We start from the raw sequence: 144,179 nt of genomic DNA, 5'->3' as shown, positions 1-144,179 counted from the left end.
GGTTTTAGTTCCAATTTGAGATTTCCTTTATTTGTAATTTATTTGACTGCCAAAACCATGATATGTAGGCCTACCACATCTGCCTCAGTAGCAGTTGAATAGGCTACATCTGGGATTTTTCTACCTAGTCTCAGTAGCCTATTAAACTACCAGCGATCTAGATGCAGACTATAATCACAGTGGGGGGATACATAATATAATACATGAATGTACTACTTGTAAACTATTTTACTATGTATTGTGCTCTTGTAGCCTATAGTCCTATTATCGTGCATGTTATAGCAGTAGACTATCCATTGTGAGGTTAGCTTTAAGATGTGCGCATCTTAAAACCTAAAATAGGCCTATAGCCTACGAGGTGCTTTCAAAGCAAACATTTAACACTAGAATAGCTGAGGGTGGGTCAAGGTGACCCATGCAACTACATTAAAAAATAATTCTCTGCAACCGTTCAAGTTACAGCGCCCTGCTTTCATGACTTTTCCTAGATATGTGCGTTTTACGTGTCAGTGTTTTTGAAACTTTGAAATCCCACCAGGAAAAGGTAGTTTGGTCATTTTTTTAGTGTATTCTGGCTAAAAGCCGGTCAGCCATCTTTTTTTACCTGACTTTAAGGCTGCAATGCTACTTTCTCCCAGCAGATGTCGCCTAGGTTCATCAATATGTTTTTTTTTTAATAGGAATCAAGGTTGAATGAATAATCCATCCTTACATATGGATATAAGAATGTGCACAGCAATAATATTTTTGTGGTAGACTATATGTGATTTCAACAATGAATGCAAAAGGTTACACTCACACAATGGCTCATTTAGATAAAACTATGTTTAATCTCAAAACGTATGCTATCAGCTCAACACAGGTCAAATGTCTTCAAACGAATAGCACTCAATAGTCTATGATGCAAATGTTAAATTTTGAAATGCTGTGAATGTCTTGAAAACACAGCCTTATGTTTATGGATGTGAATGCTTATGTACGCTATTGAATGAATGCAAAATTACTAGGGGTGCAGGCTATTCAACCCTCTAGACCGTTTGCATTGGTTCAGGGAATAATATGTTACAATGTTGCACTTGGCACTTGGATCGTTTTTGTTCAACTGGCAATCTGGACAAAGCAAATATATAATATAACTGGGAGTATAATATAATTATAATTATATAGGAGCATTGGTGTGAGTAAAAAGAACTGTGCTTTATCCCTCTGGAGTCTGCGCCCACGGTGGCGCGGCGTCGTACGTTTTTATAGATTTTTCCGCCATATCAACACGCACAGAAATCATATACATAATTGTACACCGTTGTTTTGTGTATAAGGTCTGTTTCGTGTCTTGAGATTTACAGCGTTTATGATTGGTTCCTGAGGGCATCATACGACGCCTTCTCTGAATCCATTGGTTGGAGCTTTCCCCATGGATTCAGCTGTCTATCAGTCTCAGACATAATAAACCAATGACCATCCACATTATTCACCACTTTCTATCAAGCGAGCCCCCCATTGGATAAACCTGGGCCATGTGGTTTGCAAACAACTAAGGGAGGATGTTTTGAAGCCGGCACGTTACCTGAATGAACTTAGGCTACCGGAGGAGATAAAATGAGCAAACAAACAAAAAACAGGAGATGTGCTGAGGTTTTAGAGGCTGTCTTTGAGTCCAGCTCATCAGAAGAGGAGCTTGGGGGATTTGGAGACGTGACAACAATTTGGATCTCGTCGATGATGTAAGTTTGGCTAGCTTCGCTAACGTTAGCCCATTCTTACCCGTAATGTTGACGTTACTGTAATGTTGCCGACTGCTTATGTTAGCTAGCACTGTTTATGTTAGCACTGTATGTTAGCTAGCTCTGTGTGTTTGTTTTATGCTTAGCCACTGTTTATGCACACAAAATGATCAATCCTACTGTAAGTTACCTCATGAACTTATCAAGAATAAATATCCGCTCATTATATTTGTGCGTAAAGGGAGTAACTTAGGGTGTCTTCACACATATAGTTTTGTGCGCACCAAACGAGCTTTGGGCCCGAGAGCACTCTGTATGGGCCTGTGTGAAGACAACAATCGCAGACAAGTGCACACTAAAACAGCCGCTCCGAGACCCTCCTGAAGAGGTGTTTTCGGAGCGGTCACAACCTACATCCATGGGTCGCAACCGATCTCTAGGGCGCTCCAGTTGTGTGAAACTGCCCGTTCTCGGACGGATGTTTGACCTAAAAAGACCCCGTAGTCAGATGCGCTGTGCATTGTGGGGCGCACTGTTTGTTTACTTGACTCTCCAGTGGAGTGCGAGCTAGCTATCGAGCTAGCTATCGAGCTAGCGCAAAGGTGATGAGGGACTGAATAACTGAAATATTATAACTTTAATAACCGAAATAAGAGGACAAGAGACATAAATAAGCACTAGTGCTATGAGCAACAGGCGTTGTAACATCTCCATGTTTACGTCTTGTTTACATCTCAAGCCGGTCTACTCCTGTTTACAGCCGTCGTCATGGAAACATCATTGGTGCGCACTACATCTTGCGTGGCCTTGCTTATGTAGTTTGCTTATGTAGTTTGCGTCGACTATGAATCCGGCCTAGGCGCGGCTGTGCTTCTCCAAAGTGCGCCGACTTCTTGTTTCTGTCAAAACCAAATCTAAAGTAGGCCTAATGATTTACGTCCTGCAAAATATACATCTTTCTATCCAACAATGCATGTTTAATTTGCCAGTGAATGTCTGTTTTGCCAGTGCTCTACTAGAGTATGTGTGTGTGTGTGTGTGTGTGTGTGTGTGTGTGTGTGTGTGTGTGTGTGTGTGTGTGTGCGCGCGCGCGCGTGCCCAGGCCCAGGCCTTAGTTGGCCAGTTTACCTACTCGGTTAGCTTACCCTGTGTTGTTAGTCCTGCCTGTTGTTTTGTCTCATTGGTCTTCTCTGTTCTTGTAAAGCGTCCTTGGGTGTATTGAAAAGCGCTTTATAAATCTAATTTATCATTAATGTTGTTTCTCTGTTTTGTATTTTTCAGAAAAGAGAAGCACACACCAGCCACGTTATCCACGCCAGTTTCCATCCTAGTTGGTTCTGCTGAGATGCGTTCAAGACCACCGGCTTTGCTATCAGATATCTTGTTCATAGCTTGATACACTCATGAGATGGTTTATTTATTGATTTTATTAATTTATGGAGTAACAAGTCCATTGTTTGTTTGTTCATTCCAGTGAAAAATTACAAGTAAATGATACGTTTGGAGAAAGAGAACCTGTTTCCTTGGTCTTTTTATTTCCAGACATTCCATGAAGGTTTATGTGGTGTGTAGTCATTATTCAGTATTATTACATCCCAGTATTACATTTGGGGAAAGTAAAGTGAAAAACAACAATTTACTAAAAAATGTATTTTACATAATTGTATTTTAGGCTTTGATTATAGATGAATTTGGCTATTTTAACTAACTTTTCTATGCTATTTCATTTATATATATATATACACCCAAATGTGACAAGGTGGAGCTTCTTTATAGCAACATCCATGTTGGAGGCATTGTCAACTGTGGCTGCCACAACCTTCTCTTGGATGCTGAAGTCCTCCATGATCTCATCTATCTCCTCAGCCACAGCATGCCCTAACCAAGCCATACGTTGTAGCCCTCCCCAACCCCCACTGGTTTACATTGACATGCAAATAGGCCTAGCTGTCTGTTTGCTGGTAGCGAATGTCAAAGGAGAGGGAGCAACCTTTTATTTCAGCAAACTCTCCTAAGTGATGAGATGATGTTTACTTTGTGGCATCTGATGTGGCATTTTATTGGAACATGTATGTTTTTATATCACTATAATATATATCACTTATCACCCAATTGAATTGGTTTCGGTGTAGGTAGGCTACCCTCGTGATCCATGAAGGAACGGTGCGTGAGATTGAAAATAATCTGAAATCACAACGGGGTTGACTGGCTGTTCAGCCACACATTAGGCTAGGCTAGGCTAAGCCTAAAACAACAACATTGCACTGGAAACTGGCACTGTCTCGTTTTTCCACACACAAAATTACATCGAGAGCAACAGTCATGGGCGGTCACCACTACTGAGTTAGACAATACGATTCTGCTAATTTCACATTTGTCAGGCACACTCGTCCACTAACCCAACGTTTTGCACAGTCAGTGGGCAGGCTCACTACAACCCCCACCATTCACAGAATTCTCAATGAGCCTACATTGACATGCAAATAGCCTAGGATGGTAGGTGACACGTTTGCAGCAGTTTTGCAAATAGGCTAGGCTGCTAGCTGCCAGTTTTAGACTGCTAGATGACAGTTTTAGACTGCTAGCTGACAGTTTTAGACTGCTAGCTGACAGTTTTGCAGTGACTGGGTGCAAGATCGCTCGTCGTCACTGTAAATGAGGGCAACCTCAGTGCCTCTCGAGCATAAATAAAGGTTTGAAAGATCTATAAATCCACAAGCCGGCCAAGTCCAATGCATCTTGATCACAACTTTCACATCTATTCTTGGCTGTGATATTTATTGTACTGAGTAAATGTTTACATTGTATATTGTCTTGACCCATTGAGGAAGCTACAGTAAATGTGAATATAGGCTAAGCAATACCTGAATTTTAATGTGCAACATGGACAAACTAGAATAGAATAGAATAGTCGATATTTTCCCATTGCACTTGCAGACCTTTATTCTAAGCCACAAGAGCCACTTATTCAAAAATAAAATGTTAACTGAATCAGATTATTGTTGGAGTCAATTTATTTTTCAGTAGCCTTTATATTGCATAGAAAACTGTGCTCATGCGTCACGCTGTGTTTGTAGCCCTCTGCAAATACCAACCCCACCCATACAGCAGCACCTACAACTACATAACATTGGTTGGATAGGCTAATAATAGCCTAATAAAAAACTACGTTTGAGCTAGCTAACGTTACCTACCATTAGCTCAACCGGGACAGTTGCCAGTTAGCGATGAGAGGCAAAGTCCCAAGCCCAGTTGATAGCCTCCATCGTGGGATGAGGGTGGTGCAATCATGGCCACTATCCAGCTTCATACACCCAACGTTAGGCTAGCCAAGCTAGCTAGCAAGCAAGTAGTTGCAAAGTCGAACAATACAGGTTGTAAAATGATGGGGGGGCATATCTCTCGCTAGCTATGCATGCCGTATTATATTATTTTAAGAGTTTGCCCCAAAAGACAAAAACGTTAATTTGAAGTTAAAAGCTAACAAAAGCTGGGGCCGTCTCTAAAGTGGGGCCGTCTCATTCATAACGGCGACAGGCACTAGCCTGGCAGACTGCATCGAATAGTTATCAAACAAGTTTGGGAACTAACGTTAGCTGGCATAATCCAATAATGCCCCCAAAAGAACCCCTCCACTGCACAAGCGTTTTACCAAACCTAGCTAATAAGCACAAGCTACTGAGTGCAACGTTAGCCCTGCTAACGGAGAGAACGGATTTGGAGGAGATTGTTGCAGCTGGTGCTAAATGAGGCAAAGGAACATGTCAAATAGAATACAACAAACATGCAGAAAATGTATTCAATCACTTCTTCTTACGGCCAGTGTCGATGCAACTATTACTGCCCTCCACAGAATGTTGCTACATACGTCACGTCCGGATGTAAACAAGCCGGATTGCCAGATTGGTGCTGCAGCCCCAACGAGTGCTCCAAATCCCCCCAATGCGATAAAAACCCGCCCAAATATTATATATTTATTTAGTATAATATATATCTATATATCATAATACATGTTAAGAAAAATGCCTTTCAGCTCAAATTCCGAAAATAAAACTGCAACACAAGCCTACCCCAGCGGCTTAGCCAGAAATCCGACCGGGCCTGAGTAAACATAGAATTCATCCATAAATCTATCCATAAATTGCTCAATAGGTGAATAGTCCTACATCATACTGCGCCAATGTGTTCTTATTTTTCAAGTGTTATCAGTGATATGCTTTCTATTTGATAATAGGGCTTGGGAAAACGTAGTCCCAGACACGACCATCTTATTTCTAGACAGGTGTATCTATTTGTAGCCCAAGCCGGTGTCACAAACACACACACGAGCGCCATCTAGCGGCCATTGTGTGTCAATAACAGCCTCCCATTCTAAAGACTGCGGGGGCATTTGACCCACCCCCCAGCTATGCTGGTAAGTTTCAAATGCTTGGCGCTGCTAGTGTTAAGAATGCAAGAATAACTCGTTTGAAAATATTAGAAAGGAATTCTACCGCCACATTTTGTGTTAATGGACTGAATTGAAACTTGAATTAAGCTTTTGGTCTCAAGACCTTCATCAGTCCCCCCCAAATGTATTTATTATCTGATGATGACTGCAGCCCTACTGTATATGTCTGATAATCCATAGCCTACATTCCCCGACAGGAAGGGGAAAGTAGGGTATACACCATTTACCATATTATTATAATTATATATTATTTTAGCAGATAGATAGATAAATAGATAGCCTAGATAAAATTGTGGTGGTAGAGGGGGGTGTCTGGTGTTGGACACCCATTTGATTAGTTATTGGGGAGATAATGCTGGGTACCTGTATATAATGATTTAAAACTCTTCACAGACTCATGATGTTAAAAAGGAAGAGGAGGATGCAGCCCGTTGATGACGCAACATCACATATATTGTCATCGAGGGACAAACCAGTGTTTGTGGAAAGATTTGTTGATGGCTACAAAGGTATGATGGTCTTTTGCGGAGCAGCATATTACATAAGTGCCGCACAGTACTATTAATTTAAATCCTTCTCACGTCCTTCTATGAATTCTAAATGTCTATCTAGTTTAAAAGTGATAAAAGGCTGTAAAAGATAATTGATGTAATGCAGGGTTCGAAATTAACACCCGCCAAGCGCCAAATGCGGTTATATTTTCATTTGGCGTGTATGTTTTGGAAGCCACCCGACACTTTGGCAGGTGACGTTTTTTGCAACAAAATATCAGCATTTATGGTTCAGTGCTTAACAAAATATCAGCCTTTGTGGATCATAGCATGGACAACATTTTTGCAAGTAAGATCAGTCTCGGTGGCTCATGCAGCGCAGTGAATGAACGGTGCTTGAAAAGAGCACTCTAGCTTACTCTCGGTGGATCTGCTTGTTGTGCATCGAACGAAATACAATTATTTGGGGGCCTATCTGTAGCCTGCAAGGTAGTTACTAGGCAGTGGCGATCGCTCCGATAAGCCAGGGTAAGCCTGGCTCACCCATACAGATCCACATTAAACTTTATTTTTGCGCCTTCTTTCGGTGAAAGTAGTCACGAAAATGGACTTTCAGACTGTGACTTAAATGCGTCTTGTATTCTGCCATTTCGCTTAATTTTCAACCGTGTTTAGCATTTTGGTAATGCTCTGTTGCCCCCTACAGTCCTCATGAAAATACAGTCCACGTTACTGTCCGTTGACACCGGTCTTACTAGCTCGTCATTCACTTAACATTGTAGGCCAGGTAAAACGATTCTGGTTTACGGAAATCAAGACCAAATGAAAAATCAGACAATGAAATTAGCCCACACATACAAAACAGCGAAAAGTGTAATCAGTCGAAATGTAACCTAATCTGTAATTTGCAAAATGCTTAAAAGTGGGCGTAGGGTATACCAGCTCTCGAAGTGCTTGGTCAATTGCTTAAATGACTGTCCCGTCTAGTCTGGGGCCTTTCTCGTTCGGTGTTGTTTCGCCGGTCTAGAGCGGAAGCGCGATGAAGCATCGCATAATCATCCAGTCTGGACCGGAAGACGAACAGTTGTTGTAATGTTTTTACTGTAGGCTGCACATGGTGAAGTTTCGAGTAGATAACATTCGCGATGGCATCACCAGGCCTAACAACGCCCCCTACTGTAGCTGTTATAAAATCACTATAACACAAGGCCTCTCGTGGTTTATTGCTTAATTATATCATGGCCTGGGTGAATACTCGATTCTGATTGGCTGGAGGGGTGTGCATTATTTCTCGACAAATGCACGGCTAGAGCCTCATCACAGTTTTCACAAATCACAAATTAATGCCCTTGTTTCACATCTCAGCATTACACTGAGCAGCCTTTTAATCTTGGCTCTACAACCGTAAATATGTCACTTTAGTACGTTTTAATATTTTTTCAGTCGAGAAAGTAACCATGTAGATTCCCAGTATATGGTCAGTTCATAATTATATGCTGCGACTTTGTATTTGCATGTTTTTCCCCACATGTGATGCCATCGCATTGATAGCTTGCTCATGAAACCATGATATGACTAGTTTGCATGTTTTATTTATGGATTGTTATATGTCACCTGTGTCCCATGTTGATTCCATGTATTTTAGTGTGAGCTCTCTCATGACTGCAACATGGGCACACTTGCTTCAATCGCTGAATTCAATCAGCCTATGTGACATGCGCAGGGCATAAAATTAAGCACCAATGGCGGGTAGAAGTTGAGTTTTGCCTATGATTGTGTTTGGAGTATGATCGAACCCATGATGCAAACACCCACAATGTACATTTAATTGTGGAATGAGGAGTGTTTGCTACGGAGGTACTTTGCACTATGCTTTGGGGTACTTTGCTGTACTTTGTGGTATACTTTGTGCAGTACTTTGTGGTCTACTTTGGGGTACACAGCAATACTTTGCAGTATTCTGCAGTATACTTTGGGGTACTTTGATATTTTGCGATAGTTTGCAGTAAAAATTGGGGTACTTTGCAGTACTTTGCGGAATACTTTGAGGTACTTTGTGGTGTGCTTTGGAGTACTTAGCGGTACTTAGTGGTATACTTTGGAGTACTTTGTGGTACTCTGCAGTACTTTGCAGTATACTTTGGGTACTTTGCGTTATACTTTGGGGTACTTTGTAGTACTTTGTGGTATACATTGAGGTACTTACCCATACTTTGCAGTAATGTGTGGTAATTTGTGGTACTTTGTGGTATACGGAGGTACTTTGCAGTATGCTTTGGGGTACTTTGCGGTACTTTGTGGTATACTTTGGGGTATACTTTGCTGTATACTTTGGGGTACTTTGCTGTATACTTCGGGGTACTTTGTGGACTTTTGCAGTATTTTGCAGTACTTTGCAGTGCTTTGTGGTATACTTTGGAGTACTTTGAGGTACTTTGTGGTATACTTTGGAGTACTTTGAGATACTGAGTGATTAGTAGGGCCCTTCAAAAAGGGGTTCAGTATTTTATCTTAGCCTATATAGTAGGAGACAGGATTTAATTTAAGACAGTTTTAACTATATGAATTGAAAGCAAAATGTATAAGGCAAATTATGTGAGGCTGCTGTTCATAAACTATAGTTAAGAGCTGCTATCCATTGACTATATTTCAGATTGCAATACCATAACTCCCCTGATACTCATCTCCAAACTCAGCAACTGTCTCAACACTGGAGACAGTTAACCTCGCACCCTCAACTCTGGAAAAAGTCACCCTCTCACCCTCAACACTGGGCTGTTCCATATCCTCTGTACAAACACGACTGCATTGTTACCTACAATTCCAGCTCAATTATCAATTCACTGATGACAGCTGCGGTAGGCCTGATCTCCAACACTCTCTACAGTGACTTGTCCTGCATGGTGTTGCTTCCATAGCATGTTGGTAGTGTTGAGAGTGCCCTCTGAATCATGCATATACGGGGATGTTTGTTGTCCATGTCTGGTCCTTGGTGATCTGTACATCAACATACTGTACTTGTAAATACACTGTCTCCACAGGGGTCCCACTGCTGTTCAGGCAATTGGCCGCTCCTGCTTCCTGCTAGTCCACTAGAATCACTTTCATCTTCCTGCTTCCTGCTGTAGTCCACTAGCATCTCCATTATCTTACTGACGTTCAGGTGGAGTTTGTTTCCCTGACAACATTTAGTTTGGCACTCCACCCCCTCCACGAAGGCCTTCTCATTATTGTTGGAGATCAGGTCTACCGCAGCTGTGTCATCAGTGAATTGATAATTGAGCTAGAATTGTAGGTACAGTAACTATACAGTCATGTTTGTACAGAGGATATGAAAAAGCCCAGTGTTGAGGGTGAGAGGGTGACTTTCTCCAGTGTTTAGGGTGAGAGAAGATGAGGTGTGGCTGCCCACTCTCACCACCTGAGGTCTGCCTGTCAGGAAGTCCAGGATCCACCTGTGCAGGAAGGGTTTAATCTCCAATCTCAATCCTGCATTTGGAGATGAGAATGGGGGAGTTGTGTTATGGAAATTACTGTTCTAGTAATATTGATTTACCAAGATTCGCTCAAAAGGTTAAGTCTGGTTTATTGTGAAAAACATACGAGCGCAAGGACTTCCTGAACAACGAGTGGTTAGTCAGCGAAGTGAATTCAAAGCTTGTCATGCCCAGTCTTATATTCAAGCAAAACACAGGTACGGCGCTTTGAGGATGTGATTGGCTACTGCATTGTACATATGAATGGCAGGCGTGGCAAAGAGTAAAGACATGTGACATGAGAAAATGAATGGCAGGCGTGGCCAAGAATAAAGACATGTGACATGAGAAAAAGGCGGTAGTTTCTAAGAGGGACAAAGGAACAATGGATGGTTATTCTGGAGCAGACAGATGGCCTTCTGGAAGCCATTTTGTATGTTAGCACAGCCATGTGAATACTTGGGGGGAGGTGATGAATTACAAGAGAAGTGAGAGGACAAAGGTTTAAGGTGTTTGGATGTAAATTCCTTCACAATCCCCCATTTGTGCCTGAACAGGTACACAAAAATAAAATATAAAATCCAAACACAGTGTAAACAGTCAGCTATGCTATACATGTGGAAAGGAAATAATCTCTCCACTAGGTGGAGCAAAAAAAAAAAAAAAATTATTTATTTTCTTTCCACGTGCAAAATCACGCACCAAAACCCCTTGTTTCAGAAATTGACAGGAAACAAGATAAAAAAGATGACATGATTATATACTATTTATAGTCTAAGAGTGGACAACCATTCACCAAAAAACTTGATTTTACAAGGCAAAAAAGATAAAATGGTTACCAGTGTAAGAGGGGCAAAAAACCTCTTGGTCAATTTAGAGGAAAAACCCAAACTTATTTATCAACTCATGTTTCAACCATTGTAACTCTTGTAAACAAATATGATATTTTTCAGATTATTTCAAAGTTCATTCACTCTTGTGAATAATCGCATGTGATGTCCTATGGAACATAGATTCCATGTGTGCGTCTCTGAATGTTTAATGTAGGTTCCAGTGTGTGCGATTAGAGGTGCAGTCACTGCTGTTGAGATTGTCCATGTTGTCATACCACAACCACAAGAAGGAGGTGACCGGCAAGGTCAGTCTCCGATTGCTCATCAGAGGAGAGGAGAGTGTGGCGGTGACTGTCAAGGTCACTCTTGTTCACAGTGTATCCAACAGTCATTTAGGTGACACTTCTCTTTTGGGCAATAGAATGTCATTGGGGAATGCAAGGCGTCTTCTCTTCTAGATCGCAACTTCAATGTCGCGTTGTTTGAATCAGTTATGTTCAATGTTAGTTGCAGTGTGTGCAGGTGTGTGTGCGTGTGTGGTGCATCTTGTGAGGTCATGGCTGTGGAGTTTCTCCATGTTGCCATCATAACAATCATGAGAAGGAGGTGACCAGCAAGGTCATTTTTTCTCCGATTCCTCGTCAGAGGAGAGGACAGTTGTGGCAGCTCATAGCTTTGGCCTCTGAGCCCTCTGGTTCAGCTGGATCCTTGATCTCCTGGTGTTGGCGATCCCCTGGTGGACCGTCCTCTGCTGCTTGGACCCGTCGGCAATGGCTTGCATGGATCCACGAAGTCCTCTCAGATCGCTGTCTGCGTGATGAGTAGAAACTGGTACGGCCCGAGCCACCTCGGCGATTTCAGCTCCTTCGTCTGTGGTCGTGGACCAGGACCCAATCCCCAGGAGAGATGTGATGCAGGAACCCCTCCTTAGCCTCAGGAAATGGCGGTCCTCACTCTGTTGGAGACATCTGTTAACATCCTCCGCCACCCCTGTTTTTTGAAACATGATCTGGCCCGTGGGCTAGTTTGAAAGCATAATGAAAACATGAACGAGGTAGTACAGGTTTGTCATTAGGCCCTAGATACAGGTTAGTTTGGTGGTGGAAATGTGCACTTATTCCTTCATTTATTTTTCTCCGCAGGTGGAGCAGATGCTTGTAGGTCAGAAATGTCTGCCAGGGACAGTGGAGGAATCTTGTCAGGGTAGGCTCTTGAACTGAACCCGGTCCATCCCTGTACTGCTCCATGTAGGGCCGGCCCGGGTCGTGCTGCTGGAGGGCTCACCTCGGCGCTCCCGCTCCCCCAGTACAGGCTGATGAAGTGCTCCGTCTGTGGATCCACAGATGAGAGAGACAAACAGAGACAAAACAGAAGAGCAAAAGGAGAGTCCTCTGGTCTCCCGGTTCCCCTCCTTGGTCAGGAACGGTTATGAGCAGTCTGTTGGAGATTCTCAGAAACATGGTTAAGCGCAAGCTCCTGCTTTGGGGAAAAATGTTGTTATTCAGTCAGGAACACTTAAACAGGTTGTCTGTTCAAGTGTCATTTAGAGCCAGTCTGTAGTATCCCTACAGTGACATCAGGGGCAGTGTTTAGAATGACTTCAACACGCCCAGTCCCCAGTCATGATCGAGGCAAATGGATTTGGCTCTAGAATTTCTCTCGCGATTTTATGAAAATAAAATAACCATATTCTCGTCTCAACAAAACAACACCCCCTAAGGGTGAAAGCAAAAATTTCCTGAAGTCAGGATAAAAATAGAGATGGGGCAAAGAAAATGACACTAAAATGAACTGGCTTCATTTACAATTAACTAATCAAAAAAAAACTCCATCAAAGCTTCATTTGTATAGCTAAAATTTGTATATCTAAACCCTCCCTCTTCTGCATTTGAGGACAGAGTATTTGGGCACTGCTTCGGACAAAATGGTCTCTTCTATGTTTCATACTTATCTGTCGCTCACAGTGAGTTGGTGACGTGGCGTTGGCTTTGCATCTCACGAACCCCAGATCGCTTATCTGTAGGGAAACAGGCCAGTAACCTCCATCTCCACCTCCGGTCCTGTGCCCGTCTCCTGGTTCGGCATTCACCCATCACTCCCGGAACGACAGTTGTCTGTAAAAAAAACACTCAGAAAAAACACTCAGGCCTGATGAATGTGCCTCAAACTATAAACATGAGATATTTAACAAAAACATTAAACACATACAAATAACCAAATAATCAAATAATCACACAGCAGCAAAGCAAATCGGGGGCCAGAGAGATAGCCCCATCGAAAGAGAACAGCCCTCAGCGCTGTCTCATATCCTCTTTCCATGCTGGACCAAGAATGACCCTCAAGTCATTCGTGACTCCACACAGTTCATAGCTTCATGCTGGCGAGGGGCAATCACTCCTTGGTAGCCCACACAATGCACTCCAGGAAAATCTGAAAACATCAACACAGAACTTCACAGAAACAGAACATCCTTACGTCCTCAGCTACATCTGTCTTCTTCTGTTTATGTACCTTAAAAAAAATATCTCTCTATCTTGGCTAGTTAAAATCTCCCTTATGGGTTGTTCAAGGGAACTCCAGCAGGTGGCGCTCGACCCCAAATTTGAGGCTCTTCCTTTTCATTCAGCTTGCGGTAACTGTGACACCGTTCAATCCAGTGGCCATACTGACCACAATGGAAGCATGAATCATCTCTATCTTCACTTCGATTATACCTTTTTCCTCGCCTAACCCTACCAGAACGCTTCCTATTGTTTCTCTGTCGCCACTGTGGTCGTTGTTGGTTCCACCTCGCACCAGCAGTTTGATTGTCCAGCTGTTGTAACTGAGCAGCTTGTAATCTGGCTGCACCTAGCTTCATTTCTTTCAACTCCCTCTTTTCAATGTGATCACGAAGACGCTCCGCATAGCGGAAATGATCAACAACTTCTTCGAGAGAAGTCGATTCCCAGGTGTGGCACATCAACCTAACTTGGTCGGACAAAGAGGAGAGAGAGTTATTCATCAATTGTTGTTTCAAAATCTTTTTATAATCGGCGTTCGCTTTGTCCATGCCACTGTGTGCGGCGAAAACTGATTCTAGTCGTTCCCAAAATTTCTCGAACTGTTGATCGGAATTTTGTTTGCAATATGTGATACGGTCCCAATCCATCTTTTTAGGGAATCGAGTTTTGATTCTGTTCAACAGCGCAGTGTTTTGGTCAGAAAAATCGGCATGATTAAAAGGCAATGTAATGTCAAACGGATGTTTCACATCCACCCATTTTAGCCCAAGGCACTGTCTCATGATCATGGCGATTTCCTCTGCGTGAGGCTCATACATACGAACTAAACTGTTAAAAAGATTTTCAAACTCGTCAATGTCTTTGGTTGGATCGGGCAAGGTTTTAGCTATTTCACGTAGTTCATCAGAGCGCCAGGGTCTATAAACCGTAATCTCTGGAGTCCAGGCCGCATAACCAGCTGCATAATTTATTTGTGAAGGGCGAGGAACAGGGTTTGGGCAGCGTATCAGAGGCGCGTGTATTTGCGGTCCCTCCAGACTATCTCTAGCCATTTGCAGTTGTTCCAAATTAAACTTAGCCTCAGATATAGCTCTAGCCAAATCTTCCTTATACCTCGTAGAAAGCGGCGAAATGAGAGAAGGGGCGTGGCTAATGGCGGGAGCATGAAAATGGGGAAAAACAACAGCCTGGTTGGGTGTGAGCACGGAGCAACGAGTCGAGGGGGGGGGGGAATCTAATTTTAAATCAGAGTTATTCTGCTGGGGAAATGGCGGAGAGACTGTTTGCTGAACCTCCTTATCTTTCCTTCCTGACCTAAAAACCCGCTCTCGTGCTACTCTCTCCCAAATCTTAAAAACAGACCAGTCTATAGAATTAACAGGCTTTTCCCTTAACCTAGACATCTCAACCACCTCTAGCTGAGCCCGAATCTTAGAATTTAACACTAAAATGTCAGATGGGGATGTAAGAAATCGAAAATGCTTTAGCACATAACGAAATTCTGCCAACAAACGCTCGCAGAATAATGCTTCAGCGCAACAATCTCCTCAGGCTAGCAGTAGAATCCTGTGACCTCCTCTAGCCATATGTTAGTAGCCGGGGTTACAGGGACACCTAGTGGTGATCCCAAAATGTTGCATGTATGACCCGGATGTGGTCTATGGCCGTGCGCGGGGAATTCAGTTTAATAAAGGCTATACTGCAAAAAACCCTAATAAAACGACGCAGCCTAAAACCCCAAAACAGCAATGAAAGGAAACCTTATAGTTAACTCACGGCGGGAAAGAATACAATTTCGAAAGAAACAAAGACACATTAAACCGCTAATTAACTCACCCAGCAACTGGTCCTTTGTTGTCCCTCTGACTCGGGCGGGATCACCGGGAGAGCGGAGTAGTAGTTGTTGTTTCCTTTGTCTCCCAGACAACCAGCTAGCCTACTGGAAATCTAGCAGTTACGATTTAACAGTGTACAAAATGTGAACAATACCTACCTGGATAATAGGCGCGCTTAACAAACAATACAAGGCAAGAGCCGAAGCTCAAAAATGCAATCAAAAATCCCACTGAGCCGGCGAAATAGCGCTAGACAAACACAAAGACAACACAACCCCGTTCGGGGACAAAAACAGACACTCCGGAGATTAGCTGGTAATCGCACTCACTGCGAACTTCAACCCATTTGGAAATCGCACTCACTGCGAACTTCAACCCTGTGGGAATCGCACTATCTGCGAACTTCAACCCTGTGGAAATCGCACTATCTGCGAACTTCAACCCTGTGGAAATCGCACTATCTGCGAACTTCAACAGGTTCCCTTCTGTGCTAATTCTGGAACATCGAACTAAAGCAACCCAAAACGTTATCCTAGAAGTGCACTCTCACTTCTTAACTACAGCCGAGCCGACAAACAATCTAATCTGTAGTCTACATCAACTGTAAGGGAGCGAGTCCCAAAACCAAAATTACACCTCTTCTGAAGAGAACCCCGGTAGCCTAAACAAGGACGAAGTCAGAGAACAATGCAATATCACCAATCCTAAACTGCCACTGTTAAAAACAACGCCTTATCGCCACCACCTTCCCCGGGGAGTTTGCTTTCAACAATACGCCAGACCCACAACACAATCTGAAACGAAACCAAGGCAAATACCAAGCATAAAAGGATTCGTTTTTCAACGTACCGTGAGTTTAGCCGAGTGAAACCAAACGAGGCGGACTTCTCCGAACCAATGCAATAGGCGCAAAGAGAGAAGATTTTCCAGAGCTCGCTACTGCTCCGCACGTCTGGCTTCCTTCGTTGTTCACTCCAGGCGAACCTCACAGCAGCCGATCCCGTCCCGAGTCGCCAAATTGTTATGGAAATTACTGTTCTAGTAATATTGATTTACCAAGATTCGCTCAAAAGGTTAAGTCTGGTTTATTGTGAAAAACATACGAGCGCAAGGACTTCCTGAACAACGAGTGGTTAGTCAGCGAAGTGAATTCAAAGCTTGTCATGCCCAGTCTTATATTCAAGCAAAACACAGGTACGGCGCTTTGAGGATGTGATTGGCTACTGCATTGTACATATGAATGGCAGGCATGGCAAAGAGTAAAGACATGTGACATGAGAAAATGAATGGCAGGCGTGGCCAAGAATAAAGACATGTGACATGAGAAAAAGGCGGTAGTTTCTAAGAGGGACAAAGGAACAATGGATGGTTATTCTGGAGCAGACAGATGGCCTTCTGGAAGCCATTTTGTATGTTAGCACAGCCATGTGAATACTTGGGGGGAGGTGATGAATTACAAGAGAAGTGAGAGGACAAAGGTTTAAGGTGTTTGGATGTAAATTCCTTCACAGTTGTGTGGGCATTACTGTGCAGGGTTGTGTGATGTGTAGTGCAGTAGATCTGTGGTAGTAGTGCTTGTAGTTAGTGCATGCTGCTTCTGCTTGCCACTCTGCTTTTAGCTACCGCCGCCAGATAGCCCTCCTTATGGAGGGTGAAAAGAGGAGCCGAGTGCGTAAGTCTTCTGCCAGTACAAAGCCACTCCACCGCCAAGACTCCTACAGTGCCTCCCCGCGGCCACACATGGTAAATGTGTAACTCGCGGTCCCAGGCTAAACTGTAGGGGATATCGGTGTGTGGACATGCACTGGCTCCTGCCAACCACTGTCCCAGCTATGGGCAAATAGCATGGGCAGATGTGGCTCACAGCCATAGTAGGCAACCCATCTAGGAGAAGGTAACTCCGAACAAAAACCACAGGTGCTGCTTGTGCCTGGCTCCGCACCGTCTACCATCTGGAGGTGTGGAGCAAGGGCGGATGAGGGTTTTAAGCCCAAAACGGCCAGAGTAGGGCTGTGAGGAGTTGCGCCCCACAGTCCTTAACCAGCAAAAAGCCCTGATGGAAGAACACTGAAGAGATACCCAGCCCGGAGGAAGCCCGGGGCCCCCGTCTGGAGCCAGGCCCGGACTAAGGGCCCGTCTGCGAGCGCCTGGTGGCTGGGCTTTTCATGGAGCCCGGCCGGGCCCAGCCCGAAAGAGCAATGTGGAAACAACATCTCCGTTTCATCCGTCCCGTGGACCCACCACCCGTGGGAGGAACGGTCAGAGTCGGGTGCGCTGCCAACTAGGTGGCAGTGAAGGCGGAGGGCACTGACGGACCGGACCCAGGCGGCAAAGGATGGCTCTGGGGACATGGAACGTGACCTCACTGGGGGGGAAGGAGCCGGAGCTTGTGAGGGAGGTGGAGCGATACCAATTACACCTGGTGGGGCTAACCTCCACGCACAGCACCGGCACCAGAACCAAACTCCTGGATAGGGGTTGTACTTCTCCGGAGTTGCTTATGGTATGGAGCGTAAGGCAGGTGTGGCTATACTAGCTAGCCCCCAGCTAAGCGCCTCTGTGCTGGAGTTCACCCCAGTGGACGAGAGGGTTGCCTCCTGTCCGGAGAGATTTCAATTCCCACCTCCGGCGGAGCTTCTCAGGCATCCCTGTGGAGGTTGGGGACATCGAACATGAGTGGTTGGTGTTCAAAGCCTCCATTGCTGAAGCTGCGGCTGGGAGCTGTGGCCTGAGGGCCATAGGTACTTCAAGGGGCGGTAACCCCCAGACACCGTGGTGGACACGGGGGGTCAGGGAAGCCGTCCGACTGAAGGAGGAGGCCTTCCGGGATATGTTAGCCCGGAGGACCCCAAAAGCAGTTGCAGGGTATCGACTGGCCCGGAGGGCTGCAGCTTCGGCCGTGACCAAGGCAAAGCAGCGGGTGTGGGAGCAGTTCGGAGGAACCATGGAGAAGGACTTTCTGTTGGCACCAAGGTGTTTCTGGAAGACTATCAGACACCTCAGGAAGGGAAAGTGGGGGACCATCCAAGTTGTATACAGCAAGGATGGGACACTGCTGACCTCAACTGAGGAGGTTGTTGAGCGTTGGAAGGAGCAATTTGAGGAACTCCTGAACCCGACTAATCCACCCTCTACGATTGAGCCGCAAGATGATGGGGGGTCATCATCAATTTCCCTGGAGGATGTCACTGACGTAGTCAAACAACTCCACAGTGGCAAAGCCCCAGGGACTGATGAGATCCGTCCAGAAATGCTGAAGGCACTGGGTGTTGAGGGGCTGTCTTGGTTGACACGGATCTTTAACATTGCGTGGAAGTCTGGGTCAGTGCCAAAGGAGTGGCAGACTGGGGTGGTGGTCCCAATATTCAAAAAAGGGGACCAGAGGGTGTGTGCCAATTACAGAGGCATCACATTACTCAGCCTCCCAGGGAAAGTGTACTCCAAGGTGCTGGAAAGGAGGGTCCGGCCGATAGTCGAACCTCAGATTGAAGAGGAACAATGTGGATTTCATCCTGGTCGCGGAACCACCAGCCATCCAATTTCAGAGTGAGAGAGGCTAAAAGCATCATAGGAGAGAGAATATTCTACGGACATGCTACATCATCCACAGCAGACAGGGGGGTATCTATCGGACTTCGGGAGGTCTGCTGGTGACAGTGGGGCATCCACTGGACCTGGTTAGAAGATCGGAGGGAGAGAGAGAGGCACTAGGGAGAGGGAAGGCAGAGGGAAGGCAGAACAGGGTTAGTAGCACATAGAGCCATACAGACCACACAGATATTGAAACAGGCAACCTGGGGCAAGCTCCTGGAATATATTTGTCTAATGGCTAAGAATATTTAAAGAACAATAAATAACATTAAATTAAATTTTCGGAGCAAGAAAGGCTAAGAGCATCAGGTCCAGGCCTAAGCCGGATGTGGACTGATGTGTGTCTGTGTGTACGTGTGTGTGTGTGTGTACTAAATACTACTATATCCACAGCTCCGCAGCTGACACTGGACCTGGTTAGAGGATAGGAGGGAGAGAGAGAGGCACTAGGGGAGACAGAAAACGGTTAGTAGCACACTGAGTCATTGAAGCAACACAGCAGTCAGAACAGAACAAGCCTGTTTCAGGATAACCAGCTTCTGTACACTACTTGATATACATACATTGCATAGCAGGATAAATACCAATGTATACAGAGGATTCACAGGTAGGTTTGAGGCTGCCTTTCTGTGTCTCAAGGTCCTAGCTAGTGATTGTAGGCTAGGTCGAAAAGGTACGTCTTGAGGTCTCGCTTGAAGACCTCCGTTGTTTCGGCCCTTCTTAGGCACTCCGGTAGGGTGTTCCAGAGGTTGAGGGCATAGAAACTAAAAGCTGCCTCTCCGTGTTTCTTGGTCCTGGCTTTTGGAACTGTTAAAAGTTCAGTGCCTGAGGATCTAAGTGGTCTGTTGGGCATGTACTTAACAAGCATGTCTGAAATATATTCTGGTGAGTGACTGTGGAGAGATTTATAGACTAGTAATAGTATTTTAAAGTCTATTCTAGAGTTGACTGGTAACCAGTGTAGTGATTTTAACGCTGGTGTGATGTGTGCCCTTCGTCTAGTCTTAGTGAGGACTCGTGCTGCAGCATTCTGTATCATTTGTAGCTTAGAGATTGCTTTCTTTGGTAGGCCTGATAGTAGAGCATTGCAGTAGTCCAGCCTGCTTGTGATGAAAGCATGCATTAATCTTTCGGTGTCAGCCTGAGAGAGAAAGGGTTGCACCTTGGCAATGTTCCTTAGGTGGTAAAAGGATGTCTTTGTAATATTCTTGATGTGGTTTTCGAAATTAAGATCTGAGTCAAGTATGACACCTAGGTTTTTAGCCTGGCAATTGGTGTCAATTTCCAGAGTTTTTAAGTGTGCAGCTAGTTTCTCTCTTTCAGCTTTTTCTCCAATGATCAGTACTTCTGTTTTGTCCTGGTTTAGTTGGAGGAAATTATGTGACATCCATACATTTATATCTGTAATACACTTGACAAGGCAGTCAACCAAGCTGTAGTTACTGGGTGTTACGGAAATATAGAGTTGGGTATCATCTGCGTAGCTATGGTAGCTAATATTGTGCCTCCTGATGACACTGCCAAGGGGCAGCATGTACAGGCTGAAGAGTAGAGGTCCTAGGATCGATCCTTGGGGCACCCCACAGGACATAGGGATCTTTCCTGAGCTATATTCACCGAGGGCAACGAAGAAATCACGACCGGTTAGATAGGTCTTAAGCCAATTTAGGACTGGACCAGAGAGGCCAACCCACTTTTCCAGTCTTTCGATGAGGATTGCATGATCTATAGTATCAAAGGCTGCACTCAGGTCCAGGAGGACGAGAACAGAAAGCTCTTTGGAGTCAGCATTAATTCTGAGGTCATGTACAACTTTGACTCATGCCGTCTCTGTGCTATGGTGGGATGAAAGCCGGACTGGAAGAGGTCAAGGGTACAACTTGTAGCTAGGAAATCATTAATCTGTTTGAAAACAATTTTTTCCCGAATTTTACTCAAAAAGGGAATGTTGGAGATTGGTCTAAAATTGCTAAAAACTGAAGTGTCTAGGTTGTTTTTCTTCAGTACGGGTCTCACCAGAGCAGTTTTAAGTATTGGTGGGAAGACACCTGTAGATAGGGAGTCATTAACAATGGATAAAATGTCATGGGATACAGAGTCAAAAATAGTTTTGAAAAAATCGGTGGGGATGGGATCCAGCAGGCATGTGGAGGTTTTGAGTTTGGATACTACTTTTCTCAACATTTCTGTGTCCATCAGTGTAAACAGGCTCATATGTCCATTACATGGAGGGAGAGGATCTGTGAACGGGATGCATGGCCTTTCCTGAGTGATGTTCCTCCTAATATTCATAATCTTATCTCTGAAGTAAGCTGCTAATTCCTCACATTTGGAGGTAGAGAGCAGGTTATCAGGGGTTTTTACGGCAGGGTTTATTAGGCTATCAATTGTTGAGAAGAGCACTCTTGAATTATTTCGGTTGATAAATATCAATTTTGAGAAGTGGTCTTTCCTTGCATTTCTTATTGCTTTAATAAAAGCAGAGAGATTTTCTTTGAGAATATCATGGTGGACGTGTCCGTGTTCTTGGCAGTAAGTCAAGATTTTCATGGACAGGATATTGAGGCGTAGCCGTGGGGAGGTCCTTACTCCAAGTGAAGGAGTTCAAGTATCTGGGGGTCGTGAGGGAACCATGGAGAGGGAGTTTGGCTGGAGAATCGGAGCAGCTGGTGCGGTTCTGCAGTCGCTTTACCGCACTGTTGTGACGAAAAGAGAGCTGAGCCAAAAGGCAAAGCTCTCGATCTACTGGTCTATCTTCGTCCCCACCCTCACCTATGGTCATGAAGGATGGGTCATGACCGAAAGAACGAGATCACGGATACAAGTGACCGAAATGAGTTTTCTCCAGAGGGTGGCTGGGGTCTCCCTGAGAGATTGCGTGAGAAGTTCAGTCATCCAGGAGAGACTCAGAGTAGAGCCACTGCTCCTTTGCGTTGAAAGGAGCCAGTTGAGGTGGTTCGGGCACCTAGTTTGGATGTCTCCTGGGAGGTGTTCCAGGCGTGTCCGGCTGGGAGGAGGCCACGGGCAGACCTCCAAACTCTGGAGTAGTGAAAAAGGTGATGACATACAAAACTAAAACCCTCTAGATTCACTGAAACTACCATGGTTAACATAAAAAGGTGGTTGTAGCCAAAAGGTGACAAGTTTGCAGGTCTGCACGGGGTAGACCCAGGACTATAAAAATAAATAAAATAAAATACTGAACCCCTTTTTGAAGGGCCTTACTAATCACTAAGTACCTCACTCTAAAGTATACCACAAAGGAACCCAAAATACTCCAAAGTATACCACAAAGTACTCCAAAGAATAGCGCAAAGTACTGCAAAATACCACAAAGTACCCCAAAGTACACAGCAAAGTACCCCAAAGTGTACAGCAAAGTACCCCAAAGTATACAATGTAGTACCGCAAAGGACCCCAAAGTATACCACAAAGTAATGCAAAGTACTCCAAAGCATACTGCAAAGTATCTCCATATAACACAAAGTACCACAAATTACCACACATTACTGCAAACTACACCCAAAGTATAACGCAAAGTACCCTAAGTATACTGCAAAGTACTGCAAAGTACCACAAAGTACCCCAAAGTATACCACTAAGTACCGCACAGTACTCCAAAGCACACCACAAAGTACCTCAAAGTATTCCGCAAAGTATCGCAAAGTACCCCAACTTTTACTGCAAACTACAGCAAAATATCCAAGTACCTCAAAGTACCCCAAAGTATACTGCAGAGTACTGCAAAGTATGGCTGTGTACTCCAAAGTATACCACAAAGTACTGCACAAAGTATACCACAAAGTACCGCAAAGTACTCCAAAGCATAGGCTACTGCAAAGTACCTCCGTATACCACAAAGTACCACCAATTACCACACATTACTGCAAAGTATGGGTAAGTACCTCAATGTATACCACAAAGTACTACAAAGTACCCCAAAGTATAACGGAATGTACCCAAAGTATACTGCAAAGAACTGCAGAGTACCAAAAAGTACCCCAAAGTATACCACTAAGGACCGCAAAGTACTCCAAAGCACACCACAAAGTACCTCAAAGTATTCCACAAAGTACTGCAAATTTCCCCAATGTTTACTGCAAACTACCGCAAAATATCAAAGTACCTCAAAGTACCCTAAAGTATACTGCAGAGTACTGCAAAGTATTGCTGTGTACCCCAAAGTATACCACAAAGTACTGCAAAGTATACCAGAGTAGGCCAAAGTATACCACAAAGTACCTCAAAGCACCCCAAAGTATAATGCAAAGTATCATACGACACACTAAAGTATACACAAGTACCACAAAGTACGCCAAAGTATACCACAAAGGACCCTAACAGTATTATTCATTCGCTTTTTTAGATTATTACATTATCAGTCAAGTATTACGTTACCAGTTTTGAAAAAAAAAGACCCACCTGATAATGTAATAACTTGACCAATATTGTAATAAGGTATTACATTATCAGAAAAATGGTATTACATTATCAGTCAGGAAATGTTATTACATTATTGATTAAGTTATTACATTATCAGGTTTTATTACATTTTCGATTGAGTTAAGTCAAACTTTTATTACATTACCAGGCGTTATTACATTATCAGTTAATTATTACATTATCGGGTGCTACATGCCCTCTTGCTTGCATGGGAGATTCTGCATGTTTTATTTGCATGTCCCACACTCACAGTCTAAGTTTGTTGTCCAGAGGACACACTTCGGGGGGAAAAACTTGGGAGCACGGCAGTAAGGATATTGAGAGACATCCATACGCTGTGAACAATAATCAATATTTTGAGCTGTAAACAAACGCATAACACATCGTTGTTTATCCAGTTTCATATGACCATCCGCTATGAATGAGCAGTGGGCTCATAGGCCAGGATTCTCCAAAACTCTTAAACACACCCCCAAGCCTACTTGACCTCACAGACTGACCTAGGGGCTTAGTTTTATCATACAGTACAGGGTATGAGATGAGACAAAAAGCAAGTCAAGTTAAACAGTGTAAGTGTGTATGTGTGTGTGTGTGTGTGTGTGTGTGTGTGTGTGTGTGTGTGTGTGTGTGTGTGTGTGTGTGTGTGTGAGTGAGTGAGTGAGTGAGTGAGTGAGTGAGTGAGTGTCTGTGTGTATGTGGGCATGTGTGTGTGTGAGAGCTGAACAGGGCTGGGGGATGAGACAGGGCTGGGGTGGGATGAGACAGGGCTGGGATGAGACAGGGCTGGGACGAGACAGGGTTGGGGGATGAGACAGGGCTGGGATGAGACAGGGCTGGGATGAGACAGTGCTGGGGGATGAGACAGGGCTGGGGGATGAGACAGGGTTGGGGGATGAGACAGGGCTGGGGTGGGATGAGACAGGGCTGGGGGATGAGACAGGGCTGGGGGATGAGACAGGGCTGGGATGAGACAGGGCTGGGGGATGAGACAGGGCTGGGGTGGGATGAGACAGGGCTGGGATGAGACAGGGCTGGTGGATAAGACAGGGCTGGGGGATGAGACAGGGCTGGGGGATGAGACAGGGCTGGGATGAGACAGGGCTGGGGTGGGATGAGACAGGGCTGGGATGAGACAGGGCTGGGATGAGACAGGGCTGGGGTGGGATGAGACAGGGCTGGGATGAGACAGGGCTGGTGGATGAGACAGGGCTGGGGGATGAGACGGGGGGGGGGCCGTGATCAGAGAGGACACCCTCTGTTTGAGATGGGCTCTCTCTCACACCGCCATCGCCCCCTCGCCATCGGACGGGCGAGACATGCGCGTAGTCAGCGCAGAGAGAGAGAGAGGGAGGGGATGAAGAGGACTGGGGATGAGCGAGCCAGGATGGCTCAAACATAAAACTATGTGATAAAAGAGAGGTCGTCACAGAAAGAAAACGGGAGTGTGTGTGTGTGTGTGTGTGTGTGTGTGTGTGTGTGTGTGTGTGTGTGTGTGTGTGTGTGTGTGTGTGTGAAAGACAAAACACCAGTGCTGCTCTCAGAGCGGTGTTATCTGCACTGCAGAACGTCCCTGGATCTGACGTATTACTCATATTCATGTAGGCTTTACTTTGAGTTCTCGGTTAATATTATTCACATTTATGTTACATTGTTAAGTCAGGAACTTGGGAGCTGATAAGCAACTGTTGCATAATATGGCAAAAAAAACAAAACTATTTATAGTCTCTGCTCATTGATTCGATCCTTAATAGCATAAAATCATAATAAAATACGAAATATGTTAATTGCAAAAGCTGAAGGTTTATTTAAATTCCTCCTTCATAGCAGCCAATGGTGGCAATTATCGACGCCGGTAGCCCTTCCCCCTGCCCCCACGGCGACGGCAGCTGAGGCTGGGCTCCCGGAGGATCAGCAGGGCAGAGGAAGAGCGATCAGCCTCTTCCAGAAGGGCTGCCTTCCTCCTCTCCTCCTTTATTGCGTTCCTCATTCGCCAAGGAAGAAAAAAAAACAGAGCATAAACACTTGGCAAGTACACCGTTGCTTAACCTGCCCCTCATGTTTCCTTACGATCGCCATTGCGTAATACCATGCCTACCTTGGACATCTTCTTGTTCTTCCTTCTGATAGGACCACTCAGCCACGACAGGGCTCTGGTGAACCCTAACAGCATCTTTGCAGGCCAGTCTTTGAATATGGAATTTGCATGGAGTTCCAGCATCACAGCACTGGTCCACAGTGCCAGACACAGAATGAGATTCCAAGAGGTCCCAGCACTCATTTCACTGTTCTGGAGTCTGACTCTTGTTCTTCTTCTTATTCTTAAGCCAGACAGGGTGTTCACATCTTCAGGTTTGAGGGTCTCAGTTTGTCTGAGGGTCTCAGGTTGGGTGAGGGTCTCAGTTTGTTTGAGGGTCTCAGGTTGGGTGAGGGTCTCAGGTTTGAGGGTCTCAGGTTTGAGGGTCTCAGGTTGGGTGAGGGTCTCAGGTTTGAGGGTCTCAGGTTCAGTGAGGGTCTCAGGTTTGAGGGTCTCAGTTTGTTTGAGGGTCTCAGGTTTGAGGGTCTCAGGTTGGCTGAGGGTCTCAGTTTGACTGAGGGTCTCAGGTTTGAGGGTCTCAGGTTGGGTGAGGGTCTCAGGTTGGGTGAGGGTCTCAGGTTTGAGGGTCTCAGGTTTGAGGGTCTCAGGTTGGCTGAAGGTCTCAGGTTGGCTGAAGGTCTCAGGTTGGCTGAAGGTCTCAGTTTGTCTGAGGGTCTCAGGTTGTTTGAGGGTCTCAGGTTGTTTGAGGGTCTCGGGTTGTTTGAGGGTCTCAGGTTGGCTGAAGGTCTCAGGTTGGCTGAAGGTCTCAGTTTGTCTGAGGGTCTCAGGTTGGCTGAGGGTCTCAGGTTGTTTGAGAGTCTCAGGTTGGCAGAGGGTCTCGAGAGCATCTTGTGGTTGTAGCTGGTTGTTTGGTGCTGTTGTCGCCATCTTGGTTGCACTGCTTACGTCCTCAGAGAATGAGATGTTTGGTAACTGTAGGCTGAAGCAGTCCAGGGTGGCAGAAAACTGTCCAGTCACGACAGCTGGCAGGCCTATAAGGCTGTTCAGAACATTCTCGAGGTCTGGAGGCTTGCGCATTGCGGATGCTATTAGCAGAGCCGCTGTAAAGATCAACTTGAGTTTTTGAAAATCCATTGTGTAGGTACTGCTAAAAAAAGAAGTGGCCTCATACTGGAGAGCTTGTTAAGTTGTGAGTCCTTCAGAATGTTCCCAGGGTGCAATGGAATTCCAAAATGAATCTATATTGTATGACATCATAATGCATTCACTGTTTGTTTCTGTTTGTTCTGAGCATTCCAAAACCCTACCAGCTCATGGGCAAAACATTAAGGAAGTTAAATCAAGCACAGCTGCTGACATACTGTACATCACTGCTGCTGCTTATAAGCAGCTAAATGTAGGTTTGACAAAGCTGGCATTAATTGATCGGCTAATCGTTGCTACTGTAGTTTTGTGACATCCCATTAACACCCCTTACAGCCAAGAACAACTGTGTGTATATTAACAATCTCTGTTTTTATTTTCTTGATTTTTATTATTTTATTTTCATAAATCATTTTTTTCAACCAAATTTCAAATATCAAACTGCAGTTTTATAAAGAAGACTCTTCTTTACTTAATCAAAACAACCGAACTGCAGCCTCTTTAAATATAATCAGTTTAGCTACTGTACTGTAGCTACAGATGTGGGAACATAAGAATGTAACTTGACCCGCGGTATTCTAACAGGCGCTTTACGTCATTCCGCACCACCGCTCGCCTGCCCATAGGGGCGCAGTAATACCACTCATTGACCCATTGCTGGCTCGCACATTAGATGAGCCTACCGTTCTCAAACTCCTTGTTGTCTGTCTGGTTGTAATTTAATTATTACGAACAAAGCCTATCTATTTATAGTTTCTATCTCTGTAACTGTCGCCGGGTCTATATCTGTTAACTGTCGGGACAAGTAGAAGTTTAATACATTAGGCTGAGTGTTCTCATATGGAACATGGCATCAGGACGAGTAAGATGGCTAACGGAGATGACCAGAGATGTGTTTGAAATGGTTCACTCACTCCCTCCCTATTACCATGGATGTATTGAGTGCGACTCATAGTGAACTACATGGGGAATGATTTAACAGTTTTGGGACACTACATGGAATATAACTGCGTAAGATATTCATGACTCAAACAAGCAGACGCGCCGATCACTGATGGCAGCAGGTTGAAATATCAGGTAGTATTCAGGTTCCATGTTTAGTTGAATGATAAATCCCATATAAATGGTTGGAATTCTAATGATGTGCAAGTGTGATTGTGTCAACTTAATGCTGTCTGCTAATAGCAGGCTGTGAAGCTGCACGATGAGACCGTGATAGCACGTTAGCTCACGACAGCAGCTTCCATAATATTAACGGTAGCTGTCGGTGGCTAAAAAGCAGATAGCTAACTTTACAACGATGATTCCTGTAGCTATTTTGATTTTGATGCTATTAGTTCAACTTCTGTTTCTCGGGCAGGAACGGAGACGAGCTCGCATTAGCAGCAAAGCAGCTAGAGGAATGATCGCGCGGTCTCTTTAGCCCTGAGACCATCAGGCAGGCAGCAGGAGGTCGTTGAAGGCTTTATATATTATTATGATATTATGTCTAATAATACATTCGTTGAAAGTACACAGGCTGATCTACTATACGGAATTGGACCGAGGAGTGTTCTCATATGGAACTAGGCTGCGCGCCCGCCCGCGACAAGAGCTGAATTGTAATCAGCTTTCCCCGCTGCGCGCAGGACGCGTGCGTCGCCTTCTCCGAGCGAGAACGCAGGCGGAATGTCGCTCCCCGTCTGAAACGGCCTTGACTCCTGGAATCCCAAGGTCTTTCATATTGAAATTCTCTTGATGGTCTGGGAAGAGACGTGTTAAGGGAGTGCATCAGTCGTGAGCCTTGACAGTAGATACCAGCCTGCGCTGCGCTCAGAACAAAGTTGGATGAATGGATGGACTTTTTGGAATCCTGGAAAATGTTTATTGCGCTCTAAAATCATGAAAGCATAAATGTAAAAATGCAGCAACAGAAGTAGTCTAGATGAGATGGTGGTTTAAATGAATGGCAACACATAAATTGAGACATAAATTGAGACTGGTGATAATGCTGATAATCTACAGTAGGGCCTACCTCTGGCTGAGTTCATGGTTACAGCCATTCATCTCTTACACATGGGCCTATACAATACTTGCACAATCTACTTTGGACGTTAATCCATCAATCTATCAATCAAACTAGCGAATTCAATGGCCGGTCATGGCAAAGCACCCGCTAACGCAGGCTACCCCCCTCCCACGATCCAGGGCTAGGAAACCGGTTCATCCAGTTTATTTGAATATAAAAGAATTTGGGGGGGGGGTTACAATAGTCTAGTCCAGGTTCGCTGGAGGACCTGTATTTTCAGTGTTTGCTGGTAGCGGACTGCATCGATCAATGCAATGACTCTCCATGTTTTCCAGTTTTACCCTTTTCATCAATAAAACATCATTTTTACAACCATGTCTCATCTCATTCTCATTACAATTCAAATTCTGCTTAGAGGGAATTATTTTCAACGGACATTATGTATATTTTCAACGGACATAATTAATAATTATCTAAGTTAATATAGGCCTATGAGAACACAACGCTTTTTACGATAGGCTAGGCCTATGCGTCTTGTGATTGTACTGTAGCCTAGGCTACAACTTAAGGCTTGCCCTATTGAATTCATTTTATAGCCTACTAGGCTACTCATTATTATCGAATTATCTAGTTGATATATGAATAAAACAATAAGCCGTTTTAATGGCTATGGGCTACTAGTTGTAGCTATATGATGCGCTCTGCTCTTATACGCACGGTTGAGGCGGCAGCTCAAATACACAGCCAACTGGAGATGTCGCGTCTGGGGAGGCTCTGTGTCTCTCCACCATTCCCCAGCGAGTCCAAGCTCCCTCAATGAATAATACTTAGGCCTATTTATAATAGCTTACATAGCGCGAAACTGTGCATATAATAGGCTGTAGCCAGCGCGAAACTGCGCATTCCCTATAGCCGTTCATTGAACAGCTGGCGGCCGGTATAAATAAATAAAAACATACACGATATTTTGTTATTTGAATGATCTTGAATATATATATTCAAGATCATTCAAATAACAACATATTGTGTATGTTTTTTTCATTTATAATTTAACAATAGGGGGTGCAACAGAACACAATTTTAGGGAAAGTCATTGACAGGCGGACTTCAATGTTTTATTAAAATATAGTTATGTGCAAATGAAAACCCACAATCGTCCTATGGACCTTACGATTTTGGAAATCAGATAAAGGCGTTCACAAGACCATTTCAATAATCGCATTATTACAATTATCGGTTGATGTCTCACTGTCAAACCTGCCGCTATGCACAAGATAGTTAATGTCCGGATATGATTGGCAATGAGTGATCTTTACTCATGGCGACTATTTCAATTTTGTATGGATCCACACCTCCGATCAAGCTTATTTTTTCTTTGTATCGTGCTGAAGCCATAAAGCCTACTGCGCTCAGACTTGGCTACATTAGCTGGTGCCCTGTCTTCAAATTTACTTCCGGGGTTTACAAGTAGCCTAACAGTTGAATGCGTTCCAGAAACAAAACGCAAAACCCCCACGTTCACCATATCTTTAATAACAAATGTGACCGCCGTTGGTAATTTGGTCCTCAACTAGGCATTTTCATTTTTCAGTTTTTTACAGATTATGAAAGTGCAGATTGTAAGCTTTCAAATGAGGTCTCATACATTGAAATCTGAACATATTTGAAGAAGATATGCTTATTTGAATGCTAGTACTGTCACAACGGGCTTGAAAAAGTGCAATTGCGGACAACGGTGTGGAGCAAAAATCAGAGGGCTTTAATAACAAAAATCAGAAGTCAAAATAACAATCCAGCTCAAAGAGCAAAGAGAAACCAAAACTTCACCAGTACAACTCCCGGCAGCATAATTCAAGATCCAGCACAGAATATCAGATCACTGGGGTTTAAATAGGCCACACACCCAAACTGACACAGGTGTGGTAAATCACAGGTAATGATCAGTCAATTGTCCGAGACCGGAGGCCTCGGCGCCCTCTGTTGGCTCCTGTGGGTATGGCCGGCACTCCAGTCCTGACAGTACCCCCCCCTCTACGGCCACCTCCAGGTGGCCCCGGCAGGCGTGGATTCTCCCGGTGGAAGTCACGGATGAGGGTCGGGCACAGCACCCAGCGAGAGGGAACCCAGGATCGCTCCTCCGGGCCGTAGCCCTCCCAATCAACCAGATATTGAAGACCGCGACCCACCCGGCGAGAATCCAGCAGCCGACGAACCGTGTACACAGGGCCACCTGCAACAATACGAGGAGGAGGAGGGAGTGGGACGGGGCGAGATAAGGGAGAGCTTAAGAAAGGCTTCAACAGGGACACATGAAAAACAGGATTCACCCGAAGAGACCTAGGCAAGCGCAGTTTATATGCCACGGGATTGACCCTCCCTACCACCACGAACGGCCCAATGAACCGGGGTGTGAACTTGGTCTTCGTGCGCAGGGGTAGATTCCTGGTGGAAAGCCACACCCTCTGCCCAGGATGAAACGTGGGCGTGGGTCGCCTACGACGGTTGGCCTGGGAGCGGTGGCGGTCAGACGTGCGGATAAGAGCAGAGCGGGCCTTGTCCCATGCCCGACGGCATCTGGCCATTGACGCATCAGCTGACGGCACCGCTGACTCAGCCTGCTGACAGGGAAAAAATGGGGGAACGTACCCCAACTGGGCTTCAAATGGTGACATACCAGTGGACGAGCTTCTCAATTGGTTGTGGGTTATCTCCGCCCACACCAGCCTCTGGCTCCAGGACTCTGGGTTGGAGGAGACCATGCAACGCAGGTAGGTCTCCAGCTCTTGATTTACCCGCTCAGTCTGGCCATTGCTTTGCGGGTGATGACCTGAGGACAGACTAACTGCAGTCTCAAACAGGGACCAAAAAGCTTTCCAGTACTTGGACGCGAACTGTGGACCTCTGTCCGATACTATGTCACTGGGTACACCATGATACCTGACCACTTCACGGACTACTAGGTCCGCAGTCTCCTTTGCCGAGGGCAGCTTGGGCAGTGGAACAAAATGTGCTGCTTTAGAAAAACGGTCCACAATGACAAAAATAACAGTGTTACCTGCCGATGGCGGTAGGCCAGTAATGAAGTCCATAGAGATGTGTGACCATGGTCTATGTGGCACTGGTAGTGGAAGCAAATGTCCAGCAGGAGCCTGATTACTCGCCTTCTGAGCAGCACAGATGGTACAGGCGTGGACGTACTCCTCCACATCAGCCCTCAGGCGTGGCCACCAGAAGCGACGGCTGATGAGCTCGGCTGTCCGGGCAGTTCCGGGATGACCTGCCACAGGTGAGTCATGGCCCCACCGCAGGACGTCAGGACGGACCTCGAGAGGAACATACAGGCAGTTGGGGGGGCCCCCTCCCGGACCGGGCTCCACCTGTTGGGCCCGCTGGACTGTCTCCTCCAAGGCAAGAATGACCTGGCCCACAATGCACCTGGGGGGTATGATGCTCTCAGGCAAAGAGTCAGTGACATCCGTGTCAAATTGACGTGATAATGCATCAGCTTTCACGTTCTTGCTCCCTGGTCGGAAAGTCACAATGAAATTGAAACGGGAAAAGAACAGGGCCCACCTGGCTTGTCTTGAATTCAGGCGCCGAGCCTCCCGGAGGTATTGGAGGTTCTTGTGGTCGGTGATGACTTGGAACGGATGGTACGCGCCCTCCAGCCAATGTCTCCATTCCTCCAAGGCCTGTTTGATGGCTAGTAGTTCTCGGTCTCCAGCGTCGTAGTTCCTCTCCGTGGGGCTGAGTTTACGAGAAAAGAAAGCACATGGATGAGTCTTCTTGTCGGCCTCAGCTCTTTGGGAGAGGACAGCTCCTACCCCAGTGTTGGAGGCATCCACCTCAACGACAAAGGGGAGGGTAGGATCTGGGTGAGCGAGAATGGGAGCTGTGGTGAATCGGGCCTTGAGGTCCTCAAACGCCCTCTGGGTCTCAGAAGTCCATTTCACTCTGGCAGGGGCTCCACGGGTCAATGCAGTGAGGGGTGCTGCAACAGAACTGAAGTTTCTGATAAAACGTCTGAAAAAGTTAGAAAACCCCAGGAAACTCTGTACCTGTCTCAATGTCGACGGGACCGGCCAGTTGACCACGGCCTGAACCCGCCCAGTGTCCATCGCGACTCCAGCAGGAGAGATCACCAGTCCCAGATAAGTAGTTCTAGGCACATGGAACTCACACTTCTCCTGCTTTACAAACAGCTGATGGTCAAGCAGCTTCTGGAGGACCAGCCGGACCTGTTTCTGGTGTTCTTCAAGAGACTTGGAAAAAATTAACACATCATCCAGATAGACAAACACAAACCGATTGATGTACTCCCTCAAGACATCATTTACTAGTGCTTGGAACACTGCGGGGGCATTGGACAAACCGAAAGGCATGACTGAATATTCGTAGTGTCCACTAGGGGTGCTAAAAGCAGTCTTCCATTCATCACCCTTTCTGATTCGGACTAGATGATAGGCATTGCGTAAATCCAGTCGGGTGAAAATAGTGGAACCACGGAGCAGATCATAGGCAGTGGACATTAGTGGCAAGGGGTACTTGTTCTTAATAGTTATTTTGTTCAATGCTCGATAGTCGATACATGGGCGCAAGCCCCCGTCCTTCTTAGGTACAAAAAAGAATCCTGCAGACATAGGAGAGGTGGAAGGTGTAATCAAACCGTTCTTTACTGACACGTTGATGTAGTCCTCCATGGCCTTGGTCTCAGGAACTGACAATGGGTATAGCCGGCCTCTGGGCGGCGTGGCTCCTGATAACAACTCAATAGCACAGTCATAAGGTCTATGTGGTGGTAACGCGGCAGCTTGTGACTTACTGAAGACCTCAGCCAAGTCATGATACACAGAGGGAACCTGACTGAGGTCACAATCTGGATCAGCATTGAGAGGAAACTTAACCTTGTGTGGAGGGCTACTATACACAGAGCTGACCTGAGTGGGAGATAAATGTCCTGACCGGTTACATTCGGGACTCCACATCCTGATTCTCCCAGTGTCCCAATCGATCTGTGGGTTGTGCCTCCGTAACCAGGGATAGCCTAGGATTACGCTTTCCTGCTGGGACTCAATCAAAGAGAACTGGACCTGCTCGTTATGGTCACCAATGCACATATACAGGGGGCCTGTGATGTAGTCCACTCTACCCGACCCTAGGGGTCTACCATCAAGAGCTTGAATGTTCATGGGGTTAGGGCTTACCTGGATAGGCAGGAGAAGGCGTTTGGCCAGGCTAATGTCCATCAGGTTACCCTCGGCACCGGAGTCAACCAAGGCAGAGACCCGCGCTTTACCGGGTTGTACAGAAGTCCACGTTAGCAGTACATCCAACTGAAGGCGTCTTGTGGTTGAGGGGAACTGTGCTGCGGCGCTCACAAGGTGGTCCCCTGCCCCTCGTGAGCCAGGGCGTTTCCCTGTAGCTTAGTGCATCGATCCCGGAAATGGCCTGCGGCCCCGCAGTACAGGCAGAGCTTCTCCCGGTGCCGCCGTTCCTTCTCTGTGGGGTTTAGGCGATAGCGGTCCACCTCCATGGGCTCCTCCTGGGCCTGTGCTGAGGAAGGAGATGGCGAAGTGGACACTGTAGCCGGGCGGCCAGGATGGTGCTGTCGGCGCTCCCTTCTCCTCTCCTGGATGCGCTGGTCTAGGCAGATGGCGATGGTGATCAGACCGTCCAGTGTAGGTCCCCACTCACGACTGGCGAGCTCATCCTTCACCGCCTCAGACAGCCCAGAGTAAAACGCTGACATTAGAGCCTCGTCATTCCACTTGCTCTCGGCAGCCAACGTGCGAAACTCGATAGAAAACTCAGACACTGACCGTGACCCCTGTTTGAGGGAATTCAGGCGACGAGAAGCCTCCCTGCCGCTCACCGGATGGTTGAACACCCGGAGTAAAGACGCAGAGAATGTGTCTGCTCGGGCACAGTCTGGTGATTCGGCCTCCCATTGAGCGGTTGCCCATGAGAGCGCTCGCCCAGTCAGTAGTGAGATCATAAAAGCCACCTTCGACTTCTCGGTGGGAAATTGTCCTGGTTGCATTTCAAAAAAGAGAGAACATTGAGTCAAAAACCCTCGACATGAATCTGGGGATCCATCATACCTCTGGGGTTTATGGAGACATGCAATGGAAACGGGGTTGGCCGCCGGTGGAGCTGGGGCTGGGGTTCCAGTTGCTGGGGCTGGGGTTGGTGGAGAGGCCTGGAGAAAAGTCCGGATCTCATTGACGGCGCTGGCCACTTGGTTGATTGCCTCTCCCATTCCATCCATTACCGTCTTCTGTTGAGCCAGTCTTTTTCCCTGTTCGGAAACCGCACGGATTACGTCCTCCGCTGCACTCATCGTCTGGCTGGATCTTGCTGTCACAACGGGCTTGAAAAAGTGCAATTGCGGACAACGGTGTGGAGCAAAAATCAGAGGGCTTTAATAACAAAAATCAGAAGTCAAAATAACAATCCAGCTCAAAGAGCAAAGAGAAACCAAAACTTCACCAGTACAACTCCCGGCAGCATAATTCAAGATCCAGCACAGAATATCAGATCACTGGGGTTTAAATAGGCCACACACCCAAACTGACACAGGTGTGGTAAATCACAGGTAATGATCAGTCAATTGTCCGAGACCGGAGGCCTCGGCGCCCTCTGTTGGCTCCTGTGGGTATGGCCGGCACTCCAGTCCTGACAAGTACTGCCAAATCAACTTAGCTGAGAAATCTCCCTCCAAAGTTCTCCAACATTTCACACCTCTGACTGCCAGGTAATGGGCGTGAACAATAGCCTGGTAACCGCACCCCCAGCCACTCCCCCACTGGAGGATCTGTCATTATCTGTCAGAGTGGCTGTCAACTTGGGGTATTAACTGAGAGGCTGCCAAGTGAGGTGCTCTCTCACTGATGACCCCACACTCTTTGAGTCAGTATTAATCTTGTGTTGTGAATGCAGTTAAGAACAATATGAGATGAAGTTCAAATTTAACGTTCTTTATTGTCACATACATGATATAAAGTACAAGCATAAGTAGTTGAGTGTACAAAAAAAGGCAACAGTCTAAGTCTTAAAGTGTACAGTCAGTTGTCTGTTTTAGAGACAAGGTGCATAGTGTTCATTGTGATCAAGTGTACAACAAAGTAATAACAGTCCCCAGCTCAATACTCAAGGTAATAACAACAGTACTCAGCTCAGTATTCAATATTCTAACAATGCAGTCTGTGCAAGTGTGGGCAAGTCTGTGCAAGAGAACAAGCAACGCTTCAGTATACAAACAGGAAAACAGGAAAGGCTGTGGCCTTTCTCCTGCAGTGCTGTCCGTCCTGATGATCTGCAGTGAATCTACAAGCGGACAGTCTTGTTCTGAGCTGCTGTGGAGTTTGGCGGGGGACATGTGACGTCTCGTCCCTCATCAGAACAGAACTCTCTGATCTTGTCAAAGAGATACGTCTGTCTGGCCATGTCCAGTCCGGGTGGGGCTTGCACAAGAAGACCTTCTCTGGGGGGCAGGACATCAGGCTTGCGCCGGTGCCGGTGCATCACAGTGTTCTCTGGCCACAACCATGCCAGGTCTCTCAGCATCAAAACTGCAATAGAATAGAAGGAGGAAAATACATTAAACTATTGCCCACAGTACTGGCACTCCATATAGATAAAATAGTACAAGAATGTGTTGATTAAATAGACTAGCTAATGCATGATAGGATGAACGTATTCTCACCTGTTGTGCAAAATCAAAGCTGTAGTGCAGTGATCTTCTTGCTGGCTGGTATGAAGGGAGAGCTGCAATTCCTTACAAGCTGGAGCTGGTTTTTGCTTATCCTGTAAACAAAACAAAGAAAAAGGTGTCAGACTACCATACCTCTCATGCTCTCTCATTCTGTTTCTCTCTATAATATAGCTACCTAGCTAGATATTAGCTACCACGCTGGCTAGTTTAGGAACAAAGGGCTAGCTCAGCTAACTAGCCATGTCCCTGTGCTAGGTAGCTGGCTAGTTTAGGAACAAAGGGCTAGCTCAGCTAACTAGCCATGTCCCTGTGCTAGGCAGCTGGCTAGATATTAGCTGCCTTGCTGGCTAGTTTAGGAACATAGGGATAGCTCACTAGCTATAGCCATGTCCCTGTGCTAGGCAGCTGGCTAGTTTAGGAACAAAGGGCTAGCTCAGCTAACTAGCATGTTAGCTAACGTTAGCTAGCTAGCCTTTGTTAGTTAGTGCTAGTGCCTGTTATGCTAGCTAGACTGAGTCACTTGTTTAGAAAGGAGCTTCTGCTAAACGACTAACGTTAATGTAATGTAAACAGCACAGATAGTATAAAGATCAGCTTACCCCAAAGCAAAGCAGAATGCTTGGCGGTGGTGTGAATCTGCTACGTCGTTCGTCGCTTGGTAGCAGCTTGCTTTGTTACAGTCATCTCTGTATCACAGGTCATCAAGAATAAACTCTGTGTACGAACGAGTCCTGCTCTGCTGGAGTTTTAGCTGCTCTTCAAACTCTTTCCATGTCCTGGATGCCATCCCCGTCTTCTCTTTAGCAAACGCTGGAGCATCCATGGTTAAACTTGGGACAGTAAAATAATTGAATGTAAACAGCCGGCGTGTTGGTGAAGGGTGGGGGCGGAGAACCCGGAAGCAATAGCCAATGAAACCAAATCATGCTAATCGATCTGCCCGCCCCCAAACCCGGCTCGAAATCAGCTAAAAACGAGCTTAGTTTGCAGACTAATTAAACGTATTTCGTGACCCTAAAACTGTTGTCTGTTATAGTAAGTAGGTTCTTCACAACTTCAACTTTGGTAATACACCAAAAAACAAAAAACGAAAAAAAACGGTTTTTTATATATTTTGCCCTCTAGCGCATTTCGGGGTTTGCCGAGTTGCGGACCAAATCACCAGCCGCTGTCACAAATATATTTACAATACTGTTATTTTGCGCATTTGACTTAACAGACACCACGTCTTGACCCGACGTCAGTTGCCGAGATAGATAGGCTACTGTAGGCCTAGATATATTATAGGTGTTCGTAATAATTAAATTACATCGAGGTGGATAAAACATGTGTTTGAGAACAAGGTAATAATAACAATTAAACGTTATTTGTATAGCCCCTTTCATACAGATACCTTCAGCTCAAAGTGCTTTACAACAGAGCATTTAAATTAAAGAATGTGAAATTTAATGATGCTTCATTCGTAGACTATAGAAGAAAAACACTGAGCCCAGCCTGCTAAATCTACTCAAAGACGCCACCTGGCGGTGGTGCATCACTAAAACGAAATAACACCCGTCTGAAATCCCACGAGATTTCCAACGGGATTTCCCTGCCAAATACAGCGACGTGAAATGCTGCAGCAAGTTACATTTCTAACTTCCCACATCTGTAGAGTACACAATACCTACTGTAGTCATCTAGTGTTCAGCTTGTTTCTTGACTCTGCCAGCTTAGCTACTGTACAGTAGATACTTTAGTAACCTTTGATCATTTGAGATGCCCTCTTGCTTGCATGGGACATTCTGCATGTTTTATTTGCATGTCCCGCACTCACAGTCTAAGTTTGTTGTCCAGAGGACACACTTCGGGGACAAAAACTCAAGAGCTTGGGAGCACGGCAGTAAGGATATTGAGAGACCTCCATACGCTGTGAACAATAATCAATATTTTGAGCTGTAAACAAACGCATAACACATTGTTGTTTATCCAGTTTCATATGACCATCCGCTATGAATGCGCAGTGGGCTCATAGGTCAGGATTCTCCACAACTCTAAAACACACCACCAAGCCTACTTGACCTCACAGACTGACCTAGGGGCTTGGTTTTATCATACAGTACAGGGTATGAGATGAGACAAAAAGCAAGTCAAGTTAAACAGTGTGTCTGTGTGTGTGTGTGTGTGTGTGTGTGTGTGTGTGTGTGTGTGTGTGCGTCTGAGTGAGTGAGTGAGTGAGTGAGTGAGTGAGTGAGTGTCTGTGTGTATGTGGGCGTGTGTGTGTGAGAGCTGAACAGGGCTGGGGGATGAGACAGGGCTGGGGTGGGATGAGACAGGGCTGGGGGATGAGACAGGGCTGGGATGAGACAGGGCTGGGGGATGAGACAGGGCTGGGGTGGGATGAGACAGGGCTGGGGGATGAGACAGGGCTGGGATGAGACAGGGCTGGGGGATGAGACAGGGCTGGGGTGGGATGAGACAGGGCTGGGGGATGAGACAGGGCTGGGGTGGGATGAGACAGGGCTGGGATGAGACAGGGTTGGGGGATGAGACAGGGCTGGGCTGGGATGAGACAGGGCTGGGGGATGAGACAGGGCTGGGGGATGAGACAGGGCTGGGGGATGAGACAGGGCTGGGGGATGAGACAGGGCTGGGATGAGACAGGGCTGGGGGATGAGACAGGGCTGGGGTGGGATGAGACAGGGCTGGGGGATGAGACAGGGCTGGGATGGGACAGGGCTGGGGGATGAGACAGGGCTGGGGTGGGATGAGACAGGGCTGGGGGATGAGACAGGGCTGGGGTGGGATGAGACAGGGCTGGGATGAGACAGGGTTGGGGGATGAGACAGGGCTGGGCTGGGATGAGACAGGGCTGGGGGATGAGACAGGGCTGGGCTGGGATGAGACAGGGCTGGGGGATGAGACAGGGCTGGGGGATGAGACAGGGCTGGGGGATGAGACAGGGCTGTTCCCACTGGCGAGTGCTAATCCTCTTCCTTCTCTCTCACGCCGCCATCGCCCCCTCGCCATCGGACGGGCGAGACATGCGCGTAGCCAGCGCAGAGAGAGAGAGGGAGGGAGGGGATGAAGAGGACTGGGGATGAGAGAGCCAGGATGGCTCAAACATAAAACTATGTGATAAAAGAGAGGTTGTCACAGAAAGAAAACGGGAGTGTGTGTGTGTGTGTGTGTGTGTGTGTGTGTGTGTGTGTGTGTGTGTGTGTGTGTGTGTGTGTGTGTGTGTGAAAGACAAAACACCAGTGCTGCTCTCAGAGTGGTGTTATCTGCACTGCAGAACGTCCCTGGATCTGACGTATTACTCATATTCATGTAGGCTTTACTTTGAGGTCTCGGTTAATATTATTCACATTTATGTTATATTGTTTAGTCAGGAACTTGGGAGCTGATAAGCAACTGAGAGTTTGTGTGAGTGTGTGATTGTTTGTGTGTGTGTGTGTGTTTGTGTGTGTGTTTGTGAGTGTGTATGTGTGTGTGCGTGTGTGTGTGTATGTGTTTGTGAGTGTGTGTTTGTGAGTGTGTGTGTTTGAGTATGTGTGTGTTTGTGAGTGTGTATGTGTGTGTTTGAGTATGTGTGTGTTTGTGAGTGTGTGTGTGTTTGTGTGTGTGTGTGTTTGTGTGTTTGTGTTTGTTTGTGTTAAAATTGGGGACATTTGTATGAATACACACCAGTACTTTAGGGACCTGTTGACAAATGGGTACCAAAATAGACGTCCCCATTTTTCAAGCATTATACATGCATTCAGCATGCTCTAAAATTGAGTTTGGTACCAAATTGGGCAAAGTCCTAAAACTTCACTTATTCAGGATTTTTTATTTTGTGTGTGTATATTTTGTGTATCTTTTGTGTAAAAAACAGTGTCCCCTCTGACAAAGTGGTGGTACTGCAAGGGATTTGTGTATCGCTATTGACCAATGAGAGTTTAGAATGAAACAGGATGTGAGGTCATTTTCGCGGGAATGTCGGACTACATCCATGAAGTCCTTTTTACTACAGCACACTGATATTGTTGGTAAGTAGCTATTACTAGTATTATTAATAAGGATTGTAGGTACAAAAGCACCAATGTCCCGTGTGTTTCAACAGATGTATGTACGTACGTAGAATGAAATTGAAATACCCAAATGAACATAGCTAGCGCGAGTGTCTAAGTTCAGTAGCTAACTACTGCTTGTTTGACCTTGTTGGACCTAGGAGAACGAAGTGCTAATCAATAAGCAGCAAGCTCGCGGGAGGTCGTGCTAACTAGCTAATCAATAAGCAGCAAGCTCGCGGGAGGTCGTGCTAACTAGCTAATCAATAAGCAGCAAGCTCGCGGGAGGTCGCGCTAGCTAGCTAATCAATAAGCAGCAAGCCCGCGGGAGGTCGTGCTAACTAGCTCGCGGGAGGTCACGTGACCTATCTAGCTAGCTAGCTCACGGGAGATCGCGCGCGACCTCCCGCGAGCTAGCTGCTTATTGATTAGCTAGCTAGTGCTAGTGGCACAGTGAAGTACTGATACCAAGCTGTGTAGCTAAGTAGCTATTCTGCAGGTTTGTGCAACAGCTAACTTTAAACAGCCAGACTGCTTGCAATCCAACTGTTTTGTACTGGCTAGAAAATGATTTCTTAATAAGACCAGACCACACCAGTGAACCAATAGCCTAATAGCCTAGAATGTGTGCAAATGCTAACTTGACAGCAGTTAGTGTATGTTAGCTAGAGAATGCTTGCAATCAAACTGGTCTGTACTGGCTTTGCCTCGGAAGGCATAGAAATGATTTCTTAATAAGACCAGATTACATGCCTTTATGTATTTTAATATGTTGTTGTCCTTGTATTTGTATTGTATTTATATGGACCTGAGTCTGAAATAAAGTCTATCTATCTATCTATCTATCTATCTATCTATCTATCTATCTATCTATCTATCTATCTATCTATCTATATATCTATCTATCTATCTATCTATCTATCTATCTATCTATCTATCTACACCAGTGTACCAGGTCTTGAATTTAATAGCCTAGAATTTAAGGCACGGGAGTGGTTACTGTTCATTTTTGCCCTGTTATATATTTACACATAACATAAATACATTTGATTATAGGTGCTGGATAATAATTTAACATGAGGACAACCTCAAGGAAAAGGCGAGTTTCTCCAGACAAGGATCCTGAGAAAAAGGTGAGCTATTTATAGAATGTGTTTGATGATGGTACCGCTCATCTGATGAGGAAATGCACTTGCCATAATGTGTGTCATCATTGCAGGATAAACATCTCATCCAATCCTAAATGTGCAATGCTTTACATCAGCAGACATCAAGTGCCACTGACACCACAGTCACAGACAAGCAGAGGGTTGACAACAGTCCTAAAGAGAGAGTTCTGCCAATCAAAAACTCATCTGAAGCACTCAAGGTATTTTAAATAGTATTTACAACATTCAAAATAGCTCTTTGTTGATCACTGAGGACAAGCTTGGCTGTGGATGAGGGATATGCCTATCTACAGCCTTGATTGCTAACCAAGATCACAACAACTGAAGCATGCTATAGGCCTATGCAGCACTTTCAAAGCGTCTGGAACATTGTTCAAATCTATTTTGTGTTCATCATCGTAGCTTTTGTCACTGCAGAGCTACTGGGTATTGCAATCACATTATATCTGATAGTTAGAAGCATGTCAAGGTAACACACACATGTAACATTCGTCAGGTCCCCATTCTTCACTTAAAGTGTGTAAACATGGCCCCATTTTGTTTGCATTGGAAGTGTGAAGGGCACAAAGAGTGTTTTACATCCCAGGTCCCCAATTGACTTACCAGACGGTGTGTGAATGTGTCCCCATTCTGTCACCTGCGTGAGTATGTCATCTTTGCAGGTCAAACAGGACAATTATCTCATCCATTCCTAAACTGTGCTATACTTTACATCAGCAGACATCAAGTGCCACTGACACCCCAGTCACAGACAAGCAGAGGGTTGACAACAGTCCTAAAGACAGAGTTCTGACAATCAAAAACTCATCTGAAGGACTCAAGGTATTTCAATAGTATTTACAACACAGCACCTCTACTGATAACAAGACATGCTGCATCTGTCTGTCTGTCTGTCTGTCTGTCTGTCTGTCTGTCTGTCTGTCTGTCTGTCTGTCTGTCTGTCTGTCTGTCTGCATTCAAAATGCACTTTCCATGACATGACTATGTCATCATGGCAGGATAAATATCCAATCCTAAATGTGCAATGCTTTACATCAGCAGACATCAAGTGCCACTGACACCCCAGTCACAGACAAGCAGGGGGTTGACAACAGTCCTAAAGAGAGAGTTCTGCCAATCAAAAACTCATCTGAAGCACTCAAGGTATTTTAATAGTATTTACAACACAGCACCTCTACTGATAACAAGACATGCTTGGTTGTGGAGTATGTATTATTGAGAGTGCCGCTAGAACCCATTGTAATGTGTTCTGTCCATTCCATCCATTCCATCCATCCATCCATCCATCCATCCATCCATCCATCCATCCATCCATCCATCCATCCATCTTTTATCTATATCTATCTATCTGTTAAATGAGTATTTAAATCTGGATGTTTTTGAGAAGCTTCATTTCAGTTGATCAACCTACAGCACTATTGATCTGACTGTAGATACAATTTAGCTTTAAGATCTATATTCATTCAAAACGCACTTTCCATGACATGATCTGAAGCACTCAAGGTATTTCAATAGTATTTACAACACAGCACCTCTACTGATAACAAGACATGCTGCGTCTGTCTATCTGTCTGTCTGTCTGTCTGTCTGTATCTGTCTATCTATCTGTCTGCATTCAAAATGCACTTTCCATGACGTGACTTCCATCATGGCAGGACAAATATCCAATCCTAAATGTGCAATGCTTTACATCAGCAGACATCAAGTGCCACTGACACCCCAGTTACAGACAAGCAGAGGGTTGACAACAGTCCTAAAGAGAGAGTTCTGCCAATCAAAAACTCATCTGAAGCACTCAAGGTATTTTAATAGTATTAACAACATTCAAAATAGCTCTTTGTTGATCACTGAGGACAAGCTTGGCTGTGGATGAGGGATATGCCTATCTACAGCCTTGATTGCTAACCAAGATCACAACAACTGAAGCATGCTATAGGCCTATGCAGCACTTTCAAAGTGTCTAGAATGTGTGTGTGTATGTACAGTATATATATATATATATATATATATATATATATATATATCAGTGGTGGCTGGTGACTCAAAAAACTGAGGAGGACAGGAGGAAGAGAGGCGAACCGCCCATGGGCGCCGGGGGGCACTTTCCCTCAGTCAGTTATTATTTGAAATATCAGCTTTAAAGTGGATTTACAGTCAATTTTAGCATATGAAAAACTGAATAACACTTTATTTAACTACATGCAGCATGTATTTATCATATTCATGATAAAATATTACAAAACAATAAAACATTGTAAGCAATAGTTGTTGTAATGGATTGTACTCTTCTCTAAAGAGAGAAAATAATTGATATTGGTGAGGTGCTGGAGAGGTTAGGTGATATATGAAAAATGTTTTTGATTAGGGAACACAGGTGTGCTGGCTCTCAAACAGTTTGTTGGCAAATAGATTTGACAGCTGGACAATGGAATACGTTGCACAGCAAATGCAGTATCCAACAGTTCGCTCATGACTAGCTAGCAATGGTACAGCTATGGGATTAGCTCATTTGGGTTGCTGTCAAAGCTGCCACTCTTATGTTGTTATAGCTACAATTATCACAACAATATGAACATTCAGTTGAAAGTTTTCCATCCACCCATCCATCACTGGATGAGGAATAAGCACAGCTTAAAAAGTATTTATGTCAGCTTAGATATTTAGATGGCTAGAATCAAGACAAATAGACGAACAGTTTGATGTATAATATGTCCCTTAATACTTTCGGATGTATTATATTATGGAGCTACGAAAACACAGAAAGTTTCCAATGGCACAGGGAAGAGAAACACAGACATCAACGCCGACTCAATCGGCATTCACGGTGGTAAATGTGGAATCTGGAATGTGATTGGACTAACAAAATGTCAATCATTAAATCCTGTTCAGAGTACTGTCCTCCCTTGCGGTAATTTTTCAGCATTTTGGCCAATCACAAATTAGCAAGAAAAAAAGGCATTACATTGATTTAAGAGAAAAGAACCCGCCCTAAGGGAGGCTAGCCTCCCTTCCATAGATATCTATTGGTCCTCCAGCTGCATGTTATAGATGTCACTGTTGGAGCTTTAGAATTTCAATAATGGGTTTTTATCCATAGGGAAAAACTGCTTTATGAACAAAACTGAGATAATATTAAATATACCTGCAAGCAGGAATGTGGGGGCCAAGCAGTTTAACTGCAAGCAGACAAGGAATCAGCTAGACTGACGTGGTGACATGTTTGACAAGGGTCAAGGATGGGCCCGAGATTTTCGGTAGTCAGACATATGTCTGAACGGGATTCGATCTCTGTACCTGCTGCTTGCAAGGCCAACATGCTAACCACTGTGCTACGCCGGATGTTACCAAGGTGAATCACCCTAGTCCACAAGGCATGTTAGCCTTCGCTAACCTATTAGCTGAATCCTAATCTGAGTCTGAGTCCTGAGCACTTAATTAATGTCAGCTGGAAGGGTCGCTTCCTCTCGGTTAAGTGAGAGGGGGGGGTGTCGTTGTTTAAATTGGCACACAGCGAAAAGTATACATAGCATAGCTCAACTATTTACTTCTTCAGAATCCAGACAATCATGCGAACATTTCCATGTATAATATGTCGTTCGGTCTTCAGAAGTGTAGGAGAGGTGACGAGTTAGAAAAATTAACACTGATTCTGTCATTTTCTAGAGTGTGGATCCATTGTTTTCAATGGAGGGGGGAGTCATCGTTACAACTGTCACACAGTGAAAAATATACATCGGAGAGCTAAGCTTTTTTGATTTTATGAATCCCAAGAGTCGTGTGAACGTTTTGATATATAATATGTGTATGGGCTGTGAGAATTGGAAGAGGGATGGCAGTTTAGAAAATTTCTGACTTTTTCCAAAATGCGCCTTTCACCACTCTGAAAGTGGTGAAATTGTGCAGAAGACAAAAAGTGTTCCTTGCATTCTGCAATCAAACAAATGAAGTAATAATAAAACCATTGGGTGTTTTGAACTCAGCATGAGCCAGGGAATCCATTGCTACCATCATTTTGAAGATTGGACATGCAGTTAAAAAGTTACTGGCATAAACGCAACTCCAACTTTGACACGCTGGTGGCGCTAGAGTGCACGAGATGTCAACATGAGGCTTGGTGACAGATGTGATGGGTGTGTACCGGATGAGTGTGCTAAATGTGGTTTTGATAGATTAAAACATTACTGAGATATGACCCCAGTTCCTGTTTTGCAGCTTTTCTGCCAATTTTGATTGGCTGTCACGAGCGAACGCAATGGACAATCAGAAATCCCTGTAAGATTTTTGTGGACATCGGTCTATGGATTGTGCATACTGCGTTTTGTGCAGATTGGTGAAAAAACCTAGGAGAAGATACATTTTAAGTGTTTTACACAAAGTACAAAATGGCGGGAAATCCAATATGGCAGACAATGACCTCATGAGGTGCGTTGAACTCGGCTTGAACCAAGGATTCCAAAGGTACCTCGTTTTTCAAAATCAGACTTGCAGGTCAAAAGTTGCATGCATAAAAGCATTGCCAACTTTGACACGTTGGTGGCGCTAGAGGGTTCGAGCTGTGGACATGAGTCTTGGTGAGGAGACTCAGGGGACTGTCCTGAATGAGTATGCCAATTTTCATAACTTTCTACCATATGCTTCTATGGGCTGCCATAGACTCCAATGGCAGAAGAATAATAATATGAAAAGGTAGAAACTTAATGGTGGCCTACGCAGCTGCGCTGCTTGGCCCCCAATTATAAATAAATACATTCATATATTTATATTTTAATCCCTCTCTTCTCTCCAAAAACTGAGGAGGACTGTCCTCCCCTACCTCAATGGGCGAGCCTCCTCTGAGATATATATATATATATATATATATATATATATATATATATATATATATAAATTTTGTATATTGTACACCAAATGTAACATAGACTTGTCTTCTCTTTTATTCTTGATGCCCAGGCCTTTCAAGTCAGATTGAACAAATTAAAAGAACATCATGACAGGTGCGCCATTCGGTACAACAACACAGAAATCGAAAGACGGCATGCCCTCCTCTTGTCTCAGAGAGCACGGCTTGAGAAACAGCTTCCAGACTTGGATGAGGTGAGTAATATATTCTCAACAATAATCCCAATGCTGCTATTTGTCTTGTATTGTTCTATACTAAATCCATATTATTTGCTATTAAAATGTATGGTATTTGACAATCCCAGTAATGGAATGGCTTATGGAAATGTTCTATTTGAAGGTCGGTTCACATTCAGCAGTTGATGATACCTCCAGGAAGCGCCAGCTGTCACCGAGAGTCAGACAGGTACGGTATGGGATTGTAGGTTCAAGTTGGCACTCACCATCAGTCACTCCAACTTTGTAACCTGGGGCCTCATTTATAAAACTGTGCATAGAATCCACATAGCTAAGTTTGCTTAGCTACGCTAGTGTGAAAAAAATGCACACAAAAAAATCTCCTGGCCCCTGGACAGCACTATGCTTAAAGGACAATGCTCGTTTTTGACAACCTGGGGCCTCATTTATAAACGTTGCGTAAGTACAAAAGTGTGCGTAACCCATGCTGAGCAACTTCCTACGCAACTTTCGGTATTCATAAAAAACGAGCTGAGCGATAAGTTGGCGGAAGGTGTGCGTAACTCTACGCACACTTCGACCCTCCTTTAACTACGATAAGCACGTTTCTGGAGAAAGGGGAAAACGCGACTCCGATGGCAGAGAGATGAAACTCGGGAAAGTCTGCGAAACACATGACATATTGAATAATAAATACATCGGTCGCTGCAAGAAACCCTCCAATGTGTCACACAGTTTAAACAGAATCAATCGCCACCGTAGCCTAATCACGAAATAGTGTCGGCATTGCTTTGGATGTGTCTGTGAATTGACCCATTTGTGTCATAATATAATGTTATGTTGTAGGCCTATTCATTTATAGGCTATCCCGAGAAGCATCACGGGCAGTAGCCTATGAATAAAAGCCACATATTACGTTGATAACACAACACGACACGAGCATATAGGCTTATCATAGTAATGATTCCGTATGTCGATAGCCTACAACTATAAGGCCTATACCGCACCAAACAAATGTTGCATTGGGCGTTGAAGTATATGTGACCGCCGCTGGTAATTTGGTCCTCAACTAGGCATTTTCATTTTTCAGTTTTTTTACAGATTATGGAAGTGCAGATTGTAAGCTTCCAAATGAGGTCTCATACATTGAAATCTGAACATATTTGAAGAAGATATGCTTATTTGAATGCTAGTACTGCCAAATCAACTTAGCTGAGAAATCTCACTCCAAAGTTCTCCAACATTTTCACACCTCTGACTGCCAGGTAATGGGCGTGAACAATAGCCTGGTAACCCCTCCCCCAGCCACTCCCCCACTGGACGATCTGTCATTATCTGTCAGAGTGGCTGTCAACTTGGGGTATTACCTGAGAGTGGCTGCCAAGTGAGGTGCTCTCTCTCACTGATGACCCCACACTCTTTGGGTCAGTATTAATCTTGTGTTGTGAATGCAGTTAAGAACAATATAAGATGAAGTTCAAATTTAACGTTCTTTATTGTCACATACATGATATAAAGTACAAGCATAAGTAGTTAAGTGTACAATAAAAGGCAACAGTCTAAGTGTTAAAGTGTACAGTCAGTTGTCTGTTTTAGAGACAAGGTGCATAGTGTTCATTGTGATCAAGTGTACAACAAAGTCATAACAGTCCCCAGCTCAATACTCAAGGTAATAACAACAGTACTCAGCTCAGTATTCAATATTCTAACAATGCAGTCTGTGCAAGTGTGGGCAAGTCTGTGCAAGAGAACAAGCAACGCTTCAGTATACAAACAGGAAAACAGGAAAGGCTGTGGCCTTTCTCCTGCAGTGCTGTCCGTCCTGATGATCTGCAGTGAATCCACAAGCGGACAGTCTTGTTCTGAGCTGCTGTGGAGTTTGGCGGGGGACATGTGACGTCTCGTCCCTCATCAGAACAGAACTCTCTGATCTTGTCAAAGAGATACGTCTGTCTGGCCATGTCCAGTCCGGGTGGGGCTTGCACAAGAAGACCTTCTCTGGGGGGCAGGACATCAGGCTTGCGCAGCATCTGAAACTCGACTGCCGGTGCATCACGGTGTTCTCTGGCCACAACCATGCCAGGTCTCTCAGCATCAAAACTGCAATAGAATAGAAGGAAGAAAGTACATTAAACTATTGCCCACAGTACTGACACTCCATATAGATAAAATAGTACCAGAATGTGTTGATTAAATAGACTAGCTGGCTAGTTTAGGAACAAAGGGCTAGCTCAGCTAACTAGCATGTTAGCTAACGTTAGCTAGCTAGCCTTTGTTAGTTAGTGCTAGTGCCTTTGTTATGCTAGCTAGACTTAGTCACTTGTTTAGAAAGGAGCTTCTGCTAAACGACTAACGTTAATGTAATGTAAACAGCACAGATAGTATAAAGATCAGCTTACCCCAAAGCAAAGCAGAATGCTTGGCGGTGGTGTGAATCGGGTACGTCGTTCGACGCAACTCTGCGCTTGGTAGCAACTTGCTTTGCTGATACAGTCATCTCTGTATCACAGGTCATCAAGAATAAAACTCTGTGTACGAACGAGTCCTGCTCTGCTGGAGTTTTAGCTGCTCTTAAAACTCTTTCCATGTCCTGGATGCCATCCCCGTCTTCTCTTTAGCAAAAGCTGTAGCATCCATGGTTTAACTTGGGACTGAATGTAAACAAAGCCGGCGTGTTGTTTGGGAAGGGTGGGGGGCGGAGAACCCGGAAGCAATAGCCAATGAAAACAAATCATGCTAATCGATCTGCCCGCCCCCAAGCCCGGCTCGAAATCAGCTAAAAACGAGCTTAGTTTGCAGACTAATTAAACGTATTTCGTGAACCTAAAACTGTTGTCTGTTATAGTAAGTAGGTTCTTCACAACTTCAACTTTGGTAATACACAAAAAAATAATTAAAAAAAAAGAAAGTTTTTTTAGTTATTTTGCCCCCTAGCGCATTTCGGGTTTTGCCGAGTTGCGGACCAAATCACCATCCGCTGTCACATATTTATTCAGTTAATCATTTATTTAGTTAATTATTCGTATGTTTAATTATCCACCTATTCATTCGTTAATGTAGGCCTATTTATGTATTTATAGCCCATATTTGATTAGGCTTTTATGTAAACCCGAATGACCACTGAGGCAAGCCGCAATTACAATGATGTTGAGCGGTGAATGGAAATGTCCTACTTGAGGCAACTGTAGGCTACATTAGGCTATATTGTACATCATCATATATCCTCATATTGTCTTATGATTGTCATGTAGCAGGCATACGAGGAATGTGGGCCTAAAAACGCATGTCATCCCAATGCTCACATGCCGCTTTGGTAGAATTACCTGTGCGCAAAACAGCGCATGGAGGTGATGCGTCTCCAAGTTGTAAGAACACAAGGGAGCAAGTTAGATTATTAATTTGCCGAATCGTCATGTGTGTAGCAATAATTACCCTTTATAGAATCACATGAAACTCATCCATGGACCCCATATATTTACAAGACCTCGATACAGGCACTGATATAGCTGGATTATAGTAGGCCATGACGCACGGGGCCTTGGATATGCCGGGACTTGGCACAGATGTTCTAATATGTGCTTGGCTATCCCGCAACATCCATTAGAACACGCAGCTTCTATAGGCCTATGAATGTTTTGAGAAAGTATGTGAAATGCATGATATCCCGGAAAATACACAAATTGGCTGCTGCAAACAACCCTCAGATCTGTCGTACAGTTAAATTGGGGATACTTGCCTTAAGTAGTCACTATAGGCCTACATGTTTGCATTGTTATGGATGTCATTGTAAATTGACCCCTTTATACGTTGATAAGTTAGGCATTTTATTCATGGGCCACCCTGTAAAGCATTAGATTACGTGCAATATAGATCCAAACCCCATTACCCATGCAACAACACTATAGGCTTATAATGATTATCAGTTTGGATATAAGCAGCCACCTAATAAGGCCTACCGCACTAAACGCATGCCAATATAGCCTGCATGATAGATAATTCATTATCTAACAGACCACTCAGGCCTAACAGGTGCTCTTATCAGTCGTGCACATGTGAAATCATCGTTCCGAAAAGATACTTTTGCGGCGTCTCTACCTCGTTGACCAATACCTCCACCTCGCATCGGTAAAATGTATCTTTCTCTTTCTGCCTTTTGCACTCGGCTCCATTCTCGTTGCATATGTTTTAGGGGCGTATCACTGACCATTTATAGGCAATTGTGGGCGTTAATTGGGGTGTGATCAGAACGCGCGTTCACGTGCGCCAAGTTAAGTGTTGATTGTGATTTATAAAGGGCAGCTGGCGTAGGCGTGCCTGAGTGAACATGGGTTGTGATACGCAGCGTTTTATAAATCAGAGATTTTTTGTGCGTATATTTTAGTAATCACTTAGCTAAGCTAACTTACAATAACAATGGGTCCATGTCACGTACCAGTGACGTACCAAGATGGCGCCAGTATGTTTGGCATGCCGTCGGCCGCGTCTACTCAGTTTTGTGTTTGTCATTGCTCTGCTTTTAAATGTTTGCTGTCGGGATGTTTCGGCTCTATTTGCCTACGATCGTCAAACTTTACAAAGCATCCGAGTTTCTGATTCGATGCAAATGTTTTTTAGAGCTGACATGCGAGATCAGAATGCCCCCCCCTGTTAGCAGATATTCCTGCTTACCTGCGCCGGTCACCTGGTGCCTCTCCCCGGATCAAACGCCGGAGGAGACGGGGAAAGCGGAGTGGTGTTCTGGTGAAAGTCAAGGCTCTCCTGTCGTCGTCTTGTCTGGATAATCCGCGACTCATGCGTGGGGGATATTGTTATCCCTCTACTGTCAGGCGATCGCTGCAGATCAAGAGGCCATGGGTGCGGATTGACGTGCACAGCCTGAATGCCCTCGGACTGACGGTGCGGCCTGGCCCGCTGATGACAGCGCCCACTCCACGCGCTGGGCCGGCTGCCTCTGGCTGGTGTAGCCGAACAACAGGACCGCTGTCGGGGCAGAAGAGAGCCCGTGCTGATGGGGTTGTCCCCAATAACCTGCGCCCAGTAAGATTGGCTGCGACCAGGCTGACTCCAAACTTTATCTTGTCCATGGCTTTGATTAATGCCAGGTCATTGGCGAATAAGACGTTCCAACTAAATGACTTTTTCACTTCCCGTGGGCTTGATTTTATGTTCCTGACCGAGACTTGGTTACACGTTGGTGAGTCTATACCATTCTCCGAACTCCTCCCTCCCGACTGTACGTATCTCAGCACCCCTCGGACCACTGGGAAAGGTGGTGGACTTGCGTGTGTTTTCAAGTCCAGCTTTCATTGTCGGCAGATTCCATCTGTCATTTACTCGAGCTTTGAGCTGCAACTCTTTGAACTAAACGCGTCTCCCCCTCTGCTGTGTGCGATTGTATATCGCCCACCTAAATACAACAAGGATTTTATCCAGGAGTTTGAGAGTTTTCTGTCTGGAACCATGGTGGATTATGATCATGTTATGATTTCGGGTGATATGAACATCCATGTCTGCTGTGAATCCAGTCCTTTGGCCAAAGACTTCCTGGCTCTGACTGATTCCTTCAGCCTCACTCAGTGGGTCTCGGGACCGACGCATAATAAAGGCCACACGCTGGACCTGGTGTTATCGCATGGCCTTACTGTCTGTGTAAATGAAATTTGTGATAACGCCTGTATTTCTGATCACATGCCTGTTCTATTCACTGCTGTTGTCCCATGCGCTGTTGCCCCCTCACGTGCTCCTGTGCGCCGTTTTCGAGTGATAAACTCGGACATCTCAGCGCTTTTCTCGGCAGCTGTCGATGGCTCTACCCTCTCGAATGTGGATGGCCTTGCTGCGCTCAGTGTGGAGGAGCTCGTGGCGCTGTTTAGTTCCACTTGCACCTCTATACTGGACTCTGTCGCCCCCTTGAGGAGTAGAAGTCCCAAGACACGCTCTGAACCGTGGATTACTGACTCTATCCGTGCGCTCAGACGCTCTTGTAGGCGTGCTGAGAGAAAGTGGAAAAAGGACAAGCTACATGTCTCGTTCGGGATTCTGCAGGACTGTGTTATGGAGTTTCAGAGAGCTGTGAAGGCAGCAAAAACCGGGTACATTTCCAACCTTGTCTCCAATAACATTGGGAGACCCAAGGTTTTCTTTGACACTCTGGACTCTCTCGTCAACCCTCGGGATACTGCCCCGGTTGTACCGTCATCTGCTCTCTGTAATGATTTTCTTAATTACTTTGTTGAGAAAATCGTGTCTCTTCGGTCCGCACCCCCCATTGCTGCCCCTGATCCCTCTGCCTCATCCTCGTGCCCAGCTAGTCTCAATGAGTTTAAACTCATATCCCTGACATCACTGTCTGACGTTGTCCACGAGCTGCGGCCTACAAACTGCCCCTCCGACAGTGTTCCCTCTCGCCTTTTTAAAGATGCGTTTGATTCAGTGGGCTCTTTTATTCTTACTCTGGTCCATGCATGTTTTAGTTTTGGAGTCTTTCCAGCCTCCTTTAAACATGCTATAGTGCAGCCACTAATCAAAAAGCCTAGTCTTGACCCAAATGTTCTCGCTAATTTTAGGCCCATCTCTAAACTGCCTTTTTTGTCCAAAGTACTGGAAAAGATTGTTTCCATTCAGTTGCACTCTTTTTTAGCGATGAATGATGTGTATGAGAAGTTCCAGTCTGGTTTTAGAATTGCTCATAGCACTGAAACGGCTCTCTTAAGGATTTTTAATGATATTATTCTTACTGTCGACTCTGGGTGTGCTGCTATCCTGGTTACACTAGATCTGACCGCGGCCTTTGACACTGTGGACCACAAGACCCTTCTTACCCGCCTTGAACAGTGTGCTGGCATTAAAGGTGCTGCTCTCATGTTCCTACAGTCTTACCTGACTGATAGGAGCTTCTCTGTCCAGCTGGGTGAGTTCTCCTCTAGTGTGGCCCCCCTCACCTGCGGTGTCCCCCAAGGATCCATCTTAGGCCCTTTATTATTTTCTTTATATATGCTGCCCCTGGGTTCCATTCTACGGAAACACAATGTGTCTTTCCACTGTTATGCTGACGATGTCCAACTGTACCTCCCCCTGAAATTGAACTGTAAGGATTCCTTTAAGCCTGTAACATCTGCGCTAAATGACATCAAGACCTGGATGGACTTAAACTTCCTTAGTCTGAATGATGGGAAGACCGAGGTTATTTTGTTTGGTCATAAAGACAGCCATGTTAGCAACCTAGGGCCCCTCGCTGCCAAGAATCGCTCTTTTATTAAAAGTCTTGGTGTCACTTTTGATACTAGTTTTAATTTTGAGCGACAAATTGGCTCTGTGGTTAAAGGCTCTTTTTTCCAGCTGAGGCTCTTATCCAAAGTGAAACCGTACCTCTCTCCTAAGGACCTGGAGACAGTCATCCATGCTTTTATTTCTTCAAGATTGGACTACTGTAATGCCTTGTATGTGGGCCTTGACCAGCGGTCACTGAGGCGCCTGCAATTGGTCCAGAATGCTGCTGCACGCCTCCTGACTGGAACCAAGAAGCGGGACCACATCACACCGGTGCTGGCCTCCCTCCACTGGCTTCCTGTTCGCTTCAGGATTGATTTTAAAATCTTAATGTTTATTTTTAAGGCTCTACATGGTTTGGCCCCCCACTATCTGGCTGAACTGATTCAAGTTCGGGCGACATCTAGAACCCTGAGGTCCTCCTCCGAGACTCTTTTAATAGTCCCTAGATCGAGACTTAAGACCAAGGGTGACCGAGCTTTTGCGGTGGCTGGCCCAAAGCTCTGGAACAGCCTCCCTCCACACATTAGACACGCACAGAACCTAGGGCTCTTTAAGTCTCAGCTTAAGACTCACTTGTTTGCACTGGCTTTTGAGGCCTGATAGCCTACATCCCCTGTCCTGTTTTGTGTCCTGTCCTTTTATTGTTCTGTGATTATGTGCACTTTATTCTGTTTTTTGTTTTAGTTTATTTTATATATTGTACAGCACTTTGGTGCAACTTCCGTTGATTTTAAACGTGCTTTATAAATAAAGTTGACCTTGACCTTGACCTTACGTGGATTCTACGCAATGTTTACAAATGAGGCCCCTGGACCTTATTTACGACATATTATAAGACGTTTGACTCACCGAGATCACTTTGGTGTAGTTCGGAGGCCTGTAGAAGAAATGTAAAATCCAGCGCGAGCCAGTATATCCATGTAATGGCAGTGATCGGGGCAACGAGAATGCAGCTTCTAAAAATCTATTTTCTGCCGCGAAACGGTTGTTTTCATCAATCTGTCTGGATGAATCGCTAGTTGTGCTTACATAGAGAGCATAGGCCTGTTGTGGTATTTCCCATGCCTCTGTAATATGATCTTTAGAAACGTCGTTAGACACGAAATAGCTTCCTCACTTGCTCCAGCACGCATGCGCACAGCGTGCTGGAGCAACGATTGCGCGCTGTGCGCATTAGTGCTGGAGAAAGTGAGGAAGCTATTTCGTTTCGAAAGACGTTTCTAAAGATCATGGCATGTGAAAACCACAACAGTTATGCTCTATGTAAGCACAACTAGCGATTCATCCAGACAGATTGATGAAAACAACCGTTTCGCGGCAGAAAATAGATTTTTAGAAGCTGCATTCTCGTTGCCCCGATCACCGCCATTACATGGATATACTGGCTCGCGCTGGATTTTACATTTCTTCTACAGGCCTCCGAACTACACCAAAGTGATCTCGGTGAGTCAAACGTCTTATAATATGTCGTAAATAAGGTCCAGGTTGTCAAAAACGAGCATTGTCCTTTAAAAGGGATTTTAACTATTTCTGGTTGTCAGCTTAAACACAGCTCAATTCACAAGTAGAACAAACCGACAGCAAGGCACACCCTTATTAAGCAGATCAAAACTATCTTTAGGTCGCTCAAGTGGAAGCATGCACAGCATTTTGTCTGTTCGGGTCTGTTCACAATAACTTGTTTTGTTTTGAAGAGACATGATGGTTATACATATTACTGAGCAGTAACAATGTGTTTTTCAGACTGCAAGTTCTTCGTCCAGTGACTCAGAGCATGCTGATGATGCTGGTTACATCCCCGACTCAGAGGGCAGTTCCTCTGAGTCTACTAAAAGTGAACCTCTACACCTCAATGATGAAATACCACCAATGGAAGAAAGATGTCCCCGGATAGAAGAAGGATGTAACATTTACATTTTGACACCGTCACAGAGCAGTGTAGAAAAGAAGCATAGAGGCAAGGTGCATTATTGTCTTTTCTGCTGTAAGGCATATTCCAAAATATCCAGGCACCTTGAAATTGTGCACCGTAATGAAGTAGAAGTTGCCAAAGCAGGTCAGTTTCCAAAAAACTCCAGAGAACGAAGAATCCAATTGAGCAACCTCAGAAAAAGGGGAGACTTTGCCCACAACGCAGATGTAGTCAGAAAAGGAGCTGGTGAAATGATTGCCTGTTACCGACCAAACCACGGCACTGAAGCAATTAACTTAATTCATTGCATTCATTGTCAAGGTCTCTATTCCAAGAAGTCCTTGTGGAGACATGTAAGAATCTGCCCGAGCAAGAAAAGAGATGGCGAGCCCCAAATTGGAAGAAAACGTGTTAGATCTCTGTGCGCTCTCACAACACCTGTTGGCCTTGATATTAGCGAGAGTTTAAAGACTTTACTATCGTACATGGTCTATGATGAGGTTTCACGCACTGTTGAGAATGACCCATGCATCATGCAACTTGGAGAGCACATGATCAACAGAATGGGATCTGACGCGAGCAGGAATGACTACATCAGTCAGAAGATGAGAGAGCTAGGCAGACTTCTCATTGAAGCCAGAAAAATCACCCCACTGAGAACAATGGAGGACTTTTTCATTCCCTCAAACTTTCCACATGTCATTGCAGCTACGAAAGCTATGGCAAAATACAATCCTGAGGACAACAACTATCGCATAGGCTCCCTTGCACTCAAACTCGGACATTCTCTACAGCAAGTCTGCAGCATTGTGGAGAGCAACGCCTTGATGATCGGAGACCAGAGTAAGGCCGAGTCAGCTCGCAATTTCAGATTGATTTATAAAGCCAGATGGAATGAGTTTGTCTCTGCATGTGCTTCCACTACTCTTAAAGAGGCGAAATTAAATACCCCACAGGTCTTACCATTCACCCAGGACGTAAAGTTGTTGCATGCCCACCTGGAGAAGACACAAAGTGAGTGTCAGACGTCCCTTAGGATCTGTCCCTCAACAGACAGCTATGCCGCCCTAGCGCAAGTTACCTTGGCTCAAGTCATACTTTTCAATAGGAGAAGAGAAAGAGAAGTATCCAGGATGCCGATGACTGCCTTCACATCAAGGGATAAGTCAGAGCTGCGTGAAGATGCTGCCCTATGCCCATACTGTGAGAAGAAAATGTGTCAGCACTACGTTCGAGTTGAGATTCGAGGGAAACGTGGGAGGAAGGTCCCTGTGCTACTGAATCCAGCAATGGTCTCTGCTCTGGACCTCCTGGTTGAAATGCGAGAGGTATGTGGAGTCCCAAAAGAGAATCCTTTTCTCTTTGCCAGACCAAGGGCATTGTCATCATATAGAGGGAGCGATTGCATCCACAAACATGCGCGTGACTGTGGAGTGGAACATCCTGAGGCGCTGTCTTCCACCAAACTCCGCAAACACATTGCAACAGTGTCAACGATCCTTAACCTGGATGAAAATGAGGCTGACCAGTTGGCGGACTTCCTCGGTCACGATATAGGAGTACACAGACAGTACTATCGCCTCCCAGAGGGAACACTACAACTTGCAAAAATGAGCAAAGTTTTAATGGCAATGGAAAAGGGAACACTTTCAGACTTCAAAGGCAAAAAGCTGGATGAAATTGAGATCAGCCCAGACGGTAAGGACATGACAAGATCTTGATTTTATTGTATTTTCATTATATTTTGAAGGCACACTCTTAGATGTCGCTGTAATTTAGCTGCACAGTACTGTAAAAACTTACAGTACAATACCACATTTCTTCATTACAGTAAAGTACTTTAGTTTATATTGCATTATGGGTAATCTTGATTAGGCGGGAATGGTTTACAGTATATTTTAGTCTTGCTGTAACCTCGCTGTAACCTGCCTGTATTAAGCCATGGCAATAATACAGGATTGCTGTAAAATAGCAGATGTCGTCACGTCAGATCACCCGCTCGCGCTCACACACAACAGTGGCCACCGTGGAGAGCCAGACTGCGCGGAGGATTTCTAGAGCGGTAAGTTAGATAACGTTATAAGTATATTATTATATGTTTTTCCTGCAAACTTTAACCATAAGATTTTAGGATTTATGCTCTAATCTAGCTATTGCAATATCGTTTGTGTGTAGGGGATGAGACTGCAACGTTAGCCAGCTTACGTTAGCTAGAAAGTCTTAGAATGATTCTAATGTTAGCCAGCTAGCTAACTTAGTACTCTGTGCGTTAGGTGTGTAGTCTTAAATTAGCTAGCTGACGTTAATATATGTCACGAAATGTGTACCTTTAGCTTGCTAGCTACGGTAGAGTTGTTGCTTTTATCAAGTTTCTACCGCTGACAACGTTAGTGAGTGATTTGGGGTTAGAGAGATCGGCTGTTGGGTTTGATTCTTGGCACGCTAGCGCTGTCATGTAGTTTTGCGACATACTAGAGCATGGTGCATATTCCTTGTAGGCTAAGTTGAAAACGGCATGGCAATAAACACATTTTAATTATAAAGAAGCGCGTAAAACGGCATTGTCAATCCGTGTGCTCCAGCGCCTTATTACTTTATATTCCTGAATGCATTAAGTCCAGCGCGTCGGGACGCTTGACCAGTTGAAGTGCGACGAGGCTCTCTCTCATACCAAAGTGTTATGTCTTGCCTGAGCCCGAGTAACCTATTATCTCAACTGATACTCTACTAAAGTACTCTTATACGAAGTCAGACGGAGACGGATTCCAACGTGATGGTGGCTGTTCATTTATTTGACTACTGGAAATCAGAATACACGTCACCTTGAACTTGGTAGTACCAGTATAAGCCCACTAGGTGGCAGTAACAGCTGTAGCGAATACATGACACAAAGGTCTACCGTTTAAGATTAAAGTAAGCACTCTATTATTGTTGGCTAGACGGTATTATCGGTAATACCACCGTGTAAATTATTTTAAACACTTACCAATTATGTATTGGGCAGAAATGCATGGAAATGGCAAAAGTAGGTTTAATATCATCTCATATCAGCACGGTCAGCAAGCATAACCTAATTTTAACTCACAGAACCCCCCCCCCCCCACACACACACACCCTCTCCCTCCAGTGTTCAATAAACTGTGGTGATGTGTTATGTACTGGATTAGAATAATTGAATCACCTTTTATTTCCTTACAGCTCTACTAGTGCACCTGTCCAGTTTTCTGTAAGTATTAGCCATAATAATACAGTTTTTATATTTTGTTTTACTACTGAATTATCTCTCACCATTTCTCTCTTGCGCTCTCTGTTCATCTCTCTCAGTACTATGCCTAACAGTCTGTGTCCTACTTGTCTGTGTATTTGTCTTTTATTACAGCGTGTGATGTGAGCACTGCAGCTGCAGTCCAATTCAGCCGAAGTCATCATTCATCCACTCTCACTCACTCATCCATCTTACAGTATGCACACCCTCAGTTGCAAAACATGCAGTTTTGCAACGTCAGTGTTGCATGTGTTCACCACACATGTAAAAGTACATAGGAATGTGGCCAATCATTCCTTTGCGTGTGGTGTACCTGAGTGCCCTTGCACTTTTAAAAAATGTCAGTCTTTAAAGTCACACATGTATCGACACCATGGGAAGGCAAAAGAGGCATATCAAGATAGAGATCAACTGCAAAATGTTCAAGTGGCCTGCCAGGTTCAGGGTTGCACATTTCAGAGCAACGTTTTTTCAAATTTGTGTGCACACCTGAAATCTCATTAAAGATGGTAAAAAGGTGACCTGTCCTTATACAGGCTGCACCAAATATTTCAGAGTTAGGTCAACCTTTTCCTCTCACTTAAGTAGAAATCATAAATGTTCAGACCATGAACCTAAAAGTCACACTGCACCTGCCAGCCAGCAAGATGAGCATTGTTCATTGCCTGACATGTTCCCTCAGCAAGGTGCAGCGCAGGATGCTGTGCCTGACCAAAGTCAGTTTTTAAACAACCTGGCCCTTTTTTATCTCAAACTGCAAGCCAAAATGCTCCTTCCTGCAAACACAATTCAAACCATCATAGAGGAATTTCAGGAGGTACACAACTCTGGCATGCAGCAGGCACTTAAAAAAGTTAATGAGAAGCTGAGAATGTTGAATCTACCAGACAATCAAATTAGTCAGATACTGGATGAATTCACAAATGAAGATCTCTTTAAAGAATGCCATGAAGGGCCCATGAGATCTGACCAAACGAGGAAATCATTTTTCAAGAAGTCTTTCAGCTATGTTGAACCCACTCAGATCTATCTTGGTGCAGATGCAGCTGGCAGGGAACGTTCCTTTCAGTACATACCTGTTAAGGAGACACTGAAGTCTCTCTTCAAGCAGTCAGTAGTAAAAGACCAGTACAGACGGACAAAGATGAAGCAGATGTCAAACTCTCAAACAGATGTTTTGACTGATGTGATGGATGGAAAAACCGTCAAAGACAATGCTTTGTTAAAAGAGTCCCCCTCGTCTTTATCAATAATTCTGTATCAGGATTCATTTGAGGTTGTCAATCCTCTCGGATCAGGGAAAAAGAAGCATAAAATACTGGCAGTGTACATGACTCTTGGTGAAATATTACCCCACAATCGCTCGTGTATTGATCCAATGCAGTTGGTCCTGCTATGTAGGGAGGAAGACTTCTGCTTCTTTGGGCAAGAGAACATTTTCTCCCCCATTGTAGCTGATTTGAAGGATATAGAAGATTTTGGCTTTGAAACTGAGGATGGTAGCAGACTGAAAGGAGCTTTGATAGCCATATCAGGAGACAATCTTGGATCACACTGTATCGGAGGATTCACAGAGAACTTTAGTAGAAGCCAGCACTTCTGCCGTTACTGCTTGATAGACAGGAAAACATTTGAGAAACAACCTGAAAAAGTAGGCCCCAAAAGAACAGTTGAAAACTACAGAGACAGTGTTGAGCAACTCAGTGGTAACCAAACTATGGTTAACGGAATAAAATCCGATTCGGTCTTCGATAGCCTGAAAAACTTCCATGTGTGTAATCCAGGTCTCCCACCTTGTTTGGGGCATGACCTGTTTGAGGGGGTGGTCTCATATGACCTGCCAATGTACATTCACCATCTTGTAAAAGTTGAGAAACATTTTACATACGTTCAGTTGAACAGGTGCATTTCACAGTTCACATATTTAGGGAGTGATTCAAACAACAGGCCATGCGAAGTTAAGGAAGACGCACAGAAACTTGGGGGTCATGCGGCACAGAACTGGTGCTTTTTAAGATTGCTTCCTCTCTTCATTGGGGATCGTATAAAAAATCCTGTTGATAACCAAGTTTGGCAATTGTGCCTAAAACTGAGGGAAATAGTCGAGCTGATTTGTGCACCAAAAATCAGCCATGGCCAGATTGCGTGCTTAAAGATTCTCATTGAAGAATATATACACCTCAGAAGTACCATGTTCCCCGACTCTTCACTAAAAGCCAAACATCACTATTTAGTGCACTATCCAGAACTCATTCTACATTTTGGCCCTCTAATTCGACTGTGGACCCTACGGTTTGAAAGTAAGCACTGCTATTTCAAACAGTGTGCAAGGAGACTGCGCAACTTCAAAAATTTGTGTAGCTCACTGGCAGAAAGGCACCAGTTATTGCAGGCTTACTTGAGCACAGGACGGTTGTTTTTTCCAAACATTCAAGAGGTAGGACTAGCAAGCAACTTTGAAGAGAAACTCTACAGTCATGGGTTTCAGCAGGCGCTCAGCAGGACGTTAGCCAACACAAAAAACACTAGAGAGTTGTCTGCTGTAGTGTACAAGAATACTAAATATTCTAAAGGGATGGTTGTGGCAGTGGCAGATGGTGACGATGGAATTGTGTTTGGGAAAATTGTATTGATTTTACTTGATCAAGGCAGAGTGCACCTGATAGTGGAGAAGCACCAGTCTGTGTTATTCGTTGATGTTGGGGTTCATTATTTGACTCTAGAGGAGGACTACATGTGTGTGGACATAGACAATCTCCTTGACTACTATCCACTACAACATTATGACTTATGTGGTGTTTCAGTGGTTGCACTTCATCACTCTATTTGTGTCTGATTTTGCAGGTGTCACAATGGGTGAAACAATTGTGGACGCAATCACAACAGCACTCCCAAGGCTGGATGAGGATCGGCTGAGGTCATTGGTTGAGCGACTGATATTGGTTGTGGGAGTAGAATAAGTTGCTGATCTGAGTTATGTAAAGGAAGATGACATCGGGGACATCCTGACTCCCCTACAGAGCCGCAAACTTATAGAGGCCTTTCAGAGGAGAGGTTTGTCCAACTTTGTAAAAAGTTAAAGATAACAGTCAAAACCAGTTTAAGGTGTATTTCTATGCATGTTGTTAGCTGTTATAAACAATGTTGGGAACAAGCATTTAAATTAACAAGAGATTGTTCCTTAATCCTGTCCTAAACATGATTTCTGTACAATAATTCAGGACATCAGGATACAACATAGTTTAAAGGCATTGATTTTAGGATAACATTTATAGGGCAAGTAATGACAAAAGTAACTAGTTTAAAAAAATGTATTGGGCAGATAGAAAAGAGAAAACTGCTATTTAACATATAACACCCTATACTATTTATTGGGATAATGATGATACAAATGAAAGTAGGATGAGGATGATGTGACTATTACTTCTGGATACAATTGCAGATTCATTTATTGACTTCTTATTTTTGTGTATTTTTTTGTCTTCACCCAAGATTCTACCCTGGAGCCACAGCCAGCTACTCTTTCTCCATCACCATCTCTGTCTCCATCTCCATTACTGCTCTGCCCTCCCTCTCCTGCTGTACCATACCCTCCCCAATGTCCATCTAGCTGGATTACAAATTCCCATGTGCCTTGGGAGAAGATGGCTCCAACTCTCCAACAGGCCATTGCTATGGAGCAGAGGGCAACCCATTCTGACAGGTTACAGACGATCAGAGTTATTGTGGACGCAATCCGGATGCACTGCCCAAACCCCACAAGAGCTGAATGTACTCAGATTGCCAAGAATCTTGTTGCCCAATATCCCAAAACCTTTGCTGATGTCACAGATGAGGGAGACCTCTTGGGCTTTGGTTACACTTCTCTCCTGAATCAGATCAAAACTAGAGTGGAACATGTCAACAGGAACAATACGCTGTCAAGAATTCGAAGACCAAAGAGGACAAAAGAAAATGATGGTGATGACTCACAGTCCAAAGAGATCTGCAGTCAAGTGGACAGTTATGGATGCATCAACTGGCAGCCTCATAACCTGCCTGAAGGAGAGACAGTAGATTCTCTTGAGGTCAAGAGGCAGATGATGGTCACACTGTACAGGAAGGAAGGACCCAGAGGGGCAGAGAGGGAGAGGGAGAGGGTTGACGACCTCATGCACGTAACGTACCGGCAGCAGCGACAACTCATCAACTCCAGTCCTGCTCCCAGAGTCAGTGATGTTATGCAAGAGTGGCCCTTTCTTTTCCAGATAAGAGGTCTCTGTTCTCACTTTGAAAAGCTGACGGGGATTGACATTTTCCTGAGACTGACTGAGGCATTGCAGAATAAAGGCAAGCGAATCATCAACTACTTCCAGCATCAGAGGTTGAAGTGGAGAGGAGAGATTCAGTCTCTGCTGACCGAGATGGAGAATGACCCAAGGCCGCTACAAGATCAAGATTTGTTGGCGACTTCCGTTGTCCTGCTCTTGATGGCCTTATTCAGGGAGGAAAAGGAGTCCCTCTTCATCCTGGCCGATGTAAGTATTGTTTTATCACAAACACATCCATTGTTTGTTTTCAATTCAATCTCAGAAAACAAAAGTATAGTGAGGAATGTGTTTTCACTTCTGGATGGGGGCCTGAAGAGTGAACCCACATAAGTGAACCCATATTTCTTGCCTATTCATGTTTTCTGAGATACTGTAGTTACTTAAAATCTGTGCGAAGTATTTAATTCATGTTGTTTTATTATGATATAGGTCACTTCAACCCAGGCAGACATTGAGGCACACCTGACGTTACCAGACACACCCAGGCTCATTATGCTCGGTAAGTATGTGGTTTTCCACTTCCGTTTATTTTGTAGACACAGATACACACACACACACACTACATACACACACAGCCACACTTAAACTCTCACGCACACAAATACACACACATACACACACACACACTACATACACACACACACACACACACACTAAATATACACACACACACAAAATATAATTGAGTAACAGTTTTCTTTCTTTTTCAGGACATTCATTGATGACAGCATCCCGGTGGATGCTGTCCATTGAGGGGACAGTTGTTATGACGCTGGACAGCTGTGACAACTTTGCAGCTGCCTTCGCTGTGCTCTTTTCCAGCTACTACGTCTTCAACATGCAGTACCAGGAGACAGCTGCGTGTACACTGGAGCTTGTTCAGAGGTAAGTGAATTTCTTTCTGCATTACATTTCTGTATTAGAGTTGGTGCTAAAAGTTACAGGACAGGAGGAATTTGAGGACTGGGTTGAGTTATGCAATCCTCTTTATAAGCATGCAACAACGCATTATGTAATAACGCCACACATGTCATAATCCAACAAAATGTATAAAGCATATTTATTGATCAGTATGATATTGCCAACAGGTTTCTGGTGAGGATCAACCCGGAGGATGGCAATAAATGCTCTGCCAGACAAGGAGTGAGCAAGAAGACAGGAAGGGTGGTGCAGAGGAAGCCGATGGCCATCAACCCACATGTCACCAAGTTCATCCAGTCGTTGATGGAGTTTGAATGGAGAACGTCAAACTGAATGCCAATCAGAAGTGATTTTGAACCTTTGATTTTTGAATATTTCTTCTTCTCTGCTCTCACTTTCTCACCACACACACACACACACACATACGCGCACACACATACACACACACACACACACACACACAATCTCTATGTCTCTTAGGTCCATTTTGGACCTCAGACCCTACTAAAAATCTGGTGGTAGAGACCATAATTTCACTGTTCCTTCCAGCATTGAGCTAGTTGTTCAATGAACAGTAAAAAACAATACGTACATTTTTTATGGGATTCACTTAGAACATGTTGGACCTTGGACTGGATTTGCATTTTGGACATAGAGACCATCGTTTCACTGATCCTTCCAGCATTGAGCTAGCTGCAGTTTTTCAGCAGGCTCTCACTGGTCATACAATGGAATTCAGTGGGGCACCTATACATGCGTTGGAAAAGCTAAATGTGCTTTTCCGAGATGGAAATCTAGTACGATACTAGTGAGATTACACCGTTTCCCATCTCAGAAAAGCACATTTATCATAGCTTTTCCAACGCATCTTGTAATGGTAAAATGTGAACAGCTGCCCCACTGACTTCCATTGTAGACCAGTGAGAGCCTGCTGAAAAACTGCAGCTAGCTCAATGCTGGAAGGATCAGTGAAACGATGGTCTCTATGTCCAAAATGCAAATCCAGTCTAAGGTCCAACATGTTCTAAGTGAATCCCATAAAATGTATTGTTTTTTTCTGTTCATTTTAAAAGAAAATTAAATGTAAATGATTATATATACACGAATGAAATGTTAATTGTTTTTAAAATATTTTAATACATATTTTTTATTAAGAATTGTTTGGATTGCCTTTTGATTAATGTTATTCTGATGTGTAGTAATATTACACTATTAGCAACTGGAGAATATTACAGAATTTAAATAGTATGTCATTAGTAATCATTATTAGCTATTAGTAATTGTTTTATTTGTAATATTTTGTAGTAGTACCAATAGTAATATGACTGGGCATTACAGTACAATACAATATTATGAAATACAGTAGGAATAGAGAAAATACGGTATAAATAGACAAAATACAGTACTATACTGTTTTGAAGTCATACAGTATTGTTCAATGTACTGTAAATTACATTACAGTAGTATTACAGTAGTGTATTGTAAATTGAAATACAGCAACTTGCTGGCAACCGTACTGCCAGTAATGTACTGTAAATTTTCAAGGAAATCTTTAACAGTGCAGTTAACTCCCAAGATTATGCTTTTCTATGAAATAGAACAAGTTCCAAGAATGCACACTAAGAGTAAATAAGTGATCCACATTCTATTGCATCTTAATTTGGAATGTTTCTGAATTGAGTTGTGCTTTTCCTTGAATGTCTCTGCTCAATTAGAACAACTGGATCTTTCAAGTGAGCTGGACCAGAGTGATGATGATGAAAGTGATGATGAGCCTTCAGATGTGGACCCCGTTTCTGAACCTTCATGTAGCACCGAGACATGGTCATCAAGAGCTGCAGGTACTGCTCATACATCTACAGCTGCTGCTCATCCATCTAAAGGTACTGCTCATCCATCTAAAGGTACTGCTCATCCATCTAAAGGTACAGCTCACCCATCTACAGGTACTGCTCATCCATCTAAAGATACTGCTCACCCATCTACAGCTGCTGCTCATCCATCTAAAGGTACTGCTCATCCATCTAAAGGTACAGCTCACCCATCTACAGGTACTGCTCATCCATCTAAAGATACTGCTCACCCATCTACAGCTGCTGCTCATCCATCTAAAGGTACTGCTCATCCATCTAAAGGTGCTGCTCATCCATCTAGAGCTGCTGCTCATCCATCTACAGGTGCTGCTCATCCAAATACAGATCATCCATCTAAAGGTACTGCTCATCCAACTAAAGATACTGCTCATCCACCTACAGCTGCCGCTCATCCATCTACAGCTGCTGCTCATCCATCTACAGCTCATCCATCTAAAGGTACAGCTCATCCATCTAAATGTATTGCTCATCCATCTAAAGGTACTGCTCATCCATCTAAAGATACTGCTCATCCACCTACAGCTGCTGCTCATCCATCTACAGCTCATCCATCTAAAGGTACAGCTCATCCATCTACACCTGCTACTCATCCATCTACAAAGCGAGGTAAGGAAAAACAAGTGCGGATGTAAGATTCAGTTTGTTGTCAGATCATGGTCAATATCTTAAAGGACTCGGCCGCTGTATAGCATGTTTAGCTCTAATGTCTCTTTGTCCTCAATTAAATCGATCTGTACACACCAACATTTAACCGATCCGTGCAATAGAAAGCTAGCTCCAGTTTTCTCTGCGCGCACCCCTTTCTAATGGAAGTATAGGGGCATCTGCTAAAAAACTATGATAAACACATGCATTTTCAAGGCAGGAAGCGGTATAATGTTAAGGTCTCGGTAGAATGTTGTCTTGTGAAATGAATCGCCATCCCCATGTGTTGACATGGTTAGCATGGCTAGGAGGATATAAACAATCTTCTAGCGGCGGAAGGTTACAGTGTGAAAGGTATGGTGTAGTCCGTTTGGTGAAATAGTTCTGGCTCAAATGGAGCTTTTGTTTCAATATTCGGTTTGGGAATGCGATGTATTTCACATGAGAGCATAACGCTAGAGCTACACCAAGGCTTTTCACGCGCGCGTACTTCGCGTTTGGAAAGATTCAATTGATGTCAATTATACAGGCTACACCGGGAACGCGGACAGCGCGGGCCCTGCGTACGCATGCTCTAAAATAGGAGTCGATTCTATTTTTCCCCCGCGCGTATGTTCCCCTTGTCAATGGATGTCAGCAGCCGACGGTACATGTGCGCACCGTTCCTAGTGTAGCAGACACAATTACCGCGCGCGCGGACTGCTTGTGCGTTGGGGACGCGTTCCTTGGTGTAGCTTGGCTGTCATGACACCGGTAAGAGCACCAAGTATGGAGAGGAGTCGCTGGAGCACTCGGCTATTAGAGCCTTTTATTAAGGTGCAGTATAAACGTGACGTTTCGATGTCAGTACATCTTCAACAGGTCATAAACATCACAGGTGAGGGTGGCACTGATGAATCTAGGTCGAAATGTCTATGTAACATCTACAAAATCTTACTGCTATGTATTTGATTTAATGTGTTTGTTTGTTTTCACGTGGACACTGTGTAGTCGACTGCTGCTGTGGCCGTTCGGGGTAGTGGGTGTCAAGAGGTCACACTTAGGCCACAGGGGGGTCTCTCCTCTGGGGTATCAATGACACATCTCTATGGGACACTATAAACAGACACAACCCAGACTGACAACCAATGGTGATTAAGATATCATGTTAGGGTGACAGGCGACACATCTGTATGGTCACTCCTCCACCAATCTAGCTTCACTAGGCCCTAAATGGGCAGGCCTAGGCGTGGGGGGTGGGGGGCTGGGCCGAGAGAGCACTATTTAACATTCGCTGCTCCCAGCAGGCAGACACGCTGATAACACCATGCGGGGAGGGAAGTCTAAGACCTTGACTTAACGCCGCAGCCAGCAGAGAAGCAGGGAGAGAGAGAGACTAGGGAAACATCCCAGTGTTCCATGTGATTGTATCTTTGTACAATAAATCTATCATCTGTCGCCGCTTCCAATCCTGTGTTGGGTGATTTCATCAATGACTATCACAACAGGAAGGCTATTAACATCATGGTTCATAATGAGAGGTGCTGCAACTCTTATCAAGGCTTACAAAAAAATACACAACGCAGAGCAACAGAAGAAGAAAGACTTCAAAAGCCAACAGCACTATATATAGTGTTTTCTGGTCACCTGACCGGTGAGTGAAAGGGGGAGTGCACCATACCTGGGTGAATTCTACCAAAAAACAGGCTGTCTGAAATATACATATAGCCTAATATAACATTCCTGAAAGGTTGTCTTTCTTGATCCATCCATACATACATACATACATACATGCATGCATTATATAAACAGTACACAATCTAATACAGAAACAAAAAGAATACATGGCATCATAAGCCTATATAGTAGGGGGGAAAGGAGCCATTTCTATAGGAAGCTATAGGAAACAGGACAGGCTGAGTTCCTCGTTAAAGGACAATGCTCGTTTTTGACAACCTGGACCTTATTTACGACATATTATAAGACGTTTGACTCACCGAGATCACTTTGGTGTAGTTCGGAGGCATGTAGAAGAAATGTAAAATCCAGCGCGAGCCAGTATATCCATGTAATGGCGGTGATCGGGGCAACGACAATGCAGCTTCTAAAAATCAATTTTCTGCCGCGAAACGGTTGTTTTTATCAATCTGTCTGGATGAATCGCTAGTTGTGCTTACATAGAGCATAACTGTTGTGGTTTTCACATGCCATGATCTTTAGAAACGTCTTTCGAAACGAAATAGCTTCCTCACTTGCTCCAGCACTAATGCGCACAGCGCGCAATCGTTGCTCCAGCACGCTGTGCGCATGCGTGCTGGAGCAAGTGAGGAAGCTATTTCGTGTCTAACAACGTTTCTAAAGATCATATTACAGAGGCATGGGAAATACCACAACAGGCCTATGCTCTCTATGTAAGCACAACTAGCGATTCATCCAGACAGATTGATGAAAACAACGTTTCGCGGCAGAAAATAGATTTTTAGAAGCTGCATTCTCGTTGCCCCGATCACCGCCATTACATGGATATACTGGCTCGCGCTGGATTTTACATTTCTTCTACAGGCCTCCGAACTACACCAAAGTGATCTCGGTGAGTCAAACGTCTTATAATATGTCGTAAATAAGGTCCAGGTTGTCAAAAACGAGCATTGTCCTTTAAGACCAAGGGGCTATTTTTTGAGAACACTGTACATAACCTCCCCTCATATTTAGGTATGTATGGATGGATCAAGAAAGACAACCTTTCAGGAATGTTATACCAGAAAGATATTTAATGTATATTTCAGACAGCCTGTTTATTGGTAGAATTCACCCAGGTATGGTGCACTCCCCCCTTCACTCACCGGTCAGGTGACCAGAAGACCCTCTATATAGTGCCACCCTCACCTGTGGTGTTCATGACCTGATGAAGATGTACTGACATGGAAACGTTGTCACGTTTATACTGCACCTTAAGTTTGTAAACATATGTAGTTTTCTTAAGACATCTAGTGACTAAATGATAGCATAGGTTTCAGGTTTCATGCGATCAAGTCTTGGAGACTAGCCAGGGATAAGTGACGGGAGAGCGGAGAGGGGTGAAAGTAACAGTAGCCTGTGGGGTGAAAGTAACAATAGCCTATTTCGCTCCGCGATATTTGACACTGACTTACAATGCATTTCTTTTGTTACATTTACAGAATATGCCGAGAATTAGGTTGAGGAAGACCAGGAGAGGGTTATTCTCCCAAGAAACCTGCAGACAGGCAGCACAGGAGGTCATAGCTGAGAAGCTGTCTGTGCGCTGTAGCGCTGACAAATATGGCTTATGCCATGTAACGCTATGGCTGTACATAAAGCGTTTAAATAGCAGTCAGGGTGCCAGGCTACCATGCCCACAACCGCGTCTTTTCAGACGAGCAGGAAGAGTCTTTGAAGCAGTATCTGTTAAGGGCAGCTGACATTTACTTTGGGCTTAGTCCTAAAGAGATAGGCATTAATAAGTGTTAAAATATGTACATACATGAATAAATAACATGAATAAATAAGTGTCAAAAATGTAGTTCATAATTCATGCTTTTTTCCCAGGTCCGCAGATTTGCCTATCAACTGGCTGTCAGGCACCAATGCCAGTACCTGGCGGGATGGACCCAGACAGAGATGGCTGGGAAGGACTGGTTCACATCCTTCCTGGAAAAGCACCCCGCTCTCTCCATCCGTCGGCCTCAGGCCACGAGCCTCTCTCGGTCGACCTCCTTCAACCCCAAAAATGTGTCCGATTTTTTCTCTAATCTGGCATCTATTTTTGACCGCCACACATTGCAGGCCCACCAGGTGTGGAACATGGATGACACCGGTACCACCACAGTCCAGGTGATTAGCCTACATTGATGTCTCAGTTCATACAGTAAAAAATTATTAAGATATATACATGAATATAATTGTAAAAAAAAAAAGGCTGTTAATGCCCATGGTAACAGCACCCCCCCCCCCACAATTCGTCTTCCCCCGCAAGAAGTTTCAAGACCACTTCATTAGGGATGGACCGACCGGCTGCGTGGGGACAGCCAGTGGCTCAGGGTGGATGCAGGAGCAGGACTTCCTCGTCTTCCTCCGCCACTTCATCCGGCACTCCAGGGCTTCGCCAGAATTCCCCCAGCTCCTGCTCCTCAACAACCATGCCTCCCACCTGTCGCTGGAGGGCGTCGACCTGTGCAGAGCCCATGGTGTCATCCTCCTGTCCTTCCCGCCCCACTGCTCCCACAAGCTGCAGCCCCTTGACCGCAGTGTTTATGGTCCCCTGAAACATTACATAAACACTACAATTGATTGGTGGATGAAGAGCAACCCTGGGAAGACGATGTGCATATATGACAGACCAGGCATCGCCAACTCTGCCTTACGTCTCACTGCAACGCCATCCAACATCGTGGTAGGCTTCCGCTGCACCGGCATATGGCCGCTCAACCCAGCCATCTTTTCAGAGGCAGATTTCAGCCTCCTCTCCATGGAGGCCTTCAACCCAGTGGCAGTCAGGCCTTTCCCAAAGGCTGACCCCAGGACATCGAAGGCCACCGGGAGGAGGAGAAGGACAACCGCCATCCTGACTGACACACCGGTGAAGCGTACCCTGGAGGAGGAAAAAACTGCCAAAGTCAAGCTGCATAAGTGAAATCAAACTTATATAGCGCATTTAATACACAAAGGCAACACAAAACAATACAGAGAGAAAGGGGGGTAATGTACATACTAATCTTACCTCTAATTTTCCAGAGAGAAGCAAGGGCCTGTTCAAGCCTGACACATGCAGCACAGTGGGGGCCATGTCTGTGGAGAATTCCCAGAGAGACCTGGATGAAGCCCTGCCTGCTCTGGAGGAGGCAATTAAGGTGTGTGTGTGTACATGTGCCTGTGTGAGTCTGTTACACGTATATGTGCCTACCTGTACGTGTGTGTACACATGCCTGTGTGAGTGTGTTTACACATGTGTGTGTATCTGTGTGTGTGTACAGGGGGGCCACACCATCCCTAAGAAGCAGAGGGCCAGTGACCTGGAGAAGAAAACAAAAGTGAGGAGGAATCAAAAGAAAAAGGTCTACAAAAAGGCTGAGAAGACAAAAGGAGAAAAAGACAGCTCGCCAGGATGATAGTAGCACAGAGTGCCTGGTTTGTGAGGAGGACTAAGCATCGTCCAGGCCAGGGGAGGCGTGGGTCCAGTGCCTGTTCTGTGGGGGTTGGGCACATGAAGCCTGTACAGAAGGAACACAACATTACATCTGCCACCACTGTGACAAGGAAGAGATGAAGTGAAGTGCCAGTGTGTTGTTTTCTGTTTTTTTTGTTTCTGCTGCGTGTCCTTTTTCGTCCCCTTTTTGTTTTTATGGGGGAGGGGTTACAGTTTATTCTGCTTGTTTTGTGGCAGGCATGGTTCCTTATTTTTACACATTACAACACTCATGTCCATTGACCACTCACCCACTCCCTACACCACTGATAATGCTATTGCATCCTACTGTTTGTTTAGGCCTGGGTTAAAAATGTAAATTGTTTATTTACACCTTACAACACTCTTCATGTCCATTGACCACTCACCCACTCCCTACACCACTGATAATGCTATTGCATCCTACTGTTTGTTTAGGCCTGGGTTAAAAATGTAAATTGTTTATTTACACCTTACAACACTCTTCATGTCCATTGACCACTCACCCACTCCCTACACCACTGATTATACTGACTATCACATCCTACTGTTTGTATAGGTTTAGTAAATAAATTGTTTATTTACTTGCACCCATGACTTGTATCACTCTTTATTATTATTATTACTGTGGCATAATAGGCCTACATTCCAGTGAAAATGAGACAAGGAAATGATGGCTAATGTAGCCATTAAGCCCAAATAACGAATTTCAGCCCCATTAATCTTGTAGCTATCGAAAAACATGAAACATTATTGGTTGCGCAGCAAAGGCACAGTTAATTTTCATGGATTTTGAATTTATAGCATTTATCTAATCTATACAAACATTATATTGTGTATAATAATATATGTGTTGTGTGTAATAGTACATGTATTGAGACGTAGAAACCTGAAATACAGAGATACGCGGACCCTTCGTTTGCTGTTACTTCCGCCCCACTGTTGTGTTACTTTCGTCCAGCTCCGTAGGGAGGAAAGTACCATTCCACTCGGTACATTCCCAGCCTATTTATGTTAAACTCATATATCCTACAACGGAAATTACAGTTGATAATAGTGAAGGACGTGTGCAAGTTGTGTGTCATAAAACATGGAATCTCTACCTCTATTAATTTCTGAGTAAAGGGGAGCAAACAAAAAAGTTACTTTCGTCCCGGCTCTCCCCTACTCAAGGCTCTAGGACAAGCACGTAGAGAAATAAACAGCCTACTCACTGAAAAGACCGAGGGCAACTTAAGGTTTATTATTATGAAAACGGTAACAGGGCAAGTAGACTATTATGGTAAATGGTAAATGCTATTAGTAAACTTAGCTAAATTAGCATTTAGACTCAAAAAACAACAATCGTCTAATATAGTACAGAAATTGAAGTTAGATGATTTAACACTCACAAAACCTGCTGAAAACTCTTTTGCAGAATTCTACAAATCCCTTTACAAAAACACAGACATCTGTACAGATGATAAGGAACTGCCACAATTTTTGAAAGACATTAAATTAAAAGTTGTCTGAGCCTATGGCAGAAGGATTAGATGAACCTATTAGTGGACGTGAAATACAACAGATAATCTCCACACTGCAGCTTGTCTTCACCATGCAGGTTTTTTTTTTGTTGGTATTCTTCTGTGGACACTGCGAGGGGCGCCGCCAGTAGCTGTTTGGACGCCATCCACTCAGCGCGCAGCTCTTCAGCCAACTGGAGGATGAAGTCGTGTCTGGGGAGGCTCTGTAGACTATGCGTCTCTCCACCAGTCCCCAGTGAGTCCAAGCTCCCCCAAGTAATAATACTTATTTATAATAGCCTACATAGCGCAAAACTGTGCATATAATAGGCTGTATATAGCGCGAAACACGAAAATAGGTATAGCCCACATTTAAAAACATACACAATATTTTTTTATTTGAATGATCTTGAATATATTTAACAATAGGGGGTGCAACAGAACACCATTTTAGGTAAAGTCATTGACTGGCGGACTTCAATGTTTTATTAAAATAGTTATTTGCAATGAAAACCCACAATCGTGCAATGGACACCTTTGGCAGTTCTAGTGTTAAGACCTTACCCTGATTTTGGAAATCAGATAAAGGCGTTCACAAGACCATTTCAATAATCGCATTATTACCATTATCGGGTTATGATCGGCGTATAGTGTGCATGTGAATGCACTCACTGTCAAACATGCCGCTCTGTATGCACAAGATAGTTAATGTCCGGATATAATTGGCAATAATGAGTGATCTTTACTCATGGCGACTTTGTCAATTTTGTATGGATCCACACCTCCGATCAAGCTTATTTTTTCTTTGTATCGGCTGAAGCCATAGCCTACATTAGCTGGTGCCCCGTCTTCAAATGTACTCCCGGGGTTTACGAGTACCAGTTGAATGCGTTCCAGAAACAAAACGCAAAACCCTCACTTTCACCACATCTTTACTATAACAAATATATTTACAATACTACAATACTACTATTATTTTGCGCATTTGACTTAACAGACACCACATCTTGACCCGACGTCAGTTACTGAGATAGATAGGCTACTGTAGATATGTCGTAATAATTAAATTACATCCAGGTGGAGAAAAAATGTGTTTGAGAACAAGGTAATAATAACAATTAAACGTTATTTGTATAGCACCTTTCATACAGCTAAATTAAGCTCAAAGTGCTTTACAACAGAGCATTTAAATTAAAGAATGTGAAATTTAATGATGCTTCATTCGTAGACTATAGGAGAAAAACACTGAGCCCAGCCTGCTAAATCTGCTCAAAGACGCCACCTGGCGGTGGTGCATCACTAAAACGAAATAACACCCACGAGATTTCCAACGGGATTTCCCTGCCTTCCCACATCTGAAAGTGGTTGAAACCTGATCCTCCAACATACAATACGTGGATTGGGAAAGTATGGGCAATTTATCAAATGGAACAAATTACATACTCTCTGAGACTACAAAAAGATGTATTAACTAAAAGATGGGGTCCTCTCATGGCTATTTTAATACAGTGATTTATTCATTCATGTAACTGTTTCACTAACCCATCTCATCTCTTTATCTGTGTATGTAGACGAGCACCCATATACGTATCCCCTCACAATCCCTTTCTCCCCCTCCCCCGTTTCTTTTCCTTTTTATAATTCCTTATGTGAGTATGTATATATATATGCATGTTTGTGTGTGTGAGTGAGTATATATAGGTGTGTATTTGTATGTATAGATGTGTATGTATGTATGTATGTATGTATAGGTATATATATAGTATATACTTTTTTTTATTTTCTATTTTTATTTAATTTATTTGTAAATTACAAGGGCTAAGTATGTACAGCAGAAATAAAGAAATAATAAAAACAGTGGACACAATTGTTGATGTGAGTTTTTTTTTCAGTTTCAGTAACTTAAACAAAGTAAAAAAAAAAAAAAAAACTTTAAAATGCTATGGTCATACTATGGTTTTACAACAGCTGTTGTAAAACCACTATAAACCATGGCCTCTTGGGGCTTATTGCTTAGCGAGGGACAATCTAAACTTATGGAACATGTTATCAGAACACACAAACACCCACTACAGCCTCAGTAGTAAATAGTATTTTAGCATTAGGTCTTCCAGTACTTTAGGGCGCTGTCTGATATTAGACCACATTTTGACAAGAGATTATTTCCACTCAGCGGGGTCTATATTTGGGCTGTATTTCAAACCAAAGGGCTCATCCCTACACCCTACAGAGTGTCTTCCCTTCATAGTGAGCACTGTGAAGGGCATCATAGGGAGTAGTCAAAATAACGCTTGTTTGGAATGCCCTTCAACATCATTTTCAGGACTCGCATGTGTCAACAGCTTGTCACAAGCTATCAGGGATATACTCAAGTCACTTTTTTGATGACTTGTGACTTGACACAAAATAAATTACTTGCGACTTGACTTGGAAGTTTAAAGACTTGAGACTTAACTTCCATCATAGTTTTTGGCTTCAAAAACTTCCAGTCACCCCGGGCTCACACGCTTGCGTTTGATGCGTGTCCGTCAACGTATGACGGAAGGCGTTTCTGCTGCACGCAACACCAACCAATCACAATGTCCAAAACTGCGCTCGCAACAACAGCCAGTAGATTCTCTGAACCTGCTAGCGCGCACTATTTTGAAAATCCACCCGGCTTTTCGTTTAGTGCTGTCATGGATGCTAATCTGGTCGAACGTGTGGCGATCGTCTATGCATTGTGGTTGAGGCGACGTGAACGTGGTGTCCGCAGGTATTGGGCACATCCTATCCTCCAAACCCGCCGGCAACGGGGAGAGTTCCATGGACTTGTCCAGGAACTCCGTTTGGATGGTGACCGGTTTGAGGAGTACTTCAGGATGAAGCGGGACACCTTTGGCGAGTTGCTCGGTAAAGTCGGTCCCCTCATCACAAAGGCAGACACGGGGATGAGGTTGTCCATCGGACCTGCCGAGCGACTCGCTATCTGCCTACGGTAAGATTTGATTTTGTTTACTGTGATTAGCCTAGAGGTGTGTGTGTGTGTGTGTAGGCCTAATAAAATACCAGTCTCATCTAATGTTGCAAATGGATAATTTATCTACAGCTTATATGTTTGCTTAAGAGTTTCAGTAAAATGCAGTAACCTAATCACATTGATAGGCCACTGCCACTACAAATAGTACAGGTTATACAGTTAATCACTTTGCACTTTTTTTAACTGTATATTTGTATATTTTCTTTAGGTATCTGGCCACCGGTGACTCCTTCAAGACCATTGCCTTCAGCTACCGGCTTGGTCATTCCACTGTGTGTGGCATCGTCAGGGAGGTTGCGAGTGCCATCTGGACTGCCCTGGTGGAGGAGACCATGCCAGTTCTCAAGATGGACGACTGGAGGGCCATCGCTGTGCAGTTCCAGGAGCGTTGGAACTTTCCCAACTGCATCGGGGCCATCGACGGGAAGCATGTGGTCCTGCAAGCTCCAGCCAACTCCGGGTCACTGTACCACAATTACAAGTCCACCTTCTCCCTTGTACTCCTGGCTGTGGTAGATGCCAACTACCTGTTCAGGGTCGTGGATGTTTGGGGCTACGGCAGGACCAGTGACAGCGGGAGCCTGCGGAACTCGGCGTTCGGAGAGGCCTTCAGAGATGGAACCCTGGCCATACCACCTGACACCTCCATCCCAGCGAGGCCCACTCCCCTACGTGTTTGTAGGGGATGAGGCCTTCCCCCTCGGACCTCACCTGCTGCGTCCATTCCCTGGACACCATCTGACACCTGAGAGGAGGGTGTTACTACCGACTGAGCCGGGCCAGGTTGGTAGTTGAGTGTGCCTTTGGTCAGCTCTCCTCTCGGTGGAGGATGTACCACCCTGTCATCGGCACCAGTCCAGAGGTAGCTGGGGAGTGTGTGAAGGCTACATGTGTGCTCCACAACTTCCTCCGGATGAAGGCACTAGAGACGATGCCAGTCACACATGGACCTGCAGCTGAGTCCAGCACCACTGAGGGTTGTGACGGTCTGCATGATGCGCCGAGGATGGGCTCCAACAACGCCTCACGTAGGGCCATCCAGGTGAGGGAGACCTACTGCTCCTACATGAACCAGGAGGGTGCGGTACCGTGGCAGTGGAACGTCGTGTAGCGTGCACACACCAAAGGCTCTTGTCAGAGCCACACAAAAGCTCTTTTAAGAGCTACCTTGCCTCCTAAAATCCAACCCCACATCCACGCCGTAGGAGGTGGCAACAGGACATAATGTTCTGGCAGACGGAGCTCTGGTGCAACTTGACGAATAAAGTTAATACAACGTTATATTGTGGTTGTCGTTTTATGGTTGTGTAAACATTGTCATTGAAATCCCTACAGTAACAAAGCAGATTCTGTATATACAAGGTGTTTCTCTTAGAAAAAGCATGCATCTTCCAAATGTCATTTAAAAAAAGCACCATCACTAACATAACATTCCTGTTTAATGTGTTTTAATCTTACACTTTTCCCTTTTAGCTGTTTTCTGCAGGTTTTCACAGAAGCACTAATAACAATGACTGTACATTCCAGTTACCTATTAATAGACAAGTGTTTGGTATCTTGAATTGTTGGACAAACCTTTTAATACTACATACAATTAAGGCACAGTTAGACCATGAGTTAATTTTAGAAACCTTTATTTACATTTAAATGATAAATTATATTGAAATATAAAATTATTTAATAAAATAAAAATAATATCGAAATAATTCAATAAAAAGCAACCCAACTCAAATGATTAAAAAAAAAAAAAAAAAAAACGCGCACACACACATACACACAGGTCTGAGATTCTAAATCCACCAGCTAGTGTTTGTGTGATTTAATTTTCAGCCTCTTCAGCCTCAAACACTAGCTGGTGGATTTTGAATCTCAGCCTCGCCCACTTCGCAGCTGGGACTCTTTTAATGGCTGGCAAAAGGCTCCTCAAGAAAAGGTCATCCTCATCCACATCCGGTTGTGGTGGTGGAGGTGGTGGTGGAGGTGCTGCTGGCACCCGTTTGGCCTGCTGGATGGTCTCCATTAGTATTTTTTCAAAAGGAGAGAGGCTGTCCTTTGCCCTCTTCCGACCTCTGTCAAGAATGAAGATTGTTACTAAATTTGTCTTGAGCATAGAGGATATAATGTATACATTTATAGTACATAAACAGACATGCAATGCATAATACAAACGGGTACAGACATGTAGCAAGATATCCAAGTAATAACTTAATGAGAACATCTACCTGGAGTCATGGGCCTCGCTTCCCCCCTCCTCCATCTGGCCTGGTCGACCTGCATGCTGAAATAATAATAACTATTAAGGAGCTGTGTATTGAGTCTAAATGTGTCCCTTAAACTTTATGGGTCAAGACAGTTGTCCAAAGCCTGCACTATCCTGTCCAAACGTTTATCTTTAGTCTTTTACTATAATGGATAGTCTAATAATTACTCAATTCAATTCAACCAGCTTTATTGGCGGGAAATGCAATATTAGTAAACATTCTCAAAAGCATATTGTAACATAAGGTACTAGCTCCTCCTTGAAAAGACTGGTTTCATTACTAGTCTGTCATGTGGCTGATCTGGCTCTCTACCTCCTCTGGCCGCTGTGAAATATCCCTCTCTAGCTCTTCCTCCACCTGCATGTTACTAGGGCCTGGGGTGGGGGGGTGAAGATGAGGGGGGGCTGGGTGGGGGGCTGAAGATGAGGGGGGGCTGGGGTGGGGGGGTGAAGATGAGGGGGGGCTGGGGTGGGGGGCTGAAGATGAGGGGGGGCTGGGGTGGGGGGGTGAAGAGCAGGGGGGGCTGGGGTTGGGGGGTGAAGAGCAGGGGGGGCTGAAGAGCAGGGGGGGCTGGGGTGGGGGGCTGAAGAGCAGGGGGGGCTGGGGTGGTGGGCCTAGGAGCGGGGCAGGGAGCAGTGCGCCTGGGGATGTTGCTGGTAGTCTTGCGGTCAGCAACAAAAGGGGTCAGAAACCGCAAGACTGCCATGTAGCTCCACTGCGAGGTCTGCACTGCTCCTGCCCCACTCCTTTTTCCTTCCTTCTCTGCATTTAGCTCTTTCTTGAATCTGTCCCTCAGGCTCCTCCACCTTGCCTTGCACACTTCCTCTATTGAAATGCAAAATGTGTGTGAGCGAGATAGATAGATAAATAGATAAGTACTTTATTCCCAAAGGAAATTATTTCACAAGGTTGCTCCAGCATACAGTAACCATACAAATAAGCAGTGCCTAAGAATAACAGTACAAAAGAAGATGGTAATAAAACTGTAACTACATAACATTTATGGCTATGTTCTTGATATATATGGTGAGCCAGGCTACTTTTCGTATTAATGCAAGTTATTGAAGGCTAGCGAGCAAGATGGGACAAAGCTAGCATGGCTAGCGAGCTGTTAGCTACTATCACTGCAATGTTAGTAGCCTACTAAATAAACTCCCGACGAGACAAATACATACCAGATTCACCAACAGCCTCTGCGACCTCTCTCCAGGCCTTCTCCTTCAGATTTTTGTCCCAGTAAATGAACAGAGATTGGTCATATATGGCCGGGTGATTGCACACGGCGATTATGAGTTTGTCCTCCATCTTGGTATCGAAAAATGTGAAAATCCCGCCTTGCGATGACGTCTTTCTACGTCAAGACATCTGATTGGTCGGCAGCTCCGGCAACGCATCTGAAAGTTGAAAATGTTTTAACTTTCGACGCTAGCAACACAGGCAACGCAATGCACCGGGACAACAACGGAACCAGAATGCCATTCGGCTGCAGCCATTGAAAGTGAATGGCATCCGTCAATGTTGACGCATCAAACGCAAGCGTGTGAGCCCGGGGTCAGATGGTTAAAAACGTACTGCTCAATGCAAGACCTGCTCTTCAAAAATCAGCGACACCCAGAGCACAACGTCAAACTTTGTTCGTCATTTGAGGACTAATGCAGATAAGTAAGTGTGAAACCTGACTGATACTAGCTAAGCCTGATCAAATCACGTTTCTCAGAACTCCGATGGAAGCATGGATCTATTAAAGGACATTTTGGGAAATACGCTTGTTTTCCATCTTCCCTGGGGTTAGACAAGCAGTATGAAGCATTTTCAATTCTGTGTGTGCAATATGGAGGGCGTGACCTGGACCGACTAGCTAAGCGGCATTCACTGGTACCAGGCTAGGCCGATTAGCCTACTTTCCAAATGTCACGAAATAACCCCCCAATACAACTCCAAAACTATTCTGTTTAGAGTTTTTAATGTGTGTATTTACCACGTTGAGTGATCACAATTTTTAATTAAACATTTTTGTTTTCTAAGCAGAAATACTCGTAACAATTTTTTTAGAACCAGGCGTAGGGATTACACACATCACTCCAAATGCGTAGCATTGTGACTAGCTAGGTATCGAAGTAAACAAACATGGGTTCAAATGAGCGAAGTAGATATCATCAGCTCGCACATAGTTAGATGATACAATAGACTAGCTCGTATCTAGATACACCGTCCATAACTTTATAAATATGGTTGTGTGTTGTAAAGAGCTGTAATAACAGGGTATCACGGGTCGTTCCATAGGTTTCCAAAGGATCCGGAGCGGGCGAAGCTCATTCCGACTATGGTCGGAATATTGGGTAGTCGGAATTATGGGTAGTCGGATTATAAGGTGGTCGGACTGAAGCTACGCACCCATTGTAACAGGCTATGTAATGGTTTGCGGACATTGTAGCTAAATCTGTCGATGTGGGGAAAAAAAAGTTTTAGCAGATATCTTAGTTACATCATGATTGAACTAGCTATCGGTATTTTTTTTATTATATATGTGGTAATTATTAAGTTTGACAAATTTACGATGTAGCTAGCTAACTAGTATTAGCCCAAGTTGGCAGCGATGAGAGACGGAACTCCAGCCCAGCTGATAACCCTACTTACGATCATATACAATGGTTCAGATCAAAACGTTGACAAAACTAGCATTTTTGAGAAAGTCTGATAATTGCTCTACCACCGTTTTGGTCATACAATGGATGTGGGTGGGCACCGTGAAAAATAATTTAAAAAAAAAAAACATGTTAAACTCAATTTCAAAGACAAGAAACTCACCGAGGTGTTAGTTGGTGTTCTGACATATACTTCGCCATAAAGTAAGATTCTAGTCCATCTGGAAAGTTTTTTTTTAAAATATTTAGCATAGAACTATTTAGTCGCAGCACATACGTGTGTAAACTTCTGCAAACTAGGTAGCCTAGCAACATAAACAAGCTTCTTCTCTTTGAAATTGAGAGTTTAACATGTTTTTGAATGATTTTTCAAGGTGCCCACACACATCCATTGTATGACCTAAACAGTGGTAGAGCAATTATTAACTTTCTCAAAAGTGCTAGTTTTGTCAACTTTGATCTGAACCATTGTGATCATAAGTAACCTTAAAACAGGGCTAAACATGATTTTTCCCTTAACTACTCTTTTAAGAATGGTTATGGTTAGACATATAGTTTGCAGAGATCAGTTCCCGTACTGCGAAGCTCGCTCAACATATAGTGATGGGCAGTTCGACTCTTTTGTAGGATCCTGTTCTTTCGAGTGATTCATCTAATTGAACCGGATCTTTTCGAACCTTTCGAGTTTTTTGCCTGCGCCAGCTCAGTAGACTAGGCACGTTCCTCGACAGCTGACTGAACACTTCTCTCCGGTGCAAATCCATGAATTATCAGTCAGTCCAGTCTCTAGGCTACATAGGCTACTCATAAGCAAATGCGACCATTATCGAGAAGTTTAGGTTTTTGTGTGTAGTAGGCTGTATTTAGCTATTTATTTGACAGGTTTCTGGTAGGCTATAATATGTTAGTGTAAAGAACAAAGGTTGAAACCATCTTTATGCCTGACTAGGTTCTCTCCGGTGCAACTACTCAACATGTGCATTTTAATAAAGATTGTTTTTAAAAGCCACTCTACGTTGATTGCTTCGGTTTGTGTCAAAGCGGCAACTAGTAGGGTGCGCCCAGGATTACCGCCCATCTTGGCGGTGGCAGGCCAAATGTGTCCCGAGTTATTATATAGCTCAATGGTCCGAGTGCCCAAACAATCCGAGCCCCAACCACAACGAGGTAGACTAAACTACAACAAAGACAAGATATTCTGCCAGAGAAATCCGAAGGAGTCGGACTTGCGGGTGGTCGGAGTTACTGACAGTCGGAATACCGGGGTAACTTTAGTCGGACGAACGGGTAGTCGGACCAATGGGTATAAAATGATGGGGTCCTATGGTCGGAATATTGGGTAGTCGGATTTATGGGTAGTCGGATTATTGGGTCGTCGCACTGATGTGTGCCTCCCGTTACAATAACCATCAAACACGGTTTGTCAATCACCAAAGCAAATGTTTTTCGTTATATAGTAGTGAAGTAGGTAGAACTTAACCTTTTTGTTGTTTTCCATATGAACACAGTATTGCTAGCCTGCCACAGCTTTGTGAAGTGAACTCTGATAACCTTTTGCCTAGGCCCTAGACACAGTGTATATTTAAACAGCTACACAGTCTGAGTCATGTAGGGCGAGAAGGTCGAGGAATATTCTCTGCTGACCAAGTCCTTCTGTAAGAGTAAACAGCGGATTGCTCAACAAGACATTAGCAACGGTCTAATCTTGACCTGGCTGATTGACAAATGGCCATATTGAGCATGATTGCATTCGACACCGTGACATGATCTGTCTTCTGACCCACTCAACGCATACTTAAAGCAAGCGTCTCTATTTTAGAGCTTGATGTTAGTATGCAAGCCGGTTTTCATTGCTAAATCAAAGCGGGGAGAGCCGGGAACGTGCGTCTACATTTCGTGAACCTGACCGTGGACGCATGTAGGCCAGAAAAGCACAACTGCGCAAGTACAAAGGTCACCGCAAAGCCAGAAGAGCACAACTGCGCAAGTAAAAAAAGTCACTGGAAATAGTCAAATGACTACAAATTTGCCAAGATGGCGCGGTTCAATAGGGCTTCATTTGTGATAGCGCTTCATTTGTATTTGAATGCGTGGCATTCTGGATAAATGTAAACAAGCCAATATGGTAAAAGCTTGAGATTTGGCACATTGTCAGAGCTGGCAAGCTAAACATCGTATGCCTAATTTCGCTATGCTAAGAAATCGTACGTTACATTTTATTTATTGACATTATTGACTTTTCGTTTGCATGGTCACGTTCAGGTTTACCTTAATGTTAGCTAGCTAGCACTAGCTATCTCTTGTCAACATATTTGGGCATCATTACATACACAGCAGATTGTAGTGCATAATCGTTTGTATTATTTTGATTACAACATACAAATTTACTTTACGTTGCCCTAAAGTTATCTTTGTCGCCATACCCATGGGGGCTGCCATCTTGCTTAGAGGGCTGGGTGACGTCAGAGAGCGCAACTGGGAGTACATCGATCTTGTACGAGTTCACGGGTGGGAAGTTACGGGTTTGACTGCCATTCCAGTGCATTTTCACGTGTAGAAGGTCGGAAAAACACGAGTTACGGGTTGCCTGGAACGCGCCATTAGTCAATAGTTTGATTGTTTGTTCCATGCCCATCATCATCACATGGCTGATGTAGGCTACTAGGGTTGCACTGTAAAGAAAAGAAAAGAAAAGCTAATGTTATACAGCAACAACAACAAAAAACAAGTTTGTAAATAGTTCGCTTGTATTTTCACCCCCCCCCCCCCCCCCGCCATCTAGCGACTTCTGGGACAGCCAATAGCTACTTCCCTTACTGAAGAGTTGGCACCACTGACCCAGTGTCTCTACCTCTTAACTGTAGCTCAGTTCTTTCTCTATCACACACACACACACGATTTTGTCTTTAAGTGTTCAACATCCAAAATATTTTCAGGAAATAAAGTTTCAAGCACCAAGAAGATATTTGTTGTTACATCTAAGAATCCAATTACTCACACCATTACTCCAATCTCAATCTTAATTACAAATCCCCATGGGATTATCATATCATTATCATAACTTTAAAATCAACTATTGCTACCAGCCTAGGTTACTACAAGGTAGCATACTCTGCAATAACACATCTACAATAGCAAACATCTGCTATTTTGAGTCATGTCTAAAAAAATAAAATAAAAAAGATAACAGTTGTTCAAGCATGGAAATCTAACTGATGGATTTGATATGTTGATAAGGTTTGATAAGATGGATTTGATAAATTGATGTTACCTTGCTTAACATTGTATTGCACTGCACTGTTAACTTAATAGCGTATTATATATTATGTCGAGAACTTGATCTTAACTGACAGCCAGTCAATAACATACAGATGTGGGAAGTTAGAAATGTCACATGCTGCAGCATTTCACCTTTGCGGTATTTGGCAGGGAAATCCCGTTGGAAATCTCGTGGGATTTCAGACGGGTGTTATTTCGTTTTAGTGATGCACCACCGCCAGGTGGCGTCTTTGAGTAGATTTAGCAGGCTGGGCTCAGTGTTTTTCTCCTATAGTCTACGAATGAAGCATCATTAAATTTCACATTCTTTAATTTAAATGCTCTGTTGTAAAGCACTTTGAGCTGAATTTATCTGTATATACAAATAACGTTTAATTGTTATTATTACCTAGAACATGTTTTCTCCATCTGAATGTAATTTAATTATTACGAACACCTATATCTAGGCCTACAGTAGCCTATCTATCTCGGTAACTGACGTCGGGTCAAGACGTGGTGGCTGTTAGGTCAAATGCGCAAAATAACAGTATTGTAAATATATTTGTTAGTAAAGATGTGGTGAACGTGGGGGTTTTGCGTTTTGTTTCTGGAACGCATTCAACTGGTAGGCTACTCGTAAACCCCGGAAGTAAATTTAAAGACAGGGCACCAGCTAATGTAGCCAAGTCTGAGCGCAGTAGGCTTTATGGCTTCAGCACTATACAAAGAAAAAATAAGCTTGATCGACTTGTGGATCCATACAAAATTGACATAGTCGCCATGAGTAAAGATCACTCATTGCCAATCATATCTGGACATTAACTATCTTGTGCATAGATAGCGGCAGGTTTGACAGTGAGTGCGTTCACATGCACAATATACACAATATTTTGTTATTTGAATGATCTTGAATATATATATATTCAAGATCATTCAAATAAGAAAATATCGTGTATGTTTTTTTTAATTTATACCGGCCGGCAGCCGTTCAATGAACGGCTATAGGGAATGCGCAGTTTCGCGCTGGCTACAGCCTATTATATGCACAGTTTCGCGCTATGTAGGCTATTATAAATAAGTATTATTCATTGGGGGAGCTTGGACTCGCTGGGGACTGGTGGAGAGACACAGAGCCTCCCCAGACGCGACATCCTCCAGTTGGCTGAAGAGCTGCGCGCTCTGGCGTCCAAACAGCCACCGGCGGCGCTCCTCGCAGTGTCCACAGAAGAATACCCCCACCAAAATACCTGCATGATGAAGACAAGCTGCAGCAAGAACAGAACTGTCTACCAATGCATGAAGTGCACCATAGCTGTCTGTGGCAGTTGCACTGCCAAGGTGCAGAGGATATGTGCGAAGTGTATTTGAGCTGCCGGCTCAACCGTGCGTAAGAGCAGAGCGCATCAACTCGTGTATAGCTACAACTAGTAGTCCATAGCCATTAAAACGGCTTATTGTTTTATTCATATATCAACTAGATAATTCGATAATAATGAGTAGCCTAGTAGGCTATAAAAGGAATTCAATAGGGACTAATAAGCCTTAAGTTGTAGCCTAGGCTACAGTACAATCACAAGACGCACAGGCCTAGCCTACCGTAAAAAGCGTTGCGTTCTCATAGGCCTATATTAACTTAGATAATTATTAATTATGCTCAGGTCATAATGTCCGTTGAAAATAATTCCCTCTAAGCAGAATTTGAATTGTATTAAAATAGGCTCAAATTAAATTTCCACATATTCAGATTCCTTCTAGGCCTATATAAAAAAAAATCACATTTTTTTAATGTGTAGCCTAGGCTATAGGCTTCTGCAATGAACAAAACAGCCACAATGTAGCCTGCTTAGCGAGCGAGAGGGCAGTCTACCATGAAGTGTAGGCTATAATGTAATATATCTGTACATGCATTGTGGTATTTCTTTATATAGCCCAGCCTGCCTAATCTTGGCCTTTGATAGGGTTTTTCCCCGCCCTACTGCCAATTGTATCCGAACATTAACTATCTTGTGCATACAGAGCACAAACAATGAAACGAATAGATTTCCTCCCTGTCCGTCTGTGGCTTTCGCTACCAGCAAACACTCAAAATACAGGTCCTCAATTTATTTAGATTAGACTAGCCTATCCAACTGGACCACTCCAATGAATGTTGAACGTAGCCTACTTTTATTCTTTAGGTTTTAGAGAACAGGCCTACAATGTCCACACATGCATGCGCCATCTGACTAGCTCGCCACCCGCCAGCAAATCTGTACTAGACTATTGTAACCCCCCCCCCCCCCCGTAATTATTTTATATTCAAATAAACTGGATGGACCGGTTTCCTAGCCCTGGATCGTGAGGGAGGAGGGTAGCCTACGTTAGCGGGTGCTTTGCCATGACCGGCCATTCCACAGGTGTTGGATTGAATTCGCTAGTTTGATTGATAGATGGATGGATTTAACGTCCAAAGTAGATTGTGCAAGTATTGTATAGGCCCATGTGTAAGAGATGAATGGTTGTAACCATGAACTCAGCCAGAGGTAGGCTCTAGCTACTGTAGATTATCAGCATTATCACCAGTCTCAATTTTTTGAGTTTTCCTCTAGGCTACGTGTTGCCATTCATTTAAACCACCATCTCATCTAGACTACTTCTGTTGCTGCATTTTTACATTTATGCTTTCATGATTTTAGAGCGCAATAAACATTTTCCAGGATTCCAATAAGTCCATCCATTCATCCAACTTTGTGCTGAGCGCAGCGCAGGCTGGTAGCCTACTGTCAAGGATCACGACTGATGCACTCCCTTAACACGTCTCGCAACTCCCCAGACCATCAAGATAATTTCAATATGAAAGACCTTAAGTGGGGTATTCCAGGAGGTAGCCTAAAGGCCGTTTCAGACGGGGAGCGATATTCCGCCTGCGTTCTCGCTCGGATCAGCAGGGGACACACGCGTCCTGCGCGCAGCGGGGAAAGCTGACTACAATTCAGCTCTTATCGCGGGCGGGCGTGTGCACGAAACGAGCACGCGCGTGACAATTTCAGGTTCAGCCGCTCCGCCCCAGATTGTCCGCGGCTCCCAAATTGTCCGCTCGCCTCTCTCATTGAAAATTAATTGCAATGCGCGGATATCGCTCCTCGTCTGAAACGGCCTTAATGTAGCAAGTCGTCGGTCTTCATGACGCACTGTTATGCTTGTTTGCTGTGTAGATCCAGTCATAGAAGCGGGCATCTCGTCCGGCGATTTGAAACAGCTGGTCAATTCACCCTAACAAGAATAGCCAAGAGAAGGACAAAAATGAAACCACAAACGTTACTACTGGTCTTGAAACAACTGTGTTAGCCTAGTTCCATATGAGAACACTCCTGGGTCCAATTCCGTATAGTAGATCAGCCTGTGTCCACGTAGTTACTAGCTAACTGGTGTGTACATTCCATGAATATCCGAAGCAATTATTCCCTATGTAGTTCACTATGGGTAACACTACATAGGGAATAGGGAGCGAGTGAACCATTTCAAACACATCTCTAGTCAGCCCTGTTAGCTAGCTTACTCGTCCTGATGCCATGTTCCATATGAGAACACTCTGCTAGCTAGCTAGTTAGCCTACTGTATTAAACCTCTACTTGTCCCGATACCTTGTTCCATATAACAGATACAGACCCGACGACAGTTACAGAGATAGATACTATAGATAGGCTTTGTTCGTAATAATTAAAATGACAACCAGACGGAGAACAAGGAGTTTGGATTCACATAGTTGTTAGCTAACTGGTACAGTTGTTTACGTTGCAGTCTAGCTTACAATAGCTTCTCACGCCATTCACTACCATTCCATATTTTTTCTGATTTAAGGACGGGTTTCTCTTCCTGCTTCTGCCTAAGCACTCCACAATACCACAATACAACGGTGTCATGTTTTACCGAAGGAGAAGTGAAGAAGACGGTAGCTATCAGTGGCTAAATGCACATCATTAGAATGCCAACCATTTATATGGGATTTATCATTCAACTAAACATGGAACCTGAATACTACCTGATATTTCAACCTGCTGCCATCAGTGATCGGCGCGTCTGCTTGTTTGAGTCATGAATATCTTACGCAGTGACATTCCATGTAGTGTCCCAAAACTGTTAATTCATTCCCCATGTAGTTCACTATGAGTCGCACTCAATACATCCATGGTAGCACTACATAGGGAATAGGGAGTGAGTGAACCATTTCAAACACATCTCTGGTCAGCTCCGTTAGCCATCTTACTCGTCCTGATGCCATGTCCCATATGAGAACACTCAGTTAGCCTGTATTAAACTTCTACTTGTCCGGCGACAGTTACATAGATAGAAACTATAAATAGATAGGCTTTGTTCGTAATAATTAAATTACAACCAGACAGAGAACAAGGAGTTTGAGAACGGTAGGCTCATCTAATGTGCGAGATGAGCTACAGCAATGGGTCAATGAGTGGTATTACTGCGCCCCTATGGGCGTGCGAGCGGTGGTGCGGAATGCCGTAAAGCGCCTGTTAGAATACCGCGGGTCAAGTTACATTCTTATGTTCTCACATCTGTACCACCGGGTGATGCAATTGACTAACCAATAGGCTACATGCCTTAGTTTACAAGGCTGTTTGTGTCTGCTCTGCATAGAAAGTTTGAACAGTATCAATGTTTTGTATGATATCTGTATCAAATAACAGAGGAGGCTGTCAACAACAGCAATAATATGTTAATACAAAGTATAGGCTAGTAATGGGCTAGCTAACGGAACAATCAGGACCGAACCTAACCCGGCCACCAACGCTGTCTCCTCATTGGAAACAATTGAAAAAAGGAGCAGGCACTCAGAAAAAGGACTATGTGGACACGGCCCCTAGGCAACATTAACTTAACTCAGACAGGTTCTACATCGTGGAGCACTGGCGCTCCTATTGGTAACCCATGGGGATGGAAGTGACTCGGAGGACAGTGGGGAGTTGCCCGCCTCCCCACGCACGGGCTCATCCGTGTCTGGTTCCGAGCCCCCCGCCGGCGGCGAGGGCGGCCCCCCAGACGATGAGCCCCGGGATGCCAGTGGGGCCAAGCCGCTCGTATTCCGGAGGGTGTTCCCCGGTATACTGGAGCGCGCAGCGGTCTCCATAGGCATCCCCCTCCCGTCGGAGCCTGAGGCGAAATGCACCAATCTCTGGGGCATTTCATGCTTTGAGCTCTCGACGCGGAGAATCAAGCGGCCCCTCCCTGTCATGGCACATATCGACAGGTTTGTTGAGAGTACCTGGGTGGCACCTCTCGAGCAGGCTAAGGCCCCGGTTCGCGCCTGGACTGACGCCACGCGTGTGTCCGGCTACGAGCGCGACATCTCCGGTGGCATTCTGGCACTCAAGCCCCCCTTTGCCGCCCACTTCGCTCCTGACGCGGCTGCGTGTAGCAATACCAAGAAACCCCAACCCCAGGGCGCGAGACCGACAAGCGGCTACCCTCTCCAACCGCATGTACGTCCTCGCTGCCCAGGCCACGGCCGCTGTTTCCTCCATCTCCATCCTGGTCACAACCTTGGCATCGGAGTTGAGCAGCGGCGCCTCGCCATCGCCCGAACGGGTTCCCGACCTCCAAGCTGCGGCTGGAGCGGCCATGCAGCTCTGCCAGGCTGCCGCGATCTGCACTGGAAGCAGCGCGCACTGGGAGCACGGCGGGTTGGGAGAGACTCCCTCTTCAGCGTGGCTCTTCCCCAGGCACGCCACACACCGGTCTTGGCGGTTGTCCGGGTCCAAGGAACCACAGCCGCAGTCTTCGACCCGTGGAGCATCTTCCAGGAGAGGAGGGGTGGGGACGTCCATCGGGGATCCAGCAGCGCCGGAGTCCCTCGGAGGTAGGTCACCGCCGCCGTTCTTCTTGCTCTTATGCATTCTCTTAATACTTCAGAAAGGTCTTCAGGTGCTTGATGGCTCGTCTGAAAACGGGAGAGGGAGATGGCTGGGGTCTGATCAGGCTGCCATTGTTCCCTATGGCCCTCCCCTCACATAAGGGGATGGTTGTGGTCCCTGTATTAGGGGTTTCCGCAATAAAGAGCATATTCCTGTGTACACCGGTGGTCACTTGTGTCCTTTCCATGCTCGACAGTCTGATGCTATGGTTAATGTGTCTCTGGGTTCTGGTTCTGAGCTGGTTGCGCCTGCCCCTCCGCAAGCTGGGCTCCCCCCTTTCCAAGCAGCGCCTCTCTCGCTGGCTTTGTGAGGGCATCTCTGCTGCGTATACCGCGGCAGGCCGCCCTTTGCCTGGCCGGGTGTGCGCGCACTCCACTAGAGGAGTTGCCGCTTCGGTTGCACTCTTTCAGGGGGTGTGTGTGGAGGATATCTGTGCTGCGGCGTCCTGCGCGTCGCCGTCGCCTTTTATCCGCTACTATCTACTGGATGTGCCGTCTGGCTCCCTGGCAGACTCTGTCTTGAGTGTCGCTGCTGGAGCCATGCGTTGAGATGGCGTGGCTGTGTTGGTCGGAACTGTTCTTATGGTAACTTCCCGACCAATTTTGCATGCATGTTTTATGCAGCTTGACCATTGTTCCGCCCCCTGCGCGGCCTTGGTTTTTAGCACCTGGTGGACACCAGGGGACCCTTGCGTTCCGTTTGCGGTCCTTTGCCTCGTCCGCCCGTCTTATTGCCTGACCGGCCCTCCGTTGGGGTTCGGGTGGAGGGAGTTGCACTTTACTACTGTGTGGTGCTTGTGTACTCACTTGCCTCCAGTGGGTTGATGTTTTTATGTCGGCCAGGCCCGCGTACATTGTGGGCGTAGCTCCACGATGTAGAACGAAGGTTACGTATTGTAACCCCAGTTCTACGAGTGGAGCGGAGCCCCATAGGGTTTTTTTCCAGGCCCTGCCTCTAGCTTTCTAGCTCATCTGACTTAGTGTGGGAGAGCAGATTGCTGGGGTGTAGCCACCTTTATAGTAAGGTGGGGTGTCTGTGATTGGTTAAGACGATAAGGAGTACATTTGTGACCGCCGTTGGTAATTTGGTCCTCAACTAGGCATTTTCATTTTTCAGTTTTTTACAGATTATGAAAGTGCAGATTGTAAGCTTTCAAATGAGGTCTCATACATTGAAATCTGAACATATTTGAAGAAGATATGCTTATTTGAATGCTAGTACTGCCAAATCAACTTAGCTGAGAAATCTCCCTCCAAAGTTCTCCAACATTTCACACCTCTGACTGCCAGGTAATGGGCGTGAACAATAGCCTGGTAACCCCTCCCCCAGCCACTCCCCCACTGGACGATCTGTCATTATCTGTCAGAGTGGCTGTCAACTTGGGGTATTACCTGAGAGGCTGCCAAGTGAGGTGCTCTCTCACTGATGACCCCACACTCTTTGAGTCAGTATTAATCTTGTGTTGTGAATGCAGTTAAGAACAATATGAGATGAAGTTCAAATTTAACGTTCTTTATTGTCACATACATGATATAAAGTACAAGCATAAGTAGTTGAGTGTACAAAAAAAGGCAACAGTCTAAGTGTTAAAGTGTACAGTCAGTTGTCTGTTTTAGAGACAAGGTGCATACTGTAGTGTTCATTGTGATCAAGTGTACAACAAAGTAATAACAGTCCCCAGCTCAATACTCAAGGTAATAACAACAGTACTCAGCTCAGTATTCAATATTCTAACAATGCAGTCTGTGCAAGTGTGGGCAAGTCTGTGCAAGAGAACAAGCAACGCTTCAGTATACAAACAGGAAAACAGGAAAGGCTGTGGCCTTTCTCCTGCAGTGCTGTCCGTCCTGATGATCTGCAGTGAATCTACAAGCGGACAGTCTTGTTCTGAGCTGCTGTGGAGTTTGGCGGGGGACATGTGACGTCTCGTCCCTCATCAGAACAGAACTCTCTGATCTTGTCAAAGAGATACGTCTGTCTGGCCATGTCCAGTCCGGGTGGGGCTTGCACAAGAAGACCTTCTCTGGGGGGCAGGACATCAGGCTTGCGCCGGTGCCGGTGCATCACAGTGTTCTCTGGCCACAACCATGCCAGGTCTCTCAGCATCAAAACTGCAATAGAATAGAAGGAGGAAAATACATTAAACTATTGCCCACAGTACTGGCACTCCATATAGATCAAATAGTACAAGAATGTGTTGATTAAATAGACTAGCTAATGCATGATAGGATGAACGTATTCTCACCTGTTGTGCAAAATCAAAGCTGTAGTGCAGTGATCTTCTTGCTGGCTGGTATGAAGGGAGAGCTGCAATTCCTTACAAGCTGGAGCTGGTTTTTGCTCATCCTGTAAACAAAACAAAGAAAAAGGTGTCAGACTACCATACCTCTCATGCTCTCTCATTCTGTTTCTCTCTATAATATAGCTACCTAGCTAGATATTAGCTACCACGCTGGCTAGTGTAGGAACAAAGGGCTAGCTCACTAGCTAGCCATGTCCCTGTGCTAGGTAGCTGGCTAGTTTAGGAACAAAGGGCTAGCTCAGCTAACTAGCATGTTAGCTAACGTTAGCTAGCTAGCCTTTGTTAGTTAGTGCTAGTGCCTGTTATGCTAGCTAGACTGAGTCACTTGTTTAGAAAGGAGCTTCTGCTAAACGACTAACGTTAATGTAATGTAAACAGCACAGATAGTATAAAGTTCAGCTTACCCCAAAGCAAAGCAGAATGCTTGGCGGTGGTGTGAATCTGGGACGTCGTTCGCGTTCGCTTGGTAGCAGCTTGCTTTGTTACAGTCATCTCTGTATCACAGGTCATCAAGAATAAACTCCGTGTACGAACGAGTCCTGCTCTGCTGGAGTTTTAGCTGCTCTTCAAACTCTTTCCATGTCCTGGATGCCATCCCCGTCTTCTCTTTAGCAAAAGCTGGAGCATCCATGGTTAAACTTGGGACAGTAAAATAATTGAATGTAAACAGCCGGCGTGTTTGGGAAGGGTGGGGGCGGAGAACCCGGAAGCAATAGCCAATGAAACCAAATCATGCTAATCGATCTGCCTGCCCCCAAGCCCAGCTCGAAATCAGCAAAAAACGAGCTTAGTTTGCAGACTAATTAAACGTATTTCGTGACCCTAAAACTGTTGTCTGTTATAGTAAGTAGGTTCTTCACAACTTCAACTTTGGTAATACACCAAAAAACAAAAAACGAAAAAAAACGTTTTTTTATATATTTTGCCCTCTAGCGCATTTCGGGGTTTGCCGAGTTGCGGACCAAATCACCAGCCGCTGTCACATTTTTATCTTCAGATTGGTTGTTGGCATGCCAACATGGGTTACCAATAGGAGCGCTAGCTATGGGGCTCCGCTCCACTCGTAGAACTGAGGTTACAATACGTAACCTTCGTTACCGTTCGTGGTTCTGTCGTCGCATGTCTGGTAAGCTACACAAACAAATCAGTAGGATAGTAGTTTGCGGCCTCGCGCATGACTAGAAGTCATGATTAGAAGTAAGGTCCTTGATTTGAAAAATGTGCCACTGCTTTCAATAAGACTCAGGTGAAATCAATCTGTCAATCAACATCAACTATCAATCAAACTACTAGTGGCCAATGAAATTTTAGGGGTGGCACCCAGGGTGGTCAATCAGACATCAGGGGTGGCCAGTGCCCCCTTGGACACCCCTCTGGCTCTGCCACTGCATATATGCCTGCAAAGTGCAACTTTTCTGCTTTCCAGCGATACCAGACAAATGAGCGTTGCTTGTGTTTTGTTGCGTTTGTTGCGAAGCACGTTGACTTGTCACAGAATTGAGTGGGCTGCCAAAATGTTAAAAAATTATTGCTACAGGTATATTGTTCGGTCAAATGCTCATGGGTGGTTGGTTTTGTCGCGCCAATACCTCTTCTTTGATGAACAATCAAAAAATTAGATCAATGTAACGTGAGCTTGTACACTCTGCGTGCATATTTATCGGTGTTGTTTGGCTCGACCCGTCGGCAGGTCCGTTGAGTGAAACAGATAAATAGATTAGCAGATGAGCTTTAGTAGGTATAGCTTATGTATGTAAGGCATAACTTACGATGTACCTTACGATGTATCTTCAGACGCCCACTAAGGGATAGTCTGGGAAACACTCGTAGGGAAAACTGTCCCTTCGCCAAGGTATACCTTAAGAAGCGTTGTATATCGCCAAGGTACATCATATCTGGGAAACGCGGCACTGATGGCTAGTTCCCACCTCGCAATCTGAACGGAGTCAGAATCTGATACAGCCCCCCTAACAGCAGAGTGTGCAATGAATGTGCTCCCACCTCGCAGGGTGGAGACATAATCTGATACAGCCCCCCTAACAGCAGAGTGTGCAATGAAATGTGCTCCCACCTCGCAGGGTGGAGACATAATCTGATACAGCCCCCCTAACAACGGAGACTCTACATTTTCATAACTCCATCAGTGGAATTTGAACAGCAATCCCAACACAACACTAGCCTGGCTTTGCCAGGTCCATTCACAAAAATGCAAAGGGTCTGAAAATCCTGCGTTTATTTTCCAAGGGGCATTAACAAGTCAGACGAGAATGCCTCTGGACGCAACTGGATAGACCTACAAACAATCTACGCAACGAGACGTGGGTTAGTAGCCTAATCATATCATTGTGGGTACAGTCGTTATATAAAACCCGCCCCATATAACATACATGGTTATGATTGGCTGAACAATATTTGGTTGGGTTGAACTCAGAATGAGCCTGCAAGATCAGGCTGGTGACGCCAGGCTAATGCAACACATCATTTCCGATATTAATTTCCGTATATATTAAGCCTATACTGATGGCTAGTTTCCACCTCGCAATCTGAACAAAGTCAGAATCTGATACAGCCCCCCTAAAAGCAGAGTGTTCAATGAAATGTGCAATTTATTTTTATGCCATAAAAAAACATGTTCAAACGTCCCCCTCTCTGCCCACCACCACTTCACAGCCTGACTGTATACTTGACATAAAGGCCCAGTCCCAATGTCCCCCCTAAACCCTCAAGCCCTGAGCCCTCACATACTTAATTGATGTCACCTGTAAGTGATTGAGTGCGAGAGTCTGCAAGGGCTCGAAATTGCATAAATAGGAATGGGACAGCACTTGCGACAGATCATGTGACCACGACCGAGCGAAAAGATGTTTCGCACAATTGTTGGCTTCGGACTCTCCCTGCTACGTTACCTTTTGTCCTCACGACGAAGGCGCACAATCAATCAATCAATCAATCAAAGCTTTATTTGTATAGCGCATTTCATACCCAGAGGCAACACAATGCGCTTTACAGGGAACAAGGGAGGTGGGCATACGACCCACTCTCTACATATTCCAGAGGGAAGCAAAAAAACAGTAATCACCCGGGAGCCAGATAAGTGGGCTGTAAAAATTCTTCCCTGACCCCTCTCAACAAGGCGATCGAGCAAGCTCCAGGAGTATGTTTGTCTACCGGCTAAGAACATTTATGAAGCAAGGCTCCAACCCCTACCTGATCCTGTATTGCAGGCACTTGCCTTACAGAGTGGAAGAGAGGTAATTGCCAAAAAATCAATATACTCTTTTTTTTTAGGCAGAACAGCATCATCAAGCAAGAATCTAGAGAGATGTTTGATGAATAAACTAAGTGTGATATGTGTACATATATATGTATATGTGTATATATATTTATATATATATATATATATATGCTTGCATCCCTCTGATCGCATGTGTAATGTAACAACTGAAATCCTAAATGTAGTGTTTCTTTGGACATTTAGGCCTATCAGTGCAACCCATGCTCCAGGCTGAACATACATGTGCCAGTCCTCAGGCTGTATATGGATGTGGAGCGGGACATGAGGACAGACTTCAGACTATCAAGGCAGTCCTTCAATGGCCTACTACACCTGTTGCAGCAAGAGAGGGATCATGGCTGGGGACATACTTTGGAGGTCCTTCTGTTCGTGTTCTGGCTGGCCTATGGCGTGTCTTACCGGGTGACAGCACGGGCCTTTGATGTGCCGAAATCGACCATCTTCAGGGTTGTGCATAGGATCGCCAAGGAGATACGTAGGTGCAAGTCTAAGGTCATCCACTTCCCTAGTCCAGACACCTTGGATGAAGTTGGCCAGGGATTTGGACAGCTGGCACAGCATGAGGCCTTCAATAAGGCTGTGGGGGCCATAGATGGCTGTCACATCCGGATCAAACCACCCAAACACAACCAGGCACATTATTTTAATTACGAACAGTTCCACTCCATTCAGCTCCAAGCCATCTGTGACTCCACTGGGAGATTCCTGGACGTTTTTGTTGGCTATGGAGGTTCGGTACACGACACACGGGTCCTGCAGAACAGCCCTGTGTACACCAGTTCCCTGTCCCCCCCACCTGGTTATTTCCTCTTGGGAGATGGAGGCTACCCCTGTCTGGAGCAGCCAATTGCACTTGTGACCCCTTACAGGCACCCATTACAAGGGAGGGTGCAGGAGCGCTTCAATGGGAAGCATGGCAGGGCCCGTTCCATCATTGAGAGGACGTTCGGGGTCATGAAGGCACAGTGGCGGGCCACATTGTTCAAGGCACTGGAGGTCAGGGTCACCTTCTGTTCTGAGGTTGCCCTGGCCTGTGCGGTCCTCCACAATGTGTGCCTCACACACGGAGACATCATGGAGGATCTAGAGCTCCAGCCTGATGAGCCTGGTCCCCCTGATCCCATCGACCTACAGGACATCCAGGAGAGGAGTGGGGCCCACATCAGGGACAGGCATCATGAGGCATCATGATTGAGGCATCATGATTATGCCAGGAGCTCATTTATGTTTGGACATTCGAGGCCTCGTGATTATGCCAGGGGACTTTCCCCTGCAGTTTACATTAACCAGCTACCACAACCCTGTTTTCTCCTTAAACCAATTCTGTTCACCTTGTTGAAATAATTTAATTTTGTGGTCATCAAGCTATGAACAGGTTGCTGTAAATGTTGCTGCTGTATATGTTGTGAATATTCAGGTCCTGGCCAGAATGGCTAGTCTTGGGACCTTGACCTATTTCTGCGCTACGATCGTTGTTGGTGCCGAGAATATTGTCGTCGTCATTCGTCAGCAACAATCCGATCGTAGCGCAGAGAATGTGAGCCGGAGAATAGCCAGTCTGCGCGCTGGCCTGTGCGCATGCGTGCTGGAGCAAGTGGGGAAAGGCGTGTAAAGATCATATTACAGAGGCTAAAGACCCCGTATTTGAAAACCACAACAATGGCTCGCGTTGAGGAAACTCAACTGTCGATTCATCCAATCTGATTGATGAAAACAACCGTTTAGCGGCCGAAAATAGATTTTGAGAAACTGCATTCTCCGTGCCCCGATCACCGCCATTACATGGATATACTGGCTCGCGCTGGATTTTAAATTTCTTCTACAGGCCTCCGAACTACACAAAAGTGATCTCGGTGAGTCAAACTTCTTATAATATGTCGTAAATAAGGTCCAGGTTGTCAAAAACGAGCATTGCCCTTTAAGAGTAACATGAAATCACATCCCAAAACCACCAAGATGGCTGGTGTCACGAATCTTGCTAGCTAGCCTAGCTCAGTTGTCGGGGCTTTAGTATTGTGTTAACGTTAACTTCGGAAAAAATGAATGCATAAAAACGAATACCTACTAACGGTGTCGTGGGTTAATGCGAAATCAATGAGTAAGCTAATTATCCCATTTTATTCCAAGTGATGAAACAGTACGAACGTGCAGGAGCTCAAACGAACGTGCAGGACTTGAGAAGAGTCTCCACCATTGCCCGTAATTAGGAAACAAACAATGGACCACGACAACACTTCATAAAAGTTAAATAAGTGTCCACAACTGAAATATTCCCATGTTGCCAAGCTAACATTACAATTTAAGCTACAATTTACAACAAAAAGCTAAAGTTATAACAATCATTGCGACAGAGTAATTTTATGTAGGCTCCTTAGCTAGCAATTTACAGGAAAAAGCCTAATAAAGTTAGCTAGCTAGCTAGTTAGTTAACATTGTAAAGAGCATCTGATAGAGTATCATCACAAAAGGGTAGCTTGCACATAACGTTGGTGTCATTTATCTGGTATGATACCAAAATACATAGCTAGCTATGTATACATTGAAATTGAGATACTTACAGTACAGTTACAGGATCTGTGTAGTCGCGGGGACAGAGACGGAGGCGTGTAGAAAACGGAAGGATACCCTCATCGTCGTCTTTTTTTCTTCTTCGCTGGGTTTAGTGGTTAATCGCAAACAACTTTAATGTGCATACCGCCACCTACCGTACCAGATTGTGTAACTTGTAATTTGCCTAGTTCTTCAATTCTGTGTCACCTAAGAAAGTAACCTAATGCCTTGCATTCTTTACGTTCATTGCTCAATGTTCATGCTCACATTTAGGTTGCAAAATTAGGACTTTATTCGTAGGCATATTTTTTTTAATCATTATTTGTATTATGCCTAGACTGTAAATCTTTAGTGTTAATCTTGAATGTAAATTAGAAATGACACATAAAAACAGACATAGGATTGCTCCTCAATATTACAATTCTGTAACTGTATGATTTCAAAATTGATTTTAAAACCTAAGTAATATACAAACGTTCTGACCACAGTGAAACTAGAAATGTAGTTACATTTCCAATAAAGTCAGGGTGGGACTGTGATGTAACCACATTGTCACGTTATTTAATTACATCGTACTAACGGATTTCAGCAGCAGTGACAGCAACGTTGCTGTACAGTCTCTTTGAGGTCGGTTATTTTGCGACTGTATTGGCACATGTCAGCTACGTCCGCTGTACCGTCCCAAATGTATTTTGCTTCTAAGGGCTGCATTATAGAGATGCATATTTTTGAGCTGGTCTGTCATATGATGGACCAAATATAATATACGCTTTACCAAGGAAGTACTTATTTGTCAAGAATATTATTCAGCATCAATAGCAACCTTTACAACGCTGGATATCAAAGTATTCGGTTAACCAGGATGACAGTAGATTTTTCTACATTTTTATTTGCATAATTCTTGTTACACTTTGAAGATAGATAACAAAAATAGGAAGTGCCCATACAATCACTTTCAATCTGGCATTATTATTTTGGGCATGGCAATTTAGACATTATCATTTTAGACATTATGTCAAAATAGTTGTTTCACTGGTGGTCAATTAGGCCAAACATAATCTATCAATCAATCAAGCAATCTAACATAGAGATAAAGTGGTTAATAATCACAAGAAAACACACTCACACAAGCACACATGAGTTTTCACCAGTTCTTCACCGTGAAATCTAACATATGTGTGATGTTCAGATCTGAATCAATGAAGTCAAGCTCAGTGGACAGTAGTGGGGAGGTGCAAATGGCAGGGCAGGGGAAGGGAGTGGTTAATTGTGTTATTGGTGTTGCTGTGGGTGATGGTGGGAGTTCCAACAAGAGGGATGAGCAAAGTGGGGAAGACGGGAAGTCTTCATTCTTTGAGTTATGCTGCAAAGGCTGGCATTTGTCAGTATTTGGAGGAGGGGAGTAACATTGGGATGGAGTTGTCAGTACATTGGGGGATGGATTCGTCGGCAGAGATAGGGTCTGAAAAAGAGGGAAAGTAAAAGTTGTATGAGACGAAAGGCTAATAAAATACAGGAAACATGCTTTGTCTGTTGGATTTCATTTCTTACTCCACTCACTAAAGGTATGTGATTGACAGGTCAGTGGGAGATCAAGCAGGAGATACTCACAAACACAACCGATTATCTTGTCCAGAATGTCATGTATAGGCTGACAAGGTTCCATCTGAGACAGGGCAGGCAAAGAAGAGACTGATCACTCATCATTTATTTACTTGATTAAACATACGTTCACACATACATTCACACACAGACACCCACATACATACACACACACGCACACACACACACACACACACACACAGTCACTCACCGACACACATTCACAATCACAGACATATTAACCTGTGCTTTCTTAATGGCCTCCTCCAGCTGTTCCTCCACACTGCAAACGCTTGGCAGGGCTTTAACATTGCTGGTTGTGATCTATGTTGAGACAGTGATAGTCCTGAAGTGAGTGAGCAGAAGTCATCTACCAGGAGTGCGTATGCATTTCTAGAGGTAGTAGAAATAGTGAGCACATGCATACAAGAATGAACCTGGGAGCTAACAGACTACTGTTACAATTTAGTCTATAAACATGGAGTAAATGTCTTTCATTGTGTTGACAAAATCTGCATTTTTTTCTTTCAAACATTCTTACCACCATGGTCTTACAACAATTCTATCGCTTGTCTTACAACCAATACTCAGCTTGACCCCTGCCTGTTTGACAACCTCTTCAATAAATGTACCTTGGCTTCTACCTCATTGCTGTTCATGTCTGTTTCTAGGACCACTATACATATTAAGTAGTCTTATTTAAATACCGTAATGGACAATGAATAATTTAAAAAAATAATCATATAATACCTTAAAAAAAAGTCCATAACATGTTAATGTCAATGCATTACAGTACAGCTACCAAAATGCAGACACCAGAAATCAATGCAATACATAAGCACTGGGTTTGAAGCATTATGTAGATTGCATGACATTACCTTTTCACGGTTGATGTACACCTTTTTAAATCGCAGCCTGTTTGTCAAGTGGTTAGTAACTTCAAAATGCTGGCAGACATTTCCCCAGAATCCTGTGGCTGAATATGCACTTATATCGTCCACAGGCACAGCAGCTGCTGCCTGCAGGTTTTCAATGTTTAAAAGGACATCCTTGGTCGTTTTTATTGTCTTCCTTGACTTTTGAAAGAGAAGAAATAGTAGTTTAATTATACAATTAGGCGCTTTCTGGACTTTAAGTACACAGCCTTTTTTGGAGCTACCGCTTTTCGTATAGATACGGAGAGCTGTAGCTCGTCCAATGCCCATGTACCTGAACTCTTGAAAGGGGCCTACGATATGGTCACATCTAGAAGTTTTTCTATAACACTTATTAACACTGTTTTACTTACCCGTCCAAATACAGAGAAACTCATTTGTCTTTACATTACCCAGTGACGGACGGCAATAAAGCAATATTTATTTTAAATCATAATTGAACGTAGAGTAGGCCAATAAAATAGTAACAACAAAAATCTAAAAAAGTAACAATAACATATTAGTATGGCAGTATTGCAGAGGAAATAACTACCCACGTTTTCCAGACATTATAACTAAAATTCTACAACGGAGAGTTTGGATACTTGATTCTGATTGGCTAGTAGCCAACCCACGGCTGCAACCACATAACAATTAGTATGATTAGTAAGTTTGTAGAAAAGGGAGTTTTAATTGTTTAATTTATTAATTGGTTTTCAAACATTTCTAAGTGTAATTAAATGAGGAAATCAACATTTTTTACCGTAGCATTTTGCATTCATTGTATTTTATAGTATAATTAAGTGATAAAATAAAATAGTTTCCGGTAGACACCACATTTTCCTTTTTTCACGTCCTCAGTTACACACACACAAACGCGCACACACACACACACACACACACAGACAGACAACATTTCCTGTTTAAAATAAGGTTTTTAAATGCATTTCAAAATAAGGTTTTGAAATGCATTACAAAATCCCTGCCGGCTCCAACACATTTTTTCCTTAAAACATAATGTGCTCACTCGAATTAAAGAAGGTGATAGCGCGATTGGTTTCTGCGAAATGTGGATGGTGGAGTGACCGCAGGCGCATAAGTAGCCTACTGTTTAATTGATTCATGAATTTTTGTTTGTATTGTGCAGTTGTGATTGTATATTTTCGTTGAATGGAGAGTCGAATCGTTACTACGCCACATTCGCAAGCCAATCATAAGTTTATAAATAGCCTAGCAGGCCACTTCCCTGTTTGGGTAGCATTGCATTTACACTGTAGATCGTCAGCACTATAGCTACCTGGGCTAAATGCTGTCTATGCTGGAATCAATGAGTTGGCTGGAAGACTTCGTAGCTAGGCGAAATACTTTTTTAAATACAGTAATAAAAGTAAACTGATGTGTTTAGGTGTAAACACCTTTCTTAATTTAGGCAACGATAGATTTCATGTGACCTAGCAGTTCTATGTAGTGCTAGATAGTCAGTAGCTTAGTCTATCTATCTATCTATCTATCAATCTATCTATTTATATATCTATCTATCCATCTATCTATCCATTTATATTACATCCTTCCATCCATCCATGTGTCCATGCATGTATCCAGTATAAATTGTCTTATTTTTGCTACAGTAGTCTGCTTGTTTAGACAGAGTATATTTATTTATTTTCCCCTAGTACACTCCTGTATCTGTCAGTTATTTATATATTGTTGTGCCAGTAGGTAGATAACATTTTGTTTAACACTAGAACCGCCGCGGCTCACTATAGCCTATACCTATATCGGCCAGTAGCCGTTCAATGGACATACCGTAAGAACGCATCGTTTTTGACGCTGTACGGTCTTAGGATTGTAGTGTACAACTCAAGGCTTAATGTTGTCCATTCATACTACTCACAAAATGACTATATGCCAATAAAATAACACAACTAAATGTTATTTTCGCACTTTAACAAGAATAGTATAGCCTACACTTCACAAAGGGAAAAGAATCGATGAAACTGCTACAAGAACAGTATTTTAGCCAAGGATCCGATTTGTGTTTGCCTGTAAAACTAATTTTCAGTCATTTTCAAAGATATTCTCTGGATAATAATAATAATAATAATAATAATAATAGTAGCCTAATAATAATGATAATAATAGTAATGATCAATTTGGCTTATACTTTTGGTCTTTGGGTCATTAAGTGAAGGCTCTGTGCATTTCTGTGAAATACACAGTTGTATGTTAAGGGAGAGCTGGTTGTCTGAGTGAAGGCAGGAAAAGAGAGCGGCTTTACAGTGAGGCCGACCTAAACTCAAGTGAAGTGTTTGCATTAATAACAATAGCCTACAATAGTGACAACATATACAGTCAAGTAAAAAATACATATAAAGCAGATAGATTAATTTGTGTTTATTACACACCAGTAAAAACACAATATCATGAATACAACACAATAGAAGAAAAATAATAAAAGGACATGCAAAAAACACATAGAAAACTGGCATAACAAACATCAAAGTAAAATTAAACACAGGTACTGCAGGTACACAATCTCTGCTCTCTGGTAAAATGATTAATAATATAATAATTTTGTCAAATTAAACACTTTTAAGAACAGAATACTCTACATAGTAGGCCTACAACTACGACTCTCGACACCCGTCACCAAATTACACAGAACTGGTGGAAGCTTGCTGTGACTGCTCACAGTCAACCTGTGTGTCTATATCTACCTCAACACATTTGAGCATTTCCTCGTCAGTAGGAGCACACACTTTTTGGAGTTTGGTGATTACAAGATCAGTTGTTGTGTATGTTACCTTAAATACCCCTCCGTCTAGAAAGTGGTCTGCTACAAGCAGCGCGTCAGACAGCAGGTCCAGCAATTTGTTCTCATTAAGGTACTGATACAAAACTGACATAGTCAGCGTCAACTTAGTGTTCCCCACCAGCAGCTGTCCACTTATGGACAACACATACTTTTCTTTCTTTTGACGCAGCTTGCATCTCTCGCATTGGTGGAATCTTGCATTGGTGTCAAACGAGCTCTGATTTTTTTTGCAAATATTGCAACGCCGTGTGTCAGTAAGGTTAGCTCCACCCACTTCATCGTCAACATTTGCAACCTCTTGCTGAAAGTCCTCGACCGCAGCATCTTGTACCACTTCAACATGTCCAGTCGGCTTTATGGTGGTGTCGCGTGTGGTGGTTAGGCTCAACTGTCCGTCATTTTCCCGAAGTGCAAGGTTGGTGATGACGTAGTCGTTGTTTTCAGCCACCTGCCCAACAATACTGTCCCACAAGATGAGCTTCATTCTTCCTGTCTGGTCTCCAAAGTAGCATTCTTTCTTTTCCATCTCTGTGCCAAAAACGTTGATCATTTGACTGCCCACTTGTAAGAAGGTCACCTTAACCTTGATCTCACCAATCTGAAAAGAAAACAAAAGAAACATTTGAAATTATTAAGTCTGATTGTATAAGAAATGTACACAAACAGACACTTTTGAATACTAGTTTAACCAACTCTAAAAGGTAAGAGGTGACTAGCATAATAAATGATTTTAATGTAGTCTAACTTATCCTAGTTCTAGAATGTGTTACACAAATGTCTTTACACAAATGCAAGGAGAGTGGATGTTTCCATTTGTTGCTTAGTAGCATAAAATGTAGGCCTACTGCATAAAATGTAGGCAAAATTTAAAGTACTTACTCTTTGGTATGCTTTCAACAAAGCAACTTCCTTGAGGGTCAAGGTGCTGGTCTGGCATGGTGGCCTGAAGCCAAAGTCCAGGTTAGGGAAGACCTCCAATGTTGACACTCGGGTCACTTGAATGTCGTACTCTCCACCATTGTAGCCTGGAGAATGACACAAAACACATGGCATTTTGCAATGAATTTAGGAATAAGATTCAGGTAGAAGTCATTTATAAAATCACTATTGTCAGGTCTGCTATTCGCGCTGAGGAATAATAATTACATAGAAGCAGCATAAATTGACTTACTCAGTACTCTTTTGACGTTGTTGAGTTTCACGGGAGTTCTACTGGCTTGTTGAAATCCGTTGTGTTTCTCGGCTGCAAAGACGACACCGCTCCTGTATGTGTCTCTAGAAGTCTGAATTACATAATTGAAGTATTTATTGTTCCTTGGTGACACCTTTATTGCACTCACACAGTGCATGTATCCTATTTCTGACGCGGTGTCTTGGTGACTCGTCTTCATTTTCTTCGCAGAAAAATGTGCCATCGTTACAGATAGGGTGTGGAAACAACGTTGAGCAACTTTTCTATCAAATGAAAACCTGATTCACGGCCAAAACCTTCATATATATATAGGCTACTGATCCCAGGCACCATCATAGCCCCGCCTACCATTGTGATTGGAGAGAAGGCCTTTAGAAAAGGATTAAAAATATTTTTGAACTGAAATTAAACAGTAAGAAAATAATTCAATCACAACCCAATTCTCTGTATTTTTCCTTCTCACTCTAAGGAATTGTAGACATTTCTACTGTAGCAATTTTCAGCAATGACATTTTAAAGCATTTAAAATTAATGTAAAAGGCATTGAAAATGACATTCAAGGGCAAAACCAAATAGTTAGAAAACAATTCAACCAGAATCTAATTGTGCATATTTGCATTTACTGCTGTAAGGAATTCTAGACATTTTTTCTGGAGCATTTTTTTAATAATGGCAATCTAAAGCATTTTAAATGTATTTGAAATAGCTTTATAGTGTGAAATAAAATGGTAAGCAGAGAATTCCACCAACATCTAATTGTACATATTCCCCTTTCGTATTGAAATGTATTTGAGACATTTGTACTGTAGCATTTTTGAACAACAGCAATCTAAAGAATCTAAAATGTATTTAGAATTGCTTTAAATTGTGAAATCAAAGAGTTATTTCAAAAGTCCAACAATACCCAATTTTACACAGTTCTCTTTGTTACTCAAAAGAATTTGAGACAGTTGTACTGTAGCATTTTAGAATAATGACAATTTAAAACATTTAACATGTATTTAAAATTACTTTAAAGTGTCAAATCAAATGGTAAGCAAAGAATTCTACCAACACCTAATTGTACACATTTCCCTGTCCCACTCAAAGTAATTGTAGCTATTTTTACTGTAGCAATTTTATACTATGACAATTTAAACCTTCCATGCATGAATTATCAGCACAGTGCAGACAGAACAGTGCAGCAAGCAAGTACAAGATGCATTATGGGAAAAATAGGCAGGAAGCACGTGACATTGCGCTGTTGATTTGAAAACACAGGTAATGTTAACGTTAGTTCGGTAGTTCTTCAGAACTTAAAGTATTTTGAAAGCTTAAATCAAGCTAGCGATATGACAGCTACTTGCTGTGTTGAAGGCTGTCATAGCCGTTCTCATCGCCAAGGGAAAGCAGTTGAAGGATTGGGGTTTTATTGTTTTCCAACTTGGAAAGAAAAGGAACTTCCCCGTGTGTCAGAAGTTACAAAGAGAAGACGTATGGCGTGGATCGCAGCAGTCAGAAGACCTGACATCACATTTGATCGGAAGATCCACACACACATGAAAGTGTGTTCCAAGACATTTTCACAAAGGAATATGGCTATTGTTATGATTGGCTGGGTTTAGCTAAGCTAAGTTCAGGTATATGGAAGTAGCCTAATGTTGGCAAGCTAGCTAGTGCTAGCGCATTGGGGAAGGGGACGTGCTAGCTTAGCCGTTTTGTCAGCACTTATATCTGAAAGGGCTTTATAAATGTATTTTTTTTATTTTTATAAAGGTTACTCTAAGCTAGTCCTAGTCCCCCACCCTCCTTCCCTACCTCATCATTACCCTCTCCTTCACCATGTCACTATGTGTGGTGAGCTTTAGTGCGCAGTAGCTGCAGCCTAGCTAGCCTAGCATCACCCAGGTGAGTGCTACACATTGGTTGTGATGAAGTGTGCCCCCCTTTCCCCCTCTACCACCACGCTTTATAAATGCTATATATTATTGTTATTAAATGATTCCCCGCAAATATAGGCTAATGTGCGTTCTGCATGACTGTTAAGTGTTACCTCAATGTTACCAATGTATGCACAGTAGGCTATCTAGCTGATGGCAAGGACATTCGATATTACCAGTTACCACCAAACATCACTGAGTATGTAATGCATAAAGAATGTCACATTCACACAATACACTAAGAATTAATTTTATGTGTGTTTTCAGGCAAACCAGCCTACGAAAAGCTTGAGTGTGATGCGGACTGGGCACATTCATTACTCCTGGGCTATACAGAAGTCAAAGCCTCAAACCTTGACAGATTTAACCGACGATGCAGCAGGGTGAAGAGGCAACAGCAAGCCCAAGAGACATCTTCCGCAGCCCAAGTGAATGGACCACCCACACCTGACAACAGTGGCCATGAGGCTGCCCCTTGAACCAAGGTAAATGTAGTGGGTGAAATCTATCTCCTTTTTTTTCTTGTATGCACACCAGTCATGTTAAGATCTATTTTTCAGATTTGTTACTTATTAATGTTTTTGCACCTTGACAGTTCTTCTTATTTTAAACCATGCAATATAAATGAAATTAATATCATTATTTCCAGAGGACTTTGCTGCACCTGTAGCTGAGGTGGAGGCTGGACCACCAGATGCAGCAGCACAGTTCCCAGGTGGATGATGGGACACAGAAGGACAACGCTGGTGACCAGCTGGACTGCAGCCTATGCAGAAGCAGGGTGGCCGAGATCAACCGCTTGTTAGAAGAGAATCGGAAACTGAAAGAAGAGCTCTCAGCAAGGAACATAGATGATAATTTCTTGAAAGATGATGATAGGGTAAGGTTGTACACCGGGCTTCCTTCTATAGCTCTATTTATGGCGATACTAACAGAGATTCTACCCAGTCTATAACCAAGAGTACAACAGGAAGGAAAATTTCCCATTTTCAGACACTTCTCCTGACCCTCATGCACATGAGGCTCAATCTGTCTCTTCATCTCCTAGCACACCTCTTCAACATCAGCTGACAGCACGCATCCACTGTCTTCTGTGACACCATCCATGTACTTTATGCACACCTCAGCTCATTGGTGCACTGGCCAGAGAGCCATGGCATGGGAGACAACATGCCTCATCAGTTTGTCGAGCTGTATGGCAATCGTGTCAGAGTAATAATTGAATGCTTTGAACTATTCATAGAGAAACCACAGAATCCACTTGCAATGGCTCAGACATATTCCACTTACAAACACAGACATACAATGAAATACCTCATAGGCATAACTCCACAGGGGAGCATCTCTTTTATTTCAAACAAGTGGGGCGACAAACTAGTAACTGAGAACAGCGGCTTCCTTCAGAAGCTGGAGCCTGGTGACGTAGTGTTGGCCGACGGAAGATTTGACATTAAAGTCCAGGTTAACCCAGTTCAAATTTTTGTTATGAGCTTCACACACCACAGGAAAACATGTCATTAACCACCCAGCCAAATCTGAGTGATTAAAAATGTCGCTAAGTATATAAAATAAGGCTTCAAAATCAGTTAAAAATCAGCAGCATTCTCTGGTCTGAGACTGTGGGGGCGTGTCTGCTGAAGGCACCGAAGCCACACCCAATTGCGTGGGGAGGGGGTGTGGAGGGAAGAACCTGTCAAATAGAACCGTTCTCTGGTCTGCATATTGTCACACTGGCACGCCGTCTCTTTTGTGGTAGGAAGGCACAGCTTTGTGAAAACAGAGGAGTTGAAATTACACTTGTCTAATGAGTCAAACGCACAGATGCTTCCTCCTAACCTACCTCCTGACAAACAACACAGGAAAAACTAGCTACTCTATACCAACGCGCCAGTGTTACTGCCCTTAGATGCAAAATACAAAAACAGGCAACGAGGAATGTATGAGTCTGTCCCTATTTTCTCCCTGCCACCTCCGGACCCATTCCTATCCCTCCCAGGCGATCCTGTCGTCCCTTGGGAACAATGGAAAAAGTTGTTTAAAATGTACCTTTTAGTCACTGGCTTGAACAGCGCTGATAGCGCGAAGAAGCGTACACTACCGGAGTTGATAATTGGGACAGACTCATCCACTCTCGTTGGCAATGTTATGTGTGAGAATAACGAGCACTCGGCTTCAACTTTCCCGCAACATATCCAACAGAACTGGAATGTTCAGCCAGTAGCCGCCGAGCACCGCTTCACTGGGAGAGGGTGCGTCTTTCTCCAGCTGCAGCTGATCTACCTAACCATCCCCCTCGCTCCCGCCTCCCGGTCTCCCGCTGGAGAAATATACTGTCTGTAACCATTACCGGTGAACCCATACGCACATCAGGTGCCACAAATATGGCAGGCAGTTTCTGTATAGTTAACGCTTATAGTCATAATATATCATCCGTAACGTTATTTGGTGGGTGGTCGCCTGGTCGGTGCTGCTAGCTATGTTAGCTAGACTAAGGTTATATACACACTCCCATCTGCAACAAGCTACATAGCTAATGTTAGCTATAATTCCTCCTAAGATTACATATAATTCATCATAGCTGACATTACCACATAAATGTCAAGACACATTTTTTAGATTAACGTAGCAGTGTATTTTCCTATTGCTTACGTTACCTAGCTAACGTTATAACGTTAATTAGCTATAAGCACACAAGGCAGCGGTGTCGGCACCAAAGGTTGATGCGACAGGAGGAGAATGGAGGCCGGGGAGGGAGATGGTTGGCTCCGCCGAATTCACCAGGACCAGTCGTGAGTCCGTGAAACCCAAAAGCCTCATATTATAATTGCAGAAGCTTTCGGGAGTGAAATGTTTGCTGCAGAGGCGGGCGCTAGCGGTGACAGACTCTGTAACACCATGGCTCTTCAAAAATGCTAACCATTTGCTTCTCATTTCCGCTTTACTCGGGAGTGAAAGAAGGAGACCTTATCATCCCATTCCTGCTGGCATCCAGGAAGGATGCATTTTCGTTTAGTTTTATGCATAGGCATTGCTAACTAAGAAAAACTAGCTAATTTTTGCAAGATTGAGCAGGAGAACCGAAGATTCAAATCCGTTCTAGCTTTATATAGTGTTAGGGCGGGGATATGCTAAGAACACCGCTCTACGTCATCTGGTACCGTTTTAAGCCCGCCCAGAAAATCCAGAAATCAAAACTGGTCAAAAACACAAAACTGGTCTAACTTCACAATTCAGTACTACACATGGTTCATCCCATTTTTACATGTTATCAGCAATGCATCACTAACACATAGAATGTGTTTTCAAGCAAATCTCTGATTTTGGTTAACTGGGACTTTAAGGAAAGTGTGGCCTTCGTAGGTGCCACACTCAAAATCCCTGCATCTGCTAGGGGTCTCAGCCAAATGAGTGCAGAGGATATAGAGGGCTCAAGAAAGCTCTCTTCTATCAGAATTCACATTGATAGGTCAATTGGCATTGTTCGTTCTAAGTACACCATATTAAATGAGACCATACGCCTGAATCTGGTGCTCCCAATTGCAGGGGAGGGCATGACTTTGCTTGACAAGATTGTGGTTGTGTCCTGTGCATTGACAAACATGTGTCAGAGCATTGTCGTGAAGCCATCTTTTTAAGCCAAATACCTTTGAGTAGGCCAGAAGTAAATGCTGAACATATATTTCTACCATGCTATATGTCATTGACCTTTAGATTAAAATGCATAATGATCAAATTGGAAATTATCAAATATAATTTTGTGAGACTCCAACTGTCAAGACCTGTGAAGCAACTCTTTTTAGACTGCATACTTGGATTTGAAAGTCTATTGTGATGATGTACACCAACACTTCAAATTGTTATGGCCGCAATACAATGAAGAGAGATTGTAACGGTATGTGTCTTCATATTATACGGTTATGTGCAAATAAAAAACGAGAATGAATGAGGTTTGGCCCCTTTATTTTTTATAAGTACAATAATATAAATAAAAGTAATGAATACAGCTACATCTGTGTGCACATTAAATGTAATACATTGCACACAAGTGGCTTTGTAACTTCTAAAGTTGCAGTGGAACTTATCAAGTAATGTATTCAAACATTAAATGCAAGGTACTATGTGTTAACTTGTTGCACAATAAATCTCTTCCTCCAAGGACAACATTGAAAAGTGCAAACAATTGTAAATAAGGTTCAAATATGTAACTATTATAGAAAGTGCAAAACAGTAAACACTATTCAATCAACAAATCATAGAAAGCACAAAACTATAAACACAATTCGATCAACAAATCATAGAAGGTGCAATATGCTACAGTCCTGTACTGTATTCAATGAATAACAAATTCATTGGACACACCAAATCAGCAATTCTAGGCAAAACGCAAACCTCCCCCTCCCTTTCAGTCCAGTGTACATGCAGGACAAACCTCCCCCCTCTCTTTCAGTCCAGTGTACATGCAGGACAAACCTCCCCCCTCTCTTTCAGTCCAGTGTACATGCAGGACAAACCTCCCCCCTCCCTTTCAGTCCAGTGTACATGCAGGACAAACCTCCCCCCTCTCTTTCAGTCCAGTGTACATGCAGGACAAACCTCCCCCCTCCCTTTCAGTCCAGTGTACATGCAGGACAAACCTCCCCCCTCTCTTTCAGTCCAGTGTACATGCAGGACAAACCTCCCCCCTCCCTTTCAGTCCAGTGTACATGCAGGACAAACCTTCCCCCTCCCTTTCAGTCCAGTGTACATGCAGGGCAGTACCATAGCTCATCTTCTGCTGGTGTCTGACTGAGTCCCACACATGCTAGATGATACCACTCTATGGCACAGTTCTCCTTATTATCACAGGCGACCATCACCCCCCAAGGGTGGCTGGGGTCTCCCTGAGAGATCGGGTGAGAAATTCAGTCATCCGGGAGAGACTCGGAGTAGAGCTGCTGCTCCTTTGCGTTGAAGGGAGCCAATTAAGGTGGTTCGAGCATCTAGTGAGGATGCCTCCTGGGTGCCTCCCTAGGGAGGTGTTCCAGGCATGTCCGGCTGGGAGGAGGCCGCGGGGTAGACCCTGGACTAGGCGGGACTACATCTCGGCACTGGCCTTGGAGCTGCTAAAGATTCCCCAGGCAGAGCTGGTTGATGCTGCCAGGGAAAGGGATGTCTGGGGCCCCCTGCTGGAACTGCTGCGTCCACAACCCGACCCCGGATAAGTGGATGGATGGACCATCACCCCGCCTTTTAAGGCATGATATTTTTTTAAATATAATTTTCAGAATATGCTATGAGCAGTTAAGACTTAGAGTGTTCAGGAATTGATGGTATGTTGATACATTTTGGAATTGGGGCTTCCAAACTTGAGGATATGGTTTAAAGAATATTATTAAGAGTGTGTTCCATACCACGGTTACATTGTTTTTCATTGTCTTAGAAATAATACGAGTTTTGAGATGTGAGAGACTAGATCAGTGTTGTTGACGAACTAGTTGTTGATTTGGTATTAAATTACTGAGTGATTTCTCCTCGCAAGACTCTTTTTCGCGGTTACGTATCGCGAGGCGTCAGAAGGCTTGTAGGTTCGCAGAATGTGAGCTCGCGATATCTGGATGTTCTGCCGAGGATAGCAGTTGGAACCTGGAACGTCATAATCTCCATTCACTCTTGTGTTGTGTGCCTGTTCGTGCTCGAGAGTTGGAAACTACATTTCGTTTAAAAGACAACAGTGTTCTGAGGTAACCTAGTTTCACATGTATCATTTGCAACAGCAATCTTAACTACAGACACATTTATTTGGCTTCGTAAGGCGTAGCAGCGTTATTTGGCTAAGCCTAGGCTGTTTAGTGCAAGCAAGCTAGCTAGATTGCTAGCTATCGATGGCTTATGTTAGTTAGCTAACGTTACTTTTGATATGTCAATGGTGCTGACAAGCTATTTAGGCGTTGTCGCTTGATATACAAGAGAGGTTCCCACGTTCAACGGAAATGTTATGTAGGGTTTTATTCGACGTCGGCAGGCGCAGTAACTTTAGTTAGCTGGCTAGCGCGCCTACCTTTTTAGCTAAATTAGGGCTGTACATTCTAAACCACCACGTGCAAGCTAGCTAGGTAGTAGTCCATGGGTTAGACCATAAATCGGTATCTGGGACTGCAAATTATAGTTGTGTATTTTTTGTATACATCCCTAGTTCATTTTTTGATATGATAGACCTTTCAGACTGTTGACTTTTTAAGTGGTTTTCTCATGAAATGAATCACACCCTAAAGAATAGCATTTTAGACGATAGTGCATATCCTGTTTTTTGCTTATGGTGAAGACACTTTAAATTGTTTTATATTAATGTTTTTGGTCTCAATTTAAAGGGGACATTTTAAGCTTTCATTCAAGCCCATTGGTGAAGCTTTCTTACACATAGAGATCACTGGAGGTCCGAGGCCCTCTCTTAGATCCTGGTTTAGAAAGGAGGTATTTGGTTATTTTTTCATAGTGAAAGAGATGGTCGGTACAGTTTGCTATAAGTAACCAATTGAAATCTATACACTAGGAATCATGCAAATTATTGGATGTAAAAATTACATTTTTCAAAGATATGAAACTGGAGATTTGTTTTAAATAGAATATAATGATAATAATAGGTTATTTTAACATTTGTGTTTGCAATTTAATAACAAATATGTACTGGTGCAGATTAAAGTGCTATACACTACACCTGATATCAGCCGTATTTAGTTCTTAATAGTATTTGAATGGGTAATATATTATTAATTGGCTTGCATGGTCGCAGTGCATGTATTTGTTTTCTAGATGCCATGTACATATTTGGAATGAAAATATCTAATATTTTCTTTTTTTCTTCCATATGTGGCTTTGGTGATGGTCTACAATATCAGGTAAGATTTTACAGTTTACCTGTTAGCTCCAGCCCTGTTAGCTCCAGCCCGGTTAGCTCCAGCCCTGTTAGCTCCAGCCCTGTTAGCTCCAGCCCTGTTAGCTCCAGCCCTGTTAGTAGCTCAGGCCCTGTTAGCCCCTGTTCCTCAAGCCCCAATCCTGTGAGCCCTAGCCCCAGTCCCGTTGTCCCTGTAATCATCCCATTCTCTGTAGATGACTCGGCCCCTGACCCCATAGTCATAGTCGTAGCTATAGTTGTAGGGGTAACGGTAGCAGTTGCAGGTCCTGACCCTGTCTGCCCAGCTAGTCTCGTTCCCGTTAGCCCTGTTAGGCCCAGGCTATCTAACCCTGTTCAGTTAGGGGATCCGGACTCTGATCTCCTAGATACCCCTGGCTCAGCTGCCACGCCAGGCCCTGTGGCCACCCCAGCCCCAGGGCTGGTCCTCTGGCGATCTTCCAGCTCTGTTCCCCCAGACACCGCTCTTCTGGCCCTCCTGCTTCATGGCCGACCACCTGAGCGGTTTCGCCGGCCTCGGGGGTTCCGTCTACGTCGCCAGCCGCCTTGGTGGGTCCGTCTGTGCCGTCGGCCCCCTGAGCGGTCTCTCCTGCGCCGTCGGCCTTAACTATAGTTTATGAACAGCAGCCTCACATAATTTGCCTCATACATTTTGCTTTCAATTCATATAGTTAAAACTGTCTTAAATTAAATCCTGTCTCCACCTATATAGGCTAATATAAAATACTGAACCCCTTTTTGAAGGGCCCTACTAATCACTAAGTATCTCAAAGTACTCCAAAGAATACCACAAAGTACCTCCAAGTACTCCAAAGTATACCACAAAGTACTGCAAAGTACTCCAAAGTAAAATGCAAAGTACTGCAAAATACTGCAAAATACCACTAAGTACCCCAAAGCATACTGCAAAGTACCTCCATATACCACAAAGTACCACAAATTACCACACATTACTGCAAAGTATGGGTAAGTACCTCAATGTATACCACCTCAAGTACTACAAAGTACCCCAAAGTATAACGCAAAGTACCCAAAGTATACTGCAAAGTACTGCAGAGTACCACAAAGTACCCCAAAGTATACCACTTAGTACCGCTAAGTACTCCAAAGCACACCACAAAGTACCTCAAAGTATTCCGCAAAGTACTGCAAAGTACCCCAATGTTTACTTCAAACTATCGCAAAATATCAAAGTACCCCAAAGTATACTGCAGAGTACTGCAAAGTATTGCTGTGTACCCCAAAGTATACCACAAAGTATACCACAAAGTACAGCAAAGTACCTCAAAGCATAGTGCAAAGTACCTCCGTATACCACAAAGTACCACAAATGACCACACATTACTGCAAAGTATGGGTGAGTACCTCAATGTATACCACAAAGTACTACAAAGTACCACAAAGTATAATGCAAAGTAGCCAAAGTATACTGCAAAGTACTGCAGAGTACCACAAAGTACCCCAAAGTATACCACTAAGGACCGCAAAGTACTCCAAAGCACACCACAAAGTACCTCAAAGTATCCCGCAAAGTACTGCAAAGTACCACAACGTTTACTGCAAACTACCGCAAAATATCAAAGTACCTCAAAGTACCCTAAAGTATACTGCAGGGTACTGCAAAGTATTGCTGTGTACCCCAAAGTATAACACAAAGTACTGCAAAGTATACCACAGAGTACCCCAAAGTATATCACAAAAGTACCTCAAAGCACCCAAAAGTATACTGCAAAGTATCATAAGACACATATATGTATACCACAAGTACCACAAAGTACGCCAAAATATACCACAAAGTACCCTAACAGCAGTATTGATTCGCTTTTTTAGATTATTACATTATCAGTCAAGTAGTACGTTACCAGTTTTGAAAAAAAGACCCACCTGATAATGTAATAACTTGACCAATAATGTAATAAGGTATTACATTATCAGAAAAATGGTATTACATTATCAGTCAGGACATTTTATTACATTATTGGTTGAGTTATTACATTATCAGGTTTTATTACATTTTTGATTGAGTTGAGTCAAACTTACATTACATTATCAGGCGTTAGTACATTATCAGTTAATTATTACATTATCGGGTGCTACAAACATATTGTGTATTTTATTATGATTTTATGCTATTAAGGATTGAATCAATGAGCAGAGACTATAAATAGTTTGATTTTTTTTTGCCATATTATGCAACAGTTGCTTATCAGTTGCCAAGTTCCTGACTAAACAATATAACATAAATGTGAATAATATTAACCGAGACCTCAAAGTAAAGCCTACATGAATATGAGTAATATGTCAGATCCAGGGACGTTCTGCAGTGCAGATAACACCGCTCTGAGAGCAGCACTGGTGTTTTGTCTTTGACACGCACACACACACACACACACACACACACACACACACACACACACACACTCCCGTTTTCTTTCTGTGACAACCTCTCTTTTATCACATAGTTTTATGTTTGAGCCATCCTGGCTCTCTCATCCCCAGTCCTCTTCATCCCCTCCCTCTCTCTCTCTCTCTCTGCGCTGGCTACGCGCATGTCTCGCCCGTCCGATGGCGAGGGGGCGATGGCGGCGTGAGAGAGAAGGAAGAGGATTAGCACTCGCCAGTGGGAACAGCCCTGTCTCATCCCCCAGCCCTGTCTCATCCCAGCCCAGCCCTGTCTCATCCCCCAGCCCTGTCTCATCCCAGCCCAGCCCTGTCTCATCCCCCAGCCCTGTCTCATCCCCCAGCCCTGTCTCATCCCAGCCCGTCTCATACCCCAGCCCTGTCTCAGCCCCCAGCCCTGTTCAGCTCTCACACACACACGCCCACATACACACAGACTCACTCACTCACTCACTCAGACGCACACACACACACACACACACACACACACACTTGCACTGTTTAACTTGACTTGCTTTTTGTCTCATCTCATACCCTGTACTGTATGATAAAACCAAGCCCCTAGGTCAGTCTGTGAGGTCAAGTAGGCTTGGTGGTGTGTTTTAGAGTTTGGGAGAATCCTGGCCTATGAGCCCACTGCTCATTCATAGCGTATGGTCATATGAAACTGGATAAACAACAATGTGTTATGCGTTTGTTTACAGCTCAAAATATTGATTATTGTTCACAGCGTATGGAGGTCTGTCAATATCCTTACTGCCGTGCTCCCAAGCTCTTGAGTTTTTGTCCCCGAAGTGTGTCCTCTGGACAACAAACTTAGACTGTGAGTGCGGGACATGCAAATAAAACATGTCAAATGTCCCATGCAAGCAAGTGGGTATCTCAAATGATCAAAGGTTACTAAAGTATCTACTGTACAGTAGCTAAGCTGGCAGAGTCAAGAAACAAGCTGAACACTAGATGACTACAGTAGGTATTGTGTACTCTAGCTACAGTACAGTAGCTAAACTGATTATATTTAAAGAGGCTGCAGTTCGGTTGTTTTGATTAAGTAAAGAAGAGTCTTCTTTATAAAACTGCAGTTTGATATTTGAAATTTGGTTGAAAAAAATGATTTATGAAAATAAAATAATCAAAAATGAAGTCTCCGACGCAAATTCAGGCGAGGCACGTACGTCACGGCCGGGGTGGTCAGCAGAGGTTAATCAGTCACGCATGACGCCAGCACCAGCTGACTGTAGCTGTCATAGCATTGGTCAGCTCACTAGAGCGCATGTATTTAAGCTGTCAAAACATGTCATTGTTCGCGCTTGCCATGACTGCTGGTTGTGCATTGCATGCTCGCCCCACCTCCTCCCCTGCTCCTCCTGCGTATGTCGATGTCATCTGTTGTCATCGTTGCTCTCTGTCCGGGGTAAGTTTGTCTGGTATTCCACTGGCGTCGGCTAGTGGATGCCAGAGTAGCCGCTAGCTGGTCTCTGTGGCTTTCCGTGGTGAATGTGGGCCGCAACGTCTCCGAATGGCCATCCAGCGGTCCCTCCGGTCGCCATGGACGCAGAGACACTAGGCTGTATCTCCCTCGGAACCCACGAAGCGTCGGCCCGTGGAGGCCAGGGACTATAATGTACAGCAGTCCTCCTGTGGCACTCTTTGACGGTCTTAGTGGGCTGAGTTACCTCCGAGCGTCTTCCCGATCGCAGCCCACTCTGATCGTCATTGAGGCAGGGGGCTAGGTGCCGTTCCCCCTTCCTGGCTCTCTGGGCCAAGCGGCCCAGAGGGGGGGAACACCTAGATTGCCTTCCCCTGCTAACGCGTTTTCCACGCCGGTGGAGCGCTTTCCACGACGGTGGAAGGCAGGGGGCCCCCCGGACAGAGCACCCCGCCAAAATTCATATGCTATGTATTATGCCGCTTGTATAATAAATGTTCAAATTTGACAAAAGTGATCTCGACTGAATCAAGAAAATAAAAACAGAGAATATTAATTTACACACAGTTGTTCTTGGCTGTAAGGGGTGTTAATGGGATGTCACAAAACTACAGTAGCAACGATTAGCCGATCAATTAATGCCAGCTTTGTCAAACCTACATTTAGCTGCTTATAAGCAGCAGCAGTGATGTACAGTATGTCAGCAGCTGTGCTTGATTTAACTTCCTTAATGTTTTGCCCATGAGCTGGTAGGGTTTTGGAATGCTCAGAACAAACAGTGAATGCATTATGATGTCATACAATATAGATTCATTTTGGAATTCCATTGCACCCTGGGAACATTCTGAAGGACTCACAACTTAACAAGCTCTCCAGTATGAGGCCACTTCTTTTTTTAGCAGTACCTACACAATGGATTTTCAAAAACTCAAGTTGATCTTTACAGCGGCTCTTCTAATAACATCCGCAATGCGCAAGCCTCCAGACCTCGAGAATGTTCTGAACAGCCTTATAGGCCTGCCAGCTGTCGTGACTGGACAGTTTTCTGCCACCCTGGACTGCTTCAGCCTACAGTTACCAAACATCTCATTCTCTGACGACGTAAGCAGTGCAACCAAGATGGCGACAACAGCACCAAACAACCAGCTACAACCACAAGATGCTCTCGAGACCCTCTGCCAACCTGAGACTCTCAAACAACCTGAGACCCTCAGCCAACCTGAGACCCTCAGACAAACTGAGACCTTCAGCCAACCTAAGACCCTCAGCCAACCTGAGACCCTCAAACAAACTGAGACCCTCAAACAACCTGAGACCCTCAGCCAACCTGAGACCCTCAGACAAACTGAGACCTTCAGCCAACCTGAGACCTTCAAACCTGAGACCCTCACCCAACCTGAGACCCTCACCGAACCTGAGACCCTCAAACCTGAGACCCTCAGACAAACTGAGACCCTCACCCAACCTGAGACCCTCAAACCTGAGACCCTCAGCCAACCTGAGACCCTCAAACAAACTGAGACCCTCACCCAACCTGAGACCCTCAAACCTGAGACCCTCAAACCTGAGACACTCACCCAACCTGAGACCCTCAAACCTGAGACACTCACCCAACCTGAGACCCTCAAACCTGAGACACTCACCCAACCTGAGACCCTCAAACAAACTGAGACCCTCACCCAACCTGAGACCCTCAAACCGGAGACCCTCAAACCTGAGACCCTCACCCAACCTGAGATCCTCAAACAAACTGTGACCCTCACCCAACCTGAGACCCTCAGACAAACTGAGACCCTCAAACCTGAAGATGTGAACACCCTGTCTGGCTTAAGAATAAGAATAAGAACAAGAGTCAGACTCCAGAACAGTGAAATGAGTGCTGGGACCTCTTGGAATCTCATTCTGTGTCTGGCACTGTGGACCAGTGCTGTGATGCTGGAACTCCATGCAAATTCCATATTCAAAGACTGGCCTGCAAAGATGCTGTTAGGGTTCACCAGAGCCCTGTCATGGCTGAGTGGTCCTATCAGAAGGAAGAACAAGAAGATGTCCAAGGTAGGCATGGTATTACGCAATGGCGATCGTAAGGAAACATGAGGGGCAGGTTAAGCAACGGTGTACTTGCCAAGTGTTTATGCTCTCTATTTTTTTCTTCCTAAGCGAATGAGGAACGCAATAAAGGAGGAGAGGAGGAAGGCAGCCCTTCTGGAAGAGGCTGATCGCTCTTCCTCTGCCCTGCTGATCCTCCGGGAGCCCAGCCTCAGCTGCCGTCGCCGTGGGGGCAGGGGGAAGGGCTACCGGCGTCGATAGTATTATGCAACAGTTGTTTATCAGCTCCCAAGTTCCTGACTAAACAATATAACATAAATGTGAATAATATTAACCGAGACCTCAAAGTAAAGCCTACAGTACATGAATATGAGTAATACGTCAGATCCAGGGACGTTCTGCAGTGCAGATAACACCGCTCTGAGAGCAGCACTGGTGTTTTGTCTTACACACACACAGGATTAGTAGCACACAGAGCCATATATAGAGCAATAAATTACGTAAAATTACATTTTCAGAGCAAGAAAGGCTAAGAGCATCATGGGAGAGGTGTGGCAAACACTGATGTGTGTGTGTGCGTGCCTGGGCCCAGATAGAGGCAGGGGTTGGGGTAGGGTGGGGGTTAGGGCTGGGCGATAAAACGATAAAGACGATAAAAATCTTGCACGATAACGATGATAAACGTATGCAGCCTATTTTCGATAAAGTTGTTTTCCTATAGGCCGACAACAAAAACAATATGCGATTAGCCAATCATATGGCAAGAAACCCATGCTGCACGTGACGTTTCCAGCCCCTCCGCCCCAAGCCCTCATAACAACTTCTGATAACAACACAGAGCCACGTGTGCACAATGAGCGAGCAGAGCGAAAGCGAGAAGGATGAAATAGTATCCAAGAAAGGTCATACAACTTCAGTCATTTGGAGATGGTTTGGCTACCTTAAGTCAGACAAAGAACAGTCCGACGTTAGATGTAAAATATGTCGGTATTCAGTCCAAACGAGCACGGGAAACACGACAAACCTATTCCACCATCTAAAAAGGTACCACCCGACAGAGCACGACAAGCATCAATTGTGTCCGCATTCTCAGCTATTACCCCATATGAGAAGACGTCGAAGCGACACAAGGATATAACACATGCAGTTGCGTACTGTATTGCTAAAGACATGTTGCCTATTAGCACGGTGGAAGACGAGGGGTTCAAGATGCTAATCAAAGTCATGGATGCCAGATACAAGCTACCTGGGAGAAAATATTATTATATTATTATATATCTCAAACCGCCCTCCCGCAACTGTACACAGAGTGTAGAGGAAAGTTGGAAGAACAGCTCAAAGATGTCAGTTATTTCGCGACTACAACAGACATGTGGTCTAGTCGCACGTCTGAGCCATATATGAGTCTGACAATACACTACATCGATAAGGAATGGAATCTTCAATCCAGATGCCTTCAAACGGCATATTTTCCAGAGGATCACACCGGGGAGATCATAGCACAGGGGCTGGTGGATGCACTCAAGTCATGGGGGCTGAGCGAGGCACGCCAGGTTTGCATCACAACAGACAGCGGCGCAAACATAGTCAAGGCAGTTTCGCTGAACGGATGGCTACGACTGCAGTGTTTTGGCCACCGCCTCCATCTAGCCATTGGTAAGATATTACGTCTACTCTCATTGTAGGAGCCATATAAATTGTAGCCATAATAATATACGTTGTATAATATTTGTGTATTTATAATTTAAGCATTTTGTGTATCCTTGCCATGATTCTATTCCTGTGTATCTTAGGGCGGCCCAACTTCTATGTAGATCATCATGGGCCCCATCATGGGCCTATATATTAAAGGCCTACTAATCTAATAGAACAATTATTAGATTAGATTCAAATGTATTGTCATTATACAGTACAAGTACAGTACAACGAAAATAAGTTTGGCATCCAACCAGAGTGCAAACAATAATAATAAAGTGCAGACAATACAGTACAACGCAGCAGAGTATAATGCTATTAGGTACAGTATTGAGGTATTATTATATGAGAAATAAACATGTGACATTAACACCAGTGTTATGCTTAAATAATTAGGCCTAATGTTTCAAACCATTTCATATTATCAACTAACTCCATGCAGTAGCCTATTCTAAAATGCTTTGATTTATTGAATTGTGTGTTGGCTATACTAGTGTAGTGTTATTTATTTTTTGTGTCATCACAGTGACTGTGCTGAGTCCAATTTATATTTAAGGGGAGACACGGCAGGTGAAAACATCGTTTTTCAACGCCCTGGTCAAATGTGAGATTTTGTGCTAGTTTGCTTCCATAACATGTCTTCTTTCATACTAGTGGAAATAAAACATCAAAAATACGCATTAAGATGTTTATTTTACTTCATTTAGTCTGTTTGCGTCTGTAGATTCTTCCTAAAATCACCAAAAGTTAGCCTTTTTTCGGAACTTCTCGCAGCGTTTCTTTCGTCTGGATCCCGTCATCCGGGGTATCTTTAGAAAGCCCTGGCTCTCAAGCACACTATTATCGCAACCAAACCTGTTAGTTTCATTTGTATTAGCAACCAATCGTGGAAATACAAAGGCGGGTTTGATGCTAACCGTGAAATCTCATTGGCTGTTGTTGATTTCTGAGAACGTGATTGGTTCAGCGCGTCATGTGACACGTTTCCACTTCCTTATATCTATCCAAACAATTCCGTCTGTAAAGCGTTCTAAACGTAATAAGCAACAACGACAACAGTGTTTGTCCGCAAGGTTGAACAGAAAACAAGAGAAACTAAATGGAAAGGTTTACATTTATGAGATATAAAGTGCCTATTCGCGCAAGTTGACATTAGCCGGTGCTAGCATGCCCAGTGAGCAGCAGGGAGATGGGGCTAGCGTTAGCATGTCCAGTGAGCAGCAGAGAGATGCGGCGCGTTTGAATGAGCTGATAACTGGGTTGATTTGTCCTAATTGTGCAGGGACTGGTCTTATAATTAACATAGATCCTCAGAATAGTGGGTTCTGTAGTACTTTGCTCTTAGAGTGCAGTCTTTGTGAGAAATGGCTATCGCAAAAGTGTACACATCGACTCGGCTTCATGATACAACTAGGAATGATGTTGCATTTGATGTCAATGTGAGGATGGTCCTCTTAGCGCACGAGTTAGGGTTGGGGTATGCAGCTCTCCAAAAGATTAGTAAAGTGTTAGGGATCCCAGGGCTTCATCTGAAAACGTATCAGAAACATGCCAAGAGGGTGACAGGTAGGCTATTGAAACGTGTTCCCTCTCTCTCTCTCTCTCTCTCTCTCTCTCTCTCTCTCTCTCTCTCTCTAGCCAATATCAGAAGCCTATACATATGCACAGTAGTCTCCCTCTCTCTACCTGTGGCATTTCTACATGCATCCATAAACTGACCAAATAAACTGTTTTAATTTCAGTTGCTGAAATAGAGAGAGGTCTGGAGTCCTTGCACAGAAGCAGAGAGCAGATTAGGCAGGCATATGCAGTTGTGGACCCAGAGGTAGGTAAGCTGACTGCCAATAAATACAAAATGTTACAAAATTATTACAGTTATTGAGAATTATTACAATAATTCTCAATAACCAGCGTTCAGTGGACAACATGAAGGCGGCAATATGGGGTAGTCTGCTTCACTGATGACAACCCCATGCGCACCAGGAACATATTGTGGTTTTAGGACAGTTTTGTTGACTGCAGCTGAGTGGGTTCTACAGACCAGCTGCTTAGAACAGTTTTGTGAACTCCAGCTGAGTGGGTTCTACAAACTAGCTGCCTAGTTTTGTGGATAGCTAGTGTGGTGCCATCTGAGGAGTGACTCTGTAGACCTATGACGGCGTAGCTTGATGTCTCCTATGGTGTTGCTTTTGACGATGGTTATATCACTTGTTTGTTTGGCAATCTATATTTAGCTTCTATTGGTGTTTACCCTGCATTGTTTACCACATCTTGTCCTGTGTATTTATGAATCAGCTTACTCTTCATGTTCATTCATTCATTCATGTTTTCTCCATGTAAAACGCTTAAAAAAACACAAAAAGCTAGATAATCTGTTTTCTCATGCATGTCCTCGTCAAATGTGTCTATCTTTGTCCATGATCTGTTTAACAAAATAATACAAGCTTTCTAAAAGGGAATGTTCTCTTCCCTACTAACATTGTCTCGTCTCTAGTCTCGTTTTACTAACATCCCACTCGTGGGCTGTACCTTGACGTGGTGAGTGGGCTTCCAACTAAACAGGTCTTGCTTCTCTATACAAAATGTCTACTCCTGGACTATTTTGAATCCACAACATGCTGTGTTATTCAGTTTTCAGTTTCTATGTGTTTTCAGATGTTGTGTAATGTTGTTACTAATGATGTGATTGGATATTGTGTTTGTAAATATTGGTTTACAATGCAAATGTATGGTTTTTTACAATACAAATTTTCAAAGCCCGTTTTCTCAAAATGAGTTATTTCTCATCTTAGGGACATCAAAACCACCACTTGAGTAGCACCTACATACACCTAACTTTCCAGTTTTGTTCCAATCCATATTCTGAGAGTTTGTCCAAGGGGGATTTTTTAAATTTCATTCATAGCCTGATTTATATAACAGTTTATCCCTAAAACATGGCGAAAATTGGTCTTTTTATGACTGTTGACAGTATTTTCTGATTTCTGAAGTGAAGAAAAGAGATATCAAAAATCCCCCTTGGACAAAGTTTGAATAGGGATATGTGAACAAAATGAAACAAGAAATTTGAATCTGGCTTGAACCAGTTAAAAAAATTGATTTCCCGAAATTATGCAAATTAGCGCAGCTATTCACCTGGGGTGTCTCCCCTTAAGTAAATATGCGCTAATTTGCATAATTTCAGGAAATCATTTTTTTTAACTGGTTCAAGCCAGATTCAAAATTCTTGTTTCATTTTGTTCACATATCCCTATTCAAACTTTGTCCAAGGGGGATTTTTGATATCTCTTTTCTTCACTTCAGAAATCGGAAAATACTGTCAACAGTCATTAAAAGACCAATTTTCGCCATGTTTTAGGGATAAACTGTTATATAAATCAGGCTATGAATGAAATTTTAAAAATCCCCCTTGGACAAACTCTCAGAATATGGATTGGAACAAAACTGGAAAGTTAGGTGTATGTAGGTGCTACTCAAGTGGTGGTTTTGATGTCCCTAAGATGAGAAATAACTCATTTTGAGAAAACGGGCTTTGAAAATTTGTATTGTAAAAAACCATACATTTGCATTGTAAACCAATATTTACAAACACAATATCCAATCAGATCATTAGTAACAACATTACACAACATCTGAAAACACATAGAAACAGAAAACTGAATAACACAGCATGTTGTGGATTCAGAATAGTCCAGGAGTAGACATTTTGTATAGAGAAGTAAGACCTGTTTAGTTGGAAGCCCACTCACCACGTCAAGGTACAGCCCACGAGTGGGATGTTAGTAAGACGAGACTAGAGACGAGACAATGATAGTAGGGAAGAGAACATTCCCTTTTAGAAAGCTTGTATTATTTTGTTAAACAGATCATGGACAAAGATAGACACATTTGACGAGGACATGCATGAGAAAACAGATTATCTAGCTTTTTGTGTTTTTTTAAGCGTATTACATGGAGAAAACATGAATGAATGAATGAACATGAAGAGTAAGCTGATTCATAAATATACAGGACAAGATGTGGTAAACAATGCAGGGTAAACACCAATAGAAGCTAAATATAGATTGCCAAACAAACAAGTGATATAACCATCGTCAAAAGCAACACCATAGGAGACATCAGGCTACGCCGTCATAGGTCTACAGAGTCACTCCTCAGATGGCACCACACTAGCTATCTACAAAACTGTTCTAGGCAGCTGGTTTGTAGATCCCACTCAGCTGCAGTCTACAAAACTATTCTAAGCAGCTAGTTTGTAGATCCCACTCAGCTGCAGTCCATAAAACTGTCCTAAAACCACAATATGTTCCTGGTGCGCATGGGGTTGTCATCAGTGAAGCGGACTACCCCATATTGCCGCCTTCATGTTGTCCACTGAACGCTGGTTATTGAGAATTATTGTAATAATTCTCAATAACTGTAATAATTTTGTAACATTTTGCATTTATTGGCAGTCAGCTTACCTACCTCTGGGTCCACATCTGCATATGCCTGCCTAATCTGCTCTCTGCTTCTGTGCAAGGACTCCGGACCTCTCTCTATTTCAGCAACTGAAATTAAAACAGTTTATTTGGTCAGTTTATGGATGCATGTAGAAATGCCACAGGTAGAGAGAGGGAGACTACTGTGCATATGTATAGGCTTCTGATATTGGCTAGAGAGAGAGAGAGAGAGAGAGAGAGAGAGAGAGAGAAAGAGAAAGAGGGAACACGTTTCAATAGCCTACCTGTCACCCTCTCTGTCATGTTTCTGATACGTTTTCAGATGAAGCCCTGGGATCCCTAACACTTTACTAATCTTTTGGAGAGCTGAATACCCCAACCCTAACTCGTGTGCTAAGAGGACCATCCTCACATTGACATCAAATGCAACATCATTCCTAGTTGTTGACACTTTTGCGATAGCCATTTCTCACAAAGACTGCACTCTAAGAGCAAGGTACTACATAACCCACTATTCTGAGGATCTATGTTAATTTTAAGACCAGTTCCTGCACAATTAGGACAAATCAACCCAGTTATCAGCTCATTCAAACGCGCCGCATCTCTCTGCTGCTCACTGGACATGCTAACGCCAGCCCCATCTCCCTGCTGCTCACTGGACATGCTAGCACCGGCTAATGACAACTTGCGCGAATAGGCACTTTATATCTCATAAATGTAAACCTTTCCATTTAGTTTCTCTTGTTTTCTGTTCAACCTTGCGGGCAAACACTGTTGTCGTTGTTGCTTATTACGTTTAGAACGCTTTACAGACGGCATTGTTTGGATTAGATATCAGGAAATGGAAACGTGTCACATGACGCGCTGAACCAATCACGTTCTCAGAAATCAACAACAGCCAATGAGATTTCACGGTTAGCATCAAACCCGCCTTTGTATTTCCACGATTGGTTGCTAATACAAATGAAACTAACAGGTTTGGTTGCGATAATAGTGTGCTAGAGAGCTAGAGCTTTCCAAAGATACCCCGGATGACGGGATCCAGACGAGAGAAACGCTGCGAGAAGTTCCGAAAAAAGGCTAACTTTTGATGATTTTAGGAAGAATCTACAGACGCAAACAGACTAAATGAAGTAAAATAAACATCTAAATGCATATTTTTGATGTTTTATTTCCACTAGTATGAAAGAAGACATGTTATGGAAGCAAACTAGCACAAAATCTCACATTTGACCAGGGCGTTGAAAAACGATGTTTTCACCTACCGTGTCTCCCCTTAACATATGTTCTATATTGCTTTTCTATGCATTTCCAGAGAGAAGTGGAAGAAAGCCAGCGATCCAACGAGCAGTTGGAGTCTGTAAAAAAGTGGTCAGTGCTTTCTCCTTCTCTTGGAAGAAGAAGAAAGACCTGGCAGCAGCTCAAGAGGAGCTGGAACTTCCCCGGCACAAGATGGTCACAGAGTCGCCTACACGATGGGGGTCACGTCTCAAGATGGTAGAGAGGGTGCTGGAACAGGAGAAGGCCATCTCACAGGTCTTGTCAGCTGACAAGAAGACCAGGCATTTGGTTCCCTCATGGTCAGATGTGATGGTCCTTGAATCAATTCACAAGGCACTGAATCCACTTCTGGAGTTCACGACGCCCTCTCTGGGGAAGCCTACGTCAGCATCTCCTACCTCAAACCAGTCCTGCATCTTTTCAATGAGAAGGTGTTAAAGCATGACGATGAGGACAGCACGATGACCAAGGAGATCAAGACGGAGGTCGTTGAATCCTTGAACGAGAAGTATCAGGACACGATCACTGATGACCTCCTGGACGTGGCATCACTGCTGGATCCCAGGTTTAAAACCCAGTACATAAAGGTGTGACTAGATGATTATTAAATGCTTATCGTGATAATTATCGAGATTGATCAATATGGGAAATCATATCGTGATAACATTTTTGGCCATATCGCCCAGCCCTAGTGGGGGTAGGAAAAGGATACGGACCCGGGTTAGGGGGAGGGGATCTGAGCCCAGGACTGGTGTATGTCTGTGTGTGTGTGAGCGTGAGTGTAAGTGTGCCTGGGTCCAGTTAGAGGCAGGGGTCGGGGGTAGGGTGGGGGTGGGAAAAGGATACGGACCCGGGTTAGGGTGAGGGGAAGGGGAACTGGGCCCAGGTCCAGGCCTAAGCCGGATGTGGACTGGTGTGTGTCTGTGTGTACGTGTGTGTGTGTTAACTAAGTACTACAACATCCACAGCTGACACGGGGGTATCTATCGGACTCAGGGTGGTCTGCGGGCGACAGACACACACACACACACATACACATTCCCGTTTTCTTTCTGTGACGACCTCTCTTCTATCACATGCCTACATGAATATGAGTAATACGTCAGATCCAGGGACGTTCTGCAATGCAGATAACACCGCTCTGAGAGCAGCACTGGTGTTTTGTCTTTGACACCCACACACACACACACACACTCCCGTTTTCTTTCTGTGACAACCTCTCTTTTATCACATAGTTTTATGTTTGAGCCATCCTGGCTCTCTCATCCCCAGTCCTCTTCATCCCCTCCCTCTCTCTCTCTCTCTCTCTGCGCTGGCTACGCGCATGTCTCGCCCGTCCGATGGCGAGGGGGCGATGGCGGCGTGAGAGAGAGCCCATCTCAAACAGAGAGTGTCCTCTCTGATCACGGTCCCCCCCCCCGTCTCATCCCCCAGCCCTGTCTCATCCCCAAGCCCTGTCTCATCCCAGCCCTGTCTCATCCCAGCCCTGTCTCATCCCACCCCAGCCCTGTCTCATCCCAGCCCTGTCTCATCCCCCAACCCTGTCTCATCCCAGCCCTGTCTCATCCCACCCCAGCCCTGTCTCATCCCCCAGCCCTGTCTCATCCCCCAGCCCTGTCTCATCCCACCCCAGCCCTGTCTCATCCCCCAGCCCTGTTCAGCTCTCACACACACACGCCCACATACACTCACTCACTCACTCACACACACACACACACACACACACACACACACACACACACACACACACACACACACACACACTTGCACTGGGGAGACCACCTACCTAGATAGGAAAAAAACAAAAACAATGTGAAGGTCATCAGGATAGATGTTTATATTAATAATAGGTAAAAATCTAACCCAGAAAAAAGAAAGATTTTTTTTAAATATTTTTAGGGGGCGTGGCCCTAGGGGAGTGACCTATTAAAAACGTGCCTTATTAGACCCCGCAATTGAGCTTTTTTTGCAAAGTTGGATGATATCTAGATGTTTTGTTATGGTTTTTCTTGTTACTACATCAAATAGTTACGGTGCTATGAAAGCTTTTGTTGATATGTTGCCCGGACAAGGCTTTATGACCTTTTTTTCCCCCTAGTGGTAAAAAATAGAATTTTTGCCGTGATTTTGGTATAAAATGCACTATAAACCCGATTATGAATGATATATCAAAAAATCCTTTCATAGCACCATGCGGACTGTGGATAGGAAGAAATGTGGAAAGTTTGGTGTGTTTTGGTACCAGAGAAATTGAGATAACGACCCAATTGTGTAATAGAAATCCATAAAATCCAATTTTGAGAAAAACGCCTGCAAAGATTTGTATTGGCTGTAAGTCAGGCTATGTATGACATATCAACAAACCCTTTGGCACAAAGAAGCAGTATATGGATATGAATACATGTGCAAAGTTTGGTGTATCTGGGTACTAGGAAAATGTGTCTCATGTACAACTGTTAGGGGTGTCCCAATCCGATATGTGGATCAGTATTGGCTGCCGATATAGCATATTGGTATCACTAGGGCAATGCCGTACCCGTGGCTTCATAAGCCTGTTTCTATGCAGTAGAGCCAGTTTCTATGCAGTAGAGCCAATCAGTCAAATTGATAACACCTGTGTGGTCGTTTGTTATGCGGGGCGGGCAGCGCTGGCAGAGTGGAGTCACAGCATTTTTTGCAGCTCTTGTCCATTTAGTGTAGATATCGGTTCTATGTATCTCTAGCTTCAAATTCCAACATCCTATACATCAAACAAACCATATGAAAAGGCTCTACACCATGAAACACTGACTGCTTGCTTCGTGTAGTCCTCTTACCTTGGGGTGGAGGGAGGGAGGGAGTGACTGTAAGAAAAATGCACTAACGAATTTTTTGCTGGAACATCTTGTATTGAAACATTACAAGACATGAAACAAAATTTACAAATTACAAACTCCCCCCACCCCTCCCCCCTCCCTCCACACCCACCCCCTCCCTCCAGCCCTTACCCCTCCACACTCACTCCCGCCCTCTCACTACCTCCACCCCTCCCTCCACCCCCAATCCCTGCAACATATTGATAAAACAATTTACAAATTACAATTTATACATTACTAAAGAACTATTTACAACTCCCTCCTCTACCCCCTCCCTCCACCCTTGCATCAATCAAGAAGAACTTGCGCACTTCTGCCGCTGCCGGCTGTGTTTCCCTGCCTAGTCGGCCATGCCTGCCCCATAGGTCTGCCCTTCCTCCCTCTCCTGCTGCTGCCTCTCAACCTTCTTCGCACTGCCCTGAGACTTGCGCCTTGCTTTATAAGTAGCGTCTGCCTTAGCCTCTGCCTTCTCAATACGTAGCAGGTCTACCTGCTGCATCCTGCTGATGCTGACTTCTGTGGACTCAAGCCAGAGTTTTGTCATGACATCCTGCAGGCTCATGGCACCCTGATTAAAAATTGAAACGGCCCTCCCCACTGCTGCCTCAATCCTCCCCTTCCCCACAAACACGGTTTTTGGGCATTGCACCCATATAACCGAATTGAGGCACTCATTACTATTTTGAGTGCCTCCGTGCTGCATCCTCTTGAGGAGCGCCTCACTTGCCATGTGGTGGTACACTTTCATGAGTCTTTGACCCACATCCTGTCTGAGGAAGTTATTTAGGTGGTCATCGTGGCTATCTGGCTCCTGATCCCTCTCCATGGCCTGCTTGTACCAGCACCACCAGACTGCACCTATCGTGCTGTGGATTCTCATCTGAGGACATGAAGTGTAACAGCGATGCCCAAACCTCCCTCTGCATGGTCTCAACTGATCTCAGATTGTTGACTATAGCCCCCCTGTAGTAGTTTTGTAACGAGTCACATTTTTTTGCAGTGAGTGCCCCTGGCCTCGACCCACCCAACTTCTCCTCCTTGGCCACCTTCCTGAGTGCCGTCCCCATTCTCTTGTGCGCGTGATTCAGGCACTCTAACTTTTCGACCTGAACCCCTGGGTACGTCCCCTGACGTATACCATTGTCATCTACATTCATCGACTGCAGTGCACTGAATGAGGCGCTATCACCGTCACTCAGCATGTGGGTGTAGCATAGCTGGTGGCGCTGCAGCGACCTACCCCACATGCGCCTGGCTGCCTCTGCCTCCATAGGCGATTTTACCCTCTGAGAGTAGGGGGGGCAACATTTTGACGTGAGAAAAAAAACAAAACAGTTCTGCCGTCTCGTCCCATCTATTTACAAAGAATACCAGTTGTGAACAGTATGCTAATAAGAAATCCGTATGACAATTCAATATGTACAACGCATCAAACTTCATCTAGACACCACAAGCATGTCAATATGACTTTATGACCGAGCACTAGTCCACACCCAACATCACAACATCAAACTGCAACTGCCTGCTGGTGCTAGCTTCCTCGCCGATGGTGATGTTGCTAGTGCTAGCTCCGATACCCTCTGGAGCACTTCTGCATTCGATTGCACCTGCTGCGCTGTCATTTCGAGTGGTAGCTTCTTCATTAGCATTGCCAGATTTTATTTTATTTTATGAAGAAGTGGTACATTGTTTTTATAGCTCTTTTTGCCATTATGAGCAGGTTGGCTAGTTGTAGCTTGTTGAGCACTGAGCAGTACAGTCAGATCTCATTTTTTTCGACGGACGAGTTGTGCCATTAGTGGATTATGAATATATATATATTTACAGATGTCTCTTAAAGTGTTTTATATTCTTGTTTGTTCTTGACTTGTTTGATGTTCTTTATTCAGTACCCTGTTGACTGTGTTTTCTAACAAGGATGTCACTGGATGTCACTGCTATGTCTGTTGTGATGACATCTTTTTGTTCCCTCTCTGTTGTTTTTTTGGCATTGTGCCCTTTGGCATTCTGCTCAAACATGTCAATAAAATAAAACTTGCTTGTTGATTTGCCTCCTTTCTTCCATGAACCACAACTGTCGTGTATTCAGGATCTTTGAATGTCTAGGTGAAGTTACATGATGATCCATGCTCAATGTTTTGATGTTGCTTTCATCATCTGAGATCGGTGTTGTGTCAGACTATAATGAGAACGCCGCCGACGTCTGAGAGCTGTTTAATAATGCATCGAACCGTCGGTAGAACGAGAGCCGGGACCACAGCCTCTCACCTCTGCTTCTCCCTGTTCCTGTCTTTTCAACCTGCCATGCTTGGACCTGTTTGACTGGAGGTGGGAGGACTACTGAGGAGAGGGAGGGTCAGGAGAGCTACACAAATGACCTTTTTGACAATGTACACGTTTTCATCTACCAGGCCAGGGGCCTCATTTATCATTGAGGTACGCCATATTTTACACGGTCTTTTTCGCGATTTCAGGCGTACGGCATTCCCCCCCCCCACATTGCGATCTATCAAGCCGAAAGGGCGAAAATTTTGTCGCCTTTCTACACGCTTTTGTAGGACACCTCTCAGGTAGCCGTACCGATATACACGGTTTCCTACACCCTTTTTGAACACAGGGGCAACTGGCGACGCAGGTGGTGCGTCGGTGAATTACAATGTTTGATGGAGAGAATAAGAGCGACAGTTCATGAACGCACAATCATGTAGGCTAATAGCCCAATTCAGCACCAACATATATCGCAATGCAAGATTAGACGTGTCCTCTAACCGGCTCATTAATGGTCCGATATGGATTTGTTCCCCAAACTGAACCTATGCACTGTCCCAAACCTTTCCGCGCTATATGTCACACACTTAATGCAGGCACTCCATCAAACGCCAATAATTGACCAATTAGATTGTCATTAATATATGATCATGTGCAGCTGTTTGCTGTTCGCTAGGCATATAAATGACAGTCCCCCTGTGCGTAAAGCAAGACAACATGAATCCTGCGCTACTGGGACTACTGCTAGTAGAAAACGCAGGCGGCGATGGTGGGAGGAGGAGGATTAGGAGGGAGCGGGTGTTCCGCGACCAACACGATCTGCTGGCCCATGATGATGACTGGCTAATAAGCCGATATAGACTACCAAGAGCCGTGCTCTTGGAGCTATGTGCTGAACTGGGTCCAGCATTGGAACGGAGCACCCGGCGCACCCACGCAACATCCGTGCCAACACAGGTAGGCCTACGGACCACATACCATATAGAATAATGAGGCCAAGGCAGCACTCCCAAAAATAATGAAGAATGTGCTGTGAACATTTGGACATAATGAAGTGATGTAAATCTACTTGTCCTGGCACAGGTACTGACCACGCTGGGTTTCCTGGCAACCGGGACATAAGCAGCGGGAACTAGCCGACAGGTGTGTAATGTGTCTGATAACTCAACATTAGTTTGCTCATCCTTGGGACCGAAGCCCCTGCTGGGTATGATCTAATCCTGCTAAATATTTCCCCCATAGGTCTGGGATATCTCAGCCGTCACTGAGCGCCATCATGCCTGCAGTCTGGGATGGCATCTGTGAATGAATTTCAAGTCTCAACAAAGTGTTCTGTTTTCCCCCTTGACTGTTATTCTAAACTTTGTAGTTCGTTCTCATAGATCAGTCTGTTAGAACTACAAATCCCTCCCTGTGTGACATCACTTCCCTGTCTTCCCCCTGAAACTGTCACTTCCTCTTTCTTTGTATAACCTAACGACCCCTCCTCACGTTCTTCACTCTTGCCTGGATTCACTTCCTGTGCGAGGGTCCGACTGCAGAATCGTAACATAGAATAAACTATTGCCTTTGTTTAAAACCAGCTTGATCGACCACTCAGCGTGTTCTTTGACAATCTAACTAAACTAAGGATAAAAATCCTTTCACAATTATGGCGACGAGATATGTCCTTTGCGACGAAAATGTTCTAATGGGACAGCTGCTGGTCTTTCGGTTTGTTTTGGGCTGAATTCACGGACGCGTGACGTGCTTTTCTCAAAGGACGGGGGAGTTCAATCTCGGGGACACATCTAGCTGGTGCGGTTTTCCCCCGAGGCCCGAATCAGCCTGGAACTTGCTGAGAGTCTGGTACGTTGTTTGAACCTAGTTTAGAGTGGTCCCTTTCTTTGTTCAGCTGTGTGATAACTTAGACAATAGTGTTTATTCGAGCCGGTGTCGCGCACACGTGTCCTGGTTAGCTAAAGTTGGTTTTTGAGCCGCATGCCCGCTTAAAGACCTATATACCAGGGTTGGTTTTGTAAGCGTGCATTTTTAGAACGGGTGTGTTAGTACTGCACAACGTTTAACTTTCGGAAAGCCTGCTCTTTTGATTGTTTTGGGATCCGCGTTGTGGGGGGTTGCCGCGGCGCGAGAGAGCTTGTTGTCTTAGGCTCATTATTTCTTTTTATTTCTGTATCTCGTGTTGTGAAGGAGCACGACACGAAGATGGCTGTTTCACTTCGAAAGGTTATTTGGAATCCCCGGGGGGGTTAGCTAGGTAGTCGTACCTACGACGTAATCCTTAATTTGTTTCGTTTTGTTTGTAGACTTGGATGTGTGTTTGTGCTGCGTTTTGTGTTTCATGTGAAGCTGAGGATTCTTAAGATATTGGTCCATTGTATGTTTGAGTCTACGCCAAGGTAGATCTGTTTTTGTTTTGGGATTTGAGGTCCTGTTTTACTGTTAAATCCATGTATATGCTGGGTGTTTTGGTTTTATGCTGGTTTTGGTTTGTGTACATTTGTGATTGATTTTCATGCTAGCTGCATTCTAGCTAGGCTACTGTTCTTGTTCTGCTCAAAACTAGCTACAAACTAGCTGTCTTCTCTGTTCTATTGTTTCAATGCTAGCTTTCCATGTGCTAGCTGGTTCATCCACATTAGCCCATGTGTTGTATTTCCTTCTACCCTCTGTGCACACGTGGTTAACTTCCTGTTTTGCTGCTTGTGTGAAAAAAAAAAAGAGACTTCCTGTTCCTCTTCTCTCCATTTGAGGATCGACCAATTTGGCTTCTGAAGTTGCCATTTTGAAAAAAAAATATATATATAACAGGATATAAAAAAAAAAAAAGTATCTCTCAGCACAGCAGTAATTTGGTTGACTGAACGTGTTTAGTTTTTTTCTGTAACTTTTTATTACATTGTTCTCATATTTTCTTTTAAAATGGGAGCTACTTTTAGTACACGAAAGCATGTGTGTGAGAATAGTGAAGGGACAGATAGGGATGATCTGCTAGGCCCCCTTCCTGTTCTGACCTCCTATCCAAACAAGAGTTTTGTTGTTTCAGGCCACGTCCCTTGTTCAGATAAGGATGATCTGCTAAGCAGATGTGAGCTGTTTCAACCAACCCCCAATCCTGGCCCTATACAGGAGGCCCCCCTTGTTCTGACACCTATCCAAACAAGAGTTTTGTTGTTTCAGGCCACGTCCCTTGTTCCTGTCCAAACGTCCCTTCCTGTTCAACCAACTGTCACCTCTACGCCTGCTACATCTCAGATAACACCCTTACCGTTAACTGGTACTATTTTTGGAACCCCCTTACCCCAAACAAGGATGTCTGAAATAACGGCCCCCCTAGGTTATTACTCTTCGGACACACCTCCCTCTGGTTTCTCTTCCATTGACCATAGGGTTACTTCTCCTGTCATACCCTCCTGCTGTGTCTCAACCTCAAATTGGTGTCTCTGTGACCCCATGTCACCATTTTGAGACTTCACAGTCTCTGCCCCATCCCTTTGTTTCTGCTTCTAACTCACAAGTTGACTGTCCAGGTTCTGCTGATTCTGTTGAACATCTGGTTAATGAGTTTGGTAAACTATGCTTGCCAATAATCCGTCTGCTAAGTGAACGATGTGAAGCTGAGATAAAAAGGGACTCGGTGAGACTACGAGCTGCACAGTGTAGGTATTTCAACAATATCGCTCGCACTAAGCAACTACCAATGGGGAGACAGAAAAAACAAGATGGAGGCTATAGAGATAATCAGGTATCTTCACAACGAAACAGCAGGGGTTACAAATCTGATCAGCGTTGTTATTTCTGCAACCGCAGAGGACATTTACAGAGGACATGTAGACTATATGCTAAATTTCAAAAGTCTTCTGTTAATACTCCACAGGGAGGTGGTTCCTGACTAGATATAGGACAGGTAGACAGTGCAGTAGGGAAAGTCTAGGGAGAGTGAGGGTGTACGTGACACGGGGGGGGGGGGGGAAAGGGTAAAGGTAAGAAAAAAAACAAAAAAACATTAATATTTGCCAATATCTTAGTCTGATACATATTGTCTGACAACCCAATTTTGAGAATTTTGTTTTGTTTAAGATTTCATGTTTTACTGATTTCAGATGCACATTCATTGGTTTTGAGTTTTACAGAGAATTGACGTTCCTGGACTACCGGATAAATGCCAAACCGGTTGGAACCGCAAGTATTTTAATAATTTAAAATGACTGCCACTTAAAGCTGTGTTAGATGATGCTAACTTCAAACTCAATTCACTGTATTGTCATGTTAACTTAATATGCTCAGATCTGTTTTGCAAACTAGTTTTCGGAGGTGTGACTCCAACGGAATTGATATCATCCAGCCCTTAACTAATTGGACATATTCTTGGGAAAAAAAAAAAAAGAAGAAAAGACCACTCCAATTTATCAAAACTGTTTTCTATGATTTATTTTGTTATGTTTATGTGCCTCCGGCGCATAATTTCTAAGACCTGGTCTTACCCACAAGAGTGGTGAGAAATTGAAATGTCTTTTATTTTGTCTGTCTTTCATTTTGTCTGTCTTTTATTTTGTCTGTCTTTTATTTTGTCTGTCTTTTATTGTATGTAAACTGCCCATGCAGCTCTGTCTGTGCGTCTGATGGCCCACAGAGACAGCTGCATGGTAAAACAAATGTGTCACGTATTATTTCTGAAGTTTGTTTACAGAGTAGACACAGGCACGGGACGAGAGATGGAGGCTGCTCCAAGAATTGGATACAACCGGGGTAACCGACTTCCCATTTAGATGGGCTGACACCTTGGTTCGTGGGGACGCTGGTCAAACGCCTCACCCCCACGTTGCCCAACTGACTGTGGGTAAGAGATAGATATGATCTAGGCTAAATTTAAGAATAGTTACCAAGCGGTTGTCAGACCCAAGGAGCCATCACGTCCTAAGCGTGCTCATAACTCTCTGTCCTCAAACGCAGAAATGTGGTTATTTGAAATTGAGCTCAACGTATAACACCCCTAGTGTTCTTTTGAGAACGGTTTGGATAATTATATTTGTTCAGGCTTTGAGAACCGCGTATGCAGCTATTCATTTAATGTTATTTTGGTTTGAATAATTTTTTTTTTTCCATTTGTTCACCCTGATTTAAGGGAATTTTTGCTTTTACCTTAGAGCGTTGTTTTACATAATGTGTTGGCGCTCCCCTTTTTAAATGATTATTTTGAATAACAATTTCTTGTTAGAAACAAGGACTTATGGTTTGATGATACGAATATGTTGTTTTATTTTAGGAAATGGCCATAGAATTTCTAAGAACTAAATCTAATTGGTGCGTGAGCAGGTTAATTACCTTGGTCATGTAATAATGATAAATAAACAAAAATGCACTGCTTGGGACTGTAGGCTACTGCAGAGCCTATCCCTGATTTTGCAGACATAACCCTCATTAGACAAAAGCTAGCTCCACTTGACAAGATTACATGGACTGACGAGCACGACTGGCTCTAACAATGACTAATACACCCTGTTTAAGTATTTCTGACTAAAAAGACTTGACTCTGTTAAAAGGACTTGGGTCCTACTTGAAACCAGTGGCAGCTACCACTGGTGCTGTTTTAGATCTAGTAGCAATGCGCACGCTATTTTGTCCATGTCCTGCATGTTGTGACTATTCATCTTTTACATCGCACCTACACACAGCGTGGCTGCTGCTTTAATAAGAATGAACTGTTGACCGTACATTTCAAAGATGCACTGTTCTTAACTCTGCTTCCTCCTCCAGAAGGCAGAGAGACATGACTCAACATATTGAACGAGATCAATTAAGCCACGCTCAAACCTCTCAGATATTCCTCTCTCACTCTGATTTTGAATGAATGCTCATTTCATAGTTGGCATAACCTATACTGCATCTTCCATGCTTTCATTATGTTTTCAAATTAGCACACTGACCAGATCATGTTTCAAAAAAGAGGGGGAGTGAAGGATGTTATCACGTTAACTGGTCGTTGCTAATGAAACAGACTAGTAGTAGTAGTGAAGAAGGTAATGAAGAAGTTGAATTTAAGGTAGTGAGGAGGTTGTATTGAATAATGAGTAATGAGGTTGTATTGAAGGAAATTAGAAAGTAGTTGAAAGAACAAGATGCAGAGCTGAAGAAGAAACTTAATGTGTAATATTTTAAGATGGTGGCAAAGGCCAAGCTCCTATTGAAACCTCTGATCCTGTGTCCATAGGTAGTATGGCTGCTAACTCCGCTGCTAAAAGCTGAGGTGCTCTCCTGTTTTGTCTATGCTGTCTCTCATCTGTGGATTCACAGGTCTCTGCCGACCTGAGAGAGCCGACCTGCATCATTTCCAACCAGGCCAATGGGTTGTGAGCAGAGACCTGAAACCAGAGTGCCCGTTGGCTGGGCCCGTACCAGTTCCTGCTGCTAACCCAGACGTAGCAGAGAGGACTTTGTGGGTACACGCCAGCCACTGCAGGCTGGTTCCAAACCAGGACGAGGCACCCGGCCCGAGGATTCAACAACCAAGATGCAATATCCTGTGTCACCACCAGGGCGAAAGCTCACTCTCTGGTCTCCTCAGATGAGAAATCAGACAAAGAATAACGCACTACTTTTCCTCATTGCTGTCAGGATGACAACTCTGACCACCACTCCAGCAAAACACAATCATGGGCCACCACACTGTGGCTTCCTCTGAGGAGGAGCTATTGAAAGAAGTGACCTTGCCTGTCACCTCCTTCCCAGGATCGTTATGGCAACGTGGACAAGCGGTTGTCCTATTTGAATGTTGCACTCCACTTGACTGTTGGGTCTATACGGTAGACGAAGATGGATGAAAAATACTTCGTTCTGCATATATAAGATTTGAAAGCAACAGAGATTTCCAGGTTATACTGTTGAAACTGTGACTGGAGTTTAGTTTAGAGTGGGTATAGAAGTATTGAAAATTCATAATTATAAAGTTGATCTTTGTAGAGCTGTTCCAGACTATTCTCAGGGGACTGTGTTTAACTGTGTTTAACTGCTCTGCACCTAACTACATCAACCAAGTATTAAAATGAAGCCTAACAGAATTGCATCCACAGGGCTGAACTTGAAAAGCGAGTTAAACAATTTGAAGTGACCTTTTCAATATATCACAGCATGTATTAATATTTTCAGATACAACACATAGATTAGGACAAATTAATGTTTTAAGCATATTTATGAGATGTGAAATTAAGGTTCAGAGAGCCATTCCAATTGGCGTATTTTTGAGCTATAGGGAAATAGCGTATTCAACTTTAAATTGCAACAGTGTCATGGATTATTATGGATCATATGGTTATCTTGCTCATGTAATTTCCAGGATTAAGAAGATTGATCACACTCAAATGCAGGGAATTCATCAGCTATCAAACTAGACACCATAGAGCTGTCTCGAATTTTCAATTTAGTTTCAGTATATTATTTCTCTCATGAACGCATGACACATGATCGCACAATACCAAGTAATTTCAGCCTTAGCCAAAGAAGTAAATCACATGAAAAAGATTGTGCTACAAAATAGACTTCCCTTAGAGATAATACTGGCTATATCTGCTGTTCGGTTAGTTCAGATCCAAATGCTACATTGAGTTCTATGAAGCAAGCGATAAAGGTATTCAGATCTTAGATAATGTTCCTAAATGGAATGCTAGGTCAAGTCCTGGATATTCTCAAATATGTGTGTATCATTTGTATGTATGTTCTTCATCGTTATTATTTTTTTTAAATATTCTTAAGTGTATGTTTAAATGCTGTTCCAGATATGCCTATGCTGCCTAAATAATGATAGAAAAAGTTAAATTTACTATTAATTCAATTCAAGATCTTAATGATGTCTGTGCCATTGACATTGACTATTTGGAATATTTTGATACATAATCTGTTGGTTCTAATTTGAATTTAAGGGTTTTCCTCTAAAACAAAGAGGTTTTTTCCCACTCAGTCATGAATATATGATGTCTTAGATTAATAATCATGTTATCTTTTTACCTTGCTTATGCCAAATTAAGGTGAGGAGTTTTGGTATGTGATTGCATAGGGGAAGAAAATGATCTTGGTGTGTTAAATAACTTTGAGTTTGTTAATCTTTATTATGCTCCACCTAGTGGAGAAATAGATTACTTCCTTTCCATATGTGTAGAATAGGATTTTTGCCAAAGATGTTGGATTATTTTTATGATAGGCCTATTTTATAATTTGATTCCACATTGTTGATTCTTTCATTTCTATTATAGTTGTGGATATTTAATCCACAAAGTGGGGAATTTTGAATGAATTTCAAGTCTCAACAAAGTGTTCTGTTTTCCCCCTTGACTGTTATTCTAAACTTTGTAGTTCGTTCTCATAGATCAGTCTGTTAGAACTACAAATCCCTCCCTGTGTGACATCACTTCCCTGTCTTCCCCCTGAAACTGTCACTTCCTCTTTCTTTGTAAAACCTAACGACCCCTCCTCACGTTCTTCACTCTTGCCTGGATTCACTTCCTGTGCGAGGGTCCGACTCTGCAGAATCGTAACATAGAATAAACTATTGCCTTTGTTTAAAACCAGCTTGATCGACCACTCAGCGTGTTCTTTGACAATCTAACTAAACTAAGGATAAAAATCCTTTCACACATCCTCAGGATGCACACTAGGTACATCAGGTTCCCTTACTCTGTGGAGGAGCAGGCCGACACCAAAAGGCGATTTGCAGCAATGGCCGGTCTCCCCAATGTGATTGGGGCCATTGACTGCACCCACATATTGATAAGGGCACCGTCCAATAATGAATACGTCTATGTGAATCGGAAAAATGTGCACACCATAAATGCCCAAATCATATGTGACGCCGACATGCTCATCACAGGTGTAGTGGCACGGTGGCCTGGCTCCACACATGATTCGTTCATCCTGGCACACAGCAGGGTAGGGGCTAGACTGGAGGCAGGCGCTGCGCGTAACGGCTGGCTTGTCGGTGAGTGCATATGCCAATATACATATTCAAACCTGATAAGAATGAGAACCAGTTCTGACTGATGATTCTGTCACCCACAGGCGACAGTGGCTACTACCTGAGGGAGTGGCTGCTGGTTCCCTTCCATGAGCAGGAGACCCAGTTCAATGAGGCACATGCCCGGACACGCAATGTCGTTGAGCGCGCCATCGGCCTCCTCAAGGGCCGATGGCGCTGCCTAGATTCGTCGGGTGGTAGACTCCTCTACCACCCGGCGAAAGTCTGTACCATCATCCGGGCATGTACCATCCTCCACAACGTGGCAGTACGGCGCGGAGTGCACCTCCCTCCGGGCCTCCTCCCACCCCAGAATGTGGACCCAGCCCCTCTGCCCCCTCCCCGTCATGAGGGGTACCAGTGGGACCAAAGGGCCCGCGCTGAGGCAATGCAACACCTATGAACACCCGACAAGTAAGATTCACATTAACCATTTTATTGGGGGTTGGTGAGTGACTGTGTGAGGTGTGTGAGTGCGTTTGTGAGTGACTGTGTGAGGTCTGTAAGTAACTGTGTGAGGTCCGTGAGTGTGGAAGTGACTGACTGTGTGTGGGCCGTGACAGCATGTGTGAGTGTATGAAGTGCAGTGAGAATGTCCTGTTGGCCCTGGTGGAGTACTGTGGTGACCTCCACCAACTGCTGCACAACCGCCCCAATCCCTTCTGCCATGTCCCTCTGGGCCCCTAGGGTGTCCGTCTGGGCCTCCAGCACCGCGTCAGAGAGGAAGCCCAGACGGTCTTCCCCAGGGACAGGGGCGCTGGCAGCAGGGACCGGGGCGCTGGAGCCAGAGGTGGAGGCGTGGACCGGGAAGTGGAGGCGTGGACGTGGGCGGTGGAGGCGTGGACCGGGCGGTGGAGGCGTGGACCGGGTGGTGGAGGCGTGGACCGGGCGGTGGAGGCGTGGACCGGGTGGTGGAGGCGTGGACCGGGTGGTGGAGGCGTGGACCGGGCGGTGGAGGCGTGGGCGGTGGAGGCGTGGACCGGGCGGTGGAGACGTGGGCGGTGGAGGCGTGGACCGGGCGGTGTGGAGGTGGAGGCATGGACCAGGCGGTGGAGCCAGAGGTGGAGGCGTGGGCGGTGAAGGACGCCATGCTGGAGACGGAGGCGCTGGAGGCACTGGTGGTGGAGATGGCACTGGAGGTGGAGGCCGGCGCGCTGGAGGTGGAGGCATTGGAGGTCGTGGCGCTGGAGGTGGAGGCTGCAACCGGCGGGGGCACGACCGTCAGGTCCAGGACCACTGCAGACTCCCCCTCCTCTGAGTCCCACCCCACGTCAGAGTCTGGGAAAACAAGATTTCATTTAGTTGGGGTTTTTCTGTGAACCTTATTTTCCAAGACACCTTCTATGGTGAAGCCATATTAATTTGGTATGTTTGTCTGTTGGCAGCTAAATAAATGGTTAAGTGTGATTTACCGGGTTCGTCTGCAGTGACTGTCCTGTCCGACTCCTCCCCCTCCCCCTCGTCCGCCGGGACGACACCATCCGTGCATTCACAGCCTATGATCAACGCGATGGTGTCGTCCAACGGCGTGGGAGGGGGTGGTGCCGGGCCCCCACCGGTGCGCACTACTGCCTGCCTGTGGGCAGTAATGCGCTTCTTGGCCTCCCTCTGTAACAATGCTAGTGTTAACATTGCACTACAGACGTTGTGGTAGGAGGGTACACATGGGTATGAGATTAGATGTAGGCTATTACAGGAATGACACCCACCTTCAGGTCAGTCCACTTTTTCCTGACCTCCGTGGCACTCCTCCCTGTGGCGCCGGCCTCATTGACAGCCCTCACCACCTCCAACCACTCAGTGCCTTTGCGCTTGTTGGTGAGGCCGGGGCTATGGCTGATTAGATGGGAGAGTATTAATCTCCCATGGGGGACAATGTCTAATGTGGTCCAACATTATGAAGTGATCATCTGGGGTTATTGTTCCATGTTTGTGGTCCTAAATCAATCATAGCCGGCCACAGGATGTTGGGAATGTTTGCTTCCCTCACAGCCACCTGTTACAGTATGTCCGTGTATGCCAAATCCTAGATGCACAAAACGTAGCTAAACTAGGCTACTAAGCTGTAGGAGCAAACAGACAAAGGTAGGCTATTAATACCTTCCGAAGAGGATTGCCTTCCTCGCGTGGACCTCACCAACTAGCACATGCACCTCCGTCTCCGAAAAGTTTCTCTTTTTCGCTCTTCGTTCCATGTTTCATTGTCCCGCCTGGGTGCTCCACGCTAGCTTTTTAAGACGGTTCCTTCCGGGAAACCACGTTTGGCCACTCATGGTTTTGACCATATATGGTTGGATTAGGGCGTGGCGAGGGCGGAACACGGGGCGCGTACGCTCTCTTCTCCGCCACCGTCGGATTTTCTGTGGTGAATTTGGCGCAGCAGCGTGTACGCCATTTTTGATAGATCCGAAAAGCGTGTAAATATTCTCGTCGTACTCTACTTTTCGCATTTTCCTCGTTTTCGTCGTACGCCCTCTTTTACACCTGAATTTACACGCTCTTTGATAAATGAGGCCCCAGCATGTTGCAGTTGTTTTCGAGAGTTGTATCACCCACTGGCCTACAGGAGTAGCTTTAAATCAAGTTCACATACAGGCTAAGACCTAATACTAATACTGCACACAAACGATGCACTGGACTCTTCCCCTATGTATATTTCTGATCACTTGTATTACTGTCGTTTTAATTATGGTGACATGATTTCACTGAAATTATTATTATTTTTTTTTATTTTTTTTAAACTTTAAAAAAAAAAGAAGTTATCCTTGGAGATGCAGCCATGCATGATGACATTAATTAAA

Source organism: Borostomias antarcticus (genome assembly GCF_949987555.1).
Source record: "Borostomias antarcticus genome assembly, chromosome: 13".
Lineage (NCBI taxonomy): Eukaryota > Metazoa > Chordata > Actinopteri > Stomiiformes > Stomiidae > Borostomias > Borostomias antarcticus.
This window is presented reverse-complemented; position numbering follows the sequence as displayed.